At 37.7% G+C, this 144,179-nt stretch overlaps 3 protein-coding genes and 1 long non-coding RNA gene across 7 annotated transcripts in view; 1 reads left to right on the plus strand and 3 right to left on the minus strand.

The window, feature by feature from the left end:
- The first annotated feature begins 1,756 nt into the window (after positions 1 to 1,756).
- Positions 1,757 to 90,273, plus strand: REV3L (REV3 like, DNA directed polymerase zeta catalytic subunit). 2 transcript variants are annotated; one of them, XM_058173860.1, is made up of 32 exons: positions 1,757 to 2,490; positions 24,022 to 24,211; positions 28,198 to 28,272; positions 29,962 to 30,122; positions 32,660 to 32,780; positions 33,692 to 33,786; positions 34,192 to 34,296; positions 35,249 to 35,333; positions 35,419 to 35,558; positions 36,490 to 36,612; positions 39,832 to 40,066; positions 41,071 to 41,207; positions 41,713 to 45,811; positions 46,637 to 47,529; positions 57,373 to 57,461; positions 58,327 to 58,452; positions 58,736 to 58,934; positions 61,408 to 61,519; positions 66,821 to 66,936; positions 67,565 to 67,683; positions 69,628 to 69,746; positions 71,457 to 71,598; positions 72,629 to 72,873; positions 74,139 to 74,247; positions 75,156 to 75,362; positions 78,130 to 78,239; positions 78,727 to 78,841; positions 79,880 to 80,017; positions 80,233 to 80,423; positions 81,456 to 81,702; positions 82,347 to 82,556; positions 86,347 to 90,273. In XM_058173860.1, the coding sequence occupies exons 1-32, from the start codon at positions 2,352 to 2,354 to the stop codon at positions 86,485 to 86,487; spliced, it is 9,333 nt and encodes a 3,110-aa protein (XP_058029843.1). In that variant the 5' UTR covers positions 1,757 to 2,351; the 3' UTR covers positions 86,488 to 90,273. The 2 variants fall into 2 exon arrangements, with proteins under 2 accessions (XP_058029843.1, XP_058029850.1); XM_058173867.1 differs by having other exon boundaries at positions 32,660 to 32,750; positions 86,347 to 90,272.
- A 2,609-nt stretch (positions 90,274 to 92,882) lies between these two features.
- Positions 92,883 to 105,893, minus strand: MFSD4B (major facilitator superfamily domain containing 4B). Of its 3 annotated transcripts, none has more exons than XM_058173888.1 (4): positions 105,594 to 105,893; positions 98,718 to 98,886; positions 96,079 to 96,195; positions 92,883 to 94,131 (listed from the first exon to the last, which is right to left on the minus strand). In XM_058173888.1, exons 1-4 carry the CDS (start codon positions 105,594 to 105,596, stop codon positions 92,909 to 92,911), a joined length of 1,512 nt encoding a protein of 503 aa, XP_058029871.1. In that variant the 5' UTR covers positions 105,597 to 105,893; the 3' UTR covers positions 92,883 to 92,908. The 3 variants fall into 3 exon arrangements, with proteins under 3 accessions (XP_058029871.1, XP_058029861.1, XP_058029880.1); XM_058173878.1 differs by lacking the exon at positions 105,594 to 105,893 and adding an exon at positions 101,819 to 102,309; XM_058173897.1 differs by lacking the exon at positions 105,594 to 105,893 and adding an exon at positions 101,695 to 101,963.
- A 3,465-nt stretch (positions 105,894 to 109,358) lies between these two features.
- Positions 109,359 to 144,179, minus strand: part of SLC16A10 (solute carrier family 16 member 10) — a 53,036-nt gene continuing 18,215 nt past the window's right edge. Inside the window, exons 2-6 of the mRNA XM_058173910.1 lie at positions 137,189 to 137,333; positions 134,828 to 135,260; positions 121,684 to 121,827; positions 115,840 to 116,068; positions 109,359 to 115,071 (exon numbers count right to left, since the gene is read on the minus strand). Of these exons, the coding sequence (XP_058029893.1) occupies positions 114,836 to 115,071; positions 115,840 to 116,068; positions 121,684 to 121,827; positions 134,828 to 135,260; positions 137,189 to 137,333 (1,187 nt within the window). The 3' untranslated portion in view covers positions 109,359 to 114,835. The remainder of the gene's footprint in view (positions 115,072 to 115,839; positions 116,069 to 121,683; positions 121,828 to 134,827; positions 135,261 to 137,188; positions 137,334 to 144,179) is intronic.
- On the minus strand, positions 127,009 to 134,808 carry LOC131193582 (uncharacterized). Its single transcript, XR_009153951.1, has 3 exons — positions 133,857 to 134,808; positions 127,271 to 127,302; positions 127,009 to 127,080 (listed from the first exon to the last, which is right to left on the minus strand). It is a non-coding gene; the product is annotated as an uncharacterized LOC131193582 (long non-coding RNA).

A 144,179-nucleotide genomic window follows, 5' to 3' on the forward strand; every position in this document is an offset into this window, starting at 1 on the left:
AAAATTTAGTTAGAAAGAGTACCAGACTGCAGACTGCATTATGACTGTGTTCATACAATATACTGAATTTATTTCTCATTAAATTGAGAATTCAATAGAGAATTCTCAATACAACCCCTAGCATGATAATGGATATAACTATGGAGTTTTCTAAGTAGCAGTATGGAAATGCCTTGCCCCTAATGTTCTTCAGGAAGATGCTTTTGACTTCCTAATTCAACCCATACATATTACTATTATTTGGTCTCTCATACAAATACTAACCAGTCCCAAACCAGCTCAGTTTCTGAGCCTAGAGAACACAAGCCTGTTGCTGCCATTCTAACCAAGTATTCAGTGTGAACCTGTGTTGCTGCCATTCTAACCAAGTATTCAGAGTGAACCCAGTCCATACTGTTAAGTTTATGGTTCACAGTTTAATGACTCCAGAACAGTTTGTTAAATAAACTATGGATAGGTTAACCTTAAATGTCTTGGGTGAACAAAGCCCATGTACTTTCAAGTTTCTATCCACTTTCATGGTATAAGCACTCAAAACTGTACCTCTTCTCCTCATTCTGCATACTTTTATATTTGATAAACATTTATGAACAATTCTATATACAATGAAATTTCATTTTAATGTATGCCGATTAATGTACAAAGTGACAATAACATTATTCTATCATCTATCATCAATACCTTACAAAAACATTGGCGGTTCCTAAACTTAAAAAAATAGCCAGAGAACCTTCAGCTTATATATAAAATACCAAATCCCAAATTAAGGTATTTGTTGCATAAACAACCACAAAAAAAGATTATTTCAAACTAGAGAAACATAATATTGTTCAGTACAATGCCTCGGTTACCACAGAATGTTCCTTTTCTTAAACAAAGGCAGAATATGTATAGGTGTACATTAAGTGAAAAAAAAGTCAAAAAAAAAAAGAAAAAGAAAAATAGATACAATTTGTGGTGAATATTTTTTTTACTATAGCAGTAGAACAGTGTTATTACGCAATCACTAAGAAAGTGTTATACAGCCAGAGGTTTCATTGATCAGTGAAAGAGATCTACGAATTCTAAATTCCGATAAATGGCTGCAGTTCGACGATCGTTGTGCCAAGGGGGGTAGCAAGATGACAAAATCCATGGCACTTGACCCTTCCTAAATCCTCATGGTACTGGGCTCCGTAATGTAGCCGAATTGGAAAACCCATTTGTGCAGGCATACGTCGCTTTGTTATAGAAAAGATATTCAACGCGCACACCCTCCCATAAAAAGTCGATCGCCCCGCTGATTTGTCACCCCGATTGGTAGGTTTCAGACAACCACCAGATCAGCGCAGGCTCTAACAACTGCACCGCCACCTGGCTGGCGGCCCCCAGTCTAAGTTCCCGCGCCACCGCAGAACAGCTGTCAGCGCAGAGCTCCGCAGCTGGGGGGGGGGAAATCCGAGCAGCACGTTCCTCTTCCGCAGCGCGCGGCTGAAGCCCCGCCCTTCTTGCCACTCCCGCCTTTCGCGTGAGCCGCCCTTTAACGAGGCTGCACTCCATTCATCTTTCTCTTCTCCGGCAGGAACAGTTAAAAGGGAGGGAGGGGGCGGGGGAGAAAGAGAAGCGCGCGCAGGAAACGTTGCCCGCTTTTATTTCCCCTCCCGCGACTTTTGCTCCTCACACAATTTCTCTCTAACGCCCTTCCATGGCGCCCGAGGAACTCACCTTCCTTCCCTTTGAGCTAAAGGGAAATGGCGGCTAAATAGCTCTTATAAGTTACCAGTCCCGTCCCTAATCGCGACTGCACTCTCCGTATAACTTTTTCCAGCCCTTGGAGTTCGAAAGCCGAACTATCGATAGCAGTAAGCCCAAACATTCGCGCCTGTTATTACAATCGCCTTGGATCTGAAGCTGCTACGCGAGGAAGAAGAATCCAACCTTTTTCGCTCCCCAACCGCCACCCCCCTACTCCCCCTCCACAAGGTGGCCGTCTCGTGACGTCATCATCATGGCAACAACAACCGCAGCCGAGAAAGCTCCAGTTCTGGCGCTGTTCCGCGCCACGGACAGAGTGGGGTTTGCTCACGACGAGCCGCGCGCGGTGCGCCTTGTCCCGGTTGGCGCTGGATCCTGGTGACAGGAGGGGGGGGGAAGCGGAGAGCCGGAGCAGCGCGTGCGCGTCTCGCTCTCCCCTCCCCGAGGACCGCCCGGCCGTTGGTTCGCCCAAGCGCGGGAGCGCGCGCGCGCCGGGCGTGTTGAGGAAAAGAAGGCGGGGGCTGCGCTCTCGCGCTGCGGACGGGTGCGCCGAGCCCCAGCCTTGGGGTGCGCCCAGCGGTCGCCCTCAGCGGCGCCTCTCCTTCGTGGCGGCGAACATGTTCTCAGTGAGGGTCGTGACCGCCGATTACTACATGAGCAGCCCGCTCCCCGGCCTGGACCCCTGCCAGTCCTCCTTTAGGGAGGCCCCCGTGAAGAAGGTGCCCGTGGTGAGAGTCTTCGGTGCCACTCCATCGGGTAAGGACGGGCGCCCGCTCGCTCCGGGCACTGCCGAGCCGAAGGAGGCTTTGTTGGCCCTGGGGACCCTGCCAGCCTTCTGCCCTTTTTTTTCGGGAGCAGCTCTGCTTTTTTTTCGGGGGACGGACGGATGGACCAGGGTTCCCCGACCTTCTCTCTGCTCCCTCTTTTCCTTCCGCCTCGCGACATTGGCGCGCTGCAGCGGGAGCCTCCCCTACCTGCTCCCGCCGCCGCTGCGGTTCAGCAAACTCGCCAGTTCCCGGGAATCGCGGGGAAGGGAATGACAGCCCTTTTCCACGTCTGAGCGTTGTGCCAGGGGGCTGACTTGTGAACCGCGCCGGGCGCGTTTCCCTGGTTAGGGACTGCGCCGCGTGACCCTCAGTGGTGCAGCCAGGAGGTGGGTTGAGGGTGGGGGGGATCTCGGCATGTTTCTGTGGAAAGAACACGCACTCCGTCTGTATGCGTTGGTGGAAGCGAGTGATCACTCTCCACTCCCGCCTCCGTGTATTATAACCATAATGAAATCCAGCTGTATAAATACTGCTTTTGTCTGATGGCGGTGCTAAGCTATAACTCACCTTGGTTGTCGTCGTCGTCGTCATCCCCCTTCCCCCCCCCCAACATAACATGCGGAGCTACAGTGTAGAGTTTCTGTTTCTGGCAAAGCGTATAAGTGTTGAATGTGCTTTAAAAATGCATTATTAATCTTAGACAACAGGAAGGAGATTCTTAATAACTAACAAAAAACCATCTTTAAATTGCTATCCTAAAAAGACTATAAAATTATCAGGAATAGATATGTCTGCTCTAAGAGGATGATTCTAACACCTAGGCACACAGGATTTTAAAGAAATATTTTGCTCTTCAATAAAATCTATATAAGAACAATATTATTTTGGTTAATAATATTCTCTTATGCTTTTAGCAAACTAGGTTTAGCAAATGTCATGTAAATCTTCAAGAACCCCCAGACAAATATTCTGTGTGTGCGCATGCGTGCATGCATGCATGTAAATACTGTTGGGCCAAATTTGTGACAAATGGAAACTGCAAGAGACATGCATCAAGGCACTCAATGTAAATACAAAAAAAACTAATACTGATAATAATGACAGTTTTTAATACCACATTGCCTATATTTGGTTATTTATTTATTAAATTTATTTGCTGCTTACTTTGCTGTGGAGCTACTCTAGGCAGTTCTAATAATTACTATTTGCAATTTAATTCCTCAGTTCTTATAAATGGAGAATGTTTGAATAATATATAATACTCAGTGTATTATTTCATAATTCCTAATCTTACAAAATGGTAATTTTATAAAAGTAGTCTGGCTTTTTTGTGTCTAAGTTTCTTATAAAGCATTCTTTTTTCCAAGTCCTACAGTTGCTTCTGATATTTCCCTTTGGGTAATTGTATTTGTCACAAATCCACTTAACAATAGCAGCAAGTGTTGATTCCACAGGTGGGGATTGCTTATGTTTTATTCACCAGGGCACAGAAAGGGGGGGGGGGTGTAACAGGAGGACCAGAAGATATTCTGCAAAATAACAACCACCATCAAAGGTAGAGATAACATTATCTCATACAGCCCATGGGTTGCTTTGGGAATAAATATATTTTCCCCCTTTCTCTCTGTTGTTTTTTTAAATCAAAGGAAAGAAGTACCTTAATGTTTTTCAGGGGGAAAAAGTACAAAAACAAAAATACCTCTCCCTTCCATACCTCTGCAATAGGTATAGATAGATCTATGCCATGTATGGAATGACCAGTAGCATAAGTTTTGACAAGTAAGTCAAGATAAAATTATCGTTATCCTATGGAGTTTATTGCTAAGTTAGATCAGTAAGATCCCCAAGGATGGTGATATTTTGTAATAAATTGTAGTCTGAAAAACATGGACTGTGAAACAAAATCCAGATAAATATAGTATCAAAATATTTAGATAAAACTTACACACAATGTTTAGTATCTTTCATTGTAATCCTATTTATGGTTACTTGAAAGAATAATTAACTATTCAGCCAGATGTACTCCTAGGAATTTTTTAAAAGTTTATTAAAGCCCAAAGGGTTTATTCTGACAAGAATTTGGTTTGCTTTATTGATATTTAATCAATAAAAACAACAAATCATTTTTTAAAAGTTTATGCAGTTGTTTTAAGAGAGAGTATAAATGGCTGCTAAAATACATTGCCTGAATGAGATTTAGCAATGATTTTTATATTTAAATAAAGGTCCAGAAATAAACTGAACCATATGTGAAAATTGAAAAATAGTTCATTGAATTTATACTGTGTGAAACTGAAATTGAATTTGACTAAAACTCACCTAACAAATAAATATAATGCTTCAGGTTTTCCTTTTTTTAAAAAAATGTATTTCAGATATTTTATATATATTATGTAGTGGTCTAACTATAGCTTCTGAAAATTTTGAATTAGAACTTGAATTTCTATAAGTGTTTATGGCACTTAAGAGGATATAATCATGATGTGCAAGATTAACCTGAACTTCTGGGGCCTTATCCTCACTATATTTGAAATATTTATACATTGAAAAGGCTCAAAGATAAAACAATAAATATTTGACCTAGAATTAAAAAAAATCAGACCAACTTTGCATTACACCTTTTCTGGCAGCCTCTTTTTTTTTTTTTGACCTACCTTTGGTAGGAAAACATTTACCTTGGCTAAATGCAACATACATCTGCACTTCTAGAAGACCAATTTAATAGTACTTCCACAGAAATGCTTCTATCTTGCCTGCTTAAGGAAATAGAATTAATCTATATTCTTATATTGCCCTTTTTACCTGAAGAGCAGCAGTCTTACTTCCCATCTTGCCAGTTTGCCAGTTAGGAATAATCTTAATCAGTTTTAAGAGTATCTCCATAGGTAATCCTTGGATTATGACTCTAATTAGAACTGGAATTTCTGTCACTAAGAAAAGCAGTCATAAGCAAAATATCAATGATCACACAGCAGTTTCAGCACTCCCAGTTGTCATTAGGTAAGGGCCTCACATGACCAGGGCTTGTAACCTCCTGCTAGCTTCCCCATTGATTTTGCTTGTCAGAAGCTGGCTGGGAAGATTGCATATGGCAATTAAGCTTCCTAATGGCTCGTCATCCATCTAAGCCATTCCTGTGTTGATCCCCCTAGTCCAGCGCTTCAGTTCTTCCAAAGCAAGTGACAGTTCCAGGGAATCACTGATACAGACGAAGCCAATTTATTTCTCCTGCCCTACATGAAGTACCTCTGCTTCAACTGCCTCTGCTAGCCTAGCTCCCCCTCCATCTGTGCTCTTTTGGCCACCCTGAACAGCATGGCCAAGATGAAGATGATACTATATTCCATCCCCCCAGTGGACCATCCTCCCTGTCATATTCAGCGGTGTCCTTGTCTTCTTCCTCCTTGGTGTTGCCTTGCATCTCTTCCTGTGGATGGACCTCAAGCCCCACAGTACAGATGCTCTGTCAAACACTGGGGTCAGAGGTGGCAGTGAGAGGCAGGGCCAGTTCCTCTGATGTGTGTGAAGTGCCTCCTCTTCAATTCTGCCACCCACCTATCTCTCCACTCTCCCCAATTTCTGCCCTTTTGACCATCCTGCATAGCATGGCAGAGATGAAGACAATGCCGTATTCTGGTACCACTTGTCCTTGCTGCCATACTTCCCCTCACTGTTGCCTCTGAGTCCAGCATTGACAAAATTCCCACACTATGGGGTCTAAGCCTGGCTAGCATTGATGAGCCCATTGGAGACAAGGCAAGGTGATAGCAGAAAAAAGAAAAAAAGACGAGGAGCAGAATCCATCGGCATATTCATTCTGCCATTCTGTGCAGGGTGGCTAAAAGGTGAGATAGGTGTGTGTGGAGTTGAAGTGGAGACAGTCACACAGAACAGAAGAATGTGACCATGGGATGCTGTGATAGATGTAAATATGGGCCAATGGCCAAGTGCCCAAAATGTTATTGTGTGTACATGGGAACGCTGAGATAGTTGTAAGTGTGAGGAGTGGTTGCAATTCCATTTTTTCAGTGCTGTAACTTTGAATAGTTGCTGAACAAATGGTTGCCTTATGAAGATTACCTGCATTTCTTTATCATTTAAGGCTGTAGCCTTAAAGTTCTTAAATCAATATTTTAATATCTATATTTATATAGCAATATTGGATTGCATTCACTTAATAGTTAAGTATTTTTGCAAGTTTCTGTATATTTCAGATTTTTAATTCATTGACTTTTACTTTGCAATTAGCTTAGATACTTTTAATATCATCCTTTTTATCTCTGTAACATTTGTCATGGAACTTATTTCAGTTTTTGTCACCAGTGATAACAAAATTGTTGTCATTTGAAGATAGGGAATGTGTTATTCTTGCTTTTGTTATAGCAATGAACTATTACATAAGGTAACCACCATAAAATAGTGATAATTTCCTCCTCAAAAAAAAAAAAGAAGAAGCTCCCAGCCTCTTCCTTCCCAAGCTTTCACATCACTAAATATTTTGCAACCTTTTAAGGAAGATGATGATTATATTTTTGGAATTTTATCCTTCTCTTAAACATATTAACTGACTGATCTGCTGACAGAAGTCAATAAACTAAACAGCACATCCAGACTAGTCATACAAAAAACTAGTAAACAACAAAAGTGTTAGAGTTTGAAGAATTCATTTCAGTGGGTAAAAGAATTAAGAATTGAGATATTGTAAAAAAAATGTTACAAGGTCATGGTACCAAAATTGAAAATTGTCTTATGTGATCCTATAACATATTCTTAGTCTTTGTTTAATATTTGGATTATTCTTAATTGAACATGAAGAAAAGCCAATTTTTGCTTTTGTAACTGTTTAGAAATGTTGTGTTCAGAATTTTTAAAAATTGCTCAGATTGCAAACATTAACCTGGATAGGGCAATCTGTGATGAGCAAACTAGACTAATAGCACTGAGAGTAGATTAAAATTAACAAAAAATATTACTGATGGTTTTTTTTTAGAAAACCTTTTAAACAGGGCCATCAATGGGGGAAAGCATCCTTCTCCCAAATCCATGACACCTATTCTTTTCATATAGCATTTAAGCAGAAGAATGCTTACTTTTTTGTAAATGGTGAATTAAATTGAGTTTATTTTCAGAAAAATACATGACTTTATTGACAGTATCGTAAATGAAGTTTGCCACTGCCTCCTTCCAGGATTTTTTTTAAAAAAATTGACAGTCTTGTCAAGAGTCTGGCATTCCAAAACAGCTCCCGATCCCAAGCATTAACCAAGGCCATCCCTATTACATTCAGCCAGAATCAACAAGTTATCATCTGCTGAGGCTTAAATTCAAAAGCTGATCTACAAAGCTTTTTATGGCTGCTGTATAACCATTAACTTTTAGGTTAATTAGGTTAATTTAGGTTAATTAATACATAGTATTAATTTTGCTGAGATCTTTTTCCCTTTCCATTTTTCAGAGAGTCATCTAGTGTTTACAATACTTACTTTCCCTTCATTTCTAATAAGCAGTTTATTCTTATCAGCTTTAAATCTTGAATCTCTTATTAAATCTTTATGGAGGAAACTGGATTATTACAATGTTTTCCCGAAAATAAGACCAGGTCTTATATTAATTTTTCCTCCAAAAGACGCATTAGGGCTTATTTTCTGGTTAGGTCTTATTTTGGGGGAAATTCGGTATTAAATGCATCCATCTGGCTGACAATCTTAACTGGGGCTTATTTTGGGGTAGGGCTTATGAGCATCCTGAAAAATCATGCCAGGACTTATTTTCTGGTTGGGTCCTATTTTCGGGAAAACAGGGTAATATTCACTCTTTTTTATAGGGCAGATGGAATGGAATGCTCTATTCACAGCATTACATCAAGTCTACTTCAGGAGAGTTCTATAGTAATTAAGCTGCCATAAAAGAATTGAATGCAATTTTGCGAAGGTTGCAATGTCCCAGGGTCATAAGATCATCTTTTGCGACATTCTGACAAGCAAAGACAATGGGGAAGCCAGATTCATTTAACAACCGGATTACTAATTTAACAACTGTAGTGAGTCACTGCAAGAAAACTGGCAAGAAAAGTAATAAAATGGGGCAAATGTACAATGTCTTGCTTAACAGTGGAAATTTGAGCTCCATTGTGGTTGCAAGTTGAGGGCTACCTGTATTTAGAGAGGAATCTATTGAAACAGTTTCTTCTCCATGAAATCTACTTCAACAACATCAGCATAATATTTTTTTACAATAATGGCAAATGCAAGATACCTTCTCTCCATCATATATAGGTAACTTAACTGTAGTTCTTAAGTTAGTTAACATGGTTTTTAAATGAATGTGTTCCCGGTTGACTTTGCTTGTCAGAAGCTCACAGAAGGTGATCACATGACCCTAGGACACTGCAATCATCATAAATATGAGTCAGTTGCCAAGTGTCTGAATTTTGATCACATGACTATGATGCTGCAATGATGATTTCATGCAATAAGCATGAAAAATGGTTGTAAGTCACTTTTTTCAGTGGTATTGTAATGGTCAGTGGTATTCGAATGGTCACTGAATGAACTGTTGTAAATCGAAGCCTACCTATATATCTTTTTTTTGTAAACAAGTTTTATTAAAAAATTTCTTTCATCATACACATTTTATGAACAGTGGTGACTATGTCACATCTTATATATTTTATATATATTAATCTTTTTAATCAATTTCAATCTTCCCATTTTTTCCATATTCATCTCTTTCATATAGTTCTTTACACGAATTAATCATTTTTCACCATAACTTATTTCAACTTCTACCATATTGTTCTTTTTTTTACAAGTCCATTTTACATATTTCCAATTTCAGCCATAATATTCTTTTTCCATACTTCTTTGTCTTATCTTAATTTCTCTTAAAACACAGTACATAAACAGTATCACTATCCACCCTTAATTCCTAATCTCTTACCATTTACAACAATTAATTATCTTATTTCTCCATTACAAAATATATTTCTGAAAATCCCCATCCCACTTTTTAACATTTCAACTTTGTCTCTTAATTAAAATTGTCTTCAAAATTAAACCAAATTAGCATTTCAATTTTCATTTGCTATTCTGTTTTACTATAAACAATATACATCATCATATTCAAATCTTACATCCCTTTAACTTAATTGACCATCCACAATTAATAATTTTAATACAGTTCCCTTAAATCTATTAATATTTACCTTATTTCCCTTCCTCCTTTCCACTGATCTTCCCTTCTTTAACCATTTTCACTTGGTTTCTCCAAAATTCCACTTTTTGATAATTTTCTCCTTTTTCCCCATTCTCTTAACTACTACTACTTCTTTTTAATATTTATTATATCTTTTCTTCTGACTCCTTCTTCTCACTTTTAGATATATTATTTGAATAGTTCTCCCCATGTTTTCTCCTAATCTCTTTTCACTAGTTCCCTATTTACCCTTTGACTGATTTTTTGGGCGGGGGGATGTTTCCCCGTATCCACTCTTTTTTTGCCACTGTAAATCCCAGTGAAATCATCTAACTGCTTTTTGTATTCTATTCCTTTTCCTTCAATATTATTTTCTTGTTCATTTATGCTCTCTTCTGCCACCTGCTCCCCTATTTCTTGTTCTGTGTGTTCCAGCAAAATTTCTGACTTTTTATTACCCTTTAGTGATTCACACATATTTTTAAACCTCTCAATTAATTCCTCACACATTCAAGACTTCATATTGCCAATTTAAGAAAGAGTTAAAACTTTTAAACTTTGTCACATTTAATTAAAATTTAAAATCCATATAGTCTTTTTGTTTTCAAATAATGTCCAATTTAAGTATTTATCCAGTCCACTCCAAGTTAAATCTTTATATCTTCCACAGTCCTTGAGAATCGAGACCAAGCAATGTAGAAAGACAGATACTCTCACAGTTTCCAAATTATCTTTTAGTGGTCAAGGTCACAGCTGTACTTTCCCTCCTTCCTTCCAGTAAATATTGCAGTATGCTCTTTCAGCCAGCAGATGTCTCTCTCAAATCCACAATATTTTCAAACCAACTAAATATCAAAGTTATCAAAAAGGGCCGGTGAATGGCGCAGGCTGGTAAGGCCTGTTATTAAGAACAGCCTGTTATTAAGAACACAAAGCCTGCAATTACTGCAGGTTCGAGCCCGGCCCAAGGTTGACTCAGCCTTCCATCCTTTATAAGGTAGGTAAAATGAGGACCCAGATTGTTGGGGGGGCAATAAGTTGACTTTGTAAAAAATATACAAATAGAATGAGACTATTGTCTTATACACTGTAAGCCGCCCTGAGTCTTCGGAGAAGGGCGGGGTATAAATGTAAACAATATATATATATATATATATATATATATATATATATATATATATATATTTAAATCCACATAAAAATTCTTTTCCTCAGGTTCTTTTCTTTTATTATTTTTTAGTTTCTCCAAATCCAATTATAGCTATAAAAACTTTCTTGGGCTTTAGTATTCTCTTTGTTCTTCTCCCTCCATAGAATTTCCTAAGTGCCATTAACCACACATTTCAGCTCCGGGACACCTTTTAATCCAGTTCAAAATTTTCTTTTACCTGTGAGTTGGCCAATCACCCACTCGGTACCAGCATTCTGTTCAAACACCACTCCTGCACAAAAACTTAGTCCGGTTGCCCCAGCTTCAGAGTGGTCATTTTACAATGGCCACCATCTCCACTTCCGGTCCGAAAAGTTGTCTCCGACCTTTCGAGGAACTTGCCTGTTACTCCCGGTCTTCTGAGATGCCTCTCCTTCACTGTTCCTACAGGATAGTTCTGGTCCGAAGACTCCCTGACAACGGTTTGTCCAGCTGAATTTTTGTGGAGCTTGTCTGAGCCCACTATTTTTCCAGCCGGTCTTGCTGCGACACTTCCGGTTCCTCAACTATCTACATATCTTAATAGACTTCCATGCAACCTAGTATAAGCCTAATCATTTCATTCTCCAGTGTGATAGTTAGAGGGTCCAAGAATGGGTTCTATGATGTCCTTTCTGCCCAGAGACTGAGTGAAAGTTGAAGCCACGCCCAGGTGCCTCTCTCTGCCTCCAGTTTCAACTCAGTCTTGCCCTAGAGAGATCTCTTTTGACAGTTGGGACATCTGGAAGTTCATTCTTGGACAAGGACATGTTTTTTTTATGCTTCGTTGTGCGTTCTTTGCTTGCAACAGCTTTGCGGAGGCAGCAGGAGCTCTTGCCCTGCATTCCCGCCGCCGGGGCTTGGTCCCTTGAGAACTGGTCGCACTGGCCAATCCAGGGTTCCTGGCAATGCCACCAGGGAAGTTAGTTAGAGAAGGAAAACAAATTGTAAGAAAGTAGAAAGGGATTTACATTCTTAGCTAAAGGCAAGGAACGTGCATTTGTTCTAGAGTTCTGTTAAACAGTTTTGAAGAGAATAGATTCGTCAATTAGGAGAGTTTGATACAAAGAGGAGAGATTCAAAACCTGAATTCATAAGATTGCATGTTGCCTCTGAAAAATTTAGGTGTAATCTCCAGGTCTCTTTAAAAGTTTACCTCAAGTTGCTTTCCTGCTCCAGATGAGTTAGGTCCCAAACTCCACCTGTCTACTACTACAGAGAAAAAAGCTACATTTGAATTACCTGTGCAATCAGGTGTAGGCAGAAAAATTCAGTATACCCACAAAAAGTAATATTAACAAATACTTCACTTAAGTACCCACAAGAATCCTGGCACTCCTGTTAACATCCTAAAACAAATATAGATATATTGTATAGTTTTTTTAAAAAATGGTTTAAGGTTTCTTAGAACCTAGCTTTTTTACTAGTAATATAAAAAGAATCTAAAGCAACTGTATAAATTTTAATAGAACAACTTACAAATGCTATGATTTTAATATTCTTAATACATTTGCATAATATCTTCCTTTCTGCTTTATCGCATGTTTCAAGTATCTGTTGATATGTTGAATATTATCTAGATACAGCGCAATATTACAATAAAATGAAGGAATTATATGGTGTTCCCCAGCATGAGAAAGTGCTCCCATATCTGTCAGTTTAATTTCCTAAAATTTCTGAAATAGCAGTGTTGAATATATGGAAGTTAAAATCCACTTATCCAGTTGATGAAGCTGTTAAAACAGCAGTTTCTATGGGTCTTTTAATTTAAAGTTTAATATTATGACAATGTTTTGGCTGTTGCCTTGATCTTGGGGAGAAAAGTTAAAAGCTAATTTTAGTTTTTTCTTTGACAGAATTAGATTTTATTTCTAGACTTTTCTAGAGGTAATAAAATAATAAAATACTGACAATGTTAAACTACTGTTTTTACAATGTGCATATAAAATATTTCAGATATGCATGTAAAAATAAGTGTTCAGCAAAGGTTTGTGCTATATAGCAATCCAGATTTGAAGAGCAGAATGTGATTCAGAGCTCCCACAAATATACATGTAGCAACTGTTGGGAACACTTTAAACCAAATGCATATGTTTCCAAAACAACAATTGTGCATGGCCAGAAAGAGATACAGATATTTTAAGGTGTTTTTGACAAATAAGTCCATATATATATTCTGAATCATATTTTGCTATTTGAATTCAAATCTCTACACAGTTCTAGTAATTGTTTGTATTCCTTTGAGCCATTGTTAGATAGTATAAATGCAAGCCTTATGATTATGTTTATAGAATTAGCATTCATTTATTATAGAAAATGACTTTTTTTGTCCCAAGTAACAGATGGAAGAATGTTTTTGGATGTTTCAGTTAATTGAAATGAACAATAGTTTACTTTTCTATAATTTCTATGCTTTTCATTTTATTAGTAAAAAGTGCCTAAATTAACAACTAAAGGCTGTACATGTGAAACATTAAAGCTCTAAACAGGCCAGATTACCTAAAGCAGAGTGAGGAATTTGTAGTTTATCAAGTATGGCTTTATAGCTGTGAGATAGGATAGCCTTTTGTTTATAAACGAGGTGGTGCAGTGGTTAGAGTGCAGTATTGCAGGCTACTTCTGCTGCCTGCTGGCTGCGTGCAATTTGGCAGTTCAAATCTCACCAGGCTCAAGGTTGACTTAGCCTTCCATCCTTCCGAGGTGGGTAAAATGAGGACCCAAATTGTTGGGGCCAATATGCTGACTCTGTAAGCTGCTTAGAGAAGGCTGTAAAGCACTGAAAACCGGTGCTATTGCTATAACTATCCTGAGGTTAAAATCTTGTTTGATATTATGCTTGTTTTGTAAAATATTTATATTTTATAAAGTATGACATTTGGGGTATTATAGCTAAGAATCTAGGGTATGGGGGCAGGCATGAAATAATACAATAAAACCTCAATAGACCTTAGTTTAGGAAACTATGGATGCAGTGAATTTTGTTTTAACTCCATGTCTTCAGTATTGTCATCCAAAGTCAGGCAGCACCGAAATTCAATCAAATAAATATAAATAAAATGTAAAAATATTCATTAAATTGTGGGTTTTCCCACTAAAATAAAGTTTTATTGCGTAATAAAGTTACGCAAATAGTATAATTAATGTATTTTTGGTTTTCTCCTGAATGGTCCATTAAGTCTAAGTTTTATTGTAAAGAAGTAAAAGTAGGCAATATCTGTCCTTAATTTTATGAAACTAGAATCTATATTCCAACAAGCTAACTAATATTATTTTTCATTCTTATATCTTATTTTAGATTTAGAAGCTCAGCCAGCTATTTTAAATATTTCAGATGGAATTACCAATCTAATTTCTTTCTTTGATTAAGATGCTCTTTTGAAATTTATTGCAAATTTCCTAATGTTAATTTTACTTTTCTTGCTTGGTTACATGGGTGTTTTAGAACAAAAGATTTAGAGATTCTTACTACATTGAAATTGTGCACATTTGAAGTGTTCTTGAATTGCTGTCTAGAGGAGAATCAAAATTATCAGTATTTACTAGGAGTTACCTTCCGTTTGGAATACACTTAACAATTGTTTGCTCGTGGGAAAGAACAATCCCTTGATTATTAAGAAATAGATAACACAAGAAAATGCAGTACTGTTTGGTTTAAGGTAAGCACCTTACCTTACATATCTTAATGTTTAAATCTATTCAGATGTAGTTTTGTCACTTTTAAAATATATTCACAATAATTACATAGATGTTTCACTTAAATCAACGGTTCTCAACCTGTGGGTCGGGACCCCATTGGGGGTCGAATGACGATTTGCCAGGGGTCGCCTAAGACCATCGGAAATATGGGAAGTATACTTGCGAGTTGAAGAATCGCGCTCCAATGGTTGACTCCACAAGCCAGCTGCAGGCTCTTCAAATCGCCAGCCGAATTCGGCTTCAGGCGTGATCAATTAAAAAAGAGAGAAATCTTTGCTCTGATGTCTCCCTCTCAAGCCAGCTGCAATCACTCCCAATCGCTAGCCTAATCTGGCTTCAGGCGCGATAAACTTAATAGGGGAGGAGTCTCCGCTTTAATGCCTCCGTCCTCAAGGCAATCGCAAGCAGTTCAGATCGCTAGCCAATATGGCTTCAGGCACGATAAATTCAAAACGAAAATAATTTTACGGTTGGGGGTCGCCACACCGTGGGGAATTGTATTAAAGGGGTCGCCACATCATGGGGAATTGTATTAAAGGGGTCGCAGCACTATAAAGGTTGACTTAAATTGAAAGTGATCTCTTTCAGTAAAGAGGTGCTTATTGTCAGTAAATTGTTCCCCAGATTGAGCAAAAGACAGCCAAATTACTGTCTATTACCTTACAAAGGGCAATCACATGACTGCAGGATGCTGCAACTATCATAATTGCAAGGTGGGATTCCATTCGTGACTATGAGGATGCTACAATAGCTGCATCTATGAGGGCCAGTTCTAAGGGCTGTCATAACTGCAAATCATTGCTAAAAAAGAGATTGTTAAGGGAGGACTACCTGTAGATGAGTTGCAAGTACAATCAAATTTAAGGTACAAGCAACTTGTCGTGTCCCACTCCCACTCCGACGAACGAGTCAAGGAAGTCCGTAACAAACTTGGCAACGAAGCCTTTGCAGCTTGCCACATTCCTTCGAGGTTTATCAGGGCAAGCAGGAGTCCAAGTTGTGACTTCAGCGATAGAGTCCGATATCAGCAAACTAGATAAGACTTTGCTTGACTCAAGGTTGGAATGCCAAAAGCAGGTCCTTTATATAGGCTGTGGGGTGTGGCTCCATGACTCAGCATTTATCCAGGCCTGCCCCACCCCTCCTTCTGCTGGCGTCGCCTCTCAGATCTCCGGAAACGAGGGTCCTCCTAATCTGAATTGTCTTCAGCTGGATCTGCTGTCAGCTTCTGGGAAAAGGAGGGGTCAGAGGGAGTAGGGCCGAGGGATTCCAGCACCTGGCTGGCTTCCTGCTCTGAAGGCTGAGCCAAAGGAACACACGCTATATGAAGTTTATCGGGCTTGTCCTTTCACTCCTGGAATCCTCTCCGGGCATGGGGCCAGGGCCGGGGGCTGGAGGCATGACAGGCCATTCATCTTCATTATCAGACTCGGAGTCTGATAAAAGGCCCAGTTGGAGACGGGAGGGGCCCAGCTGAGGAGAGGAGGGAAGACGAGTCACAACACAACTAGTGTACAGGATTGTTTTTACCAAACTAATGCAGTGGATCATTGAATAGTTATTAGGGCCTGAGACTGCAATGCGTACTACTATTTAAAGCTTTCAGGAGTGCCAGCAGCTAAATAAGTGGTAGGCAAATGTTGTTGCCATCACTAAAAATAGATGGGCATAGCCAGCTCGATGTCGCTCACGTGGGCCGGGTGGTGTTGGGGAGGGAATCCAGGGGTCTGGCTGGGGCAGTGGGTGGGAGGCTCGTCCTGCAGGATAAGGTGAGGTGAGGCAAAGCGTGGGGTGGGGATGCTACCACCACGAGGCAACACAAGGCATTGGGCTCCTGGAGCACAGAAACTGCTCTCACTTCTCTCTTGTGTGCGGGGGCTGATATTTTCTTGCATCACTGGCAGCCTGTCAGCCACTCATCTGTCTCATTTGGAGGCTCTGGAGCCCACTCCAAAGGGCTGGATGTCTGAGCAGCATGGCGGAGGCAGCAAGGAGGCACGTGATGCAGATCGCAGGATGCTCTTACTATGTCCTACTGTTTTTGCTTGTGGCTGGAGAGCAGGTCACCGCTGGTCATCTTCTCGGCCCCCTGGTGGGTCTTGCCCTTGGCTAGCACATGGAGTGTGTTCCCCTTGTGCACCCGATGCACCTCGGCCCCATTGCCACTGCTGCTCAGCAGACCCACCAGCCCAAAGGAGGCGAAGCAGCATCTAGAAAGGCCAAGAAGATGTTGTGGTCCGTCAGCAGCCTACGGAGCTGGCAACGGAGTTGGACAGCGATGAGGTTGAGGTGAGGCCAGGGCCATCGGGAAGTGAGGTGCGGACTCCAGAGCCTCCAGAGACTGATAGTAGTGAGGCAGAGGAACAGGAAGAGCCTGTTCCTAATGCATGCATGAGAAGAGCTGCCAGAAGGCAAGAGCAGCTCAAGCAAAAAGGACAACTCGGGAGTAGGGTCAAGAGATGATTGGCCCCTCCCATAAGGCTTAAAACAGACCAGCACCAGTGTTTGAGCTTTGCTGGAAAACAACGTTGGTAGCTTCGTCTGCTTCATCTTCTGCTTCGTCTACATCTTGCCTTTATTTTTGTGACTTGTGAACATTTGCCAAGAAAGGCCTTTGGCAGTTTGCCTAATTGGACCAAGGTTTACAAGAGAATTGAGGAATTTGTGTTGGGAGGCATTTGTTTTAATTTGAGTTGAACGACGCTGGGAATGATACTTCATTCTCAGCTGTTCGAATAAAGTTTGTTTGTTTTTTCACAGACTGAGTTTCTTACTACCTACTTGGGTCTGGGTCACAACAGTAGAGGTGGTAGAGCACGCCCAGGCCCAGCAGGTAAAAGGCAGCCACCGCAAGGAGGGAAAGTCAGATCCCCATGGCCACCCAGGTCCAACAGAGGGGGGAGGGATGCAAGTGAACCCAGCTGAGCCTCTGGCGATGTGGGACAGATCACTATCAAGCTTCTGTCCGAAGCCTCTGGCAGGTTAAAAAAAAAAACCTGCAGAGCAGCGGCTTATCTTTTTATCCACCCTCCCCTCAGTTGCTTCCATGCCTGATGCCAAGAGGGCAGTTCTGCTTGTGCCCTCCCCCGCAATGCCAGAAGCCTCATGCCACTGCTGCTCATCTGCCGTGTCATTTCCTGCCCCCCCCCCAAGCCTCTGTGATCACACTTGGCAGGCAGAAGCCCCATGGTCCTAAATGTCCCATTCTGTCTCCTTACCATCTCCTCCCTTCTTCCATGCTCAAGAAGAGACAAGGGCGGGGGGAGATATTAGCAGTGTGGGTTTCCCAAGTTGAAGCAGGACACTGATCTGCAACCTGATGTTGGCCAACTGGGCTGGATCGTGGCCACCCTTAGATATGCACTATTGCCTCAACCCCTTCCCTTAGGCATGCGCATAGGAGCCGGTGAGCATGCGAGGGCTGTTGTGGTGAAAGGAAAGCACTCAGAATGCAGTCCCCAGGGACACTAGTCCCTGTGTGCTTGCCACTTCCTGTGTGCACGCCTAGGGGAGGGGCCAAGGCAACGCCACGGATCTAAGGCTGGTTGTGGTCCGGTCCAGATGGCCACCATCAGGTTGCAAATCAGCACCCAGTTGGCCTAGGTCAGCCCCACTTTGTCCTTTATTCATGATGAATTGATGTCTATTTATTTTAAAGTGCTGGTCCTTCTAGTGTGGGTGTTGGCAACCCGCGGCTCCAGAGCTGCTTGCAGCACTTTGGGCCCTCTGCAGTGGCTCCCTATCCCATCACTGGCTGGCCCCAACTCTCGCCCTCCTCTCCCAGTCACTCCTCACCTGGCCTGAGAAAGTAAGGGCGATGGCAAGGGGGTGGGGTGGAGAAGCAGCTGGGGCTGATTCTCCGGCACCTCACTCTTGCTGCAGCTTCTTTTGGCCCTTGTTGGTGCTGGGCATACCTTGGTCACTTGGGGAGACACGTAACCTGCTCTCCACCCTGAGACTCTGGCCCGACCTGGCCGTGACCGATGCCCGCCTTGCTAACACGAAGGGCTGGCAGGGTGGGAATGGGATCTGGGAGGAAGGGATGATGGAAAGAGGGATGGGTCCGCAGTGCCCGGTTGCAGCTTTAAGAAGCTCAGGGCAACAGGAAAAGGGGGCTGGCCCTGCCAAACCTCACCCACCCCGGGGGTCAGAGAAGCCAAGGCTGGGCCAAGCCCGTAAGCTCTCCTTGGGACTCTTTCCGGCTGCTCGCTTGAGGAGGGTTTCCCCGCTCGTGTGCACACTCCCAGCCCCGCTACAGCCGGCCAGGGGGTTGCGAGAAGAGAAGAAGGAGTGTTGCCCGAAGGGAAGCCTCCGTTGCGGTCCGCGCTCATTCCTCAGCCATCCTGGATTTCCAAAAAGAAGAAAGAAAAGGAGTAGTGAAGAGCCCCAATGAGAGCTCGCTGAGCTTTCCGAGAGAGTAAGAACAGACACAGATACAGAGAGAGAGAGAGATACAGAGAGAGGGGGAGAGAGAGATACAGAGAGAGGGGGAGGGGAGAGATACAGAGGGGAGGGGAGAGAGACATAGTGATACAGAGAGAGGGAGAGAGAGATAGGGAGAGAGACATAGAAATACAGAGAAGGGAGGGGAGAAGGGAGGGATACAGAGTGGGAGGAGAGGGGAGAAAGACAGATAAACGAGGGGAGAGAGACAGAGATACAGAGAGGAGGGGAAGATGGAGAGGGAGAGATACAGAGGGGAGGGGAGAGAAAGACATATACAGAGAGGAGAGAGAAGATAGGGAGAGGGAGAGAGATACAGAGAGCGGAATAGAGGGAGAGAGTGATACAGAGAAGGGGGAAGAAATACAGGGGGTGAGAGAGGAAGAAAGGGAGAGGAAGAGATACAGAGGGGCAGCTAGAGGAGACGGGGAGGGGGAGACAGATACAGAGAGGGGAAGATAGAAAAGGAGAGGAAGAGATACAGGGAGAGGTGGGAGAGAAACAGATACAGAGGGAGAAGGGGGAAGATGGGGAGGGGAGGAAAGATACAGAGGGGTAGAGACATAGATCGAGGGCAAAGAGCGGGAGAGGGGGGAGAGACAGACGGGGAGAGAGGACGAGAGAGGCAGAGAGATATAGGGAGAGAGAGACATAGATACAGAGAGAAGGGGGGAGAGAAAAGGATTTTATGATTTCTGGTTCTCTGCCCTAATGATCGGCTGGGTAGGCGTGGGTCATGTGACTGGGAGTTAGTGACGAGTTGGCCACACCCACCCAGGTTTTGTAGCTCCCAGTGTTGTTATTTTTTCCTGTGGAAAATGGGTCCAAATGGCTCTCTGAGTGTTTAAGGTTGCAGACTCCTGTTCTAGTGCATAAGTAAACTGGCTATAAACATACATAACTTTTTATTTATAAAGTAAGGCAATATTTGACAACCTAGAATTATAGGATTGAAATCCAATATATCTTTAAGCATCAAATTGAAGAAGGCTCAATCTTAGTCATATTCTATATGAATTCTTTTTATGACTTCCCCTAAATCGACTGATATTTATTTTAATTTTCCTGTAATAGATTTGGTATAAGAAATCTGTTTATATTTGTTTGATATTTCACTATGGCATTTTTTTTCTTATTAGTAAAAAAGTTTTATTTCCATTTTCCAACAACCTATTCAATATACAGTCTCTTATTCAACATTAGTCATTAACTTTCATTTGTTACTTATTCGGACCTGCCCAGCTACCACTTCCTTCCTTAACAAACCTTTCCTCCTCCCTTCTCTACTTTCTTCTACTTTCTTCATCCTTCCTCTCCTTCGCTTTTCTACATCCTCTCCTCCTTCCCTACTCTTCTCTTCCACCCTTTCTAACCCTCTCTTTCCCCTTTCTTCTTCCTCTCCTTTCCCCCTTTTCTACCTCTCTCTTCCTACCTACTTTCTTCCTTCACTCTCTCCTCTCCTTTCCATTCCTTCTGAAATGGCAGCTGAGCAGCCCGATTTCATTTCAAATTATTTCTATTTCTTAATTACATATCTTCAATCATTCCTTTACATTGATCCTTCATCTCCCCCTCTCCCCTTCCCTCCCTCCCCTCCCACCCCGAGACTTCCCAGAACAAAGTACAGGGTATAAGATTAACAATCATAAATTAAAATACAACATAAGTCATAATCCATAGTCACTCCTCTCTAAGACCTTAACTCCCTTCCAGAAACAAAAAGTACATTCTTCTTCCAGTCCATTATATATCAGTCCATTCCACTCCTAAAATCTTCAGAATCTTCCAATTAAATTAGTATTTCCAGTTCATCAATAAAATACATAGTTTTAATATCCAATCTTCATCAATTAACACCAAATATATATCAATCCATTCCACTCCTGAAGTCTTCAGAATCTTATAGTTTTAATATCCAATCTTCATCGATCAAGACCAAGACGATATTCCATCTTCCAGTATTCATCAGAAATTCTTTTATAATATACCTTTCTTCCTTAAACAGTCTCCCAAATATAATTCATATTTCCAGCTTAAATTCTTAAATTTTATCCAATCTCCAAAAATAAACAATATTCTATCTTCTCATATCTTTAATATCACTTACATAAATCAAATAACATTGCTAATATTAATATTTCTTCAATTTACCTTACATCTGTCAAATAACATTATTAAAATTATAACTTATATCCAAAATATATCAATTATAACAATTAAATTCTATTTAACCAAATACCAACATTACATCCATAAATTTTTCTATCTGTCCTCCAAAAGTTAAACAATATTCCATCTTCCCATTCCTTTATACCTCACATATATCAAATAGTAACACCTTATACCCAAAATAAGTCAGTTGTAAAAATTAAACCCTATATATATATTTTTTTAAAAAAATACCATCAAAATCACATCTTAAGCATTCTCCTTCCCGTTGTCTTCTATCTTACATATTTTCCACCATCTGCTCACCAATCAGCTTAACATCTAACAATAAAGAATTTCCAATCTTTAATATATTGGTGTAAAAATCTCTTGTTTAAAAACTTATTAAGAAAAGATAAGCCTCCAAAAGTTCCTATAAAAAAAAATTCATATTTGAAGTGAAGAAGTTTCCAAGATTTTAATAGTTAGTTCTGTTTGCTTAAGAGCCATTCTTAAACTGTAAAATCTACCAAAAGAGAAAAATTTCAATAAACTTTTCTTCTTAAACATTGTGATAAAGAAAAAGGTAAAAAGAAAAAAAATCATTAACAGTTCTTATTCATTCCATTTAAAAAGTAGCTTGTTATGTTCTTCTCTTCCTTTGTCCTTTTATAGTTTCACTTTCCTTTGTATATTGCAAACGCCATTTTAAATCCACTCAAGTTGAAAGTTAGTTCAAAGGAAAGCTATTTAAGAGCTGAAGTTAAGATTTATTACTTGCAAATTCTTGCTAGTCCTCCTACTTTGTTCTGTCTGTGTTGAGTTCTCTTTAAAAATAAATCTTGGCACAGAGATGGTCGCGGCTTCTCGTTCTGTATAAACAGAAGCACCCTGGGCACGGAGCTTCATCAGGCTAAAGGGGAGCTCTCACCCTTCGATCCCCTGGTTAAATTCCAGGGGCTCCCAGGGAACTCTATCCAAACCTGACTACTCTTCCCTCCCCCTTCTCCCGGGGGAGAGAATTCCAAACCGTCTTACAGCCCATTTACGCTGTTAGGGACGGTTTGACGAAACCCAGGGCAGACGATCCCAAAGGAACGTCCACGAAGCCTGCGTTGCCAGCGGAAGTCCCCCAACTCTATGGCATTTAAGGCAGAATTCCCCAACCTTTCTGGCTTTGTGGACCAGTTGGAGCAGCGAGACGGGATGGTTCCGCACAAGGGGTGGGCAAGCATGCACAGCTCCATTTGCTGCTCGTGCAAGTGGGGATGTGCACACATGCACGTTCACAGACTGGTTCTGGTGGCCTGGGTTTTGAACAACTCACAGCCCAATAGAAGCCCAGGTGTTGGGGACCCCTGATTTAAGTCCTCCCTCCCCATTTATTTTATAATCTTCTAAGAGAGGGTACATGTGGTCTTTGTTTCTTTTTATAAAATTTTAATCTGATTTTCAGTTATTATATTCTGAGTTAATTAAATTTCAATAATGATATTATCTGAGGCTATTATTTGTATTATTTTAGTGCTTTAATATATTGAAATGGTTTGTAAATTGTATATAGGATGAATATTTTAATACAACCTAATCCTGACAGTTTTATCTGTGGAAGAAAGGACAGGAAATACAATAGTTTCCTAAAGTAAAAGCACCTTAAATGATATTTTTGTGTACTAAGTGTTAACAAATCACATATGCTCTTATAATAATTGGATATAGTTCAATAAAACCTCACTTCAGAGAGGGGTTCAGTGGACTTTGGATGCAAATGGTAAAGTATGATTTTGAGATTAGTCCCCAAATAGTGAAAATGGCAGATGAAGTGGTCTGGGCACTTTATATATATGTATGTAACTTTTGTAAGAATATGCAGAATGTATTTATATAAATCACATATGTTTTAAGTAAATTAGATGAATTTACATTTAATAAGCATTTATTAGACATTATTTCTTCCAGCTGTCTAATTGAAATTTTATTGTGACAGGAACTTATAATTTTACCTATGTTGTACACATATTAGTAAAAAAAAGTAAAAATTAGTGAAAAGTGTTAAAAACAGTGAAAACCCCCACAAAATCTTATTTTTTGCAAGCAAATTAATGCAAAATTTTGGTGATCTCTCTCTCGCTCTCTCTCTCTCTCTGTGGGTGTGGGTGTGTGTGCGCGCGTGTGTGTGGGTGTGTGCGTGTGCCTCTGTCTATGGTGGTTTGGGAGGCATTGTATCTATTTACATTTATTACTTATCCAGAACCTATGCGAATAGGGGGGTGCAAATATCATAAATGAACAAAATATATATACACATGCTATTTTAAGAAATTGAGTACTTTAATTATTTGATATACTATATTAATAATTTAACATTATATTGTTGCTTTAAATCTGATTTTTAAACTGTTTCAATGTTTTTATGGAAAGCAAAATTTATCTCATACATTGGCAAAAAGAGATGCTTCTTTAATAAATAGCAGAGGAGTTAGTGACATTCTACATTAGTAGCAAGTGTAATACTTTTGCTATTTATTAAAAAAAGTCTCTTTTTGAGGCATCTTTTGAACCTGAGGACTCTTAAAGGAATTGCATTTCAATATTGTCCTTAAAGCAGCCTTAATTTTTTAAAAAAAGAAATGCACTGCTTTAATAAATATCTGAGAACTACGGTTCCTGTGTAGCCTTAAGTACCCGTTTGGAATCATTTGCAAAGGATAAATAATTGCAGTCTGTAATGTAGCATAATTAAATAGTATATTTATACATGTTTATTTCACACCTGCTTTAAGCACTTATTTGAAAGTTATGTCTTTCTGAATTTTCTGAATTATTCTGAACAATTTGTTTCTTCTTCAGGTCAGAAGACTTGTCTCCATTTACATGGTATTTTCCCTTACTTGTATGTGCCATATGATGGTTATGGACATTTGCCAGATCATTATCTGCGTAGTTTGGCATTCAGCATTGACCGGGCACTCAATGTCACATTAGGAAACCCATCTTCTTCTGTTCAGCATGTGTTTAAAGTGTCACTAGTATATGGAATGTAAGTATTGATTTATTTTTTAAACATAGTTAAAAATTATTTTTGAGAATAGTTAATCGATATACTACTAAAACTCTTTTGCCTGTTTGTATGTACCTTTCAGTGGGGTAAAATGGTAGGACAACAATTTTTGAATTGAAGTACCTCAAATGGACTAACTTAAAGAATGTACCCACAATTGTTCTCATCAGATTGAAATTTCAAGAATCTCCAGACTTTTTGTAATGGCAAAATTGTGGGTGCTATAGTATTATCTATTGTACCTCCATAATCACATGATTATGATTTCTGACACTGCCTGCTAGCTTCACACCAATAAAATCAGTGAGGGAAGCCTGCTGGATGTCAGAAATAGCTCCCACTAAGTTTTTGCCCCCTCGTGGTCATTCTGTTATAAGGAAATATTTCTGAAAGCATGTCTCAGTGGGTCATGGGTTGTCTGTTATTTGTATCTGTATATACAAAATAGACTCCCACTCTCTTCATAGTATTCTATTTACAGTGGCCATTCCTGCCTTTTAATTTTCACAATGCCCAACTCCATTTTTTTCCAACAAAAATGGCTGCAGAGTTTTTCAGTATAGGTTAGAAATTCAGCGTCACTTAACTTTTTAAAAAGCGGCAACATAATTACTTCTTTTTGCCCTTGTTTTAAATGGAGGATTTTAGAGGTGGAGAGGGAATAGGAAAGACAATACCTGAAAGATTACAATTAAAATACAGAGGAAAAGTGGTGAGTGTCATTTTTGCATTGATATGATATGCATATCAGAATTTGAGCCTCTTAGATCTCTAAAACTTAGAAGAAAAGATAGAAACTAAGAAATCCATCATTGCAAGATGGGAATTCGAATGAATATTCCTTCACAACATGACAAATATTGAACTAGTAATATTTGTGCAGTAAAAAGTAAAACTAACATATGTATTAGGAGAGTGATAGCTAACCTTTTTTCCCTGAGGTGCTAAAAGCGCACATGTGCGCGTGATAGCACATGCATGCCCTTACCCATAATGCAATGCCCCCTCGCACTCCCCGCCCCCTGCATGTGCAACCCCCATGTGCTCCCCCAACCTTTGCACATGTGCAAGGACCCCCATGCACCCTGTTTTGGTCCTAGCGCGCTTCCCTGAAACCTGGGACCAAAAATGGACCGCAGGTGGGCGCACCTGTTACCAGCATGTTTTTTAATCCTTTTCCAGTATTCCAAATAAAATAGAGCCTGATTCTATCCTTGATGCCATAGGTCACGACTAGTGGGGAAAGGGGGCATGAGGTAGAAGACGGTTTTTTTAAAATCATATTGTTAGATGTAGACTCTGTTTGCTGGCCCTAGTCATCAACTGGCATGGATGAGACACCGAGGTACTAAGTGACTGATCCCAAAACCAATTCTGATAAAGACCTCTCTAATCTTCTCTTTATTGGATAGATTTATTTGATTGATGATTGATTGATTGATTGATTGATTGATTGAATTTATACAGGTACCCATTTCACATAGCATGACTTGGATGGCATACAAAACAATCATTTAAAGCAATTTTAAAAATATTCAATAAGTTCAATAAAAGGCTACGAGACAATATCAGATTATAAATGGAGCCACTGAATCAATTTATTGTTTACAACTTCTTCCACCAAAAAAAGTTCATTATGGGTTTGTTTTATGTTGAGTGTGGTTATGCAGATGTAAAGGTTTCTGTTGTAACCAATGTGCATTACTGCAGTGTTGGTAATTAATTAAATTTCTGGTTGTAAGTTAAAGTGCAAAGATCTTTTTGCTTTTGTTTGAACATTTAATGTATGCAATCTGCACGTCCCTACTGATGTTTCACACTACATATGAAATATAAAAACTGTATTGCTTTTATTGTATATTGCCTGCAGGTTGCCAAATACAAATATATACTATGCCGGGCATTAATAAGAGAGAGAGACTTCAGACCAATAGCCATAAAGTCTACACTTTACTATTTTTGGTGCTCTGTGAATTATTCTGTATTATTTTCTGCTGTGTTTCTAAAATTTATTGTGTAGAGACATGTTTAATTAATTGGTTCCGTTGCTTCTGATGATAACTTTTGAAGTATTTTTTTTAAAGTTTAACCCAATTCTTCTTAGGACAGGGCATATGTAATTACCCCCTTCATCATTGTTATCTACTGTTGTAACCCTAGTATAAAAAACAGGGATTACCAAGGATTTTCTTTGTGTTCTAATTGCTCCTCGTAGCAAAATATTTTAATTGTTTCAAGCTTTGTTCAGTTTGGAATATAGAGGATTCTGGACATTCTGAGTTGTTTTTTTTAAAGAAAGTTCTGATGAAAGCTGTTCTTTATACAAAAAAGCAGCTTGTGTATACTCCTCTAAGTGTTTTGATGCATGTCTTGATGCCTTCTCTCTTGAGAGATTATGAGCTGAATGGTTTTTTAGGGTATTTCAGTTCATTTCTTGTGTGTTTCTTATGATACCAGTGTGTAAGAACTGCACAATTGAAGAAAAACAAAGCTTTCTTGAAGTTGAGCCCCTTATGCCTGGTGATTTTATGGATAGATTTTCAGTTCTGCAATATTATAGAAATATTGTAACTTGCCATTGCCTTCTTCCAAGATGTTCTTTAGCTTCCTGATATAGTTAAGGGTTCTCATATTCCTGCTTAGCTTTTAAGTCCAGACAAGGTTAGTTAGGGGTTGGCAGCTATAATGGCTGAGTAACTGAAAGAAATTGTGAAAAGTCCTCATTAATGTGAGGATTAGTAGAACACACATTTTGTTCAACTGTTTGAGCCAAGACATTATGGAAGGATCGTGATGTGATTTTGGTTGGTGTTTCCTGCCAGTGTTAAAGGTAACTGGTATTTCAGCCTTTTCCCTTCCCCTCAGCCTTACCTCATATCTCTTAATGGAGACAAACTGTTTCTTAACCTTTCCATGTAGCTTAATAGTGGTTCTAAAGTTATAGTTAAAGATTTCTTAACTCTTAAATGAGAGTGCACTTTATACTTCAACATTTCCATAGTTGATATGTAAAAGATACATTGATTTCTGTTGTAAGAGTTGATCAACAATTCAGGTGGGTTAACTTTAGAAGAAAGTTATTAAATTTATACATTTATGAAACACCAGTATTTAAAAGTAGAAATATTTCTTTTGTAGGGCAAGATAAACCTGCTTAGAAATTTCAAGTTGCTTCAAATGTAGGAATTAGCAGGACTGTCATTTATGGCATTCCCATAATATGCCATACTTGATCCTTTGTTTCAATTATTTTATTCGCATGTGAATAATCTTGGGAATTAATGTGTAGATTTATTTTAAAAGCCTTAATTAATAATTTGGAATTCAAGTAAAAAATGTTGCCATTCCCTACCTTATTATCAGGGCTACTATGCAATTGCCCTTTCACGATAAGCAAAAAAGTATCCTGTCATCTGTATTTTTGGAAAAGCAATAAAAAAAGTGTGCTGATCCAGCTGCCACAGTGTTCCAAAGTAAATACCTTGGAGTAGGCCATTAGCACAGCTATTGACAGTATTCGTCTACCATGGCAATGTAATTGCCAACTAGGTAAAATCCATGTTCTCTCTCAAACTTGGAGTTTCAAAGGGTACAGAGATCGTTATCTAAGTGTCGGAATGATGTCTCCTAACTTGTGCAGCTCTATAAAAAGATTTATTTCGGATCATCCACTAGTCGTTCTCACTTCAGATTGAAAGATGATTAATAGACACTCAAACTATTTTCTGAGAAATGGAATAATAATTGATCTTTCATTCTATGTTACTTTGTATCTGACCTGCACTAAACAAAACTCTCTTATAAATAATATGTACAGGTGAGTCTCATTCCAAATTGGGCTGTGATGGGAAAGATTCCTATTACTCTGTTGATAGTTATTTAAGGCATGGATCCACTTAATCAAAATGATTATTTGGAGAAGGACAAACCAGAATATAATATCATACTGGATTTTTGTTTTCCAGGCCTTTTTATGGATATCATGAAAAAGAAAGGCAGTTTATGAAGATCTATCTTTACAATCCTGCTATGGTAAAAAGGTAATATTTCTTTTGTTACTACTTCCATATGATACATCTTTTTATATAGAGACTGGAATGAGGGCTGACATATCGTAATTTTGAATGGTTGCTGAACAAATGGTTGTATGTTGAGGCCTATTTGTACAGGCTGAAGATTACTCATACAGGTAATCTTTGACTTTTGACAATAGTTTGGACTGACGATGGCTTCGGAAAGACTGTTTTATCACCTGTAAAGCACTTCTGGCAATTGTAAAATGTTTCATGATTTGTTCAACAACTATGATTTCAACTAATTTATGTGATTCACTTAATGACCATTGTAAAAAGGGTCTTAAAAATCATGCAATCTGGTAGATGTCTTAACTTAAAACTTGCCCAATTTACCACCAAAATTCTGATCCCAATTACACTCGTAAGTCAAAGACTACCTGTATGCACAGAGGTACTGTGAGCTGTAGATAGCAATAGTACTTAGTACTTATATACCACTCCATATTGCTTAATAGCACTCTCTGAGCAGTTTACAAATGTCACCATATTGTCCCCGGTACTCTGGGTCCTCATTTAAATGATCTTGGAAGGATAAGCTGGTCAGGATTGAACTCCTGGGTATGGACAGAGTTAGCCTGCAATGCTGCATTCTAATCTCTGCACCATTATGGCTCCTACCATATAATACAGAGACCAAATTTGTTGCCTCTATTTTACCTGTCCTCATCCCCAGGTGGTTGGTTTTTGCTAACATTCAGTAGCAAAATATGGGAAGGCTTAATTTGCATAATTAATAGATAATCTTAATCTCCAAAGGGATAAATTCAGTGAAAAATTCTGCTTTCATTAATGCAATAACATCATTACTGTGCTTCTTGCAACCTTGGCCAGTAGAAAAAAAAGTTTTAAAAAGTGCCATAATGCTGAATGCTGTTACAGCAGTAACTATAATCTGTGACTTATTAAGATTATACACTATTGTGACATTTAGGTTTATTTATTATTTTTCCCCAAACAAATCTTTGCTTCTGTCACAAGAAGGCATCTGTTCTTGATTCTGCTTTTTAATTAAACATGGCTTTAATTATGATGAACTCAACAAAATTTAGTTATGATGAACTCAACAGAAGTCCAAACCTGTCCTTGAAGTTATAACTGCCACAAACAGACAGCATTTCAGGCGCTTGACAACTGGCTTTCATTTACAACCAGTTGCAGCATCCCACTGCCACAGGACTGTGATTTGCAATGATTTTTGTCATTTTGCAGCAAAAAACCACACCCATTAGGTACACTGAATTTGCTTAATGACCATGTGATTTGGTTAATGATTGCAGTGACTCACTTTACAACTGTTGTAAAAGTGGTTGTAAAATTAGATCAGGTCACCGTTTAATGACTGCAACAACTTAGACCAAAAATCTGGACCCAGTTGTGGTCGTTACGTGAGATTTACCTGTATGCAGTTTCTTTTTGCTCAAAACAAATATTTTGAACAGCTAGACACAGACACCTGTAGATACCTCAAACACATGTGTTTAGGTTCATCTTATCTTGTTTTTATTATCTAAAATGTTATATGTGTAGCTGAAATTCTTGGTACAGATATCAGAAAACTGCTGTATTCCATTTATGTTCAGTAATGTTCTCATGTTTAAATATTTCTTTAAAAATAATGTTGAAATACTATACTGATGATTTTTTTTTATTTAGAGTATGCGAGCTTCTACAAGGTGGAGCTATAATGAATAAAATTTACCAACCTCATGAAGCTCATATTCCCTACCTCCTTCAGCTCTTTATAGATTATAATTTATATGGAATGAATTTAATCAATCTGGCTGCAGTCAAGTTTAGAAAAATAAAGAAAAAAGGTATGGAAGTTATCTCAAACACATTCAGACAATTCAGCCTCTAGAATAAACTATAAATTATGGATGGTAATTTAAAGAAAATAATGGTTGCCTTTGTATTAATTGCTTACATTCCACACTATTCTCACCATTAACATCTGTTGGGTGCATAATCCAAGAGTCTCACTCTTCTTTCAGAATAAAACATTACAGCTATAATGGCCAAGTATTACTTCTCTACGTTTTTTTTAACTTTGTACTCCTCTTGCTGTTTTAATGAATGACACAGCAGCAATTCTTCATGCATAAAAAATAAACACATGACTTCCTGAATTTAGTCGCCGTGATTACTTAACCAACCATGGTGTACAATAGATAAATGTAAAAGATAGATACAATATATTAATCCAGTCTGTGTGTAGTTGTCATTTGAAAGAGAAAATAAAAAATTAATACTTTGGGTTATTTTCTAGGGATCCCATAATGTACATAGTTGTTGTTTAGGCTCCTTTCCCTTTTGAGGGAATACTTGTCAGGTACAAACAACCAGACCCACGCTTGAAAAGTTCAATCACAGTGGTACCTTGCTACTGGAGTCAGACTGGGCTCTGCTGTTCTTCCTGCAGGGTGCAATCCTCCTTGATACTTTCCATGTGAAAGCTTTCTCCATTCTTCCATCACTTTCATTGTACTGTGGCTACTTTACTATTTTGAAAGATTATATTAAACTTTATACAGTGCTATCTTCTAATTTGAGGAAAGAGCTGAGTCTTTTTATTTCTATTGTTTGTTTGTTTGATTGATTGTTTTCTTTCTTTTGGATCTGCAGTTTGTTTTTCTGTTACATATGTCTTGCAATAGTTCTTCATCTGGTGTCTATAATTATTAAAGTATTCTCTAATAGATGCTTCAGGTACAATAATTCAGGTACACTATTCCATTCTTAGTGTGTTTTGGGCTAAGATAACAGTCACATTTATTGTTAAGAGATATCTCAAAGTAGCTTTTTTATGTGCGAAATCACTGATGAAAATGGGCATTTCATTCTTCTGTCGGAAGTTAATAGTGGGGAAAAAATATTGAAGAGCACTTTATAGGTTTCTGCAATTGGTTGAAAAATGGATTTAGAATCTGTTAGCTCTTGCTTTAAAAAACATAAATATATCCTCAAGTCTAGTGACTTTATGCATGTAATTTACTTGGTTACATCAGAGAAGTTTTCTGCAGGTTTTTCAGTCTGCCATAATGGATACTACAGCTAGATTTAAGGTCTGGAAAGGAAGATGTACATAATTCTAAGGATCCTGTGGGTGAGAAAGAAAAGATTTTTTTAGAAGATATATTTTTTACCTGAATATTGCCAATTTCTTAAAAACCAGAATTTTCTGCCAGAATTGTCAAATCAATTACATATAGGATTGTGATGCAGTCATTACGGATATGTCCAGTGCTGCACTTTAAAGCTTTGGCTTATGAAGAAATATATTAATTAATCACTTAATGACCACAGTTGGAACTGGCAACTCTGTCTCTAAGTGACACAGTGATTAAGTGAAAAATAACTTGACTGTACCAGATTTATGATTTATGATTGTGACTTCTGCCACAGTCAAGCAAAGTACTTATGATCATTAAACAAAATACCATGATTGTGACTTGCAATTTTACTGCCAACTTCTCCATTGACTCTGCTTGTCAGAAGCTGGCTGTGAAATGCACAAATGTTGGTCATATTTGTACAGGACACTGCAATGGTCATAAATGCCTACTGATTGTAAAATGCCTGAATTTCGATCACATGACCACGGGGAAGCTGCAGTGGTCATATGTGCAAGGGCGAGTCATAAAGTTAACCTTTTCAGTGTCATCCCAATTTTGAATGGTCACTAAACAGGGCAGATGTTAAGCAAGGATTGCCTGTGATCGTATATTTGCATTAAATATGCTAATCATTGGATGTAGGAATAAGTTGCATAAAGCTTGTTCCACTCTTGTAAATTGTTTTCATGTTTCTTGTACTCCTGCTGTAATATCGATTATTCCATTTGGGATCTTATGTAGCATAAAAAAGGTTGTTTTTCTGCTCTTATTTGGCTGTCAATTGCTGCTTCTTTATAGAAGATAGGCATCATCATGAATAAGTATTCTAATAGTCTTGTATGATGGCATCTATGATGAGCAGCTGTGTTGTTACCTATACACAGACTTGTTTTGTTAAGTAACTCAAAGGCAGCTATTACCTTACATCTCAAACCCTGAAAGTTAAGAATTCATAACTTTCTCTGAAAATTAAATAATTTTCTAGATATACTTTTGCACTTTCAATGATCTCTCAATTTAAAAGACTTTTAGATAAAGTTACACACATCAAGCAAAATGCAGATGGAGATTAACTTAAACTCTTATTTAATTCCATGCTTATTTTATTACAGGGTTTTGCCAATAAATGATCTATAATAAACTTTTTGTTAAATAAGCAGTATTTCAAATGTTTAATATATAAAGATTCAAAGTGGCATGTTTTCTAATACGACATATTGGTTATGTTTTATATATAGGTGATGCATTTGAAGAAATTGGAAGTTGCGGAGATAATTGGACAAGACCTGCTACCAGACCCCATCAGTGGGAAGATAATCAGATTCCTAGGTTGGCATATCTGGATACATATTTGCCTTAGCAAGTATCCTAACCCATGGGATATCTACATACATATATTAGTACTAAATATAGCTGCAGGTTTAACTAGTTTAATCAAAGTTGTAGATTGACTGATTGGTAGGGCCACAAATCTAAATCAGTGGGTTACAATAAAAGTTCTTCATTTAATTTTGAATTTATTTTGTTTTATATACTAGGATAGAAATAGCTTTCTGAGAACATGCTAGCACCCATGTATTCTTATTTACTTAGAATGTTTTAATGGGAGGATTGTCTTGGACTTGTGGATCTCTTAAATAATTGATACTACTTTGAAATGTTATGACATTTGATCCAATTTTCTCCTATATTTTATGGCTGCTGACACATTTTTCCAGCAATGTAACTGAAATAAACATTTGTCTTTAATACTTATAGTTAGCCTATGTATGTGCATGTGTACGCTCACTTCTAATAGTCCCCAAATGTTTGAAATTGCAACTTCTTCATCCCTTGGCTTTTAGCCATGTTAGCAGGAATTATGACAAGCATGGCCCTCAACATTTGAAGAGTACTGCATTGTAAATACATAATCAGACTTTTCATATTCAACAATCCCTTCTCTAATCTTGTTCTTGAATTCCATTGACCTGATTGTGACATGTCAGTCTGGTGGTTTTTTTCTTCCATATATACCTTTAGCCCCTACTTTTGTGTTGTTATGCAAAATTGGGGGAAGCTCACTTTTAGCCCTGGTGGAATAAGAAGGAAATTATCATTTGTACATAATGTTTCTCATCCTTTAGTTGAACTAAGGTTAAAACCACTGTAAATCTGTGATTATTTCTGTATTTTGATACAAAACTTGACATATAATTTCTACATTTAAATATAATACATTTTTTAAAAATACAATATAATATACTCTTTTAACTTTAATTTAAATGCAGCTCTTTGATATTGGAAGGTGTAGAGCCACAGAGTACCTGTGAATTGGAAGTGGATGCAGTAGCTGCTGATATTTTAAATAGATTGGATATTGAAGGTAACGTATTTTTCTTTGTGTGATCACATGGTATATTTTCAGGTTCGTTGTTTTTGCAGCTCAATGTATAATTCCTTCACTTAAAATATTTGAGTTCCATTAAGCAATAATATATTTAATTAGAAAAATATAAATAACTTGTTTGATAGACAGTAGGGAAGATGCTAAACTGTACCCAGTCAAGTCCACCCTCAACTGTTAATATTTACAAAATCATAGTGGGTGATTTTAGGTCAATTGTTATCTCTTGAGCTTCTGGGTAAAAGGTGAAATATAAGCCTAACATGATAAACATGAGGGAGGGCAGTTTTTTCTCAGTATTGCTATTCAAGAAAACCTCTTGTAAAGCTGTGTCTTAATAAGCTTGACACTGCAATTGATTCTGCTGCATCTTTTCTGTTCTAGCCCAGATTGGTCAGAATCCAGGGTTACAAGCAATATGGGAGGATGAGAAACAGCGGCGTAGGAAGAACAAAGAGTCATCACAAATTACTCCTCCTAATTCACAAGGTAGAATTGTTGGACTAAAATGTCTAATTTTGATTGGATGCTGCTATTGTGAACTCCTAAATAAAAAGAGGGATATTTTTATATCCCTCTTTTAAAAATCTTTTATAAAAATATTGGAACGTATATAATATGACGTCATAAAATTTTCTGAATTTCTTCTCTTTATCTGTTGCTTTCATATGTTCTCATTGGATTATATTTCATTTTATTTAGAACTCCATTTTCATTTTCTATTACCAGTATAGTTTTAGGTCCAAAAAAGCAGATATAGTGAAGAAAAAGCATTCGTTCTTAAAGTTAGAATAATATAAATGCAGTGCCATAATTTGCAAAGTGTTGTATCTAAGAAGTGACATATAAGTAAATTGCATGTGTTTTTTTAGGCATCTGGAAGATGCTAAAAATTCAAGAATGCATTAGTTTAGTATCTTATAGCAGACCTGGACATTTTAGGGTCCCTACATCTGCCCCTTTGGCTGTCCCTTTCCAGCCCACGTGAGCTTAATCGGAAATTAGAAATTAAATGTAAATAAGTATATGCCGTACATGCAATACAATTGGATTGCTTTTATTTTGAAGGTGACTCCTACTCCCCCCCCCCCATTTATCTGTTTGTGTCCATGCATGCCTCTGCACTTTCACAGCTTTGTTGGTTTAGTTCTCCACAACAGTCCTGGTTTCTCATGTAGCATTGGGAAAATCAATTGCTTACCTATGTCTTACAGTTACACTGACAAGAACTACTCTGAAACTTATGGCTAAAATTCATTGCCTAATTTGAGTATATTTTGCGTCACTTCTTCATTTTATGTTACCTTCCTCAAATAATTCAAAATCTTGCATCATTTTGTGTCAGTATTATTGCTTTATTTTCAATTTAATAACAATTCTTAAGGGGAGAGAATATTAATATAGTGAATCTAAATTGCTTACATTTTTTCATGAAAAAAAGATCGTGGATTTGTGGCCCCAACAGAAAGTGAAAGAATCTTTCAGAAGAGACTTAAAGAAATACTCAAGCAAAGTGATTTTTCTGTGTAAGTATTAATTTAAATGTTAATCTTTATCTTTTTACCTCTGAATTCACCAATCACATTAATTTTTTAAAAAATTATTAATTAGGACATCTGGCTCAATGGACAGCAATAATGAATCACAAGAATTCTCTGCTGAATTGACATTACATTCTGAGATACCTAAAGTTGTTTCATGCTCACCAGCAAATATGATAGAAGTACACAGTGATAAGGAGCTGCACAGAGGTTAGTATTATTAATACAGCAGTTGTTTTCCTCCATTACATGACTTGTCCTATTAGATCTGGTTTATTCAGAAAGAAGGAAGGAAGATATTGAAATGAACACAAGAACTTTTCCACTGAACAGACTGATCTTCTCATCTGTATTTTATTTTATCCTTTATTACCAATTTGTTGATATACTTTGTGTTGATATAATCCTATTTAATGTTAATATGCTTTTTATTATTGGTAAGTATCTTGACTATTTAACTTAGGCTTATGATGAACTTTTAAGACAAATATATATATATATATATATATCATGCTATAACTGTGTTATTAGTAATATTGGTAATATTAAGATAATTAAGATGAAACATTTTAACATACTTTATTTGTTAAATTTTCAGCAGATTCTGGTAAGATTTATATATAAGATGTATTGCTTAATTCCAGTCTGCTGAAGAAAATAACAAATTCATATTTATTGCTTATTCAGTATTTGGAGATAATGGAAATTTACTACTTATATTTAAGTGTATAGAATATGTAATATGTATTACATATGTATATGTAATTTATAATATGAAAGCCTGCTTGGTGTAGTGGGTAAGATACCAGGCTAGAAACCAGAATATTGTCAGTTCTAATTCTACCTTAGGCACAAAGCCAGCAAGGTGACTTTGGCTACTTGTCTGGGCAGTCTCCAAGAGTTGGGTACAGTTGAACAAAAACAAATGTATATACAAAAAGAATCTGTAGATAAGAAAAAGAAAGCTGATTTATGGATCACTTTATTAAAATGGAGTATAAATACATCGTACTTCTCTTGAACCACAAGCATGTTCGCAGTATATATATATCTTCACAAAATGTAAATGCGAATTTTAAGAATTTGATAGTCTTGTGATATTTGTAAAACAGTATTGGCAACCTTGTTGTTCATTTTTTAGAAGACTCCGAAAGCAAACATAAAGAGGATGCACTTATAAATGAAGAAGCCATTTTGAATATAATGGAAAATAGTCAGTATTTCCAACCCGTATCTCAGAGATTTAATAATACTCCTGTGTTTAGTAAGTATAATTCACAAAGACTTTTCTAAGTAAGGATTAAGAATATTTAGATATAGATATTAAAGTGTTTTAATTACTTTGGTTATAATTAATTTGTGTGGCTTTATTGTATTAATCACCCTGTTTGTCTTGCTTGTTTAAAGGGCCAGGAAATCAGCTAATTAAAAAGTACTATAAGAATTATTAGTGGGTTCCGTTTTTATTACTTACAGTATATCCATGTATTTGGTTTATTTTTTTACATACGCCTAACATTATACACATGCTTAAAATGTGCGGAAAGTATAAGAATCATTAAGCAAAAGAAATTAAAGGCAAAAGGAAGGAGAAAAGGAAATCTATTTTTTACAATATTATGCCTCTATTCTTCTCTGCCCTTGCAAATTATCATTGCTTCTACCCACCCTGTTAAACTTATTCACACACTTCTGATTGTTCTTTAAAGTTCTCTATCCAAACATAACTCTTTTGATTTTCTTTTTAAATTTTTAATTATAAAATTTTAACTCTTTAACATTTTAATTTTTAATGCTGTTTTAGATTTTGATGTTTTACTGTACATTGCCCAGAGTGCTTCTTTCAGGGAGACAGGCAGTTTAGAAATGTGAAGTATAAATGAATAAACTTAAAACATGTGTCCAAAATCTGGGATCTCTTGACTCCCAAAGGAATGAAATTTGGGGAGGTTGTGGCTGTTTCAGTGCTACTTGCTACTGCTCTGCTGCTAGGCTGCTACTGTGGTCATTTGATCTTCATTTTCAATGTTCCATGATAATTTTCCAACTATTCTTGCTATCCCTTGCTGTCAGGATGAAAAACCAGAGCCACATGTGAAGAGTTCATTTAGCTGTTTATTTCTCAAGCTTATACACAGGAATTTTCTCAGACTGAAAGTTTGTACCTGGATTAGACTAGATAAGGTTCAATTGCATTTAAGGAGGGGGTTGGCCTTTGCCTTCTTGTGCCCATATAGGGATTCCAGACTAATTACCCATTTGACCCCTCCCCCTGGTTTGGCCAGTTTCTCTTCAATACTTGCTCCCTCCCCTTCCTAGCAGCAGCCACTTACTTAACTGCTAGAAAGGGAGAAAGAAAGAAGAGAGGAACAGAGAGGAAGAAACCTCCATGCATAGTTCTCAATACATGCCACTGTGTATTTCCCCAAACCTATTGCCTATACGACTTCCTTGAACTGCTCTGCCTACATGCCTTTCCCAACCCACGTAACACCTCATGCACCGTCCCCAATCCATGCTAGTCACATGTACCTTCCCTGATCCAACCCATACCACCTCCACATGCCATCCTTGACCATCATGGTACTCTCATGCACCCTTCGTGACCCTTGTTATCCTCCTATGGACCGTACTTGACTCCTATGGCACCTCTAAGCACTCCTCCATGATTTCCATGCAGTCTTTTGACCTTCGGTGCCCCTATGCGCCCTTCCAAATCCACACAACATCTATCACTCATTCCTGGTACCTTTCCCGACCTTGTAACCTTACAATTTTTCAGCATTTTTACTACATTTTCATCTACTTCTTTCCTGGACACTGACATTTTATAGTATTTATTTCAATAGCGTTCTTCAACATATCATTATCATTTCCTTGCAAGTTGCTAAAATATTCCTCCCCTATTCTTTCCTTTTAGTTTCCTCCCAAATAAGTTCATCATTTTTGTACGCTCTTCTAAAGACTTTGTTTAAACCCTTTTCACTTACCTTCATTACTGGTTCACAAATGTGAGCGTGCACGCCTCCTCCATGCATGCGTAGAACCTTTGCGCATGCGCAGAGGGTCAAAAATGGGATGTGATGACGTCTGGGTGGGTGGGCGAAGCCTCCTGCCGCTGGCACTACCAGATTACACGATCTGGATAGAGCTGGCTGAATTACACCACTGCTTTTCATCCACTTCTTATATAATTTTTATTTCCATCAATATCATATTTGTCTTCTTCTCACCCTTGTTCTCTTTGAAGCATTCTTTAAAGTCATATTTTTAACACTAATTCAAGTACTTTCCACAACTTTTTCTTTATGTTCATTTTTCATGTACTCTCTTGGAATTTATCTTGTACTATTTATCATACAAAATTTACATGTTTATTCAGTCATTCTTTCACTTTATTTTCCTTCATTTCTCTTCTTCCATATCTACCCCTCCCCCAAATCCATTATTAGCACATTCAGATGTGGCTGTCCCACTTTAAATAACTCTTCTTTCTGGTGTTCTTCACTAATTTTCTCAATCTTTTATAACCAATAATGCTTTAGATTCCTTCCTTTGCTATATGTATGTATAAATATGCTGAAGCCAAAAATTTGAAACAAATGGATCTTTTTCTGAAAAATACTTACTAAATTACTTTTCTCTATTTTCTTTTCTGGTTTCCATCAGTCCATTCGTATCACCTAACATATGTTTTTCTTCCAGGTTGCATTCATTCAGAAGGCGGCCCAGTTTTCCCCCAATTCATAGCTATTTTTTTTCCATTATTCATTTGTAAAAAGGTGTATTAGCTTAGTGGCTTAAAAACCTGGAGATAATCTTTGCTCTGGGAGTTCATGTCCTAGCATCACATGACGGAGTGAGCACGTCACTTGCCTCATCTTCTGCAAACCTAGCAGTTCAAAAGCATGTTACATGCAAATAGATAAATAGATACCACTTCAATGGGAAAAATAATGGTACTTCATATGGAAGTACAATCTCAACTGGTGCAGGACTTGCCCAAATGCAACCCCCAATTGCGAGGCGTCATCAGAGGGAATCGCCCCGGATGACACTGAAGAACACTGTTAACCATTCTGAGTGCAGAGCTAGTTTACCCTTTGGTGCACCTTGAATAGCACGCAAGGGTGAACCAAATGGACTAGCAGCCTTAGGCAGCCAAACAACTCCTCTGTACTAACCCTGTAGTCTCCTGGTTAATGTACCATCACCATATGCTAAATAAATAAATAAACCATTCATTTGTGCTCAACATGAAATATGCAAGTCAACATAATATTGATCATATCCCAGTAAACACGTGTCAGGATACATGAGAGAAATAATAATAAAAACGAAAAATCTTGTGTATTTTTGTTCATCTATGGCATTGAGATTGTGAGGTTTTTAGGTTTTATTAAAAAACCAATGCAGAGATTGTTTTTTAACAGAAATTGTTTTTAAAAAAACAGACACAAAAATACATTCTTTTTTCCTATAGTGAATAACAGTGCTGATCAAGCCATGATACATCTTTTAGCTGGGTTGGAAGATGATGGATATGAGATTGTACAACAAAATGCATCATCACAGCATTATTCTGGACATTATAGAAATCTTCAGAACAGTGATGATGAAGAAAATGAGCCACAGATTGAAAAAGAAGAAATGGAGCTCAGTTTGCTAATGTCCCAACAATGGGACAGCAACTCAAATGATGTTGATGTAAAGAGAAGGTATATTCTTTTTTTGGTACAGTTGGGTATCTGACAAAAGTACTGTTCAACCTGTATTGAACCTTCCATACTACTGAAGAAAATCTATATAATCTATATATTATCCATGATTTAATATAATATCAAAAAAATGTCTGTAGGACAAGGTATAGGAATAAATGTAAATTCAGTCAGTCTAACATGGGCCTCTGGTGGCTCAACAGACTAATGCAGTCTGTTATTAACAGCAGCTGCTTGCAATTACTGCAGGTTCAAGTCCCACCAGGCCCAAGGTTGACTCAGCCTTCCATCCTTTATAAGGTAGGTAAAATGAGGACCCAGATTGTTGGGGGCAGTAAGTTGACTTTGTATATAATATACAACTGGATGAAGACTATTGCTTGACATAGTGTAAGCCACCCTGAGTCTTCGGAGAAGGGCGGGATATAAATGCAAATAATAAAAAAAAGTAGATAAGACTTTAACCAAGGTAATCTAGAAGCCCTAATTAAAACATAGTCATACTGGTTTTCTGTAATATTATTTAGCCCTAATTGTCATAAAGAGAATTGAAAGTGTTAGAAGACACATGTAGTATCTATTTGCAACTCACTAAAACAGGTACAAATTTAAAGCATCTCTATAGTATGCTATGATAAATTGTATCAAAAATCATAGAGAATCAACTCTGCCTACCTATGTCTCAGCAAAAGCCATCTAATAGGATGAACAATTCAAACAAGACTTAAACCCTAGTTGAAATTTATCTAAAAATTTAGTTTGATCCAATCTGAACAGTTATTTCACCTCAATAACTTTGCCCAGGAAAAGGATACAGTCTTAGATCTGAGTAGAAAGTGATCTCATCACAACAATAATACTCATCAGACTGTCATCAACCTGGAAAGTGAATTGTACAGATTTATTTGTCTTTTTTATCCAAGATTAAATGTCTCATAATAATTGAACTACCAGATTATAGTCAGAAATTTTTAAACATGTAAAATAAATTGTATTTCTTGTAGGTCAATGGGCAGAAGTAGAAATCAAAGTTCAGGTGAAGATGATAGTTCTTCTGAAGATGATATGGACTGGAATGATAACGTGCTTCTAGCAAGCCTTTCTATACCTCAGTTAGATGGAACTGCAGATGAAAATGGTGGTAAGTATGCTTAAAAAGGTTTTGCAGTTGCATTTTTTTCAGAAACAATAGTTCTTCTTTACAATCTCTGTGTCACATATATGGGCTAGGTGCTTTGCAGAAGCGTTTGATAGGAATCTTGTCCCACATACATCACAAAGTTAAGCTTAGGTGAAACTGTTGAGTTTGTTTTTAACCATCCCAATCATAACATTGAGCCAATACTTTCAAGTGGTTCACCAACAAAAAATTAAGTAGCCAGAATTAAGTGTAGTTGTCAAAACTTAGGGGCTTTCCATAATCTTGTTATAAATATTGTGAAATTCTATGAATATTATCTAAAGTATCCCTCATACCATATTATGGTCTTGTACTGCTTGATGCTCTTAGAATTTCTTTAGCTATATTCTTTTATCATCAATAATTATTATTTGGCCAAACAACATCTTTATATTTGCTGATAGTTTAAACAATATAACCTCAGAGAAAAAATAGTAAAAAAAAACCCTCATCTGTTCTGTTTTAGACAATCCTTTGAACAATGAAGGTTCTCGGACCCACACCTCTGCAATTGCAACAAGCAAAACTGTAAAGACTACAATTTTTCATAAAGATGCTGCTACTCTGGAACCCCCATCATCTGCCAAAATAACTTTTCAATGTAAACACACAAGTGCCCTTTCTTCTCATGTTTTAAATACTGATGACTTAGAAGGTCTTACTCAACCAAGCATGATAGATATAAGACCTGATTTATCAATCCATTCTCTTTCAAATGAAAGTATTTACAACATGAAATACCCAGCTTCCTTCAACAATATCCTCCATTCTGAAAAGCCACATCAGGAAAATAATAAAAGTGAAAAAGGGCCTGTTTTGTGTGAAGACATATCCTCTGTAAGCAGACACCTGCCTAGCAGAAAGTATACTGGAATTAGAAAGGTTGCAAAGGATGTATCTCAGCATATGAACCACCAAATTAGTGAAAATATTCTAACAAAGAAGTCTAACTTTGTAGATTTAGTTTATTCCAAAAATAAAACATCTTCTGAAATAAATATAAAAGCAAACACTACCAATTTAAATAGCCTTTTCCCAGCACCAGAAAACTGTGAAACTACGTCTTGCTCAAAGGGTAATCAGACTCTTATTCTTTCTTCTGAAAAAAGCACTGATGGAGATAGCCTTAATAACTTTAAACTTAGATATGAAGAATTTGAGGAACACAAAGCTGAAAAAACAAATGTAAATCAACAGGCAGCACACTATATGTTCTTTCCTAGTGTAGTTCTTTCTAATTGTCTCAATCAGCCACAGAAGTTGGGCCCTGTGACATACAAACTACAACACAGCAAAAAACAGTCTAAGCTAAAACGAAATAAAAAGAAAATGGTTCTTAGCAATCAGCAGTCTGCAAGTGCCACGGATGCTTTATCTACGAAAGAAAGTTGCTATGTACAAGATAATGCAAGTAGCAATATTTCTGATAGAGACATTTTGTTACCAAATGATACTCAAGTTCATCATATGGTTTTTGAAAACAAAATGTCCAGAGACACCAGGAACTATACTGATTGTCATTTTGAAGATTTTGCTCAAGAATCTGAGCAAACATTTGGGCTGTGTAGTAATAAATATACACTCAGAGCTAAACGTAAAATAAATTATGAAACTGAAGACAGTGAATCTAGTTTGGGCATACATAATACAAAAATCATGCTACCTCATTCTACTGTAGAAAATGATGAAGATGTGGATGGTTCTAAAAAATGTAGAAAACGAAGGCGACTTTCTAGAAAATTGCCACCTGTTATTATAAAATATATTATTATTAATAGGTTCAGGGGGAGGAAAAATATGCTTGTTAAGTTGGGAAAAATAGATTCTAGTGAGGAACAAGTGTTTCTTACTGAAGAGAGAATGAATCTATATAAGAAGCTTGCACCTTTGAAGGACTTCTGGCCAAAAGTTCCTGATTCACCTGCAACCAAATATCCTATTTATCCATTAACACCAAAGAAAAGTAACAAAAGAAAAGCAAAATGTAAGTCCACCAAGAAAAGGTTGGGTGGGAAACCACAAAATATAAAAAGTAAAACTATTAGAAGAACCCTGTATTTCAGAAAAAGGACTCACGCCTTTCTTTCCCCTCCTCTGCCATCATACAGTGCTGAAACTGAAGACTGTGACTTGAATTATAGTGATGTTATGTCTAAATTAGGTTTTCTGTCAGAAAGAAGTGCAAGTCCAGTTAATGTATCCCCACCCCGTTGCTGGTCTCCCACTGATCCAAATGCCGAAGAAATTGCGTGTAATCTAGAAAAAGAAACATTAGTGTTTAAAAATACTAATACGTTCAGCAGTAAAACTGTTAATTCCAATGTGGGAAAACACATTCAGTCAAAAACTCAGGTTAAAAAATGTAGAAAGCAATTTGCTAATGCTACTATAAGAAGCAAAAAAACCAATCAGTCTAATAAACCTAGAAATAATTTGAAGAAAAAGCCAAGATCAAAACAGAAACAAAAATTTAAAAAAGTTTCAACATTGGTGACAGTTGCAGATGGTCAAAATAGTATTCCTCCTTTAGCAGAACTTAAACCTACACCACACCCCTGGGATTTACCTGAGAATGTTCACAACCTAGGAAATTCACAACCATTTACGAAAGAGATTGCATCAACTGAAACAGAAACAGGACATCCATCTTCAGCACAGCTTTCATTAACAGCTAATGCCCAAGTAAATCAATTAATTTATTTCCAATCATTGTTGGAAAATGAAAAGCCTATTGGGCACCAAGGTTCCAGTTTGACAGAGGATATTCATCCAGGCATAGCTTCTCTGATATCTGGAAGGGAAAAAGCCAAAATAAATTTCCAAAGATCTAATAGTCAGAGTGGTATATTTAGGATGGAAGAATCCTCAATTCAAAATAATGTATATGACCAGTGTAACTGTATATCTCAGGTAGCACTGAAGGCATATAGTTCTAAGGATGCATTTAAAAAGACAGAAGAAGTTACAAATTCACAAAACAAACTTTTATTCTCTGTGGGAAAAGTAAATGAAAACTCTATTTTTTCTGATGTGATCAATACTGATCAGATTCATCCTGGTAACTTTCTGCGTTGTAAAGATAATCAGCAGCAAATAGTTCATTTTTCAGAAGCAACAAAGCATGCTGATCATATTTCTTCTTTTTTAAAAACTTCTGAGGAAAGCCATGGATCTTTTCAGTTACCAAAAAAATGCTTTATAGCTTCTTTAAGAAGTCCGGTGAACAAATTAGAATGGGAACAGAAACAGAAGGGATTTATTTTGGATGTGGCACATTTTAGCCCTGAAAAAAATACAAAACAAAAAGTAGTGTCAGAAACAACATCTCAAGCTCAAACAGATTCTCAATGTAAGAGCAAGAGTCTGGTAACTCCTTCAGCATTCAATGAAGGGCATTCTGGCTTAGCAGTTCTGAAAGAATTACTCCAAAAGAGACAACAGAAAATGCATATGAACAACATTCATGAACAAGCAACAGTTAAATCTCAGTCAAACATAGATGCTTCTTTCCCTCTTGATTCAAATAAACCAGCTAAAAAATCTTGTTCTGTTGCATCCTCAAGAAAGCCTCGTATTCCCAAGGATAAAAAATCTAAAGAAAAGGTAGTCAAGCTTTTAAAAGACTCAGCAAAACAACTAAGTAATAAAACTGGCCATGTTACACTTACTGATAGTTCTATTCTTTATTCAGATGCAGGTTTTGAAAGTTGTTACTCACTTGAAGATAGTCTGTCACCTGATCATAATTACAATTTTGATATTAATGCCATAGGGCAGACAGGATTTTGTAGTTTGTATTCTGCAAGTCAATTTGTCCCAGCAGATCAAAATTTACCACAGAAGTTTCTGAGTGATGTAGCTCAGGATCATTATCCAGGTCAAACAGCAGAAACTGAATTTTTGAATCATAATAAAATATCTAAGGAAGAAAATATGCATAATTCAGATCCGCAGTCTCGGTTAAGATCTGGCCAACATAGTCCTCAACTTTTTGATAAAAGATGTCTGGAAAACAATGAAAATCTTCTCCACAATCAGTGGAAAACCATTCTTCCATCTACGTCTCAACCTGATTCACCAGCAGATGATCAGCAGGCTGAAATGTGTCCTAAAGAACAACTTCAGTTGGATAGAAATATTATGAAGAAAGCAATTTTTCTTAATCTTTCATCTCCAAATGGTGATTGGAATCAAAATCCCTTTAGAAAGGAAGTCATTTCTGAACCCGGGCAATTGCTTGATTCAGCTAGTATTTCTTTTTCTTCTATTTTATCTTCCCCCGATGGTGAACTTATGGATGCTGCTTCTGAAGATTTAGAGTTGTATATTTCAAGAAACAATGAGGGATTAACACCAACCCCTGACAGTTCACCTAGATCTACAAGCTCTCCATCACAGTCAAAAAATGGGAATTCTACAGTTCGTGCTGCTCACATCCTTAAACCTCTAATGTCACCTCCCAGTCGTGAAGAAATCATGTCAACTTTATTAGATCATGATCTGGCAGAAACAATTTATCAAGAACCTTTTTGCAGCAACCCCTCTGATGTACCTGAAAAACCAAGGTAATGTGGTTATATAGATAGTCAATAGGACTTTCTGTAGTCATATTTCTCTTTTTTATATCAATAGAAATGTTTAAATTTTTACATAAGATTTAAAAAGTTGGATACAATTTAATATAGCCTTCCTTTCTGGACCCATTAGGCTTACAAGGTGAAGGTTAGAGCTACATAGAATCACAATTAAATTTCAGCTATAAAAGTGAGACACTCCGGTTTATTTGTGTAGTTAAATAATCATTGTGAACATGACATGTAAGAATGATTGGGTATTACTCTGAAGTATTTAAATAAAACTAGATAAATTACCATTTTAGAAAAATATTCTTGGGTATCAACAAGGTTATTCATAGTCAATTATTAACTTTAGTTTATTACCTTGGATCTATTATCTTAGAACCTAAAGGATTTTGACTTGTTTATTCTTTTGCTTAGGTAATTTAACCACATTTTATTATTTATTATATATTTGTATATTCTCCAGTGTACAGGAAGGCTAATCCAATCGTGGGTTGTAGACTCTCTTCCGCTTTGGAGACTGGTATATTTTATTGTATATAGTAGTTTTGTGTTGAAAATAATACTTTTTCCTGATAAATCAGATTCTCTGTTCTTCTTCACCCCTCTGTTCTTTCCAAATCTGAGTTGGAGGTTGAAGACCTTCTAGAATAGATTTGAGGGCTTCAGTAGAAGATAGGAAAGTTTCCATTATACAATAAATATATACTTACTTGATATTAGATGGATGAAAACAGTAAGGACAAATAAGACTACTAGTAAAATAAATTCTGTTTATGAGAAAAATAATTAAAGTAATTATTTTTACAGAGAGATTGGAGGAAGAGTACTTACAGTAGAATCTAGACTTCCAAATGATCTACTTGAATTTGAAGGAGATTTCTCTTTGGAGGGACTACAACTATGGAAGACTGCATTTTTGGCAATGGCCCAGAGTCCTAGGCCAGGTTCTCCCCTTCGAAATACCCAATTTTCTACTGATAAAAAACAAAGGAACATCCGTAAAATTAATGACAAAAAGATAGTGATCATGCCTTGCAAATGTGCACCAAGCTACCAGCAAATTCAGTCATGGCTTCAAGCCAAAGAAGATTATGAATATTTAAAAAAAAGAGCTGTCATCAAATCAATTGAAATAGAAAAGATTGATGAGAGCTTGAACAATATTTCTTTGCCTAAGAATCTGTGTGATCAGATAGTCAAGGTTGCTGTGAGTTCTGGTATACCAAACAAACCTGCTGTACAATCAGAAGATCTGTGCTTTTCATCTTCAAATTCCACATCACCTCAAACTATGGAAAAGTTTGGTGTAAATATTTCTGAAATGAGTAAGTCTACCATTAAAGTAAAGACAGTGCCACTTGTCACTGCAGCAATAGATAAGGATAAAAAAGAGGAAGATTGTATCAATTATAGTTCTCCTGATTCACCAGGACTTCCTCCCTGGCAACCAGTTGTATCCACTGATTCTAAGCAATCTAATTTAGAAAACTCGGAGGGCGTATTGTCTTCTCTAGAAGAAAATAAATCCATAGCTGAGAAAGAACAGAAATCTGTCAAAAAGGAAAGCAAAATACAATTCTGTGTCTCCCCATTGAGCAAAGAACCGGATGGCAATTCTGATATTTGCTTTCATAGTACACCTATTAGGGAGCATATATCTCAAGGAAAACCAGAAGCACTTGGATATACTCCATTATCAGGTAAGCTTATGACCAAAGAAATGCAGCAGTTAAAACTAAATTCAGTTAGTTACTGTATTACTTACTTGTTGTATTAAGTTTATGATTGCTCACCCCACAACACCTGAGTGGCTTACAGTATCCAGATTTAAAAAATTAAAAGCATGAAACAAAAAGTGGCAGCCCAGACTAAAAACAACCAAAGCAATAAAAATCTAATAAGTTCCATAGAGGCACTAAGTCCAGACTTAGTCTTTAGAGCCTGGAGTCCCAAGAAAGTTAACACCATACTTCCTTTGGGAGTGCTGTTCCAGAGAGCAGAGACAGAGAAGACACACTTCATCAATCCCCTAAAATAACAATGCTTAATTGAGGGGATCTGGGGCATATCTATTCTGCCTGAATGTATCAAATAGGCAGAAACTATTACAGACAGGTGATCCCTAAGAAAACATGTCCCTATGCTATAAAGGACTTAATAGGTAACAATCAATATTTCAAATTGTACCCTGAAGCCAAGTGACAGCCACTGCAGTTTGTGTAGTAATACATGGGCATAATGAGATACCCATGATTGCTCAGGCCATTGCATTTTGAAATAGCTGTACCTTTCAGATTGTCTTCAAAGGCAGCCCCATGTAGAGCACATTTCAAACTAGTAATTAGATAACCAGAGCATGAGTAACTATAGGACCTCCTAGTTGGGAAAAAGAGACAACTGGCACACGATGAATTTGTGTGTCAGCTGCCACCTGCTCGTCAAGTCCAGAAAGACCAGAGAGTTGCTTACTAATCTCAAATCCATCCAAGACCAACAGTGAAAACTTACCCAACACATGAAAACCCAATACTACAGCCACTCAGTCTTGTCAGGCTTGAGCCAAAGTCTCCATTCAGACTTAAATGGCCTCCAGACACTGATTTAGTAATTGACCATTTCACCTGTGCAGCCTGGAGTTGAGATGCAAAATTGGGTATTACTAGAGTACTCATGATACCAAAATCTGAACTGATGGATAATCTCATCTAACAGTTTAGCTGGATGTTACAGAGGAAAGGGCAGAGTTTTGAACCTGATGTATCTGTAATAGAGCCCATAGAATTAAGAAGAGTATGGAAGTGTCTTAGAAGGGACCTTGTTCTGTTTCCCTTCCCCCCAATACTTCCGTGGAGGAAGGGGGTCCTTGGCGCAGAGGTACTCTGGCTTGCGGGACAGGGCATCCGCCCTCCGGTTGTGACCGCTGGGAATGTAGGTCACGCGGAAGTTGAACCGGGCAAAAAACAACGACCACCGGATCTGCCGCTGGTTCAACTTCCGAGCTGTGGTGAGGTGCTCGAGATTCCGATGGTCCGTTCGGACCTCCACCTGATGTCGGGCCCCCTCCAGATGGTGTCGCCAAGCCTCGAATGCAGCCTTGATAGCCAGCAACTCTTTTTCCCAGATAGTGTAGTTGCGCTCGGAAGGGTTGAGTTTCCGGGAGTAGTAAGCGCAGGGAAAAAGTGTGCCGCCATTCGTCGGAGCCTGTAGCAGCACCGCTCCCAGAGCCACATTGGACGCGTCCGTTTCCACCACAAAAGGCCGGAGCGGGTCGGGATGCCTCAGGACGGGTTCCGTGACGAAGGCTTTCTTGAGGGCTGTGAATGCTTCTTGCTGCGGGGACCCCACCGAATGCAACCTTCTTCCTGAGGAGCTGGGTAAGTGGAGCTGTCAGTGTGGCGAAGCCGGGATGAAGGTCCGGTAGTAGTTGGCGAAGCCCAGTAGGCGCTGAACATCCTTCACCCGACGAGGGCTTCCCAGCTACACAAAGCTTCTACTTTACATGGGTCCATGGCTATGCCCTCGGGCGAGATGATATGCCGAGAATTCTATGGAAGTCCGGAAGAAGGCGCATTTCTCAACCGCATTGAGTTGTTGCTCCCGCAAGCGTTGCAGAACCAGACCGATGTGTCGAAGGTGGCTTTCCCTGGACCGGGAGTAAATCAGGATGTCGGTCAGGTAGATAACCACGAACCGATCCAACATGTCTCGGAACACGTTGTTCATGAAGTGCTGAAAAACGGCGGGAGCATTGGTCAACCCAAATGGCATGACAGTGTATTCGTAGTGTCCGTATCGGGTGCCGAATGCCATCTTCCATTCGTCTCCTTCTCGCATCCGCACCAGGTTGTAGGCCCCCCGGAGATCGAGCTTGGTGAAAATCGTGGCCTCCCGCAACCTCTCCAGTAGCTCCGGGATGAGCGGCAGGGGGTAGCGATTCCGCACCGTAATGGCGTTTAGCCGGCGGTAATCACAGCATAGGCGCAAGTCCCCTGTCTTCTTCTTCGCGAAGAGGACCGGGGCCGAGAGAGGGGACTTTGAAGGCGGATGAACCCTCGGGCCAGGTTTTTGTCCAGGAAGTCCCTGAGGGCGGCCAACTCGGGCTCCGACATGGAATACAGGCGTCCCACAGGCAGTGGTGCGTTGGGCAGAAGGTCCACGGGGCAATCGTAGGGCCGATGCGGGGGTAGTCGGTCCGCCTCCTTCTCGCTGAACACGTCGGCGAAGTCCGTCAGCTCAGGAGGCAAGGTGATGGCAGCGGTGGGGACGTTCTGGCTGGCACAGGTGTGGCGGATGTGATCGACGCACTGCAGACTCGGGAAAGAGATGGCGTTCCGCGACCAGGCCACCTGAGGATCGTGGGTCCGAAGCCAGGCCATCCCAAGGACCAAGGGAAAATGAAGGTCCGCCGTGACATAAAACTGGATCGCCTCCTCATGGTCCCCAATAGCCAGGCGCAAAGGCTGGGTGGCGAATTTAATGGGGCCGGACACCAGTTCTCGTCCATCAATTGTCTCTACCCGCATCGGAGGGTCCACCGGAACCACGGGGACCGCAAACTGGGTCACAAAGGCCTGGTCCATAAAGTTTGTTGTGGCCCCTGAGTCCACCAGCGCATGCGCCTGGAGCCCGTCCGACTGGTTCCCCAACCATATCCGTGTGTCCAGAATCAGATGCCGAGGGGGCCCAGAGTCTACTTCCGCAACGTCCAGTGGGGGCTTAGTACGTGCCCGACCTAGGGTTTCCCCGAGGTCGGGCCTGCTCCGTTTCCCGATGGGTCACGCTGTGATTCGGGGACGGCGTCGTGCCCGCCGCTTTCTGGGGCAAGAAGCAGCGAAGTGGCCGGGCTCCCCACAGTACAGGCACAATCCCCCTTGGCGCCTCCGGTTCCGCTCCTGGGCTGTTAGGCGAGGTCTGGCCGCTCCCAACTCCATGGGCTCTTCCGCAGCGGTTACAAAACGTGGGGCGACCCTGGGTGCTGGTGGTGCAGGAAGTGGGGGGGGGCTGCAGGCACATTCCTGGCAGCAAGTTGGCCTGCCAAGTGAGCCACTTGCTGCTGGAGCTGTTGATTAGCCGCGTGTAGCTGCTCTAACTGCTGCTGTACCTGCTGCTGATCCATCTTTGGTGGAAGATGTTTTAGTCAGGTCTTGGACAAAATGTTCTGTTTCCCTTCCCCCCAATACTCCCAGCAAAGAGTCCGTCAGAGGCCTTCCTTTTTTCCTTTTATTTACATAGATACATGTCCTGGCCACGTCTACCCACGGGCCTGCCAAGTTTCTGGAGATAACGAGGAAATTATAGATAAGGCCAGAATTACTCACGAATATATTCTTCCCTCCATTGAAACAGTTAGCTCGCGCCAATTCATTAGCTCGCGCCAACTCATTACTTTGTCCAAGACAAAAAACCAGGAAGTCCCGCCTCCTATTTATAGTCTCTGCAGATGTCACTGCATGACAATTATGACTTGGCTTTGTCCCAACTCTTCCGCTGCTGCGCACGGCGATCCTGTCTACGTAACCTTGGATTGCTCCAAAACTGTTCTTGGGGCGTTGCCAAATCAGGCTCCATGGAATCAGGCTGTGCCGGCCCCTCCTCCTCCCTTTGAGTGGGTGCCAGGGAGGGAAAGGGCTCAAGAGAAGCAGGGCTGGCCAGGTCTTCTCCCTCACTTTCTGAATCATCCGAGTCCAGGAGTCCGGGTCCAGGGACCTGGGTCACAACACTATCCCTCACCGCAGGGCCCTTCCCCCGGGGCTGACGATCGGGATGCGGTCGGGCTGGGTTCTGCTCATGGAAGGCCTGCACCAGGTCAGGGGCATGAACGTCGGAGGCATCTACCCAGGAGAAATCAGTCCCGTATCCCTTCCACGCGATCAAATATTGGAAACGACCCTTCAGCCAGCGGGAGTCTCAGACGCTGTGGACTTCAGTATTCCTCCGATCCGCCCTCGGCGACAGTGACGGGTGCTGTTGGGCACCGAAGGGGACTCGGTGTGGCCTCAGGAACCAGAAGGGACCGTGAAAACGGGTGGATCCGCATGGATCGTGGCAGGGTCAGTCGGTAGGCTACCGGGTTGATGACTGCCTCGACAGGAACGGGCCGATGAATCGGTGGTCCAACTTCTTTACGGGCGGTCGGACGGGAGGTGTTTGGTGGAGAGCCACACCGGTCTCCAACTGCCAGCGGGGCGTTGCCCGTCGGGAGCGGTCGGCGGACGTTGTAGTCCTCCTTTGCCCGATTCAGCTGCTGACGTACCAACTGTTGGACCGCATGCAATTCCGTCAGGAAGGTCTGCGTTCGGGAACAGGAGAGTCCGGTGGTGCCAGAGGAAGAGCCGCGGATGGTACCCACATTGGCAAAGAACGGGGTCATCTGAGTAGAGGTGTGCTGAGAGTTGTTAAAAGCAAACTCCGCCAGGGACAGGTAGTCGGCCCAGTTGTCCTGTTGCTGGTTGATGAAGCAACGGAGATACTGTTCCAGTATACCGATGACCTTCTCTGTACCCCGTCGGTCTCCGGATGGTGCGATGACGACAGACATACCTGCACCTCCAACGCGCCATCAGGCTCTTCCAGAAGCGGGCTGTGAACTGAACTCCGCGGTCCGAAACCACCCTGTCCGGTAGACCATGGAGGCGGAAGATGTGCTGCAGGAAGAGGCGGGCGTTTTGCGGCTGTGGGCAGTCCGCGGCATGGGATGAAGTGTGCCATCTTGGTGAGCATGTCCACCACCACCAGCACCGTGGTGAACCCAGAGGACGGCGGCAGGTCTGTCAGGAAATCCATAGAGATCGCCCCAGGGTCTGTCGGGTGTCGGCAAGGGCTGGAGGAGCCGGGAGGGGCCCCGTGGCGGTCTTGGCTTGCCGGCACGGTACGCAGGATGTCACGTAGGCATGTATATCATGCCGCACTCGGGCCACCAAAGGTCCGTGTCACCAGGTGGAGGGTCTTGAAGAACCCAAAATGTCCTGCTGCAGGGTTGTCGTGGCACTGGGTCATGACGAGGGCTCGGAGTGGTCCTGTGGGCACATATAATCGCCCAAACTTGAGTAAGTCCTCCTCCAAGGTCCAAGGAGACGTGGGGCCCACCTCCGCTCTCCTTTGCTGCGACCAGGCGTCCTGGCGCTGCGCCTCGCACCTGGGCCCGCAAGTCCACTGGCTCCCGTGCTGCGGCCAAGGCTTCTGCCGGCAGCACTGTCCGTGGAGGAAGGGGGTCCTTGGCGCAGAGGTACTCTGGCTTGCGGGACAGGGCATCCGCCCTCCGGTAGTGACCGCCGGGAATGTAGGTCACGCGAAGTTGAACCGGGCAAAAAACAACGACCACCGGATCTGCCGCTGGTTCAACTTCCGAGCTGTGGTGAGGTGCTCGAGATTCCGATGGTCCGTTCGGACCTCCACCTGATGTCGGGCCCCCTCCAGATGGTGTCGCCAAGCCTCGAATGCAGCCTTGATAGCCTGCAACTCTTTTCCCAGATAGTGTAGTTGCGCTCGGAAGGTTGAGTTTCCGGGAGTAGTAAGCGCAGGGAAAAAGTGTGCCGCCATTCGCCGGAGCCTGTAGCAGCACCGCTCCCAGAGCCACATTGGACGCGTCCGTTTCCACCACAAAAGGCCGGAGCGGGTCGGGATGCCTCAGGACGGGTTCCGTGACGAAGGCTTTCTTGAGGGCTGTGAATGCTTCTTGCTGCGGGGGACCCCACCGAATGCAACCTTCTTCCTGAGGAGCTGGGTAAGTGGAGCTGTCAGTGTGGCGAAGCCGGGATGAAGGTCCGGTAGTAGTTGGCGAAGCCCAGTAGGCGCTGAACATCCTTCACCCGACGAGGGCTTCCCAGCTACACAAAGCTTCTACTTTACATGGGTCCATGGCTATGCCTCGGGCGAGATGATATGCCCGAGGAATTCTATGGAAGTCCGGAAGAAGACGATTTCTCCAGCTTCGCATTGAGTTGTTGCTCCATAGCGTTGCAGAACCAGACTGACGTGTCGAAGGTGGCTTTCCTGGACCGGGAGTAAATCAGGATGTCGTCGAGGTAGATAACCACGAACCGATCCAACATGTCTCGGAACACGTCGTTCATGAAGTGCTGAAAACGGCGGAGCATTGGTCAACCCAAATGGCATGACAGTGTATTCGTAGTGTCCGTATCGGTGCGAATGCCGTCTTCCATTCGTCTCCTTCTCGCATCCGCACCAGGTTGTAGGCCCCGGAGATCGAGCTTGGTGAAGATCGTGGCCTCGCAACCTTTCCAGTAGCTCCGGGATGAGCGGCGGGGGTAGCGATTCCGCACCGTAATGGCGTTTAGCCGGCGGTAATCACAGCATAAGCGCAAGTCCCTGTCTTCTTCTTCACAAAGAGGACCGGGGCCGAGAGGGACTTTGAAGGCGGATGAACCCTCGGGCCAGGTTTTTGTCCAGGAAGTCCCTGAGGCGGCCAACTCGGGCTCCGACATGGAATACAGGCGTCCCACAGGCAGTGGTGCGTTGGGCAGAAGGTCCACGGGCAATCGTAGGGCCGATGCGGGTAGTCGGTCCGCCTCCTTCTCGCTGAACACGTCGGCGAAGTCCGCCAGCTCAGGAGGCAAGGTGATGGCAGCGGTGGGGACGTTCTGGCTGGCACAGGTGTGGCGGATGTGATCGGCACTGCAGACTCGGGAAAGAGATGGCGTTCGCGACCAGGCCACCTGAGGATCGTGGGTCGAAGCCAGGCCATCAAGGACCAAGGGAAAATGAAGGTCCGCCGTGACATAAAACTGGATCGCCTCCTCATGGTCCCCAATAGCCAGGCGCAAAGGCTGGGTGGCGACTTTAATGGGGCGGACACCAGTTCTCGCCCATCAATTGTCTCTACCGCATCGGAGGGTCCACGGAACCACGGGGACCGCAAACTGGGTCACAAAGGCCTGGTCCATAAAGTTTGTTGTGGCCCTGAGTCCACCAGCGCATGCGCCTGGAGCCCGTCCGACTGGTTCCCCAACCATATCCGTGTGTCCAGAATCAGATGCCGAGGGGCCCAGAGTCTACTTCCATAGCGTCCAGTGGGGGCTTAATGCGTGCCCGACCTAGGGTTTCCCAAGGTCGGGCCTGCTCCGTTCGATGGGTCACGCTGTGATTCGGGGACCGGCGTGCGTGCCCGCCGCTTTCTGGGGCAAGAAGCAGCGAAGTGGCGGGCTCCCACAGTACAGGCACAATCCCCCTTGGCGCCTCCGGTTCCGCTCCTGGGCTGTTAGGCGAGGTCTGGCCGCTCCCAACTCCATGGGCTCTTCCGCAGCGGTTACAAAACGTGGGGCGACCCTGGGTGCTGGTGGTGCAGGAAGTGGGGGGGGGCTGCAGGCACATTCCTGGCAGCAAGTTGGCCTGCCAAGTGAGCCACTTGCTGCTGGAGCTGTTGATTAGCCGCGTGTAGCTGCTCTAACTGCTGCTGTACCTGCTGCTGATCCATCTTTGGTGGAAGATGTTTTAGTCAGGTCTTGGACAAAATGTTCTGTTTCCCTTCCCCCAATACTCCCAGCAAAGAGTCCGTCAGAGGCCTTCCTTTTTTCCTTTTATTTACATAGATACATGTCCTGGCCACGTCTACCCAGGGGCCTGCCAAGTTTCTGGAGATAACGAGGAAATTATAGATAAGGCCAGAATTACTCACGAATATATTCTTCCCTCCATTGAAACAGTTAGCTCGCGCCAATTCATTAGCTCGCGCCAACTCATTACTTTGTCCAAGACAAAAAACCAGGAAGTCCCGCCTCCTATTTATAGTCTCTGCAGATGTCACTGCATGACAATTATGACTTGGCTTTGTCCCAACTCTTCCGCTGCTGCGCACGGCGATCCTGTCTACGTAACCTTGGATTGCTCCAAAACTGTTCTTGGGGCGTTGCCAAATCAGGCTCCATGGAATCAGGCTGTGCCGGCCCCTCCTCCTCCCTTTGAGTGGGTGCCAGGGAGGGAAAGGGCTCAAGAGAAGCAGGGCTGGCCAGGTCTTCTCCCTCACTTTCTGAATCATCCGAGTCCAGGAGTCCGGGTCCAGGGACCTGGGTCACAACAGACCTTCCCAGTTTTCTGGAAAGTAAAAGTATAGGAGAAAAATGCTTTCTGACTTTCAAGATTCTTTTACTGTAGCCTTACAATAAAAATAGTGTTAGTACTCATGGTTGGTGCTACTTATTTGGGCTACCTCAAAGAGCTGACATCACTCTTGCAAGTTTGCTCTTCCTAAGAGAAGCAGAAGATTTCACTTGGAGTTTTAGAAATGGCATCCAATTCCCAGGGGCCACTTCTGTTCCTCTGAATTGCAGGATTGCTGCAAAACCAAAAGCAAGTAGATATACAAGTAAGGAGTTTGCGGAACACCATGATACAACTAACACAACAACTGAGACCAAATTTGCCTCAACCAATAGCAGCACCACAACCTGCAGCTTTCCCCCCCATCTCTCAAAGTTATTCCCACATACCTTTACAGTACTCTACAAGTGAGAGGCTGTGAACATGATCTCCCATCTCCCATCAGTGCCAACTGAAAACAATCACTGAGGAAGTAGGTGAGCTGCTGTAACAAGGTGTCTCCCACTCCCAGCCCTGCAGCTGGTTAAGAAGGATACAGTAGTCAGTGCTATCAAAAGCTGCTGAGAGATCAAGGAGCACAAGGATGGATGTACCATTCACATCCCAGCTCCACAAAAATCACTGACAGGCACAACTATCCTTACCCCTATTACGTCCTTGTCTGAAACAAAGATAAATCATTTCTCCAAGATTTGTCGCTCCACCTAAATATTTTCCACAGTCTTCCTCACAAAAGAGAAGATTGGATTGCAAACTAGATATTAATTGTCCAGAATGGAGAAGTTCAGCGATGGTCTCTTGAAAAGAGAGTATACCACCATATCTTTCAAGATTAGAGTGACTACCTATCCTTCAAAAAGACAATATAATATTAAATATGGCTTTAAACAAAAAGGGTAGTCATTTAATATTTACTCATTTAAAGTAGCCATAATATTTGAATATATAAAGACATTGGCATCTTAAGTTTAACCAGGTAAATAAACCATTAATGAATTTGCAACATTTTACCTAATTTGCATAATATATAAAATAAAATATGATCAAATGTCATTCTTTGATTTAGTATTGGGGTTAACATTTGCTTGTTTCATGTACAATATGTATTCTATCTGGAAAATACTCTTTATTTTTACTCACTATTTGACGTTGCCAGTGATTGAAACAGTAGCTTTCTGAATGCAAAGCATGTGCTCTGCAACTTTTTAATTAAAATAAACCTTCAAAGTTTTTGTACATAATTTAATCTATTGTACAGAATACAGAATAACAGTTGGAAGGGACCTTTGATCGTCATTGTAATATTCCTGACAAACTATACAGTTCTGTCCCAAACTGAAGTTAATTCAGAGTTGTATTTATGTAATTTGTTCTTACAGTTTACTTGTTTTGTTGGTGTGCATGCTCGTTATATTTTAAGCTACTTAGAGCTGTGTAACTGAAATTCATAGAAATTTTTATAATACAAATTAATATTCTTTTTTCAGCCGTAGGACGAGATGTTCAAAAATTTAGTTCCAGACGAGGAAGAAATGTTGATGCACTTCGTAAAGTACTTTTAACAACACAAATTAAGGTAAAGAGAAAGAATGAAACTTTATACTAACTTAGTTTTTAGTTTTCGTCTTTTAAATTTTGTTTTAAGATCATCCTGCTTCATTTCATTCTAGATTAACTTCTTTCTGAAATGAGCCTTCAGTCTGAAATGAGCCTAGTAGAGTAAAATAAATATATTTGAAACTGAAAATTGCTTAGGAATTATTTGTAAAATGACTCTGTGATACACCATATCAGAAATCACTTTTAGATTCATTTCTGCTGACAATACGAAAACTTGTTGCTAGCTGTTATACATAAAAGTTTTTTTTTCCTATTGAAAATGCATTTAAAGATTACATTGATGGTGAAGAATATTTAATGCTTTTTGGGTACTTTAAACGTTCCATGTTTGAAGAACACATTTGACATATTGAGTTTGATCTTTTTGATTGAAGGATATTTTAATAAGCATTAGCAACAACCTAGAAAACAGTTTGTGTGGTATGGGTTGCAATTTATGTGGCTATAACATGTGGCTGTAAATGCTAAAACCACAGTATTACTGATGCAGTCAATATTAGCTATGCATCTATTCCCAGTCTTTCGTTATCAGCTATAATTGAGTGCAACATATTGAAGAAGGGAGTGTACAAGCTTTCCCTATCCATGTGGTTATTTCAGAGACACCAGGTATAAATCTTGTGTTAACAGAAAGAGGCTCCCATCAGAATTGTGAAAAAAGCATTAGAAATCATAACAATATGGCAGTGATTTTCTACCTGGAATATGATCTGAATATTTATACACACCAGTTGAATGAATATGAATAAGATTGTGAGAGTTAAATTATTTAAATTATCAAAAAATTAGCCTTAATAGAAATTTGCTGTTTTAATTAACAGAACCAGTTCACTACTATAAATACTCAAAAGAAAGAAACTTCTCAGATTGAAGGACCATCTTTGAACAATTCTTACGGTTTTAAAATAAGTGTACAGAACCTTCAAGAAGCAAAGGCTTTACATGAGGTAACTCATTTTTTAATTGAAAATGCTTTACATACCCAATATATGTTTCTCAGATCATTTTTGAAGTTTTCAAAATAAAAGTACTTAAATCAAGATTGGCGAATATTCCTAGATACTAATTTATCCATTACCACTAAATTACATTATACATTACATTTTAAATTACATTCCTGAAAAAGTTCACAATCAGCTAAACTCATGCTTGATTGTTGATAAAGGTTTTTCTTATAGTGTTTTTTTAAAAATTGTTTAAAGAGATAATAATGTAAATTTTTCTGTGTAGGTACAGTATCTTACACTGCTAAGTATAGAATTGCATGCTCGAACAAGAAGAGATTTGGAGGCGGATCCTGAATTTGATCCTATCTGTGCTTTGTTCTACTGCATCTCATCTGACACACCATTGCCAGATATTGAGAAAATGGAAATCACTGGTGCTATAGTGATCGATAAAGACAGAGCAAGAACTATCTCAAGCCAAGGTCCTTATTTCATTTTGTTTTCTTTAAAATTATTGCCAATATTTTGAATTTATTGTATTTAGGTATTAATAAACATAATAAATAAAAATGTGGTTTTGAACAATGTTTGCTAGTTTTTAAATTCATGTCATCTCATTGTAGAATCATGGACTTACAGTAGATGGTTTCCACCTTATATCTTTTTATGAACATTTGCAAGGGCTATAATGCTTAACACCTATCTAAGTTATATTAAACAGTGTTTAATACCTTGTAGCATGCTCCTGCAGAAGTCCAGAAGATATATAAAGAGGAAACCATATCCTAGATGGCAAGCCTCAAAACTCTTGTGCTGAACTAGTCCTTTTTAATTTCCTGGGACTGTTCAAGGAATTCAGTTTTGGTAATCTGTCTTAATTGGTTTGAGTAAAGATAGAACATGGAATATGTTATATGTTGCATAAGGGTTGTTGTGTGGTTTTCTCTGATCTTTGTAGGGTCTAAAGAGGGCCCTTATTGTATTGTACCTTTTTGGCTTTGTTTAGACCAGTGATACTCAACCTGTGGCTCTAGAGCTGGATGCTCTTGAGGCCCTACAGGCGGCTCTCGCAGTGTAGGCATCTGATCGGCGCTCCACTCTATCAGGCAGCGCGGGGAGCACTGACCAAAGGACCGGCAGTGTGGGAGTCACTGAAGTACCTCCTCCCATAGGAGGAAAGCGAAGGAGCTGCTGGGATCCCCCTGCCAGGTAAGAATAGAAATCACTCCAGCCCAGCAGCCACGGGAGAGAATGGGAAGCCTCCCTTTCTTTCCCAGCAACCAATAAGAAACAAGGATAACAGCAATGGGGAAAAATGATATGCCATGACATGTTTCAGTAAATATTGTACGTGGTGACAAACACCACCAAAAATTAGGTAGCACCATGAGGAAAAGATTGCAATATTCACGTTTGATGTTATGCTCTGCAACAGTTAATGGTGAAGTGGCTCTCCAGCTGTTAAAGGTTGAGTACCACTGGTTTAGGCTAGTGAAAAAAATATTTAAATTTAATTACAAGAATAAAGTAATAAACTCTTAGATTTATATTCAGTAGCTATGCTGTCATTAAAGTTCTGAATAACATAAATGTAACATGATAAAACATATCTTTCATCCACTTTTATTTCTGGGTATTAAGTAATTCCTATTCTTACCTTTAGCATCCTTTGATAGCATTTTTCTTTAAAATATTTAATTTTAAAGCAATAGATTGTTTTTACTAAATTATGTCTTTCTACAGGCTGCCTTCAGAAACTGAAAAGAAAACATATAGACTGAATTCAACCATAATAGATTTAGTACATTTTCTTTAAAAAACAGAGGTTGTATTTAATGTTGCAGAGTTATTAATACTGAATTTTTTATTTATTCAAGATACTATCGGCTGACAAAATAAAATCTAATTTGTGATTATTCTACCATAAACTTTTTAAATTCTAAAAACACATTGACTAATGTTGGACCATTACAACAAAAATCATGATGAAATTGAAATAGAAACATTTATGAAAATGTTTCAACCTCAACTCGATTTTGGCCATGTATGTGTTGTGTGGCTATTTAAAAATAATTTACTTACAACTAGAAGTAATAAATGTGTTTTTAATTGTTTTGATGTGATTATCAATTAATGTCTAACAATATTGAATATTTTTCCATATGTCCTATGGGCAGGCTTCAGCTTACATAGTAGTTGCCTGAAAAGCCATGTTTCATAATGCTCACTGATCATTCCTAATCTCCGTTGATTATCATAGTCCTACACTGTCCTCAAGGAGAGTCTACCCTATCTTTACATTGAAATGTTCAGTAGCCACTTCTATCCAAAATCATTCCCATCAGTTTGTTTCCTGCTTATATGAAGAATACCTGGGTAAAAGATAGTCCATGATCTTTTGTATAAGAGAAAGCAAGATGCTCTTTGTATAGAGAGCTTAGTGCTTGGATACCAAGGCAGTTTTGTTAATGAGAGCTATATTGATTAATATTCTACCTGTTTGTCATGTGTAAGACCAGCAATATTTAAATGGTGCATATTGATAGAGATTAATGTAGCATGGTTTTCTTCCTCTGAATCAGGCATATTCATAATGTAGAATAACGAAGATTGGTAGCAGGAATTAAAATCTAAAGAAAATTTTTAGTATCATTATAGTAAATAATGCAACAGTCATTTTTCTAGTATAGATTAATAAAATGGTGCATATGATAATTCATGTTTGTGAAAAGTTATAGCATTTGAACCCTAGAAAAATCAGTGGTAATTTTTCAATTTTTTGAAAAAAATTCAAAAACGTATATGCTTTTCAATATGATAAAATCAAATAAAAAAATTGACATGAACTTGGTCATGCTTTGTCTGCAGCAAGTGGAGGAAATAGTACTGCTCACTGTCAAAACTGAAATGATAAAGTTTTCTTAAGAAATAAATGCATTTCAATTTGCTTTTCAGGTAATAGAGAACATGCCCCTTTACTTGCAAGATCTGGTATCTCAGGATTGGAAGTCACATATGCTACTGATGAGAGAGCACTTTTCCAGGAGGTAGTGAATATTGTTAAAAGGTAGTATTCTGTTTTTATTTTCAGTTTATAAATTCCTGATTAATTTTGTTCAACTTTTGGTCTCCCTTCTCTTTCTTATGTCCCTATATTTTAACAGTTTTATTTTTTATAAAAGTTTGCTTTGGGTCTTCATAACAATATATTTATCTTTTAAGGTATATTTATTCAGATCTCTAAACCACAATTCACATCAATAGTACTGAAGTTGTAATATCCCTAAGATGCATGTGAAATATAGAAAACTTCTTACTGTCTTACAATACAACTTTAAAAAAATCTACCAGTAGGCAAGGAAGGGGTGATTTTTATGACAACTTCATAGCAAAACTCATTGCTCCTTGTGATACAGACAAAAATAAATAGGTAGGCATGAATTTTTTTTACGTATGTCTTCTCCAAAGGGAAATCTCTCCTTTTCCAGATTCAGTTTGGTGTATCATTTTCAAGTTCCTTACATGCTCTTATAGCATCTTCTGATCATGCACTTATAGAAGTTCAGATGTGTCTTTCTTCAAATCAACTGCCAAAGCTTTGAAGTCTTATTGTTATCCAGAAAGCTAAACTTTGAAACTTCTGGCTGGAATACATTCTCAAGGAAAATGTGTACTAGGCAGAGTACATTTGCAATTCTCTCTCTCTCCAACTAGAAAACTTCTGATGAGAATGGCATTGACCAAATCCAGGAAACCAGAATACTAGAGTTGCTGAAAGCAACCAGCAAAGGGTGGGTCCTGACGAAGCAGCGGATTCCTGTTCAGAGAAGACAAAATTACAGGTAAGGAAATTAATTTTATCTTTCTCTTTTTTGGGAATCCGCTGCTCCGTCTGACTTACAAAACAACTTGGAAATAGCAAACCAATTCTGTTCTTTTAATTTTTTAAAACCTTCCACCATTTTGGAAGTATAGGAAAAAATATCACTTGTCTGCATAAATAAAAATCATTCCAAACAATAGAACATTACAATTTTTCTTTATCTCTGAAGATCAACAAATGAAGACTTGACCGCTGAAGGCTTCACTGAATGAAGAAAGCACACTGATTTCTCTATCATTGAAAAGGCAAACCAAACATCTGGGTTGTTACTTGGTAAACACTTCTTGAAATGCTGCATGTCAGCTTCTAGGACTGCCCAATGACTGGACTATGATGTGTACTTTCAGATAGTTTTGATACAATATTCTTACTGTTTGAGGGATAAAAGTTACACCCCCTCTAAAATCGAATAAATGCGGTTTCATTTAGGAAAATGATAATAATTCTATGTTGAAATGTATGAAATTATATTTCAAATAAATGACCTGCTGGATTTGAGTATATTTGAAATTTTTATTATTTTTCCCCCAAACCCACTATTTTTGGCTATGACATTAATTTTATTAAATATTGTATTGGACAAAACAGTGTTCAAAATAGTTTTTGTTGCTAATATTATGACTTATTATCGTTACGGCAAATTCAGTTTTGTTGGATTTAGTAGAAATTAGAGAACTCTTGAATGAGACAAAGACACAAATTAGAATATGTTAATTTTCACTTCCTCGTTCCAGTCAGCTTCATATAAAGATCATTCTATATTGTTCTGCAGATAAAATAAAGGTTTGGGAATGGTTTAAACTATCTGTAGTTTGAAAGCTAGGTAATTTTTGAATGTGTATGTTGTCTCGCCTTTGAAACAACTTAGTGACTGACCTATTAAGCGTGGCTTATGTTGCTCAACCTAACAACTATAGTTCATTTTAATATTGGTTATATTGGAAACAAGCTATTTTAACCTATAGTTTCTTGTTCCCTCCTATTATTGCTAAAATATGATATTTTTTATTTGGGTAACACATTAAATTGTGATTAGTGGAAATGAAAATTTAATAGCTTTACTAGAACAGCAGAGTGGAGAAGAAATGATCAAACTTTCATTACAACCATATAATTCTAATATATAGTGTAATAATCTTTGATGGCTATGAACTGCATGTGATGGAAAAATAAAATTTAGCAGAGCAGCTAAATTAATGCTGATCTCTTAATATGTATTCAGTGTATTTGACTACAGTTTTTATTGTTTGGTTACTGTAGTAACTGAGGAATACAAAACAAATATACAGAAATAACCAAATGGTTTCTGAAATGACCAGTGCAAAAAAGTCTCTGTGGACCAAATCTGACACACACACACACACACACATATGCCTATCAAAGAAACTTTCCTGGTTATAGATGGTGAAATATATTAATATATTTTCACTCAGAAAAGTTATTTAGTTTAACTGCAGTGGCTTTCTCCATGAAGGTTTTTAGTTTGTAAACTCAGTTTCTGTGAATCCTGTACCAAGTAAAAATGGAATTAAAAAACCTAATAGCTGTAACTATTATTATTTCAGTGGTAACCTTTTTAATGTGTAATAACACTAGCAATAAACATGTAGCATTGTTATAATCAAACAAGTTACATATCTTAATTTTAAATTCCATTTAAATTTATTGAGTACTTTGCTTGTTTTATGAGGATGTTGAAATAATTCAATGAATCCATCATCACATTAATACAGATAAGATTTTCAGGTATTAAAGTTGGACAAATCTGTATGCCATAATTTAGATTTCATATAAACTTCTTTTGATCTGTGTATTAGTGAAGTTTTGGCAAAGTTTGCAAACCAAATAAGTAAAACTATTTTATTTAACCATCTATTTAAACATATAGCCCTATTTACTCATTTAGACTATGGCTCACCAACATGTCAGTTAGGAATCTTTTACATGATTTGCTATAACATAATTGGAGAACCAGTCTAGTATAATAGTCGAACGGTTGATTGGCACCAAGGAATCCCAGATTCAAGTCCACTCTAAACCATGAAAGCTTATGGGATGATTTGAAATCAGTCGGAAAAATTGTAAGAGATAATTTATGTAGACTACCTTGAACTTCTGGAAGAAAGTGCATGCTATAAATTTTATTTAATTGAAAATACTGGATTTGAATTTGGAACTGTGCACAGAAATATTATATGTACAATTAGTAATATCCATCATAAACTTTAGGGCAGTAATAGATGCCATCCTTTTAACTGGAAGACATCATCATTGATTTTTATGGCTACTTTGAAGAAAAGCTGATAATAAAGAGTTCATATTGTTTTATATTCTTACACACACACACACACATTTTCTTTCCGTGGTTACAAAACTAGAATTTAAATAACTGTAATGTTTAAGAGATTACAGAGCATACGCACCCAATTACTGCTTTTTATTCAAAGTACTCCTATTATTTCAGTGTATCAGCTAGATAGATTTCTGAACCAGAGAGCTGTATTGTATCACTTACATTAAGGTCTCTATTTCTATCTATCAAAGAGACCCCCACACAAAAGAGATGTAACTAAAGATATGCAGAAAATACTTTATAAAAACTGTAATAATTTCAAGCATCCAGGGATATTTTTTAATTCCTTTTTACAAAAATGCCCCTCTAAATTCACTTATCCTAATTTTTGTGTGGGAAAAAGCCTTCAAAAAGTTGTTGGACTAAAAAAAATCCTTGACACACTGCTTTATAGTGCACGTAGTGTAATCCCACTGAGCTAATCAATCTTTTTAAGTCTAGTTTCCCATAAGAGAAAATATTTTATAAGAAGAAGCATTCATTTATGTATGAATCCCCCAGCAGAAGCTTTGATATACTACAGAATTAATGTCTTGATAAGAATGAGATTATTTTGAATATAAATATTCATTATTTTCTTCACAAGCAAAATAGTTTTGGATATATGTATATATATATTCAGCCAATGTTTCTCTTAAATGGATTCTTGATTATTTTTAATCGGTAATTAATTAGCATTAGAATAGTCATCTATCATGTGGATCAACAATTTTTTCTATCTGAATGGAACATTACAGATTTCTAGGCATGCTCAGAATTGATAGAAATTTTCATTTTATTTGAACTAAAACCTTTAGGAATCTTACCAGCATTCATCTGAATATATTATTTATTAGAATTAAAGCTTTCAGACTTTCTTTTTATTAATTAGAAACCAAAATGTTATATACATCTAGTTTGACATGGCTAACAATCTACATTGGCATGTTTCAAATACTAACACAAAGCTGCTTGACCATTTTTTTTAGGGGAAAGGTACAAAATAAGTTTAAGCGATATAGGGATCTATCATTGTAAAGAAAGTCAAATGTTTACTGAACAATTTACTGAACAATTTAAAAAAAAATATCATTGCAAATAACTATCAGCTTCACTTTTCTAACTGTGAATTTTACCTTTGATTACTCAGTTTCTGTGGAAACTAATTTGTAGAATACTAACACATTAAAATGAAGTTTAGTAGCCATAAAAATTACATTATTTTACATATTTTATAGCATAACCTAAAATAAACAGACATTTAATATTTCTGATCTTATAAAACTGATTTCTCTGAATTAGAACCTGTCATAATAAATTTTGAAGAAACATGCTGTCAAGAGTAATAAAACAGAAAATTTTTTTAGACCGAGTTATACATTCATATATTGAAATCTATGAAATTAATGAATACAGTGATAACGCTGTGTACTTTTTTCCTTTTAACTATAAATTCAATCCATTTTGTTTAAAAAAAAATTCAGCGCTTTCCAGCTCCATGATGTCTTTAGTCAGGCCAGAGCATTTTTTTAGAATTCAAAAACTCCAGGTTCCAAATTAATTTGTCATCTTCACGAATCCCAGTCAAATTATTTGACAAATAATGACAATACAGGTAGTTCTTGAATTTACAGCAGTTCATTTAGTGACCATTCAAAGTTATAATGTCACTTTAAAAAATGACTTATGACCGTTTTTCACACAGTTGTTGCAGTATCCCCATGGGGTCACAATCAAAAGTCAGACGCTAGACAACTGACTCAGATGGTTGCACTGTCCTGGTGTCATGTGATCCCCTTTTGCAATATTCTAACAAGCAGATTCAAGGGAGATCTAGATTCACTTAACTATGTTACTAACTTAACTGCAGTGATTCACTTAACAACTGTGGCAAGCAAAGTCGTAAAATGGGGCAAAATTCACTTAACAATTGTTTCACTTAGCAGAAATTTTGGTCTCAATTGTGGTCATAAGTCGAGGACTATCTGTACACAGTACTTAAGTTCAAATTTGTGTACTCCTTTCCACACAGTACCTCATAGGGAATTAAACTTCACCAAATAACTATATTTAATTTAGTGACATTTCCAGCTTTAATAAATAAATTTAAATTAAATAATTGGTTATATGAAGACATATCTTTCTCTTTTTAGGTATGATCCAGATATTTTGTTAGGCTATGAAGTCCAAATGCATTCTTGGGGATACCTCTTACAGAGAGCTGCTGCTTTGGATGTTGATTTATGTCAGATGATCTCTCGTGTTCCAGGTGTGTTTGTGAACCATGTGTTAGTTATAAGACTTCTGTCTAATTTTTTGAAATGACCATTAGCTGAGTGCATTCTGCCCCTATAGCAAGCTGTTAATTCATCAGTTTAATAGAGAAATTTGAAATACTAAATTTATGATATTAGATAGCTATACCCATATTGTACTGGTATTTCTAACCTTATTTCTGGTAAGGGACAGAAATAGACGCAGCTATCAAAATAAGCAGCATATGAATCTAATGTGAGTAAATTAAGGTCACCTTGTTACTCCATATTTATTTTGCAACCTGATGTTTGGCAGATTCGAAGTATAATTGCCACAGAGGGATAGGCAATCAGATTTTTATTACCTGTGAAGCCAAAGGTATATATGCATTGTTATGACATACATTCAGACCTGCAGGTCTGCTTCTTAAAGTGTTCTGTTTTCTTCTCCTGGCTCAGTAGTGCAAGGGGAAAAAATGAGAACTGTGTTTATATTCTTAAGTTGTTATACAGCATACAACTTCCCAGGATGGTTTATTACCATTATAATAAACTTAAATTTAAGCATGAATTATTTGTTCTGATACTTGCACATTTAGTATTTGTCATTAATTTTATTTATTTTTTCATTTTTTATTTTAGACGATAAGAAAGAGAACAGATTTGCTTCAGATCTAGATGAATATGGAGCAGATACAATGAGTGAAATAAACATTGTTGGAAGAGTTATATTAAATATCTGGAGAATTATGAGACATGAGGTAACATCTGGCAAAATTATTAAACTAGGAAAAGGGCAGTAGGATTATTAGGTGCATATAAATTCAAATTATTATAAAATAACATTTCCAAAGGGATTATTCTGAAATAAATTACTCATCTTGTTTTCAAAATGATAGAAATATGCTTATGGAGTTTTCTTTATCTAGGCAGCTTACTTGCTTCTAAATAATAAAAGAAATACAAAATCTTGAAATATCTTAGTAATTATATTCTTTCACTCTTTTGCCAAACAACTGTTGTAAACTTCTATCCAAAGCACATAGAGAACAATTTCTTTGACTGTACCTTTGCTGACTTCAGAATACCACAGAGAGAAATTACATGGTTTGAGTTATTGCATTAAGGAGGAAATAGCAAAGGTTGGGAAGAGCAAAATAGTACTAGATACCTATTGCTGGATAATTCAGTAGTATATCCTGGTTAATCTTTTGGCAGTATTCTGTTTAAAGACCAGTTGCTTACTAACCTAGTGTTATTTCGCTTGAAATATATTAATTAAACTTGTCTGTGTAGTGTCAGTCTATGTCATTCTCTTCTATTGTAAGCCATTCTTCTCTAACCTCATGTGTCTGATGTGCGTGTATAATTTGAGTATAATGATTTCTTCAAAGAAGTTGTTGAGGATGAATTGGTCATCAATAGATGCACAGAGACACATTACACAAAATAGACAATAAAAAACCTAGGAAGGAAACAAAAAGGCTGCACATCCCTCTAGCAGCCCCCTTAATGGTAAGCAGGAACAATCATGCAGCCTGCAAGAAAACCACCAAGCTCACCAACCTCACAAAGGGCCCCACAATCATGTAGAAAACTAGTCTAATCAAGGAATCACCAATGAGAAAACCACTTCACCACCAAAGTGGCAGAGCAAGTACTACATATAAATAGGCAGGAAACCCTGCACTCACTTGCATTGATGATGTTACCTAGTTGGATAACGAAATGTCTTCAAGCAAGCATCCAAGCTCAGCAGTAAGAACTCTCAACCATTCAATCCTGAACTATAGGTATTCTCTTCCACTGAATATAAACTCCCAGAATTCCCTAGCAGTGTCCTACGGGTAACCATTAGTTTCTAAATATTTCGACTTTTAGAATCAACTATGTTTCTGTAATCATGTGGTAATTAGTTTTATAGGCTAATTTGTTTTTCCTGTGCTTAGAATTGATATCCTGCACTTTGTAATGACTAGGAAGTAATTATCATTCACATAAAAAGTAGTTTTCCCATATTCTTTGAGGAAAAGTAAATGGTCCCTCCTTCTTGAGGAGGGGCAGTTATGCTAGTGAGAAATACTGGATCAGGGATATTTTTTTTAATTGTTGTAATGTGGCTTTAATTGTAATGTGGTCTTAATTGTTGTAATGTGGACTATGACTGAGGCATCCGAGGCTGATGGCAGCCCTGATTGGTTTCATAGGAGGACAAGTCTTTTGTGTGAACTAAGATGGAGATAACCAGAGATAGAGATAAATATAGAACCTATTTGTCTTGAAGCACATTTATTGCTGATTTTTCTCCCATCTAGTTTTTCTTGCAATGCTCATTAGAATGCAGCAATAATATATTAGTTATTGGTTGATAGAGATGGGAAAATTTTTTAGCTGCATTTCTGATTATCTTGGTGATGCAAAGCCTATCAAAACTCAAGGTCACTATGAGAGCCTAAGGTGTCTCTCTGTGGTGTAAAGGGTTTGCTCTTGTCTTCCTTCAACGTTTTCCTGGCATATGTTCTGTGATTTTTGGTCACTATTTAGTGTTTGAAATCTGAATCCTTGCCCTGTTCTGTACCAAATTCTTTGTAAAATGAAACTATTAAAAGTTGTGTCAGTTTTCAACCTATTTCTGTGTAATTCCATTCCATGTTCTGGATATAAACTATAGAAAAATATAATCATCCAAATTTTCTATTTTTTAGGTGGCTTTGACCAACTATACATTTGAAAATGTGAGCTTTCATATACTTCATCAGCGTTTCCCACTCTTCACTTCTCGTGTTCTATCTGATTGGTTTGACAACAAGGCAGACATCTATCGGTAATTGTCTGTAATGAGCATTTTAGTTGCCTGGTACTGAATGCAGTTATTATATATGTTAAAAAAGAGAAATTATAATTGTAAATTCCAATCTGAAGTTGTAAATCAACAGGTACCTTGATGAACGTATCTTTTCTTTTATGTACACTGAGAGCATATGCACCAAGACAAATTCCTTGTGTGTCCAATCACACTTGGCCAATAAAAAAATTCTATTCTATTCTATTCTATTCTAATCAAATTGCTTGCAGTCTCCCCCTGAACTTTTTCTCTTCTGTTGGAGGTATGAAAAGGAGAACAGAAGGTTATAGCTGCATTCTAGATTAATTGCTGCTTGGAATGTCATTCTGGACCTTGAACAGTATTTAGTTGTGGCTTGTTTAGGAAAGACATTGCATGACTGGTGGAATAATAGTGTCCTATATTAACAAATGACTTGAATTTATTAGATTCAATTCATAACAAGTCTCAGATTTTTTAAAAAGGAAGAAGTGAACCATTTCAGAATGTGGCAAGTATGAGGCTTGTTGCTGCTTGTTTTCATAGTTTTTTGTTATATAACTCTGTTATAAGTCTATTCGCTGAATAGAAATGTGTCGTGCTATCTAAAACTACGTTGGCTATACAACTAATTAAGAATACAGTAAACTTGATAAACCACTCTACTTTTACATTTAAAATACAATTCCCATGGAATCGGCTGAAATGCATGAAAATTACATGATCTGAATTATCAGGTCAATGCTATTGTAAGCAAATAGAATTATTTAATCTATTTAACTTGCAATTATTTCACATTGTCTCAAAGCTTCACAAGACAATTTGTATTCTGAGGTAATAGGTGATAATAGGTGGTAATCAATAACAAAGATGTTTGTTAATGTCTAAAGATTCACAGTACATCTTTTGTAGCTTTATGGAAACTTGCCACAGAAAAAGCTGGCAGCATTTGGTAATCCCCGTGTTCCTCACAACTCTTTTTTTTTTTACTTTCCACAGAGAGGTATGTTAGGTCACTTAGATACCACCAGCTGATCTCAATAAACTACCTCCTTTCTGAGGTCTAACAGTACCTCCTAAAAATGTAACATGAATTTATTTCTATAAATAATTGAAACCACAAACCAGATTTCCAACCGCCTAAGTTTTTACCATATTAATATCAGTATATCCAAATCAAAGGGCACCAAGGAAATTGCGGCTACAATCTTCCCTGCAACACTAATCATCAAATAAGGGTTACTTTCCCTCTTCATCTCAAGATTCATCATCTCAAGTTTCAAACACATAGTATAGCGGGTAGAGTACAGGCAAAAGGGGCCATGATGTATGGCACACACAAACCCAATCTAAGTATTATATATGAGAGAGAAAAGAAGTTAAGTTCTATATTCACATTAGCCCTGGAGAAAGATATAGCTGCCTGCCTTAGGACTGACACAGCTAAATATGAGATTTGCACCTTGGTGGATGAAGAATCTTTTCCATAGTGGCTGTAGAGAAAGCCAGTAGTATGAATAGATCTGAAATATGTAAGTGTTCATGTTCCATTAGAGCCATCATATAGCAGTTTTGTTCACTTTTGTTTCAAAGAGTAATATTGTATTGTTTTTCATTTTTAAAATTCTTAGCAAATTCTTGGCATTTTTTTCAAAATACTCTTGTGATTTATTTTTGAACGTTTTACATATTAATGCTTTTATTTTAAAGGTGGAAAATCATAGATTATTATATCAGTCGTGTTCGTGGGAATATACAACTATTAGAACAAGTGGACTTGATTGGCAGAACAAGTGAAATGGCGAGGCTGTTTGGAATTCAGTTCTTGCATGTATTGACAAGAGGATCGCAGGTAACCTTTAATTCAGGGGTAAAATGCTCCCGCTTTGGACCGGATCACCCGATCCGATAACGATGGCGGCGGGTGGTTCAGAGAACCGGTAGCAAAAATCCCTGCCCCCACTTCCTCCCTGCTTGCCCAGCTGAACCGCGCGATCATAAGAGGTTTTTTTTACTTTTAAAAGCATTTTTTCTTTGGCCGAAAAAATGCTTTTAAAAGTTTAAAAAAAAGCCTCTGATGATTGCGCGGCTCAGCTGGTATTGTCAGAACCCTTTCAAATCATTTTTTCTACAAGCTCTTCGGCCGAAGAGGCTGTAAAAAAAAAAGCTTTTAAAGGGTTCTGGCAATCAAGCAACTCACCTGGGATCGTCAGATCCCTTTCAAAGCATTTTTTTCTACAGGCTCTTTGGCCAAAGAGGTTGTAGAAAAAATGCTTTTAAAAGTAAAAAAAAAAAAGTTGGTCATGCCCACCCAGTCACATTCCCCCATCAAGCCACGCCCACAGAACTGGTAGTAAAAAAAATTACATTTCATCCCTGCTTTAATTGCTTTGATTTAATTGTTTAAAAATGAACATATCCTTTTTAATTTGTGGAGAATTATGGTAAACATAAACAATTACTTTATGTTACAGACAAGGTATAGATTGCTTTAGCCAACATTTATTTTGGTTTCAGGTCTGTCCTTCCTCTTTGAGAAGAGGAATAACTATCCACAAATACTTTTGGTTCCTGAATTAGTTCTAGGGTACATTATACTTTCTGTTGTCTTATCTCTGGAAGTTGCCATTGGTCTCAGAATTGTGTTCTTGAGTAGATAGTAATTCCTTTGAAAAATAAACATGGGATGCAGCTTTTGTTTCCTGATCAATGTCTTATACCAGCCATTGATGCTGGGATCTCCATATTATAGCTTTAATTATTAATATTCGTGAATAAATTGCTCTTGAGTTGTTGGACTTTTGTTCATCATAATGTTGATAAACATGTATTCCATTTCTAGGTTGGAGGATTGCTAATTACTGAGTTTTTGTTTTATTTAGTATCGTGTGGAATCAATGATGCTACGAATTGCCAAACCAATGAATTACATTGCTGTGACACCCAGCGTTCAACAGCGAGCTCAAATGAGAGCTCCTCAGTGCATTCCTTTAATAATGGAGCCAGAATCCCGTTTCTACAGTAATACTGTCCTTGTGCTAGATTTTCAGTCTCTATACCCATCCATAGTGATAGCATACAATTACTGCTTTTCTACATGCTTGGGACATATTGAAAACTTGGGGAAGTAAGTATTAATCATTTAAATCTCTGTGCATGGTTGTAGTACTAATAGAATAAAGTATTAGCACTTTTTTTCAGATTATATAAGTGGCTATAGAATTCTAGGATACTTAGAATTTCTCTTTTAAAAAACTGTCTTGCCTATATACAGATAATACAGGTAGTCCTTGCTTAACAAGTAGTTGTTTAACAAGTGCTCAAATTTATAATGACTTCAGAAAGAGTGCTTTCTGGCCTGCAAAGTAGTTAAGACCAGTCACAAAATGTCTTCTCCCTCTCCCTCTCTCTCTCTTTCTCACACACAGTGAGTCACTGTTAAAGGGCTGCCTGCTGTGAGGGAATCTCAGCTCTTGGCTAAGAGCTCTCAGCTTTCAAAGGGTTGCTGATCAGAGTGGGGAGCAAATCTCGGCTCCATATGGGGTTAAGATGTCCTCTCAGCAGGCAGCTCTCTTGGTCTGTCTCCTTAACAACTGGCAGTGCTGGGATTGGGTCAATCACATGGGCATCTCAATTAATGGCTGCTTTGCTATCAAGGACCAAGATTCCAGTCCCAATTGTGATCATAAGTCAGTAACAATCTTTATATATGCAAGTTTTAAAATGCAATATAATTAATTGATATAATTGGCAATCTGGAGAGAGCATTTGCTTACACAAAAAGAAATAAAAAACATGGTGACTGTGCAGATTCAAATATATTATATTTTGTTAATTGTACTAGTTTATGACATGATGCATATAAATAGGCTTAAAAGTTACCTTTCCTAACTCCTAACAATGAATTACAATATTACATGAATAATGAAGATTACAAAGCATTTTTTATCTAAAAAAAGATTAGTAATTAAATTTATTGAAATAAATAAGTAAAACAAGTGAGGAGATTTCAGCAACAGAATAGAAACTGGCATTTTTCTCTAGAGAAATGTATGAGTACAACTCTGTTGCTGATGGATTAAAAGCATCCTATTTCCTAAACTTGTAATTAATAGCACAAATTTTATCCGTTGGCTTTATTATATAGTGTTATTGTTGAGAATATTGTTGTTTTAGTCTGTTGTAAGAAGTTTGGTATTTTTGCTCAATTGAAAAGAGAGGCAAGAATGTATTCATACTTAACTGAAACTAGACAAAAAAAAATTGTAAGATAGATAAGGAGAAAATAGTAGGCAAAGAAGTGAGTGAATGAGCAAGCAGGAAAAGCTGGATCATAAGAGGGACTGAAAAGATGGACTGTTTAGAACAATTCATTCTTCCTTATTTTTTTAGAAATGATGAATTTAAATTTGGATGCACATCTCTGAGAGTGTCTCCTGATCTGCTATACCAGCTTCGACATGATATCACAATCTCACCCAGTGGAATAGCTTTTGTTAAGGTACTTTATTTTATTTAGCAAATAATGTAATAAAAGTGACTTTTTGTTTATATTTTGTTTTTAATTGTAAATAAATTCAGCTCCATGCTCTAATAGTTATGGGAAATAAATTATAGAATTTTAGGGAAAATAGGTATTGATAAATAGTATTGAACTTAAAAAATTAGTCCTTCTTTCAGCATTCAAAAGTGTGATGAGCAGCATTATCTATGGGGACACCCAGGTGTGCTTGGCTTCAGAATGATGTGACACCCAAAGAAGAGATTCATCCCTTGTCAGCCCTTAGGAAGAAAAACAAGGGAGAGGTTCTCTCTGATTCTGATTCTTACTGATTCATAGATGTAAGAAACTCAGTTTTAACCAGAAATTGGATAGAGAATTGAAAAAGAAATAACACAAAATTCTCCTGCTTTGACTTTGTTGGATCCCTTTTCTGTTATTAACCACAAGTTAATCTTCTTCCCCCAAGAAAAGTAAAAAATAACAGGCAGAGGAGAGCTTTAGTGAAATGAAAGGACTGCTTAAGGGCTGTCATATGAGGCTATCATATTCTCAAAAGACAAGTTGACCGGATAATAGCTTATTCACCCATATTGCTGCAGAATTGCAAGTAACATATCCCTACCCCAAAGAAAGAAATGAAAATAACACATCATTTCCATAGCTACCCTACTCACAAGGGGTCCTAAGATATCCTAAAGAAAGAGGATGGAGCCAAGCTGTGTTCCAGTGTATGTATAAATAAATAGAAAAGTTGAGGGGAAATCATGAAGTGTGTCAATTAAAGTATTAGAGACATTTGGGGACAGTTTGCCTTAATAAATCACTAAGAAAAAGACAGTATTTACATGAGGATTAATAGTGCTCTTACTATCAACCTTTCAATTATTGCTTTTGTTTTGCAACAGCCTTCTGTAAGAAAGGGTGTACTGCCAAGAATGCTGGAAGAAATTTTAAAGACTAGAATAATGGTGAAGCAATCAATGAAAGCTTACAAACTTGACAAAACTATCACTCGAATGCTTGACGCACGTCAGCTTGGCCTTAAACTTATAGCAAATGTCACTTTTGGTTATACTGCTGCTAATTTTTCTGGAAGGATGCCATGTAGTGAAGTAAGTAATTGAAAACAAAATATTAACTTGTTAATAATATAGACTCATTTTGATATAGTGCTTAAGGTACTGGAAACCTATCAGATCTACTTCTTCATGAAGCCAAAAATTGACCTTGACTCAATCACTCTCAGCTCTAGAAAGAGAATGATCCTAGGAAGAGGCAAAAACTCCAGAAAACCCTGCCAAGCAAACTACAGGGCCTTATCCAGGCAGTCATGAGGAGCCAAAAACTGGATCAAAGGCGCACACAAATATAGCATAACACATTAAAAGAAAAAAGGCTTGGTTTACTAACCGTAGTACAGGAATGCTGATTTAGTTCAGATAATTCTGAGAACACATAGAACACAGAATAACAGGGCTGTAAGCGGGTTGGAGGTCTTCTAGTGAAACCCTTTGCTCATGTAGGAGTCCCTATACCATTCGGACAAATGGTTATCCAGTGTTTCTCTCTGTCTCTGTCTGTCTGTTTCTCTCTCTGTCTCTTTAAATATACATCAATATCAATACATGAACATTAAGGCATCTGGGTATCATTTCTTTGTATACAAGTAGTAGTGATAGTATTAATATTTGTTATTTAAGTCATACTTATATACTTGTAATGTTATTATATTTATGTTAAAGTATAGGCCTTCGTTATTTAATTGTTCAACATTTTAGTCCCCCTTTCTAGTAACAATATCGTTAAGACATACATAGTATCACCATCTTTTTGAAAACTTCCAGTGATGGAACATCCACAACTTCTGAGGCAAGCTGTTCTACTGATTAATTATTCTACCTGTCAGAAAATCTTTGCTTAATTCTAGGTTGTAGAATAGTTCGATCCCCTCTTCTCTGTGACAGCCCCTCAAATATAGGAAAATTGTTGTCATGTCACCCTAGTCCTTCTCTTCATTAAACTAGACATGCCTAATTCCCACAACAATTCATCATATAGTTTAGTCTCCAGACCCCTTAACATCTTATGTTCCTCTTTTCTACACAAATTGCACAAAACCAAATTCATGGGTATAGAATAGGTGGTACCTGGCTCAATAGAAGCAATTGTGAGAGGGACCTTGGAGTCCTAGCAGACAATCATTTAAATATGAGCCAGCAGTGTGCAGCAGCTGCCAAAAAAGCCAACTCATTCCTAGGCTGCATTAACAGAGATGGAATCAAGATCAAGTGAAATGCTAGTACCACAGACCTTGGTAAGAGCGCACTTGGAATATTGCATCTAGATTTGGTCGCCATAATATAAAAATGTTGAGACTCTAAAAAGAGTGCAGAGAAGAGCAGCAAAAATGATCAGGCAATTGGAAGCTAAAACATTAGAACAGTTTCAGAAATTGTGTGCCAACAAAAGTGCGTATAGTCAAGACTATGGTTTTCCCAGTTGCAATGTATGGCTGTGAAGGTTGGACCATAAGAAAGGCTGAGCGCCAAAGAATTGAGGCCTTTGAACTCTGGTGCTGGAGAAGACTCCTGCAAGTCCCTTGGACTGCAAGGCGAACAAACAAGTCAGTCCTAGGGGAGATCAACCCTGACTGCTCTTTAGAAGGCCAGATCCTGAAGATGAAACTCAAATACTTTGGCCACCTAATGAGAAAGAAGGACTAAGAGGAGAAGAGCCTAATGCTGGGAAAGATTGAGGGCAAAAGAAGAAGGGGACGACAGAGAACGAGGTGGCTGGATGGAGTCACTGAAGCAGTAGGCATGAGTTTAAATGGACTCCAGAGGATGGTAGAGGACAGGAAGGCCTGGAGGAACGTTGTCCATGGGGTCGCGATGGGTCGGACACGACTTTGCAACTAACAGCAAAGTTTAATGAAAAGAAGGACATGGGGAGACATGATAGCAGTATTCCAATATCTAAGGCTACCACAAAGAAGAGGGGGTGTCAACTTACTAGCCAAAGCAAATTGAAGGCAGGACAAGAAACAATGGATGGAAACTAATCGAGAGAAACAACCTAGAACTAAGCAGAAATTTCCTGGCAGTTAGAACAATTTATTTATTTATTTATTTATTTTTATTTACATTTATATCCCGCCCTTTTCCGAAGACTCAGGGCGGCTTACAGTGTATAAGGCATTAATCAGTGGAACTACTTGCTTTCAAAATTTGTGGGTGCTCCAACACTGGAGATTTTTAAGAAGAGATAGTACAGCCATTCATCTGGAAAAGTATATAGGGTCTCCTGCTTGAACAACGTTTTGGACTAGAAGGCTTCTAAAGTCTCTTCCAACTCTGCTATTCTGTAATTCTTTTAAGTAAATTAGAAATTGTTACGAGACATCTAAACTGTTATAAACCTTTCCAGCCATTGAGCTCTGCAGCAGAGGTGTTATGAAATTGTTATTGTCACCCTCTGGGTGTTTGCCACAGAGGACAGGATTTTTCACTTTGTCCTCAAAAGAGCAATTAAAACTGCTTGGGCAGCACTATTAAACCCATAGATCCAAGGATTGCCAATTGATGGAAGTAAGAGAAAGAGTCTCTTATCTTTGTAATTTCTGGCTCCAAGGAATAAGTATGTATATTTTGCTAATGCATTTTGAATGTAATGACCAGAAGCTAATTTGAATCTATGTTAACAGATTTGTTTAATCATCCATCTTTATTTTTACTCTTCTATAAAGGTTTTACAGGATGTGTAGAACAAATGATATAATTTTATAAACAGTGGTAAGAATATTGTAAATTAATGAAAACTGCATGATTAGGTGAAAGAAAATATTCTAAGATTTTTGTAATATATCTTTTTAATCTCCAGATTGCTGATAGTATTGTGCACAAAGCCAGAGAGACCTTGGAACGTGCAATAAAATTAGTGAATGATACAAAGAAATGGGGAGCACGCGTTGTATATGGGGACACAGACAGGTAATTAAGAACAAGCTTGCCAGCCAATATTATATTTTGTTGTTTTTTTGTTCTTTTAATCACATCAGATAGATTCATATGAAACAGTGTTAAAAAATTATGTTTATGTAGTTACTTACCAAGCACATCTAAATTATATTAAAGTAAGCAAAGTATCTTTACAATCCCCAAGGCATGTCACAACTTTTGAGCATCCCTAATGTTTGGAAATTGAAAGTTGAAAAAATTGACATGCCATATAATATAAAAACTTTTGAATCTGTATAAGAATTTAGTTCAGACAGTAGAATAGAAAGTTGGCAGATTTTTTTCTCCAAGAAAAGGCAAAATTAGAACTAAAGGACTAAAGTAAGCAGAAACAGTCTATGGATATGCAGGATTATAATTTGTACAAAAGTGCCCGTATGCCTTTTGCCATGTTATAAACTCTTTCTGTGCTGCTTAAATAATTATGGGGAAAATTAAATAGCCAATTCTCTTGTTTTAGCATGTTTGTACTACTGAAAGGAGCTACCAAGGAACAGTCATTTAAAATTGGTCAAGAAATTGCTGAAGCGGTAACAGCTACCAATCCCAAACCAGTCAAATTGAAGTTTGAAAAGGTAAGACAAGTTTGAAAAGGTATTTTTGCACTCAAAATAGTTTTACTATTCATTTCTTCATGTAACATTTCAAAGCATTTTAATTTTATAACAATTTCACTGTGCTTACATTTATTAGACTAAATTAGGAGTCTTTCACATGTTCAAAACATATGACATAGGTATTTCACCATTGACTTCTACAAGTAGACCTTGACTTAACAATCATTCATTCAGTGATCATTTGAAAGGCCTTAAATTAGTGCCTGAAGTTATAGCCACTGAAGTGTCTCCACAGCCATGTGATCAGAATTCAGGCACTTGGTAGCCTGCCCTCACTTATGGCTGGAAGGATGCTTCAACTCCCTCACCAGTCTATCTTCCCTTCTATCTATAACTTTTTGGCTTCCTGCATTCCATGGCCTCTGCTGCCCTAGCTGACCTTTACCATCTTCTTGCTCCTGCTGTGGCCAAACATGCTTAGCCTCACCCTTCGTAAAGCAGCTGCTGGCCTCATGAAACTTTTCTTTTCAAACTTGCGTGTGGCAGTTTCTTTGTAAGATCAGTGGAAGATGGCCTTGTGACGGGCCAGGCTGGGCATGTATTGTGGGAGCAAATAGATGGCAAAGGTGAGCTTGGACAACAGAGTTCTGGAGGACAAAAGCCATTTCAGGGCAGGGTGGCAAGGGCAGCTGGGGCTGGGGCTGGGGTTGGGCTTCGCACAGCACAAAGGGACTTTGTGGTACACTGCATCTCTGTGGTGCTTTCCTTAGCTCCAGAACTGCGACACACAATAGGAAACTCCTTCGGACTATGCAAAGCCAGGCCTGGCCCAACCCAGTAGCATGGCACAAAGGGCAGTCTTCCAGGTACTAAAGCAACTAATTTTGCAAATAGAATTCTAAGCCTGTCATATATGGACATTGTCACTCAGAGTCTAAATTAAATGCTTTGTTGGAAGATTACATCTAAGCTTTTTTATGAAGGATATATAGTTTTAGAAACATTTGCATTTTTGATACAACTTTGCAATTTCTAACATTTGTTTCCCTATTATAGGTTTATTTGCCGTGTATATTGCAAACCAAAAAGAGATATGTTGGTTATATGTATGAAACGTTGGATCAGAAAGATCCAGTATTTGATGCAAAAGGCATAGAAACTGTCAGAAGAGATGCTTGTCCTGCTGTTTCCAAGGTAAAAGAGACATGAAGTATGCATTTTTGTTAGCGGGTTCATTCTTTGGTTGATGAAAGTGCCAATTGTAAAAGGAGGGATGACTTCCTTGTAAATTGCCCAAAGCATTTGATGATACACAAGTGCAGTAATGTTGCCAAATGCCACCATCATTTCAAGTATCTTTAAACGAATTTTGAAAGGACAACTGAAAACATGCTTTTTTTTTTCTCCAGATACTTGAGCGTTCCATTAAACTACTATTTGAAACACGTGATATAAGTCATATCAAGCAATACGTGCAAAATCAGTGCATGAAATTATTAGAAGGGAAGGCTAGCATGCAAGACTTTATCTTTGCAAAGGAGTACCGAGGAAGTTCTGCATACAGACCTGGTGCTTGTGTTCCAGCTCTAGAGATTACAAGGTAGTAACAATAAGTAAAAGGATGTTAATATTTCATTTGATATTAAATCATTTATATTAGGGTGAGTAAGAAAAAATACTTGGATATTGTCCAGGAATATTGAAAGGTGTTTCATTTTATTAAGATATAAAAAGTAGAGGGTTTTTGTAGATTCACATTTGTACCATCAGTCAGGTCTGAACTTTAATGAATGAATGAATGGCCTTCACTACAGGTAATCCTCAACTTATAACAGTTCGTTTAGTGACTATTCGGAGTTGCTGTGAAAAAAGTAACTTATAACCATTTTTCACACTTAACATCTGTTGCAACATCTCCATGGTCATGTGATCAAAATTCAGACATTTGGCAACTAGCCTATATTTATGACAGTTATGGTGACCCAGCTTCATGGGATCACCTTTTGTAACCTTCTGACAAGCAAAGTCAATGGGGAAGCGAGATTCACTTAACAAACGTGTTACTAATTTAACATCTGTAGTGATTCATTTAACAACTGACAAGAAATGTTGTAAAATGGGGCAAAACTCACTTAACAACTATCTCACGTAGGAACAGAAATTTGGGACTCAATTGTGGTCGTAAGTGGAGCACTAGCTGTATTTTTATAAATAATTCAAAATGGCGAACATACCAAATACTTCTTTACCCTCCCATTTTTCCCACAACAACCACCCAAAAGATGGGTTGGGCTGCAAGAGAATGACTGGTCTAAAGCCACTCAGCCAGCTTTTATTCTTAAGGTTGGTCTACAACTCACAGTGTCCTGATTTCTAGATAGGAGCATTAAATCCTAGATCAGAGTGGCTCTTATAGTTTTATCTTGTCTTAATGTCCTTATCTTAGTTTTAAAGTATGGTTCTTTCATTTGTATATTTTGCATAGTAGTAATTGGTAGAAGTGATGTAGAGGAATTGTAAAAAATAAATATAAACTGTCAGATAAAATTAAAGTTTCTTTGAATTTTGGGGTTTCTCTCACTTCCACATGCAGCAGATGGATTTTGAAAACTAATGTTGTATCTCCCCACAGAAAGATGCTTGCTTATGACCGACGGTCTGAACCACGTGTTGGTGAAAGAGTTCCCTATGTCATTGTTTATGGCATGCCAGGATTGCCTCTCATACAGTTGGTTAGACGGCCCATTGATGTTTTGCAAGACCCAAATCTGAGGCTGAATGCAACCTACTATATAACCAAGCAGATTCTTCCTCCTCTGGCTAGGATCTTATCTCTCATTGGCATCGATGTTTTCAGTTGGTATAATGAATTACCAAGGGTGAGTAAGTGAAGTAGTAAATATAATGCATGATTGTAACAGTGGAAGTGAAAAAATGAGGTATATTTACAATATACCAATTTTAAAACGTATCAAATTATCTGGGTTCAGATTGAATTTAATATTTAAGAGTGGCAAGATTTGAGCTGAATTATTCAACTTCGTTATTCTTTTACTGCTTCAGATTTCAGAGAATTTTTTAAAGAATTTTTTTCAATACAGCTAATATTGAATTATTCATCGCTAGCTATATTAAAGAAGCTTCAAATTTCCAGCAGCTGCTTCATTGTGTTAATGGCAGAAATGATGGACCTTTTAGGGAACATCACCATCCTCAAAGCACAATAATTTTTTGAAATATTCCTGTGGTTCTTTGATTTGATTTAATTTAACACTTTGGAGATTCCATTGGCTTTCCCTTAAATCAAACCATACCTTCAAAATTGCGAAACTCAAGCTCTCAAAGATAAAATAAATTGGTTGACTTTTGCTTACAGCTCTTGGTATGTATTAAGGAACGTATAATGACAAAACATAGTGAGGAAAATATTAAATGAAGATAAAGTTATGCTGACTTTATACTGAAAGTTTTGTACATATGTATCCTACTAAATATATTTTACTTTGTTTGATGTGCCATATAGACCCAGAAAGTGTCCACAATGTCTCGCACTGAGCAAGAATGCCGAAAAGGAACAATTTCCCAATATTTTACCACCCTACACTGTCCTGTGTGTGATGAATTGACACAGCATGGAATCTGCAATAAATGTAGGAGCCAACCACAGCATGTTATTGTAATGCTAAATCAGGAAATCAGAGAGTTGGAGCGTAAACATGAACAAATAACCAAGGTGGGAATAAAACTGGTGGAGAATAATAGTCTGTTTAACTTTTTGCAAATGGGACACATTACTTGAAACAAATTATTTATGTATTTCCACAAAAGGTGTTCTAAAAGATTGAGCAGATATTCAGATAAACTAACATGCTAATTGTAACTATTAGACTGGTTTTTAGATGCATGTAGTAGGGAGGCTGGGACTCTTAAAATATTTTAAATACTTTCTAAAAGAGTAAAAAGAAAAAAATACACTTTTTGCATACTTTTTATGTGAAAGGACTAGGAGCTTTGTTTAGTGCCTTTACTCAGAATTTGGAGGATAAGATTTTTTAAAAATATTTCACAATTTTCTGACTTGTACTGTAATATCTGCAGTAAACAGTGATAATGACAAAGTGTCAACATGTAAAAGTTATGTTGTCACTCAAATGACATGTAATTCTGTCTCATTGTCTAATGGATACGAAAAGCATGGCATTTTTGTGATGATGTCAAACGGCACCCTCCTGAGGATGCTGATTGTATAGGATTATGAGAAAGTATGTAAAAATCATTGTGCTCTTCATGGCACTTTATTACAGAGCCTGCTTTTATTTTTTTATTTTTTATTTGCTCTTAATTTCTATCCAGAGAGCATTTAAACAAACAAGAGGCATTTTACATGAGATGTACTGATCAGCCTAAATGTGGTTTATATCAATGTTGTATGTTATTCCTTACTCCAATCTGTCAGTTTTTTTAAATTTTTGCTCTAAAAGGGGGAGGCTTAGAAGAATTTTAACTAAAAGATAGTTTCCTGTGATGGTAAAAAAAAAAAACAACTGGAAGGAAACCCATAATAATTCTGTATATTTTTCTTTTAATACAAATTTCAAAGTACCCAACTTACACCATAGTGAATAGTTTCTAAAAATCACATTTTTCAGAAACATGTGTTTTGCATATATCTTTCCCAACTATATTGTTCTGTACCAAATATGAGAGCATACAGAATGTACCCTTGTGGATGTCTGTACACTGCTCCTGGTTATGCTGTAATTAGGTCCAGATGGTATAATATGTCACGTCAAAGGAAAACAGTGGCCGATTTTTTTCCATTCCATTTTTCCCAATTCCCTCTCTCATTGCAACATCCTATGTAGCTACATAGAGGCTACAAGGCTGAAAGCGAGACTGGATAGAAAAAAAAAATCCCAGACTGTTGCCAAGAAAACATTCCAGGTAGTCTTCAACTTACAACCATTTGTTTAGTGACTGTTCAAAGTTACAACCACAGTGAAAAAAATGACCAATTTTCATACTTACAACCATTGCAGCAACTCCAGAGTCACTGGGCACTGGGCACTTGGCAACTGGCATATACTTATGACAGTTGCACTGTCTGTCTCAGGGTCATGTGATCACCATTTGTAACCTTTCCCAGCCAGCTTCTTTCAGACAATCAATGGAGGAGGCCAGATTCACTTAATGACCGCATGATTCACTTAACAACATTGGCAAAATAAAAGATCGTAAAATGGAGCAAAACTCACTTAACAACTGCCTTGCTTAGCAATAGAAATGTTGAATTTAATTGTGGTCTAAGGCAAGGACTACCTATAATATATTAATGTAATCATTATACTTTGGCCTTGGGAGACTTTATCTTTTCGCATATAAAAAGGTTTGATTTATCCAGTAAGATTGGATCAGTTTATAGTCCTCTGGATACTGACAAGCATCTTAAGCATGCACTGTTTTTCAGTAAAGAAATTTATGTCAGTATTTTGGAAATTATAGACGATGACAATGAATGGTTGAGTCCAGTATAAATTTTGTTTTAATTTTTAAAGTAATGGCATTCATCCAATGGACCATATGTTCCGTTTACCATTATGCATCCTTAGCAGTCTTCAACACTTAAGTTTAATTCTGATTTTCAGGGTCCACAGATCTTCAAGGTCTGTGGAAGACCATAGGCTTAAAATGAGTTGGTAAGGATTTGGTGGAAATGATGTGTTTTTATGCATGAAATCAGAACCGCCTTGTGTCAATCCTTAGAGGAAGGGTGAAATGCTCCCGGTTCAGACCAGCTCGCCCGATCCGGTAGCGATGGCGGCTGGTGGTTCGGAGAACGGGTAGCAAAAATCCCTGGCCCCGCCCCCTGCCCCTGCCCCATCAGAGTTTTGAGGGTTTTTTACTTTTAAAAAGCATCTTTTCTTCAGCTGAAAAAATGCCTTTAAAAGTAAAAAAAAAAAGCCTTTGATGATCCCGCAGCTCAGCTGGGATCGTCAGAACCCTTAAACTTTTTTTTAACAACCTCTTCAGCCAAAAAGGTTGTAAAAAAAAGTTTTAAAAGGCTCCTCTGGTGATCCCAGCTGATTCCTCATCACCAGAATCTTAAAAACATGTTTTCTACAAGCTCTTCAGCTGAAGAGCTTGTAGAAAAAAATCCTTTTAAGAGGTTCTGGGCTGTGCAGGCAACTTCAGCTGGGATCATCAGAGGAGACTTTTAAAACTTTTTTTTCCTCTGGCAATCCCAGATGAGTTTCCTGATCATTACAGGCTTTTAAAATCATTTTTAATAACCTCTTACAAGAACCCCCGTCCATGCCCACCCAATCGCCTTGTCCACACTTACCTTATTGCTGCTCCTTTCGGGCTGGCAAAGCCATGCTTTACATCAGTTGCATCAGCTAGCAACTGAATCTGCCTACCTGCAATCCATCTCCTCAGTGAGCAACTCAATCTTCCTGCTTTGCTGGCTGAGGAACTCTGGGAGTTGAACTCCACAAACCTTAAAGTTACTAAGGTTGGAGACCCCTGATCTAAAAAATATAAATAAAATAAAATAATAAAATATTTGTGCAGCTTTCTGAGATTTGGTGTATTTCTGTAGTGTTTCAGTCTAGCTACACAAACACACAAAATCTCACAAAGCTGTATGTGGCATTTGTGTCTCTGTGTGTGTGAGTCAGTTGTGTTGTGTTGTGTGTGTGTAAAGTGTGAAAGTGAGGTTCCTGCTTGCACGGACCATTTTGGGTGAAGTGCAGCTGCTTTTACATTGTATGTGAGTCAGTTGTGTTATGTTGTGTTGTATGTGTGTAAAGTGTGAAAGTTGGTTTTTGAGCTTTTTGTGGCTGTGTGAGGTTCCTGCTTGTTGCAGGGGCCATTTTGGGTGAAGTTCAGCTGTTTTTACATTGTGTGTGAGTCAGTTGTGTTGTGTGTGTGTGTAAAGTGTGAAAGTTGGTTTTTGGTACCTCTTATTGTTTTGTATACTTTATTATATTTATTATTGTTATTGGCCACGCCCACCCCATCATCTGACCACCAAGCCACGCCCACCAATTATGCCATGCCCACAGAACCAGTAGAAAAAAATTTAGATTTCACCCCTGGAGTAGACATTGTAATGCGTCCCACCCACACACACCCGTCCCAGGCATTCAATACTTACAAGCTTTTTCCAAAATCAAGAACTAGAAACTTGAAAGATTGCACAACTTCATGGATTATCAGCATTTTAATTGTTTTCTTCATTATTTTTTGATGACCACATTACTGTTTGACCTGCTTTATGATCATTTGAGATGTTCCTAATCAATGGCCATCTTAGTTTTCCCAGCCTCCTTTTATTTATTATTACCATATTTATTTATTTATTTTGTCAGTGAGAGGCTAAGAAAATTTAAATGTCTTCTTTTCTATCTGGTTTTGCGCATAATTACTTTGAACAGAAATAGCCATATAGTGTCTTATTAGTGTCTAATTAGTTTCCCAGTTAAGTGTATTGTGCACTAATTAATTATATATTCCTCTAGATATGCAAGAATTGTACAAGTTGCTTTGATCGACAGATACCATGTGTTTCATTGAACTGTCCGGTGCTTTTCAAAGTCTCCAGAGTGAGCAGAGAATTATCTAAGGCACCATATCTTCGTCAACTACTTGATCAGTTTTAGATTGCCTAATATCACAGGATTCCAGGTGCTATTTTTGTTTTCAATGTTTACCACTCTAAAACTGTTCTGCATGGTCCTTCAATTTCATCTTGTCCAGGATTTTCATACATTGTTGACGTGTTCTAAAAATAATGAATGTTTGTTCTAAGTAAATTAAAAATACATTTGATAATCTGTTAATAATTCATTTTTAATGATGCCATTCTTTTGCCTTTTTAACATTGTTTATAATACAAATGTTGAAAAAACTGTGTTAACATCTTGTAAACCCATTTCAGAATAAAAAAAAAATTCCCTGTGGATTTCTGTAGTAATGCTGAAAATCTTTGGGAAACTGCTATTGTGTTTTATTGAACTATCAGGATGTGCGTTACTGATAACTCATCAACTTTAAATTTTGACTGCAAAATATTTTGTAAATACACTTTTTTACTTTTCAAATAACTGACTAAAATAATGTGCAATGGATTTTATACAATTTTAAAGTTGATTGGGATATTTCTTCATTTTGCTTGATTCCAAGTAGATTTGTTGTTTTGATGAAACTGCAAACAGTAGTAAGTGTAGCATTTTTGAAACATTTTCTAAAATCACTGTCTTGCTTTGGCTATTAATGGGGGCATTGTGAGGAACTGTGCAAAGACATTTTTGTTATAAAACTGTGGGACTGTTGCAATACTTTAAATAAAAAATCCATTTTTGCTTTTGTATAGACATTTCTATTGCTTCTAAATATGCTTAAATATTTCATTATGTACTGTACAGTTAAAATTTATTTGCCATCATAAGAAAATGTGTATTTAGAATATTTGTATAACTGTATAAAATAAGAAATTATGTGGTCACAGTACATTTTTTTAATTGGAAATCATTTTGTTTTTAAAAATTATTGCAACCATAGTAAATTTAATAAAATCAAATAAATGTGCATTTTTAAATCTCATTGTACTTGAACTGGAATGTTTTAAACAATGTTACTAAATTGACATGAATTAGAGTTCTCTTTAATGAATAGAAATTGCTCAGTGTTGCTATTCAAAAAGCCTATAATTAATATATAAAATAACAGAGTATGTTGATCTTCTGAATTTTACTGAAGAATTTACTGAAAGAATGTGGCCCTTGAAAATATATGAGCTAGCAAATGCTATAGCCTACTGAATTTTGGAGGAGAAAAATGGCCACAAAAATAGCTAGATGATTCAAGCAACTACAGTGAATATAAAATCTCATGAGTTGCACTGTAGAATTATGTCAATAATTGTGTTTATATGATGGGGAAAAATACTAGTATCACATTTTTTCAACATCTTTTTTACTCTGTAACATCTATAAAAATCTTTTTTAAAAAGTGTTCATCCCAAACTAATTAGTCCAAGTGTCTTATGAAATAAATAGATTTTAAGTGTTTTTTAAGGCCAAGAAGATTGAGACACCCTATACACCAGGAAAGCAATATATTTTAGTTGTGGGGGCGGAGATAGATAATATCTAGCTTCTAGGAAAGGGGATGTGAGGGTCCCCATCTCATATTAGAACTTGGTGCTTATTGTATGCGATTGGTCAAGAAAGATAATCCCAATAAGTATCCTGGAGTGATTGTAGGATTTTAAAGGTAATGACTAGTATGTTGAATTGGATCTAGAACCAAACCACCAGTCAGTGCAGCAAATGTAGCACAGTTGTCAAGACTGTTAAAGTGGACCTACCAGGTAGGTAGACAAGTTTCATATTATGGACTCATTACAACTTCATGATTGTTTCAAAAGCTGCCCCGTGTAAAGTGTGGTACATTTTATGTCATGATGCCTCAGTCACTTTTGTCAAGGCTTCCCAATAGGCTTGAAATGATGCACCAGCGAAAACTGGTTATGGTCTTCACCTGATGCTATCTTTCATCTAACAATGGTGCCATGGCTCAATCAACAGCTTCATTTAAATGTTAACAGGGACGAAAGCTGAGCCCTGTGAAACCACCCCATATAAAACTATTCATTCCCATTGCACAAGCCAGAATCAATTCATGCTTAGTTCACAAATGTTATAGCAAAGAATGTTATTAGAAAGAAATTCCTAAAGAGAGACAAGCATGCACTACTTTTCCTTTTGGTGAACTCTACGGTCAACACAATCAGTACCATATTTATATTGTACCATCTAAAACGTCTCCAGGCTTCCAGCAAAATATGAATATTTGTTACTATCAGTACAGTAATTAGGTTCTAAGCTTTGTCCCTGTAACTGCCTGTTCATTGTTCACCAACTGCTCAATTATTACCTGCCGTCTTTCTCGGTGGCTTCCTGATATCATTGTGAAGAAGCAAAACACAATAGTAAAACCCAAAGGTGTTTTTTTAAGAAGCAACTGGACTTTCTAGGTTTTTTTTTTCTCTTTGGAGATGTTTCGCTTCTTATCCAATAAGCATCTTCAACTCTGAATGAGATGAGAAGTGAAACTTCTTCAAAGAAGAAGAAAACTCAGAAAGTCCAATTGCCTCTTGAAAAAGCACCTTTGGGACAACAATGACCTGGATGACTGAGAATCTGCATAGACAAGAGTAAAATACTTTATAAATGGTGAAAAAAATCAAAACATCTCCAATAGTGCTTGTTTCAGTATTATTCAACACCACCAACTGAAACTACCCACTTGGGAAGAATAACCATTGCTAATCAGTGCCTTCATTCTCTAACCCTTGAAAGCAGTTCCAAAAAAAGTACTATCATCAGTGGTATCAAATATTCAATGGCTGCCATGCTCCTTGGCCTGTAGACGTTACAGCTATGGCCACACAGGCAGAGGGGCAGGATCTGGCTCTTTACTGCTCTTCCTGACTCCTGAATTACACAAACAAAAATCTTGCTATATATAGTTAATGAAGCAAAAATAGTTGCCTTCTGAATTTTACACAAATTATTTGTATTTATTGACAATATTTATAGGCCAGATGTTTCACCTAAGGCCTACATCATGCTGAAATATTTTTAACTATTGTGGAACACAAATGGTATTACATATACCTTGTCCCTATGTGCCATGACAGAAAATTTTCCTGTGGAGAAGGAATTCTCAGCAGGCTCTCTTACAACGTTTAGACTAGGTGGGCAGAATCAATTTTGGCATTTAGCTGCCAGCCACCAATTTCACTTGCAGCTTCTCTCCAAGCTTTCCCCCCGAATTCTTTCAAGTAGCATTTAAAAGCTCCACATCTCATGCCGATATTGATTCCAGCCCACCTGCCACTCCACCTTCTGTGACTCCTGTGAGAATCTATTCCTATCAACAAAATAATTACAATTTTTGTCTGGCATTTGCAAGTATACAACAAGCACCAGCAAAATACTATGATGAAGAGCAAGCTCATCATAATACATGTATTTTACATCACTGCTTTCTAACCTCTACATCAATGTCATGTTAATGTTAGTAGACAGAGTGATTAGTATATTAAAAATTTGGAAGACTATAAAATTAAACAGTTCAATAGGTATTACATCAGTGATTTCCTGATTGGCATCTTGCCTCTTGTAGAGTACCATCTATCGTAATTAGTTCTTGTATATCTTTTTCCTATACAAATATATATCATTTTAGAATCACATTTGTAAAGAGTAATACTATAATTTTTCTATTACTAATCACCCGCATTTGTCTCTATAATCTCCATGTTTATTCAAGAGTAATCCCATTTTAATGTATTTTATTTTTCTTGTCCTCTTAAAACCAATTCTTCCTCTGCTTGCCTGTTTGTTGCTATTCTTCATGAAATAGTTTTCCTTGTCCTTCATAATAAAGTCTACATTGACTTCATAATAAAGTCTACATTACATCTTTGTTGTTGCCCAAGGCTTTCATCATCTTGTTTTTCCTGGTATGATAAGCTTATTTTGAAACACAACTGAATCCTTTTTCACCTTCTAATGAAAAATCTAATACAGCATATTTGTAATTGATTCCCTAATAAACAGGTCTATTATTATTATTCAAGAAAAATAACATTTTCCAATTCCCCAGTAAGTACACTATTTCATTTTTATTACAAAATTATTGTAACACTGGGAACACACAAGGAAAAAAATCATATCCAAGCAATAATTGCAATACTTAGGGCAAATAACATACTGTAGAATAGAACGAAGTATCAAAAGGTACAGTATAAGTCAAAGTGATTCATAGTTTTTTGTACTATTAACTTCAACATGCACACATCCAAAAAGATGTAATATACATACACTGTTGGGAGACATGATCTCCCCCAGTGATATTAGGGGTTACATTCAACAATAGGTAAGACAACAGCCACTCATAGCCATCAGGTTCCCTTGGTCTACTTTCCCCACAATTTGATCTGCACTCAAAGTGTCCTCAGAATAACTTCAGTTGTGTTTATTGGTGTACAGAGAGAAGACAGATTCCAAACTCTCAAAGTGTTTATTCCACATGTATATTACTGAATATTTGAATAGTTACTGAATACTTCAGGTAGCCTACTACAAAAGCTGCAGCAGTATTTAATTATTTAGTAAGAATAAGTATCATTAAAATGATCGTCATCACAACTCAATCATCATTTACAGTGGTACAGAAACACTAATGTTGCATTTTAAACACATCATCTGGTGTTCATTTTACACTTGCAAGCATCTGATTCTGGCAGTAAAAATATCAGTGAATATATTTTGATCAAGAATTTTTTTAAAATGATCAAAATTTCAACATTATTTCTCCAAACTCTAGCCACAATAAGGCTACTGGTACTGTAGAGATAATTAGCACTGATTTTTCTTTTCACAATGACAATATTTAATTTTTAAGAAAGTCACTTTTTCAATTAGCCTCCCCAGCGTGATTACGTCTAAATATTATGATTCTAAATTCCTTTAATCTTTACCCAACACAAAGATCCTGCTGATTAGGAATTATGAATGCTGCAGTCAAACATATCTAGAAGGCACAAATTGGAAAAGATGGCTTCAGTGCATATCACCAACTCTTGATAGATTTAGAATTTTCAATTATAGCTATGTCCACTATATCTTAACAATTTGCTGAAAGTTGGTTTTTGAAAGATACCATCAGATTTTTACTGATTTTTACTTTATAATAGAACATCTCTCAGGGGAAGTTTCTTAGTTTTTAATTTTAAAACTGAATTATCCAAGAAGTTACATGAATATATCAAGTACCACAATATCATGCTATTTAAATATAAGGTCACTTAATAGTGCGGCTGGGATGACAACAAACACACAATTTTATTTTAAATTATAATTCCATACTTGAAAATGCGGGTAGAGAAAAACAATCCAGTTTACCTTTTGAAATGATCAAATTTCTGAGACACAAATTCACCTTCCTTACCCGTTAAAGTTTGCCATGGACTACAACATTTATTTCAGAAATCCCAAAGCAGCCATGGGATTCCTCTTGGTATTGCAGGTGACCTTCCCTCTGCTTTGCAAACATGACCTGAGATTATACTGCATTGTTGCTAAATTTGATGAGCAATTTTAACTCCAGTTTACTCAGTTCACAGAGTCACTGTAACTATTGTATCAGGATAAACTCAAATCCTTTTCAGCAATTACTTCCATTATACAAAGTGCTTCTGAGCCAAATTTTAAAATACGTATTTGCTAATTTAACCATAACTCTGGTTGTGTACTTATTTTTTAAAAAATAATTCTTTTTGTTAAATAGGATAGAATATATTTAGGATTCAATCTAAACACATGAAATTGTTGAATTAGAAATGCAGAGGTCTTCAAGGATTGATTTTGAGTCCTTCGGGAGAAGGGCGGTATAAAAATCCAATTAAATAAATAAACAAAATTTTCCAGATTTATCTTGTTTCCAGAGATGACCTCAATGAATTGAAGATTCTTATTCTTCAGCTTCTTGTAGGACAGCACACAAATTATAAACCTCATTTTATAAGCCAACAATGAGTATAACAAAAGTCCCCAACCGCCAGTTCACGACCCGGAGCCAGACTGTGGCCCATTGGTAACCGGGCTGCACAAGCAGTGGCCAAGCGTGTGCATGCACAATTGGTGGAAGTGGCACATACATGAAACCATCCCCTCTCCACCTGCCGTCCCCTCAGATCTGCTGATCCGTAAAGGTTGGGGACCACTGGAGTAGAAAACAAGTTCTGTTTATTCATTCTAATTAGTTTTCACACTGTAAAAAATATTAAAGGAAGAAATTTAAGAAACATTCTACTTTGTCTTTCAGTCATTCTCATGGTTAAAAAAAGGGGTTCCACTCTTTTCAGAAGTTACCGATTCCCTCAGACTTTAAAATAAAAGGCCTTACTTAGAATTCAGCAAACTTCCCACCAATATTGAAATAATATATGATCTTAAAGTTGAAATTCTGATCTCTTGATATATTTTTTTTACACTACAATAAGACAATTTAATCATTCTTATTTGAACGTTTCCGTTTTGGGGATCTGACAGCAAGTACAGGAGAAGAATTAAATGACAAATTCTCTGAAGGAGGCTGGCTGGAGACGGTGGTAGTAAATTCTCCTTGGAACTCCTTAGAGGTCTCTATGACAGAGTTCTGGAGTCTGTCATTCATCTCAATTATTTCAAAGTCTACTTCATTCCATTCTCTGATTTCATTATCCTCCTCATCGTCTTCGGGATAAGTGCTGGACAATAACGCTTCTTGAACTTCCCCGTCTCCCGCATCCTTCAATTTAGCATCATTAGTTGATGCCGCTAATTTACACATCACAGGGAACAGTACTGCTGTCATGACAGCTGCTCCCAATGCAGTATACATGAGCACTGGGAGTGTGGGAAAATATCCTTGAAGGAAGCCAACTGCCGCAGGAATACACATTTCTCCTAGAGCTGCACCCATGACAAACATTGCTGCAGATTTCCCTTGAATAGTGGTGTACTGCTCTATCCAAGATATGCCACTGGGAAAGATAGTAGCCATTGAGGCACCATACACTGCAGAACCGACCCACAGAGCAACCGTGTGTACATTGAAGAGGACCAGAAAGAGTGATGACACAGTAGAGCCTACGATACTTATCAGGATCATAGAACCAGGATAAGAGCAGGTCGCAAAACAGATTGCCAATCCTCTGCAAGCTGCAAAGGTTCCCCAGAAGACAGAGTTCAATCCTGCTGCTTCCGTTTCTTTCATAAAAGCATAGGTTTTTGCATAAGTAAAAATGTAGGAGCCATAGGTTACCTCTGCTCCAACGTACCAAAAAAAAAACACAGAAAGAAGTACTATGAGAGCATGGTGATATTTCGCGATTTGGTATTTCTGCATGGAAAGTTTTGTTCTACCTCGAACAGGAATGCTCCTCAAATATAAAGTGAAGAAAAACAATGCGACGAGTAAGAGGTAAGTGCCAATCACAGCATAAGACCACACAAAATTCCAGTTTAAATGAAGCTTCGGCAACAACGTAGCACCAGGAGGAGAATTCATAGCTGACTCGTTATTAATATTGCTACCCAGATGTATCTGCAATTCAAGGGCAGAACCACCCAGTACCATCTTCGCCAGGATGGGAGCTACAAAAGCTCCAAGGGCAAAACTGAAATGCAAGGCCTGTATGTGAGGACCAGCTTCTGCTTGCCATGTGTCCAAAGCCAGAACATTCCCACCTGAAAGATAAAGATTCAGGGTCAAATTTTCACATTAAAAAGTTTCATAGAACTTAAATGACATCTTTACCTAACGTATGCCATTCCCTTCGTATTCCAACTTTCCTCTCTTCAAGGTAGGTACTACACTTTTGCAATTTTGTCATCAGGAAAGCAATCTTCTCCCTCGCTGTCTTGTTTCTTTATCATTACAGGTCATTCCTGTTTTCAACTTTGAGAAATGACCACAAACTCAACAGAGGAGAGGGAGTCATGGGATCCTCCAGATATTGCTGGTCTCCAATTCCAACAGTCCAAATTAATGTGGACAGGAAAAAAATGAACTGGAATCTCTAAAAGCCAAAGCTGTCTATTATTATAATGAACCAGGACTAAGGAGATTCAAACTCATCTTCATCTTCAGCCCTGGAAGTTCAGTGGATAAATTGGGACTAGTTATTCTTTCATAGTCCAACCTAGTTTCCAGGACTGCTGTGGAGAAAAGCTGAAGCTGCTCTAAGAAAAACAGAATATAAATCTAACCAAAAGTAATAAAATAAGTTCCAAGAACACTGCCGTTCATCTGATATTCTTTCAAAAGGGCTATCGCTTCTATACGCTTTTTTCATCTTTTGATTTCTTTAAATTACTTTTTCTTATGGCTACTGCTACACTTTCCTATATATTATATTTCAATGAAGCCCAACTTAGAAAATGGCCATTTAATTCCAACTCACTGCTAAGTGCCAGAATCCAAATTAAAGCATCATGTCCATGTAAATATACCCAATGAACAGAAGCCCACCACTTTTCTGGACAATTGATTCTACTATGCTACTAACTGCTCTTACAGCTCAAGAAGTTATTTCGAACTTTCAATTGGAATTTTCCTTGTTGTAACTTCAACATAAGATTCTGTGTCCTGAACTCTGGAATACTAAAAAACAGGCCTTGATCTGCCAATTACTCTATTCTTTTGGTTTTTGAAAAGTATTATCATATCCTCTCTCAGTCTTCCAAATGAAACTATCCCTAAATATATTTGTTTCTCTAAAACCTTAAATATGGTGTTCAGAACTGGACACAATACACAAACTAAAGGTTGTATGAATACAGATTAAAATGGAACTATTACTTTCTATGATTTTTAAGCTATACTTCTGTTCATTTAATATCCACTTACAGGTTTAGCAGGATCAGATCAAGTTAATACTTAGACAACCAGAGAACGATAAGACTATATGTTATTTGGCAAGCCAATTCCATGCTGTTAAGAAAACTGCATGAATGTGTCCATTAGTCTTACTCTTTTAAACAATCTTTTGGCTTTCTTTCTTGCTCTCTCACTCAGTCCTGGTCTGAATCACCTTTCCATGTCTCTACCATGGAACTATAGCATTTCTCTTCTTTTTCCCTCAGCAAAAACAACGATCGCCTGTAACCATTAGCCAGAACATTACTGAAGTATTTAAAGCTCCAATAATGGAAAGTTGAATTTATCAGATAGTTGAACTGTATTTTCAGTCTACAGAATATCCTAAAACAACTGTACCACATCAACTGGGATTGACAACATCCATATAGACAAAATTTTACACATCACGTTCTTTTCAATGAAAGCATCCCATCTACATGTGCACATATGTGAAGAAAACTTTTGACATACAAATTAACTATCTTAAGACTAAAGTACATACAATTCTCAATCTCTGAGTGTTTACCCCCACCCTACCCCCAGAAGAGCATGCAAACAGGAAAAGGCAAATATAACCAAATGGTGAAATTTAGTTTGACCTTTGGTCAAGTAAGGAAATTTGCAGGTTCTGTGCTGTTTTCTGCACATGATACACACTTAGCAATGTATTAGGAATACATAATTTATTATAAAGGAAGGCAACACAGTCCCACTGAATAATCGCAACATGATGGAAGGGAAAAAATAGATTATGTGTAGTAAGTTTTTTTTACCTGTATCCAGAATTCCCATTGCAAAACCAATGATGGACATCACGGTTGTTAACAAGATGGCTTTCTTACACCATGGAATAGCATATAGACCTACTGTTGTACCCAGCATAGATAAGCCTATAAATATAATTTAAAATTATCAAATAGAACATTTTAAGAATTGAAATTCCTCATATTTCATTTTAAATTCAAAGCCAGTAAAAATTTTATTTGTATTTAGAATTATTACTATATCATGAAGAAAGGTATCTTATTTAATATAGCAGGCTTGTATCAAATGTGTCATAAGCATTTATAATTTGGAATAATGCTACCAATCTCTATGGGGCTTCCTTCTGAATAGTATATTTTGGATTGCCTTATTAGTTTCCAGAAGGTTGATCAATGGTTAGAAAGCATTGCTTCAATAGTTTAGAAATACTGCAGCATAGAAAACAATTTCCTTCACAATTTAAAATTGCTTATCATCCTTTCCCAAACTTTAACTTCTTTAGAATTTTGAAGAGTTTGTTTATTAATATGCTGTCCATTCCTAAAGGCGTTAAGTCAAGGGTGAAATCTGTTTACCTTCCCTACCAGTCCAGGCGATTTTGGACCCTTTGCACATGCCCAGGAAGTAACAATGTCCAGGCGGCTGGGCAGACCCTCACGCTACCACTGCTATCAGTTCTCCGAACCACCCGCCACTGCCGCTACCTGTTCGGCTGAACCGGTAGCATTTCACCCCTGCGTTAAGTGGCTAACAACCACAAACTTCATAAAATAATCCCTCCAACGACTACACCAATTAATGTGTAATTTCCACCCCAAATGAATTTAAAAATCCATCATAAGAGATGAGGCAAAGCATATGAAGTCATATGACACTACTACTTGCAAATTCATAACATGCTTTCCTCTGGAGTTACCTGGAAAAGCTGGATTTTATCTGCTCTCCAAAACCCAGGAGAGAAAAGACTGACCAGATCCAAGGCATAAGAGCAGCAATTGCAAATGCCTGTTTCCTAGGCAACTTCAGATGGCATTCTTGAACCAGATGAGAACAGGCCAGAAATTATTTTATTTTATCTGACTGGATGGGCAGATGAACATGGAGAAGATGGTCTCTCAAATAACTGAGTCTGAAGCCATGAGACTTTAAAGTTGAGAAGAAGCATCTTCAACTCCATCCTGAAGTCATCTGGCAACCAATGAAACCCTCAAAGCAGTGGGATCACCCAAGTATAATGAAAAATACTCATCCCTTGACCAGCCTGCCATGTTTTAGACTAGTTGTCACATCCAAATGCCTTTCAAAGGCAGTCCCATGTACAGTCTGCTACAGCAATTGAAATAGGAGGTAAGCAAGGCTTCCTGTTTCATGAATGGTGCGCAAAATGGAGCTCTGGAAACGCTAGTTCCAAATACAACTGAAAGCCTCTAGACTGCAAAAGGAAGTCTTCCATAGATTAGGAAGGTAGTCTCATATAGAAATGCAACTAAACTTACATGACAGTTTAGTGTGATATATCTTTATATGCAATGGATTTAAAAGTCTTAAAACCCATTTGTTACTAAAGAATTGTGATTATGAAACCAAGGCAAAAGGATTGAGAACACTTTGGTAAGTGAGATTAAAAAGAGCCTGAAATAATGTTCTAAATAACTAATGAAAATAAGGAAGCTATCAATAAAAAATCACTTCCTTGACCATGTTAAAAAGGGAATGATTTTTCTAGTAGACGGGACTGCTGAACAGGAAGTATCAAAATATTTCACTTCTCATTTTGACATAAATTGCTTTTGAATCACAGTCTAAAGTCACTGGCCTAAGACTATAAGAATTCGGTCCTGATAATTTTCCAAAGAATACAGCATATTACAAGTGATCCAAGCATTCTGTTTTGTTGAGACTATCCACTGCAAAAAACAGGATGCAGCTAAAGCCCAGAGCAAAAAATAGCCTGATTTATTGGTTGGTAGACAGCAGTCATAATATTAAATTCTGAGCATTACATTTTAGGATAAGCACCAATTAGGGCACATGTAGAAGACAAAAACCAAGAAAACCAAGGGCAATTTATGAGTTGATAGAATCTACTCTTCTGAAGGCTTCTGCAGAGAGCTGAACTACATGATTCCAAGGTCCCCTCCAATACTTTTGTTCATCCCGGTAATGGACAAAGTTAAAATAACTTCAGGAAAAGATTAGAAGGAAAGAACTGATACAATTACTATCCCATTTCTGATCACCTAAGTAGAAGGATTTTCAACGTTGTATATTGCCTGTGTCTAATTCTCATTATAAGAGCTGTGGTGGTGCAGTGGTTAGAGTGCAGTACTGCAGACTACCAGCACTTTGGCAGATTGCATCTCACCAGGCTCAAGGTTGACTCAGCCTTCCATCCTTCCGAGGTGGGTAAAATGAGGACCCAGATTGTTGGGGGCAATATGCTGACTTTCTGATAAACCACTTAGAGAAGGCTGTAAAGTACTGTGAAGTGGTATATACTGGTAAGTCTAAGTGCTATTGCTATTGCTATAGTGTAATACAGTATATAAAATATACAATTATTACTCGCTTAGGGATAGATATGCAACACCTCTTCTACTACAAGGTCAACAATCTATATTATTTATATTCATTTTTGTCCACTTACCCAAAAGTAACTTGGAGTTCATGCAGTCAAAAAGTATTCCACCAATTAGAGAACCACCAAAGTATCCCAGTGAACGGCCCACGAAGATATATGAAATTTGACTGACATTTTTATTTACATTTGCAGCCAAGTCTTGAAATGTTGGTCCGAGAATAGCAATAGCCATCCCCTAGAAATAAATAAAATCAGTAGGAAATAAAAAATAGCTGTTCTTAATAAAGCTTTGCAAAATTGTTCAAATAATTCAACAGTTAACTTACAACCTTTAGAATCCTAAGCATACTTATTTGTAAATAAGGCTGATTGAAGTTAATGGACTACATCTACCCTCACTGTTCTGTGCAGTACACCAGAGAATAACATCCTTTCTCCACGGTTACCAACAAGGTATTTTTATGAAGCCTATAAACAAGGCCTGGCAACTGAAGTAGTTCCATTTGTAGCTCCTTGCAACTTATATTGCTTAAGGTTTCTTTGTCTTTTAAGTCAACCTTGATTCCTGGCAACTTCCTAAACAAGTCTCTGCAATTTCCTTAGCAAGGTTTTTCAGAAGTGGTTTGCCACTGTTTGCCATTGTTTCCCTCCTAAGGCTGAGAGGTCTTTCCCAAGATCACTCAACCGATTTTATGCCTCAAACGGGACTAGAATTCAGTCACCCAGTTTCTAGCCTGATGCCTTAATCACTAAACCACACCAAACTGGTGGTCCCACTGTTCTTTTAGAGTATCACATGACTATGATGACTAGGGACCATAAGAAGCCTATTTAGGTATCACAAAAAAGTTGAAAGAATTCCTAACACAAACCACATGGATAAAGCCAAAGTTTCAACTGCTGACATATTATTAAAAGCATCTACACTTATAAGAATAGTTGTTTTGAAGTGGACTTCGTGTGTACATGCATCAGTTTGTTCATACACTCAAATTCTGCACACCAGTTGAAATATCCATGAAGATTTCCCAGAATAGAGAAATTTCTGCAGGATCCTGGACACGTATATTTGCCTTCATTGGTGAGAGAAATTTCTTTCTCAGAAATTCTTAAGGCATCCTCTAAGAGATTTCTCAGATCATCATCTATCAAATTGTATCCAGTAGGAGACTCACACAATAGGGATGTCTTTTCATATGGCTGGACTAGCCTGATTTTTATTTTTATTGGATGGTTTTTTAAAATTTTGTGATTTTACGGGGGAGTACGTTTTTTAACATTTTGGGCATTTAAATTAGTTTTTTAAGGGATGTTTTTAATTATTGTGTGTATTTATATTTTATCTGCCTGTTCACCGCCCTGAGTCCTTCGGGAGAAGGGCGGTATACAAATTAAAATATTATTATTATTATTATTATTATTATTATTATTATTATTATTATTATTATTATTATTATTATTATTATTTTGAAAACAGGTATGTCAGTATGAAAATAGGCAAAGTGTCAAATACCCAGGACTGGTTCCAGTTGTCTATATGGATCAAGACCTCCATAAGGAATTATTCCTGTATCATTCAAGGGCAATGCAATCCTATCCAAAATCAATTTACCATCACTACCATCAAAACAACGCTATAGAGCACTGCACACCAGAACAACTAGACACAAGAACAGTTTTTTCCCGAAGGCCATCACTCTGCTAAACAAATAATTCCCTTAACACTGTCAAACTATTTACTAAATCTGCACTACTATTAATCTTCTCATCGTTCCCATCACCAATCTCTTTCCACTTATGACTGTATGACTGTAACTTTGTTGCTGGTAATCCTTATGATTTATATATGCACCAAGACAAATTCCTTGTGTGTCCAATCACACTTGGCCAATAAAAAAAAAATTCTATTCTATTCTATTCTATTCTAATCAAACTTTATTATGGTCATTTACCAGTACCGCACTCCAAAAAGTTCTGCTATCAGGACCTTCATCTAAGCTAAGTTTCATTTTTTTACTTTATTTTATTTTAGTCAGACTTTTATTTTGTCTTTTATTAAATTCAAATTCATGTTTGTTAGAATTTTCATGTCTCACTAATTTAAAAAAAGGAGCCAAACATCGTTCCTCTATCTACAGCATCTGAGTCCAAGCCTTTTTGTTAAGCTCATCTAGTGGTATGAAGAACATGACCTACTCATTAGCAAAAGGAAGTATTTTATTTATTCTTTAGCATGGAACCTAGGAGGCTGGTTTGAAGTCAAGGCTACCCAATTTCAACATGACCACAGCGTTCACAAAGTGCTTTTGAGCCAAATACGGTCTCTCATCCCAACCTAGATCATTGTTGCAAAAATGAAACTAGAAGACCTACCAGTCACCCTACTTTAAATTTCCAGAGCAGGAGCAGAATGTAAACATTCAATGTCATGTAGAGGTAATGGTTGACATTATTATCATTATTATGACATTATTATGTATTACATAATACATAACACTCAGTATATTACACTGAGAGTGTTGTACAGGTAGTCCTTGACTTACAACAATTCGTTTATTGCCCGTTCGAAGTCACATCGCCGAAAACAGTGACTCATGACCATTTTTCACACTTATGACTGTGGCAGCATCCCCGTGGTCCCATGATTTCCATTCGGATGTTTGGCAACTAGCATACATTTAGGACAGTTACAGTGCCCCGGGGATGGGTCATGGGATCCACCTTTTGGGACATTCTGACAAGCAAAGACAATAGGAAAGCCTGATTCACTTAACAACAGTGTTACCAACTTAACAACTTGGATCGATTCACTTGACAAACGTGGCAAGAAAAATGGTAAAAACGGGGCAAAACCCACGACGAACGTCTCACTTAGCAACATAAATTTTGGGCTCAAGTGTGGGATGGTAAATCGAGGACTACCTGTATGTTAAGCTGGAACAAAAGCAGCCCAAAAGGCGAAGGGTCTCCATTTGTTCCCTATTCCAGCAGGACAAGGTTTTCTCCTTAGGAAAGGCAGAAAGATCCCCGTCGGATCTCTCACCTGCGGGGCAGCTCAATCGGTCTGCCGACTGCCGCTCTTTCAAGGGCGCCAGAGGGCAGCGCCCAACCCCGGACTTCTTTCGCTGCTCCCAGGAAGCTGCGGCCTGGCTTTCTCGCCTCCTTACCAGGCCCAGGAAAGCGGCGCAAAGAGCAGCCGAAATGCACCACTTCAGTGCCCGCCGGGAAGCCGCCACCGCCGCTGCTGCCGCCGCCGCCGCCTGCTTTCCCGCGCCATGGCCACCACCTGCCCGGCTTCTTCGCCCGCTGCCATCGGCCACCTTTACGACCGGCTGCAGGGCCAGCGGCGCCGACTCTCCGGCGGCCGCATCTTCCCCAGCGGCGTCCCCGAGGGCTCCCGCTTCTTCTGGCGCTCCCTCTTCTTCCAGCCGGGCAAAGCGGACCTGCTTCTTCGCACCCCCGGCCATATGGCTACACGCGAAGGCCGCCGCCGCTGCCGAGCCGGCCAAGCGACACGTGACCGACTAATCCCGGAGCCGGCAGCATCTCGGCAGGCGAAAGCGGCGCCTTCACCTTAGGACCACAATTCCCAGAAAGCACCGGAAACCAGCTGTTTACGGTGCGGATGCTCCATCGCTGCAAAACGCCTCCCTTCCACGCCGTGGTTGGCCAATCTCCCATTGGCTACCTTCAGGCGAATTAATTCGCCTCTCCGGTTATTGACGTGACCGACGCCCACTGACGCGAAGGGAGCGTGCCCTGACGTAGTTCCACCCGCCCTCTTGCTGGGTTGAAAGTGACATTTGCCAAATCATCTGGGAAAGAGAGGCTACTAGAGCACCGAGGAAGTAATATGGTTACACAGCAAAGGAGATTAATCTCTTGGTGGTCTCTTTTTCTTTACACAGCAAAGGAGATTAATCTCTTGGTGGTCTCTTTTTCTTTTCTACACCGTAGTGGAGCTGCTATTGTCCCTGCGTTTCATTACGAAACGACACAAGAAAAGTATAAAACATAAGGGTAGGGTGAATTGCCTATAAAAGCCGACGCCCGTTCAGAAATTAATCGCAAACGAAAGGACAAGTAAATGAGTAGTGAATGGACTAGATGACCTCCAAAGGTCCCTTCCAACTCTACCATTCTGTGTAAGACTCGGGTCTTACTTGAAAGGGAAAAAAGCAAACCCCAACTGGACGCGAGGGAGTCGTGGGATGAGTTGTTTTGCAGGAAAGCCCGCTGCTGCTGCCGCCGCCGCCTGCTTTCCCGCGCCATGGCCACCACCTGCCCGGCTTCTTCGCCCGCTGCCATCGGCCACCTTTACGACCGGCTGCAGGGCCAGCGGCGCCGACTCTCCGGCGGCCGCATCTTCCCCAGCGGCGTCCCCGAGGGCTCCCGCTTCTTCTGGCGCTCCCTCTTCTTCCAGCCGGGCAAAGCGGACCTGCTTCTTCGCACCCCCGGCCATATGGCTACACGCGAAGGCCGCCGCCGCTGCCGAGCCGGCCAAGCGACACGTGACCGACTAATCCCGGAGCCGGCAGCATCTCGGCAGGCGAAAGCGGCGCCTTCACCTTAGGACCACAATTCCCAGAAAGCACCGGAAACCAGCTGTTTACGGTGCGGATGCTCCATCGCTGCAAAACGCCTCCCTTCCACGCCGTGGTTGGCCAATCTCCCATTGGCTACCTTCAGGCGAATTAATTCGCCTCTCCGGTTATTGACGTGACCGACGCCCACTGACGCGAAGGGAGCGTGCCCTGACGTAGTTCCACCCGCCCTCTTGCTGGGTTGAAAGTGACATTTGCCAAATCATCTGGGAAAGAGAGGCTACTAGAGCACCGAGGAAGTAATATGGTTACACAGCAAAGGAGATTAATCTCTTGGTGGTCTCTTTTTCTTTACACAGCAAAGGAGATTAATCTCTTGGTGGTCTCTTTTTCTTTTCTACACCGTAGTGGAGCTGCTATTGTCCCTGCGTTTCATTACGAAACGACACAAGAAAAGTATAAAACATAAGGGTAGGGTGAATTGCCTATAAAAGCCGACGCCCGTTCAGAAATTAATCGCAAACGAAAGGACAAGTAAATGAGTAGTGAATGGACTAGATGACCTCCAAAGGTCCCTTCCAACTCTACCATTCTGTGTAAGACTCGGGTCTTACTTGAAAGGGAAAAAAGCAAACCCCAACTGGACGCGAGGGAGTCGTGGGATGAGTTGTTTTGCAGGAAAGCCCGCTGCTGCTGACGGCCGGTTAAAAGTACTTTTGGTTGATTGAATAATTGACGACACGCATTTTAAGATTGTCAAGAGTCGCCGTTGCAAACAACTCTCATTTCCCGGAGTACGGGATTAAAAAAAGAAGAAGGAAAAGGCTGAAAACAAAAGGGAAAATATGTTACGGCGCGAGTCGAGGTCTGCCACGTGTACGAGACAGGAAGAGGAACGTCAGAAACGGGAATCGGATCCTGCAGCCGCTGATATCCAGAGCGGTCCGTGGGACGAAGGTCAGCCAGACTTTGGAGCCCAGGAGAATGGAGGCTAATCGCCTCCTGCTAGTAAAGAGCGCAAGCAATACAGCCGTGGCTTAACAAGTAAAGAAATGCTCCGGAAACAAAGTTGATTTTACTCCTGGCAGATGCAGCTGTATTGTGGGCATTATCTACCTTGCCTTGGGCACCTCTAACAAACTTCGTTCCCTTCATTCTTCTAAGTGGCCGAGGCAAGCAGAGGTGTATCTATCGCAGTTTCTGATCCATAATTTGAGAATTTTCTTCGAACTGGCCACCACACAGAAAAATAGAGTTATTTGAAAGCGAAATAGAATTGCTTTCTTGCCTTGAATTAAAATCTCATATCCAAAAAAGGATTTACCTTCCTGGGACATTGGTAATTGATGAGTGTGATTAACCTTATGATTAACAGAGTGGACACATAACTTTCCAATTTTACCCACCTGTGGGAAATGAAGCTTTCATGAAATGAAGAAATGAAAGTTGCAGTTAGTAAGTTCTAAATTATAACAAATGAATATTTTTCAAAAGCAGAGTGGTCTATGGGGGCTGAGGGAAATCCTTTGACCATTCTGTCTGTTGGCTAGCTAGCTCATCTCATATCTTTTTATTTTCTAGTGCAATCAATTGTAGCTGCCCTTGGAACAGAGAGTGAAAAGAAGCTGTGCTCAGACTAAACTATTCCATTCCTTTACTGAAAGTTGGTCTCTTTTTCCAGAATGAACATCACAGATTCAGTAAGAATCAGTTTTTATTATACGCAGCAAATCAGAAAAACAAGAAAAAAAAAACCAAAAAAGCAGGTGAAAAATGTAATTGTGATTCTGGACAGTTACTCCATCAATCTAGGGTCTCCCACAAAATGCACACACAACAGACACAACCATCTAGATCAGTCTCTTTAAAATAAGGCAACGCTCCCAAACCAAGCTTATACTGCATTCAATTTAATAATCCTAACTAAACTAAATTTAATAATCCTAACTAATAATTCCATTTTCCTGCCCTGCTTTCCTGCCTCATCGTGGCAGGGAGAGTTTTCTATCAGGAACAAGTATTCTGGGAGTATACACTAAAATATATATCCTCAGCAATGTCACAGAGGTATGAAGATCATCCCAACTGCTCAGCTAAAGCAAGCAGATAATATATTTGGCAGCAACTATTTAAGAATATGCTGGAGGAGAATTATCACTTTAGTGACAACAGTAAAAATGGAATTTCATACTGCATGGGAAAAGGCAATAGTAAATCACAATGGAATTGTGAAGATACCCTCTCAATAACAAGTTATCCAATTTTACTCTCCAACTATCAGTGCAGAAGAAGCTGATGGGTTTTATGGTAATTTTTAATCTAAAATTGACAAAACATTAAAGCCAGTTTGGTTGGGTGGTTAAGGCACCAGATTAGAAAGACCATGAGTTCAACTCACCATGAAAGCTAGCTGGGTGACTATAGGCCAGTCACTCTGTCTCAGCCAAAGTCACTTCACAGGGTTGTTGTGGAGAAAATAGAAGGAAGATGTGTTGCATATGTTCACTGCCTTGAGTTATTTGTAAAAGTAATAAAGATGGGATTCAAATAAAAATACCCAAGCAACATGGGCTGCTTCCAAGTTGGAAACATTAAAAAGATAATTGGATATGTGGCCTATAAGCTGAAATAAAGCAGGCAAGCAGCTTAGAATAATAAGCTATTCAGTCCAATTATTTCTTCATTGTAATCTTAGGACAAACAAAATGATGGCAACATACATGAGCATATCCAGATGGAGTTCACACAAATCAAACTTAATTGGTACAAAATGATGGAAGAACTCAGTCATATTGTAATAGGAAAAGTATGGCTAGGGGCTAACTACAGCAGATCACAAACAGCTAATATGCATGTTCCAACTTAAGTTAAATGGAAGAATAAAGCCATCCAGTCCCTACGATATAATGACTGAGTATATGTGTGTGTGTGTATATATGTATATGTATATGTATGTATGTATGTATGTATGTATGCATCCACCCAGAAAGCAGACCCAAACCCACACTGATCATGAAGCACGACCAAGGACCAGAAGCCAGACCGCAGCTGCAACATTAGCCATTTCAAACCCCTCTAATCCATACATACAGCAGACAGACACCCACTATGAAGATGTAGCACGACCACAAACACGAAGCCAAACAACAGCAATGCAGCTCACCAGCTCAAATCCCCCTGCAACTCAGACTAATCTGAGCACAACCAAGCCCCCACCCAAACAGGACACACCCCCAGCCAATCAGAGCACAAAAAAACCCCATCCAATCAGAGCACAGCCAAGCTCGCACCCAATCGGTTCAAACCCCCACTAGCAGTTAAAAAGGAAGAAACAGCTGCAATCCCACATTGCTCCCAGAAGCATGAAGCTGAAGCCTGAAGATGACGAATGAGACTTATATATACTCATCATTTTCAAGGAGAAGATCAGGAATCACTTTGTTAGGGAACTAGAGAAACTATGAAACAAAATCAAGGAAGTTGGCAAGGATTAAAGAAACTGCCAAAGAATAAATATTCCTGCCAAGGAATAAAAGAAATCAAATTACATGTTAGAACAAATGGCGGAAATTGCCAAGAAGAGAAGCAAAAGTCAAGAAAAATAAAGCTCTTGGAAAGAAACTTAGCAAAGAATTTCTGAAAGCTGTTGACAAAAAAGAGGTTATTACAAAATCTTTAAGGACATCAAAAATTTAAAAAAGGCACACACGCACACAAAAAGGAATGTTTTCCAACTGGCTACAACATGTTAGCAATCATCCTTAGAACTGGCAATAAAGTAACAATAGCTTTTGCCTTTTAGAATGAACTACCAACAAAGAATTAACAATCAAATGAGCTGTAAACTAGCACTACAATGCACGGCAATGAAGGCCCTGGAAAATATATTCAGATGCCCTGATGTGTTTATACCAGTGGTGAAATCCAAATTTTTTTACTACCGGTTCTGTGGGCGTGGCAGGGGAAGGATACTGCAAAATCCTCCTGGAGGTAGGATATTGCAAAATCTCCATTCCTGCCCCACTCTGGGACCAGCCAGAGGTAGTATTTGCTGGTTCTCCCAACTACTCAAAATTTCTGCTACCGGTTCTCTGAATTGCTCAAAATTTCTGCTACCAGTTCTCCAGAACCTGTCAGAACCTGCTGGATTTCACCCCTGGTTTATACCTGATCACGAAGATCACAGAATCATGCAGGAAATTTCAAGAAACTGGATAAAAAGAATATTGATACTTTGAAAATTCCCAAGAATACCAAAGATTGTCAGAAAACAAACAAATGGAACAAATCAATTAAAATTTATTTTAAGGTGAAAATTATTAGGCTCGAATTATCATTATCATATAATGGACATTCTATGCAAAAATCCAGTTCTATTGAGAAACCCATAATACTATAACAGATTGAAGTAGAAAGGTGAAAAGGATTTTATTAGTTCAGTGATGGGTGCATTAGGAGATCTGAACAGTTAGGGTAAGGGCAGATCATCTCAGAGATGATCCATCTAGGCATTTACTAAGATTTCACAATGACTTGATACATAATCAAAATTTACTTGTTAGAAGCTTTTAGAAATCAGTGATCTCATTTCCTGACTTTCAATCAAGATTGCTTCTTTCCTAGATTTCAAGATGTTCCTACTACCCTGAGACAGAGAGACAAAGGCAAAAAAAAAATGCTTTCAGTTAAAAGCCCAGCTCGTCAGCTTTTTGGCATTACGGGTAGTCCTTGACTTATGACCACAATTGAACACATTTGTTAAATGAGTTTAGCCCCATTTTTTGACTTTTTTGCCTTCATTCTTAAGTGAATCGCTGCAGTTGATAAGTTAGTAACGGTTGTTAAGTGAATTTTGCTTCCCCATTGACTGCTTGTCAGATCACAAAAAGTGATTACATGACCTTGGAACACAGCAATGGTCATAAATATGAACCAGTTGCCAAACATCTGAATTTTGATCACATGATCATGGGGATGCTGCAAAGGTGGCAACTCTGAAAAACAGTCATAAGTCACTTATTTCAGTGCTGTTTTAACTAAGTGAACTGTTGTAAGTCAAGGACTACCTATATGTTCTGTTTATTCAGTACCTGGAGTTACAAGTCAGCTTGTGTTTCACAAACATCTTCACCTTCTGAAGCCTTAGATATGGAATTTTCTTGTTTTCTACATGGTATGCCCAGAATAAACTACATGGAAATTGCAATTTATTTTCTATCCCATTAAATAATAATTATTCCATATGTATATATCAAAAGATCTGCTCTGCTAATAAGACTAATGCAGACAAGGCAGGATCGTCTTCTTCAGAACCATCCTTGGTTTTCTTGCAGAGAAGTCCCATAAGGCTAAACAGAAGAGGCTCCTTCCATGTCTCTTTACTCGGGGATGGCACCTGCAGCAGCCATGGGAAAGCAGCCATTTCTTCATTGCCCACCTCGTATCTGGCATTCAGGAAGCCTGGAAAGGACCAGTTATTGATGCAGATTTGGAGGGGGGTAATTATATTTTTGTCCCCGATAGTGGAAATCGTTCAAAATAGGGTTCACTGTGTTTTACTCCAAGGATCTTATCAGCATGATGTTTTAAATTTATTTATTTATTTTGTATTTTGGTTTTAGTCCATATTACAAAGGGGGAGTTGAGTTATCTCTTTGAATTGGTAGTAACTACAAAAGCCTATTAAATAAATATCCAGCTAAGCAAACAGATAGTTTCTTCATCATTTGATTAATAAATTCATATGTGTTAACATGCTGCTTTAAGTACTGTAGTCCAGTTCCCTTTAGGACTTGTAAAAAAGAGAAAAAAGAAAAAATAGTTCAACAATACAGAAATAAAAAAGATGATCCAACAAAAAAAGGCAGCAATAAATTCTCTCATAAAAGTAATAACTACAATTTGCTGTCCAAGACTGATTTGCTTTCTCAACAAAACATTACAAAATCATCTTTCTTAGAAGAAATTTTTGCTGCAATCTGAGAAAAACAGAAAACATCTGATTATGATTATGCCCTGTAGATCTCTGTGAGAAATGAACAAAAATATAAAACAATTTTATATATGCAGGCATCTCAACAACCTGTAGACAATATTTTCTATCTGTTTAAAACTGCAATTGTACAGAAATACACACAGACATACACACACAAATACACATCTCTCAGAAATGAAATCCTTTATTGTATATGTTCCTCTTCCATAAACAGCATAAAATTGATTGAAGCACCTCCTTACTATTTCTAATAAATAAGCAAAAATCTTAGATATGAACAGAAGCCATTCCATGGGTATTTTTTATTGGTAAATAAAAGGTAAGAGGTAACTTTCGCCTGTTCAGTGCTTTTGAATCTCCTTTGAAGAAGCCATTTAAATTCATTTGCTACATTTCTGTGCTTCACAAGAGTCCTGGAGCTAAAAAAAACACTAGAAAGACAAAGATGCTGTAATGATCACATTTATTTAGATAATCAATTTACTGGCTATGGCAGCCCAATTCAGAGCTTGTGACTTTGAGTGGCTTACATAGAAGTAAAGCAAGAAACAGGAACCAGATAAAACAACAGAAAATAGAAGAAAATGAAGCCAAATGAAAATTATAAACCACTGAAAAACGATTAAATACCTTGTATAATCATAATACCCAATGCCCAGAGAAACAGACATTTTTTCAATGCAATTGGTACACAAGATGACTTCTCAAGCAAAAGCCAAAAAACCAAGATCACCCCTAAATAAGTCATCAGAACTGGAGGCCACAGCAACTTGGGTCTTTCTAGAATTTTGCCGAGTGGCATGCAGTTTGCTGAATGCGTGCTAAAATATTGTATATCTTTTATTTAGTGGGATGCAAGCAACAGTATGTTGGCATGCAAGCTAGTCTCTTAGACCGTAGATAACTTAGCTTGCATCACATAGCATGTATGCATTTAGTGTAAAATGGCTTTGCTTACATTTTTTTTAGAAAGACAAGTAGAGTGGTAGTGTTGAGTTGTTATGGGCTCATCTAGTGACAACATATGTTAGATTGTGACTTGGAATATAAAAGTAAATGATAAAGAGCATGGATTAATTGATTAAATGAAAGAAGCAAATATAGGTATGTTATATGTCTGTGAAACCAAGGGCTTATCTGCCCTGCCCTGTTACCAGGCACTCCTGTCTGCTTTGGCTGATGTCCTTTAATACTAATCCCAGCAGTTCATTGGCTATATATTAAAGGCAAGAGTGACCCTCACAGCTGAATCAATGGTTACTCTGTCCGTGTTCCAGAACCATCTTGACCAGGAATGCTACAATAATACAATGTTTATAACACTGTTAATAAATATGGTAGAAGGTTGCTGGTTCCACGGTTTATATTTCCCTGAGTCATTTATATTTCCCTGGGAGATTGCAACATTCTTCATTTTTCCAGTCACTTAGGGTAGTAGGATTTAACCCTCAGGTCCAAAGGTTTGCTTTCTACTTCATGACTGTAAAAATAGTGAAAAACTGCTAATACAGCCTTCTTGCTAAAATTCACTCTAAAGGCTGTTGGAGATCAACAGAATAGTATGAATTTACTTTAAATCTGGTTGTTGTGCCTGTATAGGCATTTTGAGCTTCAACGTTGTATTTATCAATTCTGCTTATCTGTCTTCTATCTATTCATATATGCCCCATAAGACCCACCCAGAAAAAGGAATTAGAAACTACTTTCCTAGAACAGAAAAATGGGAGATAGTACTTCAGCAAGAGAATTGGCAGTGGGAGGATGTGGTGGTTTGTTAGGACTCAATGCCAGCGGATTGACAAAATGTCTCATTCTGGACAGGATTTTCTTAAACCAAACAAAAATCAAGAAGTGAATGAAGTTACTCTAATATTCTGGAGTTGATGAATACGTGCAGAGGAGATATAATGACAAATGAAGCCTAAAATCTATGTCAGAAAGGATGAATTGCTATCAAAAAAATGTTATACTTAAAAAATTAAGATTCTGTAGGTTGACAATAGCTCTAGTAAATAGCTCTAGTAAAGGGTCCTTGAGACAATAGCTCTAGTAAAGGGTCCTTGAGTGGCTCAGGCTGTAAGATAGCCTGTTATTAAAACACAGCTGCCTGCAATTACTGCAGGTTCTAGTCCCACCAGGCCCAAGGTTGACTCAGCCTTCCATCCTTTATAAGGTAGGTAAAATGAGGACCCAGATTGTTGGGGGGGCAATAAGTTGACTTTGTAAATATATACAAAGTATATACAAATATATACAAATATATTGCCTTACACACTGTAAGCCGCCCTGAGTCTTCGGAGAAGGGCGGGATATAAATGTAAATTTTAAAAAAAATATGGTGTACATGCCAGCGATGAGTTTTAGTAAAATTGTGCGATGTTCTGAATGAATATGATGTAGGAAAAATTATTTTGTTGGGTAACATCAACAAAGTGAGGGGTTTGAACAAAGTGAGAGAACACAAAAAACTAAATGAGCAATTCAGAGACCCAAGAACAAACGAGAATGGTAACTGGTAAATGCTTAGAAAAATCTGTTGCAAATATGTAGTTCATGTGCAAAAATGATTATGATGAAAGGTTAAGAAAAGTAATAAAGAATGTACGGATATAGAGAGGTTGTATTTATGAAACTACCACATATTTTTGAATAGTGTAAAGAATGGATTTGAGAGAAAAGAGAACTTAATGGGGAAAACCCTAAAACAAAATATGACTAAAACTAGAATGACCGCAGGAGGATAATAAGTCCTCCATGAAAAATATGAATGAAAAGGGTACATCAGGTGAAAGGATCTTGACAATGGAACAGAACAAAAACACTGATGCTGAAAGATCAGGTTAGGGGCAGGCTGTCATGGAGAAAATGTATCTATCCGGCTGATAAGAGTCAACACTCATTTGATGGTGCATAAGTAATCAATCATTGAGTGCCGCAGAAGTATGTGATGTAATGCTAATAGAAAATATAAAAAGAGTAGTTGGTAGATTTATAATGTAAAAAGGAAAACATATAGTTGAAAAAATGTAGTCAAATAGAACAAGATGCATTCAAGAATGAAAAAGGCAAAGGAAAAGCTTTGATGAAACTAAAAATATTATTTTAGAAATGGGTGAAAATGGTCAAATACCATTCTATTCTCAAACAGAATAACGTAATAACAGAGTTGGAAGAGACCTTGGAAGACTTCTAATCCAGCCGCCTGGTCAAGTAGAAAAACTTATACCACTTCAGACAAATGGTTGTCCAATCTCTTCTTAAAAACCTCCAGTGTTGGAGCATTTACAATTTCTGGAAGCAAGTCATTCCACTGATTAATTTTTCTGTCAATTCTAGGTTGGTTCTCTCCTTGATTAGTTTCCATTCATTGCTTCTTAAAGTGCTTTGGAGACTAGGTGGAGAAATAGAGTGAAATGACTTGAAGTGATTAAATACTTTAGCATGAAACCAAATCAGGTTTAGTCACATGTTTCTTATCTTAAGGCTTTAATTTGACAGGCTCACTATTTCTTATTTTGCACACTGCATAATGTTGCTTACTGCAGGTGAAAAAAAGTATGAGTATGTACACAGTACATAATTGATGGTCAGTTTACATCCTTTAGCTAGAGGCCTAAAGAGCTGCCAAGATGAACTGGATTCTGCAAAATGTGTCTGTTGAGAAAAAAGGATAGAATACCACAAGACCTGGAAAGGCACCACATCTATTCAGCCAAATGCAGCTTTAATTTCAAAATACTGAGAGAAAACCCATGTGGGTGTTGCCATGTCATTCTCATTATCTATCCTGCTTGTTTCTGCTGTTGGTGCAGAGTACAGGACCTGAACAAGATAGAATCCGAATTTGGCCTTCATCCACAGGATTGTTATTTTTAATAACTCTGCGATTGCACAGGAAGGACCAGAGAGATGCACGGCAGTACTGAAACTTGAATAATTAATGCTATCTTAAATATATCTTTTGATTGGAAAATAAAACAACAGAGAAAGCAATTCACATGTAAAATTGCTGAACTCTCGAATCAATAATAAAAACATGCAAATATAACTGAAAAATTCATGTCAGTGTACTTAACATATGTTCAGATAGTCCTTGATTTATGACCATTTGTTTAGCAACTACTTGAAGTTACAAAGGCACTGAAAAAAATGAGCTACAACTGGTGCTTACATTTACAACCATTGTAGAATCCCCACAGTGATTACAATTGGGGTGTTTGGCAACTGGCATGTATTTACAACAGGTGCATTGTCCTGGTTCACGTGATCATCATTTACAACCTTCATAGGGGGCTTCTAACCAGCAAAGTCTGTGGGTGAGGCCGGATTTACTTAATGACCATGTGACTCGCTTAACAATCATGACAAAAAGGTCATAAAATTGGCCGTGACTCATCTAATAACTGCTTCACTTAGCAACAAAAGTTGCAATCCCAGTTATGGTCATAAGGTGAGGACTACCTGTAATTTTAAAACCTTATTAACAAATAATTGCTTGAACTATAATTCCTAGGCACTAAATGTGTTTCAGCACATACTTTCCCATATACACATGAAAAAAAAATTTAAGCAACAGAAAATTTACAGAAAACTAATAAGTGTCAGTATTACATTATACTATTCTGTTTTATCCTGCACATATCAATATTGTAAAAATAAATGCTCCAATTGTAAGTTATGTTAGGTCAGTGATGGCAAACCTTTTAGACATTGAGTGCCCAAACTATGTGTGCACGCATCCCAAACTGAAAGGTGCATGCATATGCACGCAGACATGTGCGTGCATAGCGACACATGCATCAGAGACCTGAAGACCAGCTGACCGGGAGGAGGTGGGGCATCCCAACACTGGCAGCGCGACAAGAGGTAAGATCTTTTTCTTTCATGAGCTTCTGTTTCGTCGTTTGCAGGGACAGAAGCTCATGAAAGAAACGCCACGGAGATCTGACTTGGGGTGATGGCGCACATGCCACCCAGCCACGTGGGTGCCACCTTTGGCACGTGTGCCATCTTTGGCACGTGTGCCATAGGTTCGCCATCACAGTGTTAGGTATTGGTATGCATTTGGATTAAGCTGGACCTTATATTCCCTTCAGAAGCAATATACCATGCACTGAATCAAAAAAGGCCAAAACTTCACCAAGAAGCAAACCACGCAATGAGGCATTGTAAACTATTGAACTTGGTAGCACTCTATAGAGCAGATGTCATTTTGCAAAACAATTACCACAATTTTAAAAACACTGAATCTACATTCCCGGAACTTTTAAAAATTAGCAGTAATAGTTTTAAAACCACTAGATGCTACTAAAAATTCCAGCTGAATCACTCTGCTGGACAGATTATAAAAGTGAAGGGATTGGGAGGAAATCAGCTGATAAGACAGGACAGATCTTGACTCCCAAATATACATTCATATATCTCTACCTACACATTCACTAGAATATATTCAGTTATAACATTGGTCATATAAAAGTGGAAACGTATTTTGTAAATGCAACCAAAAACAGCTGAAAAGATTTCTTGATACTATTTCCACACTGCTCGCCATAGCTTTGCCAAAAAGCATGATCACTCAGTTTATAAACAGAAAGCTACCTAATTTTATAAAAATAAATTCAATCTGGTAGAAAAAAATAGCAATATTAAATAACAGATTCTGATTCTTTGCTAGGTTTCTCATATGAGTCCAATACAGGGGGGGTGTTCATTTCTAGCATTTTTTCTGTGGTTTCTCCATTCACAGGTGTAGCTTGTTCTTTGCGTTTCCTCTTTTCATGCACCCATGGGATAGCACATAATATAGCTCCTCCAATAATAGGTGGAACTCCTGCTAGGTAGAATGCCACATCATAAGTGCCTAGGTGATCCCGTAACTTTCCTGGAAAAAGAAAAAATATATAACACTAAGATTAACACTCAAGCTAAATAGCTAGCTTTTTCAGCAGGTTTTTAAAATGTGGAAGTACTCCTGAGTTCACTATACATACAATAATCACCCAACATAATTTTATTATTAAAGTGATGATAAAAAAATTTTTTAGCTTAATAAAGCATTTCTTTTCTTCAAAAGAAGTCTCAGTAAAAGGAAAACTACTGGGTGATATATAAATTGTATTCAGGGAATTGATACTGTAAGGCGGAAGAGCAGTGGTTTTCTACAATCCCCCTTGTAGTAAACCTTTTTATGCTATTCCAGTGGAAAGAATAAGAATAAATAAAGAGAGATTCAGAAAAGGTCTCTTCCTTCCAACAAGAAACCTTTACTAGATCCTGATTCTTGACTGAGGGTGATTTTGTCAATGCAGATGGTGTTTTAAGTGTTGTTCCAGTTGTTTTGGGATTGCTCCCAAGGAATCTATTACTATTGGTACTACCTTCATTTATTATTATTATTATGGTTGGTCACACAGTTAGAAGATATTTAGATTAGAACTGGCATTTATATCAATCTATAAAGTCCTTTCTCAGGCTTTGATATAGGCAGATGTTGTTGGAAGATGATGATGTTAAATGTATTGTGGCCACCTAACCTAAAGGACTGGGCATCTTACAATATATAAAAAATACACAGTTAAAACAGTTAAAAACATAACAGCATTACTACTTAATATGCTTTTTACACATTTAATGAAACATTTCTGCCTACCTGCAATAGGTGGGCCAACTGTCATTGGTATAGACATCAAGCCCAAAAGGAATCCAATTGCTTCAGAAACATGATGTGCACCAACTAACTCAAAAGCAATGGGTGCCATGATACAAATGAAGCATCCATCAAAAAGGCCCATGATAAGGCAGACAACAATAAGAGCTTCAAAGGATTTGCATAACGGGATCATCATAGACATCAGGCCAATTAACAAAAAGGATATCACCTGTAGAATAGAATAAAATAGAATTTTTTATTGGCCAAGTGTGATTGGACACACAAGGAATTTGTCTTGGTGCATAGGCTCTCAGTGTACATAAAAGAAAAGATACCCTCATCAAGGTACAAGAGGAAAACAAGAGGAAAGGAAATGGTGAAAAACAGCAAAGGGATTCTATTATTGTATCCATGACAAATGATTTTTTTCCCACCAAAAATTAATAAAAGTTTTTTCCACCTAGGTCAAGCCTAGATGTTCTTAAAAAAAAACAACTAAGCAAAATCTGACATAGTTATACTTAAATTCTTTATATTCTTCAATTCAAGGAAATCCCAAAGTAGTAAAGTAAACTAGGAAGATCATTATAACTGCTACTATAAAGAAAGTAATAGCAAACCCCTTTTTTATTGTTATCAAGAAAACTAAATTGATGTGTCTATATAGTCATCCTATTTGACTTAGGAATGTGTCCTTTTATCTAATTGTGTCTACTTGCTGATAGAAAGTTCTTCCATCAATGGATTGGGATATCCATTGATGGAAGATACAAAGTAGATGATTTTCACATTTCTTTTTTCTGCGCAAACCCCTCCAACAACTTTCAATGTGTTCTCCAGATGCCTCAGAGCATCTCTGGAAGATTGCATGTGGATTGCCAGAGAAAGAGAAATTAATTAGCATTTACTCTTTTTTCCCCCCCATGAAAGCCAGTATTGGACCAAAAGGCCTCCTACAAGTTGAGGGACATCATTAAAAACATATTTATTGTAAGGTGTCCAAATTACTTTATAATATGCAGCACTACTGTTACAAAAACATGGCATAACTCTATGATGTTTTTGAGGTCTAGTCCCTTCTTAGACATGAAAGCCGGCTGGGTGACTGGGCCAGTCACTCTCTCTCAGCCTGACCCACCTCACAGGATTATTCTTGTGAGGAAAATAGAGGAGGAAGGAGCATTAGGTATGTCTGCTGATTTGAGTTATTTATAAAAATAAATGTGGGATACAAGTGGTCCTTGTTTAATAACCAGTCTCTTAGCAACCATCCACAGTTATAATAAACCACCCCAGAGCTACTTATGACTCGATTCCAGAATTCTGATGGCCGCACGCACTCCCTCCCACCATGATTGCATTTAGGATGCTTGGAAACCAGCTCACATTTAAAGCTATGTGCCATACCCTGCAGTCACAATTTTTACTTTTTTTTTTTTTTTGCTGGTTTCTGGTGTTTACTTCCAATTTCCCAAAAAAAAAAATATATGAAGAAAATCACTTCACATAACAACCGTGATATTCGCCACTGCCGAAAAGACTGTAAAATTGGGTGTGGTGATGTGGTGATCTGCTTAACAACTAACATGTCTTATGACTGTAATTCCAAGCTCAATTATGGTTATAAGTCAAGGACTCTGTTTCTGTATGGGTGATGTAAATAAATCACATGGAACAATTGTGAGAATCCATCCAGATGTCTGGCCTGCAACATCATTCAAGTGCAGGACATCCATCCCTTTCCTTTGTTTCCACTGGTCCCTCCGGGTGAGAACTATTGAAGGTGAAGCTCTGTCCATGTGGAAGGTTACCAAGGCAGACTGTCCTCCTTTCAGCAGTGGGAATGTCAAAACATTATCCGCAAGAAATGTTGTAATAGATGAGGTTCAAAGTTGGAAAACCATCAATTTCAAGAAGGGTGTGCCATTTCCTTTGAATAAGTTAAATTCCCTCAAAAAAGGCAAGGAAGCCATTTGGAAATGCTCTTAGACTCCGCAGTTTTACTAGAAGTTCAAATGGCCATGGCCACATGGCCAGGGAACTTTTTTTTCCATTCATAGCTGTTTTGGTAACTGGATTTTCCCTAGAAAAAAACCAGGACTTGCCTTAGTGATTTATGCTGTGGCTTACTGTATGTTTTTTTTCTTTTAAGACTGGATTGCCAAAATATGTTCTTTGTGAGGCTGCCTTGAAAGATATTTTAGACTGTTTAGGTAGAGAATGTAGAAGGCTGCCTATGGAAACTTGGCAAATGCAACATGTTACACTTAAACTGTAAACTGTTATTAGTTGAGTCCAATTTAAAAACCTGCTTTTAGCCTCCTCAGGCCTAAATAGACTATATGAACATCTGCCTAATCCATTCAGGCGCACTCCTCTCAAACACAGAACCAGCCCATCATTAAGAGAGGGCTTCTTAACATTTCAGACTGTCAAGATCTTAATTCCTTAAATATTTCAAGAATGTTTCATTTTCTTTTGTTTAATAATAAGATTCCATTACATTGTTTGTTCAAATACTCTATGAGAGTATTAAATCCTGAAAAGCACTTTATTTATCTTAGAAGTAATGGCTGTCATAATGATAAGGATAATTAATACACCAGTAATTTTTACTTTCCTGGGAAGTAATTATAAAAAAATAATCTCTCCACTTCCCTTGAATCAGTCTCAACTCCTGTTAACTGGTCACATCCAGACATGATTTGCTCTCACCTTGTCTTGGGTTGCTTACCATAATATCCTGGTTTGGTCTAATAATTGGATATATCCTGGCAGTTTCCATTTAAGTTCTAAGCAAGTGTGATCTTGTTTAGCATTCTCAAGATTAGTTATGGTCAGCTAAATGCTGCCACCCGATGTGACCACAACAGCATTAAAAGAATGAGAATAATTTTTGCTGAACTCATCCAAACCTAACATCCTGCCCAAGCAGCATGCCAGCTCAAGTTCAGTATTCTGTCCATTGCCCCATATTGTTTCTTGTAAGTTTTATATCTTTCGGATAAAGTAAGCATTCCTATGTTTTATTTTGTTTTTTAAGAAAACACTTTATACATTACATATGAAATGTGTGCTGTGCTAATATTAAGATATTGGGTTTCAAAATTTCTTCTAGGCAACGAGTTAGTCATTGTTGATCTAATCTTCTTTTGCTTATATCCTAGCACTGAAACAAATTAAAAACTTCAAATGAAAAACAGTGAATGCCTTCTTCCTGTTAGGTGAAACTGCATTTGAGCAAATGTTTACTCAGCCTTGAAAAGTGGAATAAAAGGGATCAACTTAATGACTTTCTTACATATGATTTTGCTGGGGTATAAATATAAAAATAAGTATTTACATTTCTATTACACTTTCTATGGGAAAAAGACTTCAACAGAAACTACTGCTGCATTTCGTTGCTCCATCACACACACACACACACACACACACACACACACACACACACACACACACATATATATTGGCAAAGGCAGATCTCGCCATGACAGGAACCACAATGAATCTCACCTGACCCTGGACTGGAGAAATCCAAATCACATGTTTGACATTTCCCCAATTCCTGTATCCACAAAGACATGCAGGGCATTCACTGTTTTTTTCAGCATTGTTTTAAACTAAACTAGTATTATCTGTAAACTTATGTAAATGGTTACAAGATAGGTATAAAAGTCTCTCTGCAGCCTGAAATCTGAGTCTTTCGTCTCTTTAGTTCTCTTGCTCTTTCCAGAAATGGGATAGTAAAGTTAGTAACATGGATTGAATGAAAGCTTAGACATTAACACAAATATTTTCAGTTATTTTCTAGAATATGTAGGAAAGATCCTTTCCTATGTTCTATGGAGCAAGTATTCCTTATTGTTCTGAAAATTCTGAACAATATTTGTAAATGTTGGTCCTGCAAGTAATATTTGGGAGGCTTCTGTCCCATTAATTTCTTATCCCAGTTTGGTAAGTACAATGGTTGAGAGAGTTCTTGCCGTGATGATAAATTTAGTTGGAGTCATGACAAGAACAGGCCTAATGCAGAATACGATTAGAAAGAAAGGACAGAAATCGGATGTCATCTGATATTCAGAATCTGTCCTTCCCTTGAATAAAAGCTTATCATTTGCAATCCATTAACTAATCTTAAACGTCACAGTATATGTGAAACTATAGAAGACTACTGCAGCTATGAAGTATACTATATTTACTCTTTGAGCTAGGTTAGGCTATATATGTATAGTTATTTCAATGTTCATTCTGAACAACTTTCTTTAAGAAGTGCTTCTTTAAGAAGTTACTTTAAAACAGTCAATACTATGTCTCTAGAAAAGAGAATATTTTGCCAAGGTTTGTCCCATCTGAATTGATTGGGGCATATTGGCCAAAGTCTGCAACATCACTGGTGCCAAGTACCAAGTGTTTACTTGATATTACTATTTGTGACCTTTTAAGAAATTCCTTATATAGATAAGCAGCGAGCAGCTATAAAAAACAACAGCCAAGTAACCACTCAATCCTTTAAAAAAGTTAAACTCACACAATGAAATATTCATATTCCAAACTTCAGGTTTTGCTCTTGCCTAAACAAATGTAGCATTGTAATTGTCCCAAAGGTGCTTTTTTCAGGAGGTAACTGGACTTTTTCTTTGAAGACGTTTCACTTCTCATCCAAGAAGCTTCTTCAACTCTGACAGAATAGTGGGGAAATGGAAGGATTTCTTCCTTCCTTGCAGACAGCTGGTCATTTGCATCCTTTTAGAGCAGGGGTGTCAAACTCAATTTCATTGAGGGTCGCATTAGGGCTGTGGTTGACCTCAGTGGGCCAGGCGTGCATGGCTGACTGGGTGGGCGTGGTCAATTGGGTGGGCATTGCCAGCTTGACACCACTCATTGGACGTGGCTGACTGGGTTGGTATGGCCAGCTTGATGCCACTGTCCAAACTGCAGGCATATTTCCTCTTCGCACTGGGCGGACTCGGCCAAAGTCACACTGGCCGATGTTTCTTCTTCGTATTGGGTAGACCTGGCCAAATCCGACCACATTGCAGGCCAGATCCAGCCCACGGGCCTTGTGTTTGACACCCCTGTTATAGAGGGTTGTTGAAGCATTTGGAGGTTTATCTGTGTTCTCAGGGTCACCTGAGTAGTTCTCTTGATTCCTGTAATCTGCAGTTCCTTTCAGGAGCACTAGTCAGATGACCATGAGGACACAGATAAACCTCCAAGTGCTTCAACTATCTTCTAAAAGGATATAAATAACCAGCTGTCTGCAAGGAATATAAATCCTCCCATTCCCCACTATCCTGTCAGAGCTGAAGAAGCTTCTTGGATGAGAAGTGAAATGTCTTCAAAGAAAAAACAAGAAAGCCCAGTTGTCTCCTGAAACAGTACCTTTAGGACAATCATGACCTGGATGATTGAGAATCTCTACAGACTTTTAGCGTAGTAATTGTATACATCAAGATACAATGTTTGATTGAAAATACATGACATCTGACAATATCTCTGCCAATTTTCAAGATTCAGTATTTAATATCTATAGATTTAAATATTTAAAACTGTGCTATTGATGTAACATGCTATTTTCAGCAGTACTTCATGGATATTATTGATGAGAACTATGCCTATACAAAACTATCTCAGATCTCCTGGACCGTTCTTGTGCCTCTAAATACTTATCAGCAGTTCAGTAGTCTTTAGATGCCGGACATAATTCTGCAAAAGTTATGCACATCTGAAAATATTAAGGGTAGCAAATACAGAAAAAAAAATCCACAAAAAGGTTCATATTTTTGGCCTGAAACATCTAGAAATATATTATTAATATATTTTCTATTGATAATTTAGCAGTACCTGTAGATAAACCTTTTTTGCACCAGGAATATAATCTGCAATTCTGCCAAAGACCAGTCGACCAATTCCTGAAGTAATGCCAAGACAAAGCAGAAGTGTCACATCTGGAACATGTTCACCAATACGTTCTTTCACGTGGTTTAGCTATTCGGAAGGAGGAAAAATTGGATTTTAATATAACAAAAAATCTAACACATAATACTTTAGTAAAATCAGCCATTTTTAAAAATTTTAATTTATACACATTGTTTAAACAATCATATCTCAGCTTTATAAATTTGTTTGTAAATGTTTCTCTTTTGTTCTTCTGTTTGTGATGCAACCAATGAAATTTAGAACCAGCTTCAAATTATGACTTAGCTTTGCACTGTAGCCAGTCATAACATCCTACCCTGACTAATTAGAGATTTCTTAGTTTAATAACAGCCCATATAAATAGGCAAACAAATAAATAATACTCATTAATAAAGTACTTGTTTATATCTCAACTTAGTAAACCAAGATAAGGTTGAAAAGGATGTAGCTATGTTGTTCTCATTTATAAAAATCACAGAACCAAATCACAACAGATACAGTATCTCTATATACAAATGTAACTAACCCACATTGAATTCATTTTCCCTATTGTAATTACAAGTTGATTGGTTTAAATCATATAATTACCAGACTTGAACTTATAAGAAGTGGAAAAAGCGTTAAAAACAAGTCTTACAGCTAGACTTCGTAACCCTTATAATCAAAAGTTCAAGTAATAAGAAAAGCAGCTATGAACTGCTGCCATATTTGCAGAACGTCTTCCATGAACCAACATCTAATCAATGATAATTCTAATAGAATCATTTGTAAGCTGGAAAAATACAAGTAATTCAGTGAAGGTTCCACTCTGTGTTATTCTGCATAATTATGGTACTAATCAAATTTTTACTGGGCAAATGTGTGAAAGGAAAGATGAACGCCGGGTTCTTATTCAGCACCTGTGTCAGAGAGACTGGCTGAGCCAAGGGGAAGAGTCAAGCAGGGAATTAGTCTGGAATCCTTATGTAGGCACAGGAGGGCAAGGTCTGACAGCTCCACACATACACACTTGAATGCCACTGAACCTTATCTAGTCTTTTCTAACTGCAGACTGCCAGGCTGGGAAGATTCCTGTGAAATAGGCTTGAGCAATAAAGTAGCTAATTGAACTCTTCACATATGGATCTTATTGTTCACACCTGATAACCTGCTAATTCATGAGAATCAAATTGTTTTTGTTCAATAAAGGCAGGAATATGTTCAGAAAAATAAACAAGGTCAACACTATGCATAGGTATAAACACTTTATAAAAGAAAAATATCTAAATGTTAAACTTACGAGTATCAAAAGAATCAAGAAAATGTGAAATTATTCTTAAATATTGCACGAGTTTAAATTTAAGGGACCAAAATTAAAAATAGGAAAGAATAATACTGCATGTATCACAAATTATTGGTCATTTCAGGCAAAAAGAAGACCTTCAAAGCTATATAAACAAAATAACAGAATTCTCATTCATCTCACAAACTCATTTAACTGAAAGGTTTAAGAGACTAATCAATAAACCCCACTGATAAAAATTATTTTTCAAATGTTCATTTTTCTCCATACTATTTTGATTTTTTTTTTAAAAAGAAAACCCTCTGTAAAAGCTCAAAGTTTTAGATTATAACAGCTTTATAAAACATAGTAATGTGGTTGAAAAGTAGATCTGTTAATATGTAAACATGCAAACAACTCTTTTTTGAAACAGTAAGAAATTCATTTAATTCTTTGATACTACAGGAGAAATTAAACACTAATGTTCTTAATATTTACAGGAAGAAGTGATCTATAGTACTAAAGGACAGTATTTTCTTTCCTTTTTTTCTTTCATAAATGAACCATCTGGTGCAAATCATAGGACACCTGAAGTCTTTTCCACTGCTTAGTTGAGAAGCTCTTTACTCAATCTTAAGTCTGCAGAAAAATGAATTGGCATGAAATTGGCTACCTAACTGCTAATACTTATTTTGCTTCAGTTTCTTCTTTCACAAGTCAATTTAGAGCTCCCTCTAAATGATAAGTGACAAAAATCTTGCTAGATGTTACCTACTTTTCAGATATCACTGAGGAGAGTATCAGAATACAATACAGGAGGAAACATTACTTCATAACTCAGGATGACTTAAGCCTGTCTCACTTATGGGCTGTGCCAGGATGAAAGTAATCTCATTAGAATGCAGAAGAAAAAAAAGATATTGCCGAGATATGGTAAGGTGCACCTGGATAAAGAGATACACAGTTGCAATTTAGGAACACCAATTCAATATTCTAAGAAACCTGAGCAAAATCTGAAAGCTATAAATGCTTATGAGCAAGGGAGCTCTGACTATCTTGACATGTACTTCTATATTCCTTGCTTTTGGATATACTGAGAATAAACACCTGAATTGAAAGCATTTCAAACTTATTTCAGAGAATGTTTTCCAAATAAATGTTCTCATGAATACCATGTCAAAACTGAATATGACTTCAGCTATAAGCTATTCTGATGTCCTTCAGGAAGAATTTAATGGTCTGGCAGGCTCTTCCACCAGAACCTGGGCCCAAATTATTTGTGAACCCTGTGGTATGCTATGTGTTCTTACAATGTTGCATCCCTTCAATTGGTTGTCTATTATATGTGTGTGTGTTAATGTTTCATTATGTTCCCCACTGATTATATATTCCCTCAGAGCTGTATGACAATTAGATGACCTACAAAGCCAACTAATAAATAAATAAACCATTGTCAAAATCATTGGATTATCTTGCACCAGATGATACTCTCACATTCTAATCTACTTCATGTAACTGTTGTCAAGGTGAAATGGGATCACACCTCCCAGAACTATTTTGAGAAAATATTAACAAAACAAATTCAAAAGAGCTATTTAGAACAGTGGTCACCAACCATTGGTCTGTGGACCACTGGTGGTCTGTGAGAAAATTTTGGTGGTCCACAGAAAAATGATTTGCATTTTTATATTGCACTAAATACTATTTATCTTTTTAAAAAATTCGTATTAGTGGTCTGCGGAATTTAAAATTATGAATTTAGTGGTCCCTGAGATCCGAAAGGTTGGTGACTCCTGATTCAGAACTACTTAGATTAGTAAGACTCAGTCTGCTCTAAAATGCATTTTTAAATGCCAAAGGAAAGCAGCACAAAAGACCTGCATTTGGAGAAAATTTGATCTGTTTGTCTTTCTATTGATCTGTCTACCTAGTATACCAAAAGTAGGCCCCATAGACAATTTTATAAATTATATTAAATATTCAAATATTTTCTCCAGAACACATCTTTAGTCGTTTGAATTCAAAAATTCCAAAGTACAGTACAGTACGCTACAGTAGCATGTTATATTGTAATTGACCTATGGGAATCTGACATCTGTCTGTCTGTCTGTCTGTCTGTCTGTCTGTCTGTCTGTCTATCATCCATCTATTCTATCTGTGTTATTGTGACCCTCTGAAAACTTAAAATAGCAGGTTCAGGAAAAAGGTTGGGCATAATGTTCTGTTAATTATCCTGCCTGCCTCATATATCTTTGCAGATATTATCTTTGAAATAAAGATGCTCATAATCCACAATAAATTAAAAATTTATAGACATGTATTTTAAAGACAAACACAAATAAATATCATGTTTTCTTATTTATATAGAAAGCAGACAAAACAGAAATAATCCCTCCCTTCCCCCCCCCAAAAAAAAAGATGATAAAATTTATACCATCTTATGGGACATGGCTGGTAACATATATGAACTTCAATATAAGTCTTTCAACCATTTGAAATGAAGTTACCTGAGAGTTACCTCTCAGAATGCAAACTACCTTCTAAAGAAGTTAAAATAACTTTTGTGAAATAAGAAAAGGAGTGCCCCATCTTTTATTCTCTCTTTATCTGACTGCCTCTGTGTTAACTTCTGGCATCTGTGACCTCAACAGCAAGGCCTAAATGGCCTTTTATTTATCTCATTCATTCATTAGAGTTGTTGGTACTCTGATGCTTGACTCAATAACTTTACACTCCTGCTCTGAAAAAAGTGTTGGAGTTGCATCTTTACACCTTATTTCTATTATTAAAAAAAAAAAACAGTCACATACCACCAGCAATTTTTGGTTAACTTTTATCAAATGCTTACCCAGTAAACGGTATTAAAGATACAATAGATATAATATAGTTTAAATTTTTATCACATGAGGATTGCCTTTGATACAGGAGTAAATCAAATACTTCTGCTGACTTGGGAGAAGGAATCTTGTTTTTTTTCTTTTTTGCTCAGAGCAAAATAGTCCTATTCAAAAATCAGTCAAGCTGGGTACATGCCATCTCAATAATGCTCAAAATGTAACTATTTTTGTTGTTTCAACCCTGAAACAAAACTAACTGAACAAGCGTTTTTTGTTTTGAACTTCAAAAGTTTGAAACAACTCGCTTGAAAGCTGTTTCCTATGACTCAATACTCAAAATGTCAGTATTTGAAATGGTCAGATTTTGTTCTGAAAGCAAGGAATGCACACAAGTCTCCTTTGAGCTTGGAACACCTTAAAAGCTTTGTGCTAAACACATTTTGCATGATTCTATAGAAGAATAAAGGTCTCATTATTCACAAGAGACACAGGTTTCTACCAAAGGTTTCTACTTCTTTTCTTTCTCTAAAAAGAATGTGTCTTTAAGTGGTTCTTCCCTTCTCATCACAGGTAGGACATGCAGAAGCTATAAGTCTATTCACTTTTCCTTTTTAAAGTTAAATATATACTTTAATGCCACAATTAAAGAAAAAAATGCTGGTGCTGATGTGGTAAATACATGAGACAAGGCATTTCATTTAAATTTCATTTAAATATTTCATCTTGACAGGCAAGATACTGAATAATGTGAATACACAATGGAGGATGGTACGATTCATTATTGGGAGAAAAAAGAATGAATTATATAAATATATAAATTATAAATATATTGAAATATATACATTGGGAGCAAAAAAAATCACCTTGTAGAGAAATAGCCAACACAAAACAATGCTTCTTCCCATATATTTCTACTGGAGCTTTTCATGAAGGCCCTGCTCCAAGCATTCGTGCAGACTGAAAAATGTTGGATAGTTATTTTGGAGCAGGGGATGCAGTGGCTCAGTGGGTTATAATGATGCTGGAGATGGTCTTTGCTCCAGCGGTTTGAGCCCTAGCACTGCATGGCAGGGTGAATATCGTGGGAATTCTTAGAAAGCCTCTGTTCTAAGGAAATATGTACAAGAAAGTAAATGGTGACTAATAATTATAATATTTGATCACCACTTTTGCCTGCTGTAAAGACTACGGTAGTATGGAAACAGATTATTCCTTCCAGTTTCACTAGAGAGAGGGGGAGAGAGAGAGAGAGAAAGAGAGAGAGAGAGAGAGAGAGAGAGAGGGAGAGCGCAGTGAATCACAATTAAAAAGGATTAAATAGAGCAAACATAAATACTGCGAAGCAAATGTTCCTAAATGCAAAGATATAGCAAATACAATGCTGTTAAAGGGGAAGAGGGGGTGAAGCACTAACCTGCACTGTCAAATTGCAGCAGAAGTTGAAATCTGAAGGAAAATAAATGTAAAGATTAGGAAAGCAAGTTAAGCACATAAGAGTCATGGAAGTTTGGGGCCTTACATAAAAATCAAGATCACACTTCAGTGCACAAGTAGCATATTAAATTTGGACAGAGAAAGTTAATGAAAAAGAAGCACAGTGTGGAGACAAAGAGAACAGAAATAAAGATAGGAGAAAGATGATGGGAGATTTAATTAGGGTTAATATTTATAGAGAATAATCCTGAAAATACTACCATTTGATTCATATATAATTGAAAAACACAAAACAATATCTTTAAAGCAGTTAGTTGCTGTCAAGGCAAATAAGCAAACAAAAATGGCTCAAAAAACAATTAAATAACATAAGCCGGAATTCAATTATAAGTGAATGGTAATATTTGCATAAGTCAATTGATATAAAGGAGCATAAAAAAACCACAACTGCATTTTGCCCTTGAGGTTGTATGGGGGGGAAAATGAGAAATTTGCAGTGATGCCATTCGATCCCTGTATATTTGTTTCTTTCAAATTTGACTTACTCAAATTATTACCAAATATATAGGGGAAAAAAGTACTGATGACACTTATTTGAAGCTGATAATGACAGTTGGGGGCATCCCTATTAATGTTAAAGAAGGTTTCTGCAATTCTCGCCTCAATCTGCAGCTCTCATAGCATATTTGTTCTGCTATCAATGAACTACTCCAAATGCCAAGATGATCTTGAATTATGCATATCCTGACTTACTTTTACCCTAAACTAGAGTTACTCAATCACAAGTGAACTTTGGCCTGTTTGGTCTTTGGCCTATACCTCTTTTTCCAACATTTGATTTTGGGGACATTCTCCTACAATTACCATTACTCTTCATTTACAATGATTTACCAGCTACCAACCAGAGTTGGAAGGGACCTTGGAGGCCTTCTAGTGCAACCCCCTGCCCAGGCAGGAAACCCTACACCATCTCAGTCAGATGGTTATCCAACATTTTCTTAAAAATTTCCAGTGTTGGAGCATCACAACTTCTGCAGGCAAGTCGTTCCACTTATTAATTGTTCTAACTGTCAGGAAATTTCTCCTTAGTTCTAAGTTGCTTCTTTCTTTGATCAGTTTCCACCCATTGCTTCTTGTTCTACCCTCAGGTGCTTTGGAGAACAGCCCGACTCCCTCTTCTTTGTGGCAACCCCTGAGATATTGGAACACTGCTATCATGTCTCCCCTAGTCCTTCTTTTTATTAAACTAGACATACCCAGTTCCTGCAACTGTTCTTCATATGTTTTCGCCTCCAGTCCCCTAATCATCTTTGTTGCTCTTCTCTGAACTCTTTCTAGAGTCTCAACATCTTTTTTATATCGTGGCAACCAAAAATAATCATTGCCTTTTCATAACTAGAAGCAGGGGCGCAGCTGAAATCAAAACTCTTGAAAACCAGATTCCTATGTTTCTTAAGGCCTACAGTCTACATCCCTTGGCTAGTAAAGAACCTTCTGTCTGTTTCATACTTTGTAATCTTTAGTTGGACAAAATGCTGCATCATAGGATAAAACTTTGTCAACTGAGGTTTTTCAAATGGGCTAACTTTCAGAATGCTGGGATCCATTATTTCTATGGGAATGAAATCTAGTAAAAAATTTTGCTGCTTCAGTGCTACTGTGCTGTTGCTATTGAGTACTACTGCTCTGCTGCAGCAATCAGCTATAGTCACATGATCCTCATTTTCAATGTTCCCTAACAACTTCGCACAAGTTTGGAAACCCGGAAAAAACTGATACGACTGCCAACACTCATTGCCACCTTTCCACGAGCAAAGCCCTTTCTTATGGGAAGCTTTCAAAGAGAAAGTTAATGAAGAAATCGAACATCTTCCACCTTCCTCTGCACCCCATTGACCTCTAGCCCATTCCTTTGCTTCCTCCCCAACCTAGCAGCAACCACTGCCTATTGGAAAGGGCAGGGAAGGAGAGGAAGGAAGGAGAGGAAGGAAGCAAGGGAGACAAGGAAGCAAAAAGAGGGAGGGAGGGAGGGAGGAGGAAGGAAGGAAGAGGGAGGAATGAAGGTAGATTTATAAGGTGACTGCCAGCTTCCCCTAAAGGATATCAGTAGGGTAAATGACAGAAAATCAGTAGTCACTCCCATTCCCATTGGGTTTTTTTTTTACCCACCCATAATCATTCTATGTTTCTATTCACGTGAGACGGTATCTCTGAAACAATGGCACAATGGGTCACTGCTTGATCTTTTCTGGGCTTTGAAGGAACCAGAACAGGGTCTGTCTTCAGGAGGAAACCAAAATGTCTGTCAGATTGCCTGTAAATTGCTCTCCACATTGTTGAGATTCAGTGTATTTGAAACACAGGACTCAGGAACAATCGTTCATTTGAAGCACATATCACATCAAGTTGCTCTCTAGTTAGATATTTTAACTAGTTTTTATGATAATCTAGTGACAACAGCAGAAGATTATTCATCATTAAGAAACAAATTGTTCATTATTACCTATGTATCAATAAGTAACTGAAACTCCAATCTGTAGGGACTAGATAGATTAAGCACAGACCAGGCTTTTCTGACCTTATTTCATCCAAAAATGATAGCTCTGAATTGCTATTTTCATTTAACATCTAGAAGGAAGAAGATGCTTCTTGTCTGCTCTATTATAGTTTGCATTAGTTTTATTCTTGTGTTTGCAATTTTCAATAAAATTATATTTTCAAAAATAGAAGGAAGAAAATAAGTGGGCAAAAGTCTGTTTTACAAAAACACATTCCTCCAAAAAATCAACTTGAATTAGCTGATTCTTGATTATTTAGTTCTATTTTCCAATCTGAATGAGCCTTAGTACAATTATATGAAATGACATTTTTATTGTAAAGAATTATATAGGCACTAGTATATTAGCATTATATTGTATCATATAATACATTATATCACTTTTTATCAAAAGCACTCTCTCTAACCCCTATTAAAGACATTGAAAGTCCAGTTTAGAAAATGTATCTATATAATAGATTATTTCTCTTTGGATATCTGATATTATAGAGGCGTGAGTTAAGGCAATTTAAATGAATTAATCATGAGATATAAGAAAAAGTGCAATTAAATTTCTTTACACAATATCATTCACTATACACTATCTATCTTCACCACCATCCTTATTTCCACCACATCAGAGACTGAATTATATGCTGCCTTTCTTCCATCCCTATTTTTGTTTTAACATAATAACAGAGTTGGAAGGTACCTTGGAGATCTTCTAGTCCAACCCCCTGCCCAGGCAGGAAACTATACACCATTTCAGACAAATGGCTATCCAACATTTTCTTAAAAATTTCCAGTGTTGGAGCATTCACAACTTCTGCAGGCAAGTTGTTCCACTTATTGATTGTTCTAACCGTCGGGAAATTTCTCCTTAGTTCTAAGTTGCTTCTCTCCTTGATTAGTTTCCACCCATTGCTTATTGTTCTACCCTCAGGTACTTTGGAGAATAGTTTGACTCCCTCTTCTTTGTGGCTACCCCTGAGATATTGGAACACTGCTATCATGTCTCCCCTAGTCCTCCTTTTCATTAAACTAGACATACCAAGTTCCTGCAACCGTTCTTCATACGTTTTAGCCTCCAGTCCCCTAATCATCTTTGTTGTTCTTCTCTGCACTCTTTCAACATCTTTTTTACATCGTGGCAACATCTTTTTTACATCGTGGCAACCAAAACTGAATACAATATTCCAAGTGTGGCCTTACCAAGGCATTATAAAGTGGTATTAACACCGTAAGTGTTAATGGTATTAACATTAATTTAATTAACATTACCATTAAGTTAATGGTATTAACTTTATGTGTTAATGGTATTAACACTTCATGTGATCTTCATTCTATCAAGTTTTGTTTGTTTGTATTTTGGTCTTTCTCTTCTTCATCCATACATTTTTCCCTTATATCGCATTTGCAATTTAATCCTGATTCATTTGTTATCTATGCCCAAATCACCAATGTGCTCTTATACTTGCCTTTTATTTTTGCATTTTATTCATATTCATTCAACATTCATTCATTCTCAACCCTATCTCTACATTTTATTATAAACATTAAATATTTCTATTCCCACTACATTATACCAGTACTTATATTCTTCTTCTGAAAGGCCCAATTGCTTTTTCTGTACTCTCCTGTCTCATTCCCACCCATTCATGTAATCTAACAGAATAATTTTTCGCTAAATTTTGCTAGATTGCATCCATGCAGAATATTGCACATTTTCTCCAAACTCATCACTTTTTCTTCCATTCACTGGAAGGTAACATGCATCAGTTTGTTGATTCTCACTTTCACACATACCTATAACTTGTATGCAGTGGTAGGATTCAAGTAATTTAACAACCGGTTCTCTGCCCTAATAATTTCTTCCAACAACCACTTTGCCAAACTGCTCAGTAAGTTAACAACCGGTTCTCCCGAAGTGGGGCGAACTGGCTGAATCCCACCACTGCTTGTATGCCAGACTGTGACATATAATTTAGCCCTTTTACTCACAATTACACTTTTACTTCCCTGCATGGATTCATCAGCTTCATTTACAAAGTCAGACCACCTTAACTGAAGTTGTATCTTTCATTATTACCATGGCTTTAGTTATTTTGTACAACATGAGGTATTCTATATAGTGCTATATATGCTCTTCTATAAAAGATTATAGAAGATTACAATATTTTTTCCCAACTACTCTATGGGATAGATTGGGTTGAAAGCCACCCAGTCAGCTTCTGTGCTGAGGCAGGACCGGAACTCTGGTTTCCTGGTTTCTAATGCAGCACATTAAACTACTACGCAAGACAGATTACAGTACAGGGGATCTCCATTCCTTTTATCCCCATATTCCTATGACATGATCTGAGTTTAGAGCAGTGTTTCTCAATTGTGACAACTTGAAGAGGTATGGACTTCAATTCCCAGAATTCCCCAGCCAGCACAGCTGGCTGGGAAATTCTGGGAGTTGAAGTCCACACCTCTTCAAGTTGTCAAAATTGAGAAACTCTGGTTTAGAGAGAGTGTCACAATGTCATCCCATGTCCTTCCACGGCCGAAAGTGGATGAAGCTGGCCTCTACAATCCTAGCACAACAGCTTTATTACTACAACACATTGACTCATTTGAAGTTGAATATCTGGTTGTTAGTTTTTGAGTTAGTAAGCCTCCTCTGAGGCAGCCATTGAAAATTCTCACTTTCAAAACTAACTTACTAAAACTTTAACTGTCACAACCAATCTTGCCAATCTTGACTTGGCCTCTACAGAGTCAAATTAAATATATATCAGCTACCTTTAGTCTGAATTTGTGCCTGGTTCCAGTGCCTACTCTTCTATAAGCTGTTGTACCAGTTTTTCCCAACACTGAGATCTCATGTTGTGTTCACACAATGTCTGAGAAATATCCATATCCCTGCCCTCAGTCAGAATTATTCCTCTGGTGCCACAAAGTTGCTTCAAGGGGATCAAAAGAGATACACCTAGAATCATTATTCCCAAATTTACTTCTTCTCTCAACTAAGTCAGTGTAATCTTTTTTAAAAAAAGTGTCGTGCATGATGAAAAAACCTCTGTTATTTGCCTGCACAGAACAAGAAAAAACAAATGGAAAAATATTAAAAGATAAGGACACTGAAATCAAGAAACTCCCTTCCTGTGACCAGATGCAAACTCAAACAATTCTAACCGTTAATTATTCAGTATCAAGTTTTCCCACCTCAAATTTCTGGGCTTCAGAAATCACCAAACAAATTCTTTGAAGAAGTACAGGTAGTCCCTGACTTGCAACCACAACTGAACTCAAAATTTCTGTTGCTAAGCAAAAGAGTTGTTAAGTGAGTTTTGTCCCATTTTATGACCTTTCTTGCCAGAGTTGTTAAATGAATCATTGCAGTTAAGTTAATAGCACCATTCTTAAGTGAACCTTGCTTCCCCATTGGCTTTGCTTGTCAGAAGGTCACAAAAGGGATCACGCCCCAGAACACTGCAACTGCCATAAATATGAGTCAGTTGCCAAGCATCCAAATTTTGATCATATGACCATGGGAATGCTGTAATGGTCATTAGTGTAAAAAACGGTCATAAGTCACTTTTTTCAGTGTCATAATTTTGAACAGTCACTAAATGAATGGTTCTAAGTCAAGGACTACTGTAATGTCAGCAAGGTCAGATTATAGTTACCACATTTTCCAGGCATTAAAAGTATCAGCATTAAAAGTATCAGTTAAAATCTCAAGGTTTTCACTTTTTTTTCAAGCATAAAAACAGCCTAAACTGAGGAGTCCGATCTCCTGCTCTCTATCTTTGTTTTTCTCAATATTCATTGTCAGCAAAAATACAACAATAGAGATGTCCCAATGGATTCCTTTTCCTAGCTCTATCTTACCCAAGGTGATGTGAAGGGGGAGGAAGAAGTATACAAAGCAAGAGAGAGACAAAAAAGAAATACATGAATACTAAAATATGTAATTGCAGTTACATCTATAAGCTTCCAGTTCTATCATGCTACACGGGGGAATGCACAAATATAAATTTACCTTCTCGCAAAACATACAGCCAGAAAACTAGAAATTTTGGAATTGATCAACCAAAAATATTTTCCTAATATAAAGCAGAAATGAAAAAGATACAATAGATTTTCTTTAAAAAAAACAAAACCAAGGAGTTGTTTCAGAAATGTAAATTCATTAATTTCAATTTCAGAAAAACTGTATAAGTTCTAGGGATGTAAAAAAAGTTATTTTAAAATGAAATGTGAATTAACATTTTAAGTAACAAATATGAACTTGTATGTTGATTTGAAGTTTTATCACCCATCTATAAGGTTTCTTTGCCTTACTAAATTTCATCCTAGTTTCAGATGTAGGAGAACAAATCCATTCTTACCCTCCACATGTTAGAGTTGACCTTAAGATTTTTTAAATTTATCATTTGTTGTATAATATTGTAATTCTATCCTAGACAAGATGAACTGCACATAAATCTAATAAATAAATAAATTCACATGACTGTATCTCAACTAAACAGACCAAGATGTTTTGCCCCAACAAACAGTTCCTTTGCTCTTCTTTTTATAGCACCCAAACATAATGGACTTTTTATTTACTAAAAAAATAAACATGAGCTGTAGCATAATCTTAAACAGACTTCAAACTATGAAACATAACGGATAAAAAAAGAAATCATGGCTGATTGAAGATTTTCTAGTTTAACAGTAATCCCTAAAGATGGGTTTTGAGCCAGCAACTGTTTCATTCATATCTGAGCTTTTGTCTTAGGTCTTAAGCCAAGATTATGCTCTGCAAATAATTGTCTGAAGACCCCCTACCCCAGTTTAATATAGCTTTTTACACAAATTAAATAAAGTGAAGGAAATGAAGAAATCTTAACTGGTCTTTTGTTAAAAAGAACATTTTTTTAAAAAAAGCTAAGTATTTTAACATAAAGTTTATTATATTTACTTATGTAAGCAATAAATATAAAAACAGAAAGAAGTATGAATACTTACTAGATGAACATAAGGTATGAAATATCCAAATAAAGCAGCTGGAATCCCCAGAGCCCAGATTCTATAACTCAGAATTTTGAAAATGGAAAAATTGCACAGTTCTTTCGCTGGAGGTAATTTGAACTTCTTCCCTTTTTCACTTTGTTTGTTATTAGGCATGATAGGCTTGTAAGTAAAGCCAGCCAGGAAGAGAATAAATAAAAAAATGCATAGGATTCGAAAAGTCCAATAGAGGCCAACAGAACTGACCAGTTCATCTAAAAGAAAAGGCAGTGTTATAGTAAATAAACTACTCCCAGCGGTAACAATGCCATTTACTAGTCCCAGGCGCTTCTTGAAATAATGTCCCAAAATGACCAGGGATGGCTGATAGCTAAATGAGCAGCCACAGCCAAGCAAGATTCCATATGTGAAATATAGAGGTCCAAGTGAGCTACAACAAATAGAAAACAGTGTTAACTGGGGTCTTTGGCATATTTTCCTTTTTTAATTTTTCATTTTTTTATATTGATATTTGGATATTGTTAGAAAATCAAAAATAATTTAGTACTTATGATGCTGGCTCTACTCTAAAATATTGTTTATATCATATCTAAAAGGCTATCTTTCTATAATGTTTACATGATCCAACTTTTATCCCGAAAATGTAATTTTGCATAGTTCAAACCAACATTAATTATACATTAAATATATTTTCTGACACTATGTTTTTCACATGGTTTGCATAATGAAGAAAAATATTTCTTGTGATATGAAAATTATAATTCTGTTATAACCTAAAATTACATTTGACCTTTTCTGCAGTTATACTATTGATTCATATTCAGATTCTATTCCCATCATATACTTGATCATTTGGCTCCTATTTCCTAAAAGAACAGTAACAAGGTGTATACTACATTTTATTTTGTTACTTTCATCCAATTCTTCTAATTTATGAAGATTAAATCAAACTGAATTTTATTTCTGTCTTTCAAGTTCACAGTCTCCAAATGTTTTGTAAAAAAAAAAAAAGAGCATCCTCAATTATTTATTTATAAATTACATCCATCTAATACTATTGTAATATATTATGCACATTATAAAATATATACCCAAAATATACATTTTAAAAGGATGAGATAAATATAGATGTTTTATTTTTTCTTGCACCCCAATGAATCATCTTGTCCATATCCCATTTTTGAGACCAGTATTCTAGCAGTGCCAGTAAATCCGTATCATTTGTAAATTTGATAAATGTACTGTTTATCTCTTCTGTGGGCATATAAAAAAGCATCTTCTGAAACTTTCATTAGCTTACTGGAAGTGTCAAGGGAAGCTTCACAGCATGATTGAAATGCATGAATTGAAACCATTTCCAGCTACTGGAACTGGTAAATGAGGCTTAAAGCAAAACCACACACCCACTGCACTTCCAGAAGTGATTAACTAAATAAAGAGAACATATTTCTACGAAACATTCAGTTGGGATATAAAGTGCTACTATATGCACCCTTAATTATGCAGGGATGTATAATAGAATTTTTCCCAATACTGTACATCATTTTACAACCTTATGCAATTTTACAAATTACTTTGAACAATCTTTTCAAATTTGAAAAGGAAGATCTGAATGATTTTGTCTTGAACAAATGGTGTAGAGACATATGAAGGTAACCTTGAAGAAAAAAGGCAAGGGCAATTACATAAGCATTAACTTAGTCCTAAAAGAGAAGAAAATATGACAAAGAAACTAAAGATTGTCTGGCTTTGATTTGGTTAAGTATAAGGTTCAGAGGAGAAAGAGAGAAACTGTTGTGCTTCCAAGATTCTGTTCCTATACACTGCAACCATAAAGCAGAGTTCCTGTGATCTGTGTGGAATCTGTTTACCTCAAAGCATTGACAAATAGGCAGCAAAGAGTTCATAGCTCAAGAGCAGTCCATGTAAAATCTCACTATTTTCTTGAATATACAATAATCCCTGGGGTAAGATGTTTTCTCACTTTTAATACAAAAATAAAAAGTTTATTTACCCACTTTACCCCAGAATTGGATGCTTAAATGATGCTTGATGACAGAACAGATTGTGTATGGATTCTGAAGTGCTAGGATAATACTTTAAACATGACATAATTTTAGTGTTTTGACTAAAATTATGTCATATTTAAAGTATTATCCTAGCACTTTAGAATCCAACAGCACCCTGAAGATCATGATCTGTTCTGTCACCAAGCATGATTTAAGACCAAGATCATGATCTAATGATAGGAAGTTGGGAGGTTGGGCAGAAGAAATATGACAGTTGTCAAGGGAGTGCCCTAAATATACTGCTAGAGGCCAACTGCATTTTGAAGTCAGTAAAAATTAGTATTCTTACCTTACAAAGGAGCTTGAAAGGAGCCCAACGAAAGCAACAGCTGCTCCTACTACAGCTACTTTTCGACAACCAAATATGTTGGTAAATACACTGACAATGGGAGAACAGAAGAAAATCATCCCCATCGATAAAGAATTCACCAATGCTACAGAAAAGATTAAAAGTTAGAATTGATTTAGCATGGCAGGTTTGATAATATGCAGTGTAATATTTATTCCAGTTTTCAGCATGAAAAAATCTGGCAAGCGAATAATAATTTGTACTTTGAAATACCTCAAGTGGACTTGAAGTTGAACATTTTAAGAGGTAGGAACTGGTATAGACATGTTTTATATAAATTTGCAAATACTTATAAAGCTATATTATAAAACTATATTGAAAACCACCCTGAGGGTTGGAAGTGGGAGATATATAGATTATTGTATATGCATAAATAAATATACAGATAAACCATTATTTGAAAGACTGTTTTCCATCTTTTTTTTTAAATGAAATTTTGACATAACAGAAATAATTTCTTGAGAATAGAAATGGATATTATATTATTTCCTACCTGCACAAAGACTGATACTACAGTTTGGAAAGATCCTTTATCAATTATAACAAGCTGAATATCTTTTCTGTCTATATGTCAGTAAACATTGTACTTCTCAGCAGTGGTGGAATTCAATTTTTTTACTACAGGTTTTGCGGCCATGGCTTGGTGGATGTGGCAGGGGAAGGATACTGCAAAATCCCCATTCCCTCCCCACTCCTGGGGGAAGGTTATTGCAAAATCTCCATTCCCACCCCACTCTGGGGCCAGCCAGAGGTGGTATTTGCCGATTCTCCAAACTACTCAAAATTTCTTCTGCTGGTTCTCCAGAACCTGTCAGAACCTGCTGAATAGCACCCCTGATTCTCAGAGACTCATCTGGAGGATAATTTAGAAACTGAGACTGCAGAGTATAGCAGAACTATTTATAGAAGTTTATATTGCTGATTTAATTGCTTTTGTAAATAATTATAATTTGATATTAAAATATCTCTTAACAAGAGGCTTCTTATTTATTTAATATGTAAGAGATGAATGCTTTTCATATTTTCCATTTACATATAATGTTTCATACACAAAACACACACACACACAAAGACTGACATATAGAACTTATTTCCTTATTGTGCAAATCAAATAACTATAGGAAACATAACTTACATGAAAAAGAGCTTTAATGTGATTTTACTGGAAGTTGATTAGAAATCATGTAGTCTTGCATTTTATAGATTAGAACTATTAGGACCATAACTGTCAGGTGCAAGTAATTAGGAATAGGAGTTGAGTTCAAAGCACTAAAAATCTATTATATGCTACTGATACACAAGAATTCCAACTACTAATTGTCAAACCAAATTGGCATTAGATAAGAGTCAATGGAGTGGGAACATAATGACTCCAAACTGATGACACATTTGACCCCACTATCAGGCTTAGTCTGCTCATCTCCTACAGTAATTCTGTCACTAAGCAATGCAGTCATAAAGTAAAATATCATGTGACTATACCAGTGGTGGGTTGCCCCCAGTTCAGTCTGGTTCTTGTGAACAGGTAATAAAACTGGGGACAGGCTCCACCCACCCATCTGTGCATACGCGATCCCGTTGTGAACTGGTAGTAAAGGTAAGTAGAGCCCACCCCTGGACTATACCCAGTTTATGATGTCAGTTCCAGCTGCTGCCATTAAGCAAATCACCTCAGTCAATAAGAACGAAGTATTGTGACAACAACTTGAGACTACCTGTTGACTTTCCCATTGACTTTGCTTGTTGGAAGCAAACTGTGAGGTCACAAATGGTGATCCTTGAACACGGGTACACTGCGACAGCTGTAAATTCAGGGACTAGTCATAAATCTCCTTTTCAGTGCAAATGTACTTTTGAATGGTTGCTGAACAAATAGTCAATAAGCAAGGGCTACTTGTAGTTTATAAAAAGTCTATGTGAGCTGAGCTGAAATTTGCAATCCACTCCAATATATTATATCTGAATTCACATTGCAAAATTGCCATAGGTTAAAACTATGGATGGTGATGATTACTTATAAACTGAAGAGAATTCTTCTTAGGTTTTTCAAAAGAGAAAATACTTATTAAATACTTAGTAAAACTTTAGATTATAACCTTTACCAACTAATGTTTATTATAGTTACTAAATTAACTATAATTCAAGGGCATGGTAATGAAAATAACCTTTTATGGCTTTGAACATGCATATCCGCAAGACTGCCTACTCCAAATGAAATCTGCCCATCGGATCATCTTCAAAGACCCACAGGGAAATCTTATCTATGGTAGATCTTCTCTTATTGAACAGTTGGTCCATTATCCATATTAATGTTCTGCAGTAATATTAATATTCAGATGTTTTATAGAGTATAGATGGGCAGGTTTTTTTGAAGCCAGGACTGAATAACTCATTGCAAATAGTTTCAGCTCCAAGGGGTTGTTATACAACGAAGTCACTGTGGGTAGAGCCAAACACTCTTAATCTTTTTTTAAAAAGGTTTTGTGGGGACAGTGGATATTAAATGCAAAATTACTATGCTTTGGGAACTTAAAAAGGGTTAACAAAAAAAAAAGTCTACACCACCCATCCAAAGTCAAAAGTTTTGCTGCTACATTTTGGGAGGCAGCAAAATGTGCCAGATGCCTCTGCCTCCCAACTGCTCTCTCCCAGATTACTATTCTCCTACAGCTATCAATAGAAGGGAAACAGGGCTCTGTCCCTCATAACCAGCTGTATGCTAATGAGCTGAAACTCTGGAATGATGCTGTTTATAAATTTTAACAATTTCCCCATGAGCTGCAAAAAACTCAGCTACAGACCGTGCTAAGGGGTGCACTTTTAAACCATTAAGAGTCTAAACTTCATTAAACTCGTGTTCCTTTAAAAAGTAATTTAGGGAAAATGAATGGTGTAAAAGAGGAAAACATTTAGAGCATATAAATCTTTAGCACCTTAGAATCCAAAGGTATGAGGTCGCTCTTATTTATACTGGTGGTCTTCAGTTAGCAACCACTTATTCAGTGACAACTTGAACTTATGACAACTTTGAACAAATTTTCATTACAAATGAAAAAAGGTGAAAAAAGTAAGGTTCTACATTTAGGCAAGAAAAACAAAATGCACAAGTACAGTATATGCGGTACCTTGCTCAATAGTAACTGTGAGAGGGAACTTGGAGTACTAGTGGACAACCATTTAAATATGAGCCAGCAGCTGCCAAAAAAGGCAAAACAGTTCTGGGCTACATAAACAGAGGGATAGAATCAAGATCACGTGAAGTGTTAGTACCACTTTATAATGCCTTGGTAAGGCCACACTTGGAATACTGCATTCAGTTTTGGTTGCCACGATGTAAAAAAGATGCTGAGACTCTAGAAAGAGTGCAGAGAAGAGCAACAAAGATGATTAGGGGACTGGAGGCTAAAATATATGACGAATGGTTGCAGGAACTCGGTATGTCTAGTTTAATGAAAAGAAGGACTAGGGGAGAGATGATAGCAGTATTCCAATATCTCAGGAGTTGCCACAAAGAAGAGGGAGTCAAACTATTTTCCAAAGTACCTGAGAGCAAGAAGCAATGGGTGGAAACTAATCAAGGAGAGAAGAACTAAGGAGAAATTTCCTGACAGTGCAACAACTTGCCTCCAGAAGTTGCGCATGCGCCAACACTGGAAGTTTTTAAGAAGATCCTGGATAAATGGTGTAGGGTTTCCTGCCTAAGCAGGGGTTGGACTAAAAGACCTCCAAGTTCCCTTCCAACTCTGTTATTCTATTCTAAATACTCCCCCAAATTCTAGCTAATGGAGAGCTCCTGCAATCATGTCATTGTGATTGGAGTGCTCAGCAACAGAAGTTCCAACTTCTGTAGCATCTTGCAGTCACATAATTGCAATTTGCAATCTTCCCTGTCAACTTTCCACAAAAAAAAGTTGATGGGGATTGAAGTCAGCAGGAAGTCAGAAGTCACAGTCATGTGAAGTTTTTGCTTAACAAATCACGGTAAATCATTTAACGATGGCAATCATTGACTGTCAGAACTATCATTACTAAATGGCACAGTCACGTAACATCATACTTTACCGTACTTTACAATTAAGTCACTTAGTAATGGAAAGTCTGATCCCAATTACCATCATTAAGGAGGTATATCTGTATGCTATTTCACAGTTTCTAAAGACAAAATGGAATTGAGCATTTACAGACAGGGCCTTTGTCTACTTAAAAAAGTGTATCTTTATTATGAGTAGTCTGCTCTTTCAGTACAGCCTATACCAGAAAGTAGCCCTCCCGGAATTTTGATTATGCTGGCTGTGAAATGTAGAAAAGCTATCATAAAGTCTATAGCAACATCATGCCCACTGGGCTAGCTAAATTCTGCACAAGTAAATCCCATTGCCTTCTAATGTTTTATTTGTAGAAAAAATAATAAAGATAGTGTAAGCATATTCTGCTGCAGTTCTATTTAGTGTTAAAGTAAATTAGTTTCAGATACTACTGTGGAAATGTGTGGATTTTACATAATGGCTCATATTGGGGGGATGAACATCCCCAGAAATGTCAATATTCAGATAAATACCTTATTTGGCATTTTAAAGGCTTCTTGCCCTTATGATATTTTTTTAATTTGATGTAGAAAGCCTGTAATAATTTAAAGTATTGGACCTAGACTCAAAAGGCCCGCAGAAAACCAGTGAGTAATTTTGAGTCAAGCATTTTTTTCAGTCTAATTTACCTATACTGTCCATACATCCTTTATTATAAAGTACAGTGTATTATTTCAACAGTTTTTTAGATTTATTTAATTTTTTATTTTTCTTGGTTTTGTTCTTGAATTTTGCATAGCAGTTATAAACAAAAATAATTTTTATCCTTATGAACCTCTTTCATATTTGCCCCCTTTTCAATTGTTTTTTTCCAAGAAAATATGGTCATTGTAAATTTATCTGACAGGCTTGTTTTGGATCTAAAGTAAGGGAAACTGCTCACACCTATTCCCTTAAAAAACTTTGAAGCTCTCAAGAGAAAAAAATAGACTATAATTCAGTCAATCAGTCAGTCAATCAATTAATCAACTAATGTTTTTTAACCCCAGACTTCAGCATAATCTTTATTTCAAAGAATTCCTCTGGAATCCAAATCAATCTCATAAAGTCTCCTACAGAATGAAAAGTATAGCTAGATCCCATCACTACATTTGTGGGAGCGGGGTATGAGGATCTCTACATTTTGGGGAGGGAGGTATGTTGGCCGATCTGCCAGCTTGCCTGGAAAAAGGAAAAAATAAACAGAGATAACAAAGAGGAATGGCAGAAGAGAAGGCAGTCAAGGTAGTTAAGCAGGGGTGAAATCTACTTACCTTCCATACCGGTTTGGAAGTGCACACGCCGCACGTGGACTTTCTACGCATGTGCAGAAGATAAAAAACACATTACTTCCTGGTTAAAACCAGGAAGTAATGACACCCGGGCAGATGGGCAGAGCTTTGCTCCGCCATCGCTACCGGATCGCTGAACTACCAGCCATGATTGCTACCAGATCGCCAGATCCGGTCAGAACCGGGAGCATTTCACCCCTGGAGTTAAGATGTTAAAGTACAAACTCTTCTGTTCAGTGGTGGGGTTCAAGTAATTTAACAACCGGTTCTCTGCCTTAATGATTTCTTCCAACAACCAGTTTGCCAAACTGCTCACAAAGTTAACAACCGGTTCTCCCGAAGTGGTGCGAACTGGCTGAATCCCACCACTGCTTCTGTTCCTTAAAATGTTAAGCAGTTCCTTAAAATGTTAAGCCCTTCTGTAATGTAGGTGTCCAAATTAAGGCAGATCTGTTCAACTACTTTCTTGAAGAATGAACCAAATGTTCAGAGCAAGCATTCTGCTTATATTATACAAGTTTACCAAGTTCTTTCCTTTTCTAAAGTATCATGTTTCTTGCTGCAGGCAAGGAATATACCATACACTTGGACTCCATTTTAATCATGCTGTACAATTTCTCCTCTTGAGGGAGAAAAAAAAATATCTGTCAATTTTACCTATGTCATACATGGTGTTTTAGACATCAGTCAAGTAAAAAACAATATAACAATCAAGAACCATTAAGGAAGAAACCACACCCTATCAAACCTGGAAGGGCAAGCCACCATATATAAGCAAACAGCAAACCTCATACTCAACCATGATGATGAATGTCACTAAGCAAGCAGGCTCATAGACAAACAAGGCCGCAAGATCTTCACATGATTTTATATATTTTGGCTTGGCCCTGCCCCTGTGTCTTTTCCAATGTCATTTTTGTATGGAAGCCATTCTAGTGTCCTTTTCATTTTGGTTGTCTTTTTTTGTACTTGTTCAAGCTCTACATTATCCTTCTTATATTGCCAGCAGTTTGGCAGTTCGAGTCTCACCGGCTCAAGGTTGACTCAGCCTTCCATCCTTCTGAGGTGGGTAAAATGAGGACCGTTTAGAGAAGGCTATAAAGCACTGTGAAGCAGTATATAAGTCTAAGTGCTATTGCTATTGCTATATCCTTAGTATAATACACAACAGAGTAAGTAGCTGAAACAAATACAGCAAAACAAAGGGACACAGTGCTGAAGGGTCCCAAGACAAAAAAAAAAATCAACCCTCCAAATTGACCATGTTTAGAACTGTAGAGCAAGGAAGACAAGTAAAAAGAAGGATCAGCCTAGAATTGTTACAAATGAACTAAGTCCAGTCCCCTCCTTGATTGCTGTTACCCGTATCAAATTATAACCAGGTGCTGACCATTATTTTTTTTGATTTTTTTTATTTGTCACAACAGTATATATAAGCATAAGCATGAAATAACTATACGATATATAAGCATATACTGTATATAAGCATAAGTATGTAATAACTATATTAATTGGATATAATGAAAGGGAACATTAGGACAGGAACGGTAGGCACGCTTGTGCTCTTATGCACAC

The sequence above is a fragment of the Ahaetulla prasina genome, chromosome 1 (assembly GCF_028640845.1).
Source record: "Ahaetulla prasina isolate Xishuangbanna chromosome 1, ASM2864084v1, whole genome shotgun sequence".
NCBI lineage: Eukaryota > Metazoa > Chordata > Lepidosauria > Squamata > Colubridae > Ahaetulla > Ahaetulla prasina.

Excerpts from the sequence above, each read along its gene's own strand:
- REV3L (XM_058173860.1), top strand. The coding sequence starts at position 2,352 with ATGTTCTCAGTGAGGGTCGTGACCGCCGATTACTACATGAGCAGCCCG. Across the intron at positions 24,212-28,197 it reads GTGTCACTAGTATATGGAAT|GCCTTTTTATGGATATCATG; the intron begins GTAAGTATTGAT and ends TTTGTTTTCCAG. Across the intron at positions 81,703-82,346 it reads GGTATAATGAATTACCAAGG|ACCCAGAAAGTGTCCACAAT; the intron begins GTGAGTAAGTGA and ends TGTGCCATATAG.
- MFSD4B (XM_058173878.1), bottom strand. The coding sequence starts at position 102,118 with ATGGCCGGGGGTGCGAAGAAGCAGGTCCGCTTTGCCCGGCTGGAAGAA. Across the intron at positions 96,196-98,717 it reads GAACTCCAAGTTACTTTTGG|GCTTATCTATGCTGGGTACA; the intron begins GTAAGTGGACAA and ends TTATATTTATAG. Across the intron at positions 94,132-96,078 it reads AATGGGAATTCTGGATACAG|GTGGGAATGTTCTGGCTTTG; the intron begins GTAAAAAAAACT and ends TTTATCTTTCAG.